Here is a 144,179-nt window from a genome sequence, read left to right on the forward strand (position 1 = left end):
TGAGATACTCAATTTATTGCGGTGGTCTGGAACCAAACCCACTATATTTCTCTGATGTCTGCCTATAGTCAAGCTTCTCCCAGATGCCTAGTATTTTATAAATTGCTTTGAAAAGGGCAGAAATCAACTTAAGTGTTTTTCTTAAAATAACCTTGAAAGCTGAATTATTCTAAGTTAAAAGACTTCCAGATAAGGCTGCCAATCTCACTCACACAGCACATCCCAACATTTAAACCCTCCTGTTGGCTCGGAATTCCTCCCAATATTGTTTAGGTCTGTTTTCCTATTTTCAGTCCTTCTAAGAAAGAGAAAAAAGCAAGTCCTCTCCATATCTTAGGCATGCTTACTGTTAGGGAATGAATTGTGTCTCCCCAAATCTGCACGTTGAAGTCCTAACCCCCAGTAGCTCAGAGGGCGACTGTACTCAGAGACAGGGCCTTTAAAAAGGAGATGACAAGTAAAATGAGGCCATTAGGGTGGGCCCTAATCCAATCTGACTAGTATCCTTATACAAAGAGGAAATTTGGACACAGACAGACACCAGGAATACACACACATAGAAGAAGGACCATGTGAGGACACTGTGAGAAGGTACCATCTGCAAGCCAGGAAGAGAGATCTCACCAGGACCTGAATCAGCAGACACCTTGATCTTGGACTTCCAGGCTCCTGAACTGTGAGAAAGTTAATTACCGTTGTTTAAGCCACCCAGTCTGTGACTTTTTGTTATGGCAGCCCTAGCAAATGAATACACCTACCACCTGAGAACCTCTAGAAAATTCCATGTTTTCATCAACATTTTACTGAGCACCTACAATACATAAGAAAGACATGAGAGTATAAGAAGTGGGTACTGACCTGAAGAAACTGAAACCTTTCGGGGAAACAGAATCTGTCAATATAATCACAGAATAATACATGAAAAGTGCCTCAAATGTGGCACAGAATAGCAAGGGGTTTGGAGAGGAAGGTACTGGCTGCTATCAGGGACTCATGTGAGGCTTCCCAGGAGAGAGTGGGACTTGGGCCAGGGCCTAAAGGCTCCATAAGACTTTAACAGACGGCTGTATGGAGGGAAATGTTCCAAACAGAAAGAAGAGAATAGGGTGAAAAGATTGGGGCATACTGGAGAAATAAATTAGTCTAAATATCAGACTAAATGTAGGGAAAAAAACAAATCTGATCATCCAGGGCCTACAAAGTAACTTTGTATTTCATTACATTTTATAATATAAGCAAGAAGTAGAATGAAATTTAGCTGTAGTTATTTAAGAAAAATGTCCTTTTAAAAAGCTTAGAAAGTTTTATCTGTCAAATTTCAGGAATTTTTTTCTATTGCTATTTTGAGTATCTTAATGTTCAGATAGGCAGATTTCTAATTAGAACAAATGACTTCATCTCCCATCACACTTTACCTCCCAGAGACATTTTTACATTCTATTAGTTTATCCTCTGAGAAAAGAAAGGGATTAAGTCCTTAAAATTAGTATTAATTGAACAAAAAAAACAGAACCATCAAATTTCCTATTTTTAACTCTCTGAGGTAACGAAGTTTTTAAGTACAGAATTCCTGATTATAAGTAATACCCTATTTGCTCAATACTAAGATGGACATTTTTTTCACATTTCAATATTTCTGAAAAAAGAGACATCTAAAATTTAATGTATACAATTAATGAGATAAAGGTGTTTTCTCCCTGAAAAGCTATGATTACATTGAAAATGCATTTTACAATTGATCGTATCTTAAAACTAAGAAAATATGGTGATGATAAAAACCATTGGCCATCAGGACCCAATTCTTCAGCAGTCATGGTCCCGCAGCTGTTTGAGTTTCGGGGGACATTTCAACAGATTTTAACCACGGTATCGTGGACACCATGAAAGTCAGGCAATGTCCACATCTATGCCTGAATCAGAGAGGGGAACTCTCACAATGATTGTACAAGGTTCATATCTCATCCAATCACATCAAAATCTGCCCCTCCTATCACCACAGGAACCCATGTTAAAGAGGGGGCAAGAGAAGAGTTTTCTGATGCTTGTTAAGTCCAGGAGCTTAGCTCATTTTTTGCTATAGCCTGATCTACCAGGACCACACTGATCAGGGCCACATGTGTGTATTCCACATCAGGCAACAAACCATCCTAACTTAAATACCAGATGGAGTGCAGTTCTTCTACCTTTACTCTCAGGGCTCTAGCTAAGCCCAAGCAGAGATGCCTCCAAACCTGCTCTACAGCAGTCATTTGGGAAAGAGAGAAGAGTCATTGTGCAAATGCAAGCCATTCTAAACTACTAAGAGTTGTGAAATGCAAGCCATTTTAAACTAAGTCTTAAGGAGACAATGAACGGTTTGTTCAAACTACTCCCTTCCATGCTACAATACCTGACCACCCGGTGATTACCATTAGTGCTCCTAGCCATCTTCATTTGTTAACGTTTCTCACGGGTAGCAGGAGAGCTGAGAGCCAGGGGCATGTGCCTCATTTAATTTCACCACAAACAAACCTGAGGTCTAACTATTATTGTCCCCATTATAATAACGAAGAAACAGTAGCTTCTAGAGAATGAATGACCTGGCTAAGGACATACAACCAGGAAGTATTAGAATAGCAATGAGGATCACCAAAATGAAAACCAAAGTATCCTGCCTTCTGCTACTACTTGTACAAAGAGAGAAAAGTACTGCCTAGGTTAAAAGACACTAAGATGACAGGGCAAGTCATAATTCTAAATACCTCACTCATTCAACAAACATTTAGGTGATTCTATACCATCAAAGGACAACTGCAAAAAGTATTTGAAAAATAAATATTTAATAATAATAATGTAACCATAATCATAATCTTTATATCTTTAGACTGCCTTTGTCAAAATTCTTTCCATCATCTTCAGATTCTGTCTAAAAAAAATTAAACATTGTATTTCTCTTTACAAGTGGGGTTTAAACCATTGTACAATACTTTAATATTTAAAATATCGAACTTAACATACTCTTATGTTCAATGTAAACAAAACCTCAGGTTTTCATTCTCATTTTCTTCTTTCTTCTAGCAAAAGGACGCTTTATGCCCATTTTTCAGATAAAAGAGGCTAAAATAATATGACTGGAAGAGATTTAAAGAGAGAAAAAAGGCACTGAGAGCTGGCAAACCAGCTAAGGATGAAACAACTCCCCAGGTCTCCAGAGGGGCTGCTGGGGGTGAGGAGGTCTATAAACCAGGAAATACCACCTGCCTACTTTCAAGCTTAGAGAGGTGCATACCTTTGAAAGCAACAGAATTTAAGTCCAGTGAGGCACTTTCAGAAAATGGCATCAAATAAATCTATAAATCTTTCTTATTCGCAAGCCACTGGACATTTAAGAGCACAGATATTGATGAGCTCTTTCTCTTCTTTTCTTCTTCCCTGTAACAGTTGTATGATTCATGGACTGTCCTTTAGTGGTCTCCATTTTCATCTTATTGCTCTTTCTTTGCTTCTGCTTTCTGACAGCTCTGAAAAACAAGGTGCTAAATTATTTTGTAGAATGAGCACAGTGAATTATGTAATTATGTTGAAGTTTAATTAACTAGCTAACCAAATAAGAAAACAGAAGGGAAAGAATTTACTGTATTATAAGCATAAATCCTCAGAATCCTAACCATAATAACAAGGAGATAGAGTCCTGACCAAGCAAAATGTTTGAGAAAAGAAATTCCTTTGAAACATGGTGACTACAAATTTAGAACAATCTATTCAGGAGAAACACACCACAGAAGTAAATAGTCAGGCCAATGAGTTGGGAGGTTTTTTGGTTGGTTTTTCTTTCTTTCTTTCTTTTTTTGGTACATCTGTACTGCTCAACTCAGCACTTCAATCTCCAAATCCCTGAATTACATTTTTCAGAAAAAAGACCAATACACTGGCAGTTAGCAGTGGTAGAAAAATGAAATAGCACAATGGAAAAAACTGAAAAAACGTAAAGAGGCCCATCTTATAGTCCTACAGCTAATTTTCCTTTCCTCAGTAGATCTAAAAGTCCTGACAAGTGCCATACAAGATGCCCACATTTTGTGGTCTCTTCTTGAAGACTAGCTTCAAAATGAACAAGTTGAAGCCACTATGGAGAACAGTATGGAGGTTCCTTAAAAAACTAAAAATAGAACTACCATACGACCCAGCAATCCCACTACTGAGCATATACCCTGAGAAAACCATAATTCAAAAAGATACATGTACCACAATGTTCACTGCAACACTGTTTACAATAGCCAGGACATGGAAGCAACCTAAATGTCCATTGACAGATGAATGGATAAAGAAGATGTGACACATATATACAATGGAATATTACTCAGCCATAAAAAGGAATGAAATTAAGTTATTTGTAATGAGGGGGATGGACCTAGAGTCTGTCAGAGTGAAGTAAGTCAGAAAGAGGAAAACAAATACTGTATGCTAACACACATATATAGAATCTAAAAAAAAAAACGGCACTGATGAAGCTAGTGGCAGGGCAGGAATAAAGATGCAGATATAGAGAATGGACTTGAGGACACAGGGTGGGAAGGGGAAGCTGGGATGAAGTGAGAGAATAGCACTAACATACATACACTACCAAATGTAAAACAGATAGCTAGTGGGAAGCTGCTGCATAGCACAGGGAGATCAGCTCGGTGCTTTGTGGTGACCTAGAGGGGTGGGATAGGGAGGGTGGGAGGGAGGCTCAAGAGGGAGGGGATATGCGGATATATGTATATGTATAGCTGATTCACTTTGTTGTACAGCAGAAACCAACATAACGTTGTAAAGCAATTATACTCTAATAAAGATATTTTTTTAAAAAATGAACAAGTTGAAACTCACTCTCTAAAAAACATTAAATCACACCAGGAAAAAAAACACCCAGATAGGGCTTCCCTGGTGGCGCAGTGGTTGAGAGTCCGCCTGCCGATGCGGGGGACACGGGTTCGTGCCCCGGTCCGGGAAGATCCCACGTGCCATGGAGTGGCTGGGCCCGTGGGCCATGGCCGCTGAGCCTGTGCGCGGGAGAGGCCACAGCAGTGAGAGGCCCGCATACCGCAAAACAAAAAAAACAAAACAAACAAAACAAACAAACAAACAAAAAACCACCTAGATCCTTTGTTTCAGGTGCTCTCTGAACTACATTACAGGCAATCTAGAGCTGAGGAAGATTACTGGTCTATCCATTCACTTTCTCCAAGCTAGCAGAATCATGCCATTTATCATATCATGAATGAAGGGATGGGCTGGGGCTGCCAGTAATGGCAAACCTGGGCATTTCCATGGCTTCCCAGCAATATCAATTGTTAGATTCACTTATCCTAAACCACCACGAGTCCTAGGGAAATGCTCCTTCTTGATCTTCCCAGAACCAAAACCTGGGAAAGGAGCTTCATAAACAGTATATAATCTCCTAGTGGACCAAACTCAGCCTCTCCTTTTGTTCATTCAGTATATATGTTAAGTGTTGGGAATACAAAAATGAATGGACAAAGTCTTTGACTTCAAGGAGCTGGGAGACTGAGCCAAGGCAGATGTCACTCTTCCCTTTCCTTCCCCCCATTTTTTTTAGGGGAAGAAACAGAGGCTATGAAATCATCCATGAGAAAGTGGCAGAACTAGTTTGATTTAGGAAATTGTGTTCTTAATTACCTTGATACTACATACTCTACTATAAATTATTCAGGTATGTAAAATGCTAAGCATACAGTAATTAATAAATAAATATTAGCTATTATTAGTAGCTCCACATGACTACTACTCAGAATTTTGCTTGGCAATTTTATATTTTTCCATGTTTAGATTTTTCACCATGGACTGGGGTATCCTATAAGTTCAAAATAAAACAGTCATCTTTATACTGTTTTGTGCATGTTACATAAATCTCCTTTCCCTCCAGCCATTTTTTAGAAGTAGGATAATGTCCTGATAAGTGATGATCTAGCAAATTTTTTTTTTTTTCTTTTTTGCGGTACGCGGGCCTCTCACTGCTGTGGCCTCTCCCGTTGCGGAGCACAGGCTCCAGACGTGCAGGCTCAGCGGCCATGGCTCACGGGTCCAGCCGCTCCGCGGCATGTGGGATCTTCCCGGACCGGGGCACGAACCCGTGTCCCCCGCATCGGCAGGCGGATTCTCAACCACTGTGCCACCAGGGAAGCCCAGATTTAGAAAATTTAATGAAGTATAATCTCTTGATGGCAAAGTCAATGAAGCTATGCATGTCTGTATACAAAATTTAAACAAATTTTCTTTGGTTTGTCCACTCAGAAGAACTAAACATGAACCAGATTTCACTAGAAGATACAGTAAACAAAAACAGAAAGAAAATGTTCATTTGTAATATGAATAAACAAAACTTTCCAGAGATAAAGTCTCTCAACAGTGATAAACTGAGTATAATAAACTGATTGTTTCATTTTGCCTTAAAATTAAATTGACCTAGTATTTGTCCTCTAAATTATAGGTATTTATGTAACTGATAAAATGAGCTCTAACCACAAGAGGGAGCCAGCATCATGCCAGATCACAACCACAGGAAAATTAGTACCAAGGAAAACCAAATTAACATGACAGCTATAAAACATATAAGATGAAAAGATCTTTTATGCCATATATGCTAAAAAAGCTATTAAAATTATTTTTTACTATTATAAAGAAAAAATTTTGCATTGTCAATTTCATTGTAAAATTTTTTTGAAAGCAGTATCTGAAGATCACTGTTCACAGTTTAGGAGTCTTCTCTAAGAGAAGAAAGTGGTACTATTTAATAACTATCAGGTATACCACATCCTAAGGAATTTGGTCTTGAATTAAAATTGATAAAATCTAGTACTAAGAGATACTACATGATTTCCCTCAATGAAAACAACATATTACTATCAAATAGACTAGTCAGGGCTATTTAAGAACCAATAAAGAGCCTACATTGTATTACCAAAATGCACATTCAGTTTCCACGTGTCATAAGATCACAGAATCAAAGGCTGAGCATGTTGTTTGCAAGCAGAATTACATTGTAATAGTGCAACAACCCCAGATCGATCCTTTATTAGGTTGTATTCTATTCTTAAAGCTTTATAAAAAAATATTTTATAAGACTCTTCAATACACCTCTTTAATTATTTTTTAAAATTCCACTTCTACCCTAGATTACTTAGTGGAAATAATTATTTAAAGTAAATTTGATAAAAAGTAATAGAAAAGGTAGCTTAAATACTAGGCAGAATTCAAGTGGCTGGGCTTTAATGGAAAAAAATGATTTCTACTGACCAAAAAAAAAAAAAAATGGAAAAGAATTCTAATACAATCACAAGTAGCTACTAAACCATCAGATACTTCTAATAATAATAGATTTTTTTTCATCACAAGTCATATGATAGCTCAAAATTTTTATCCTGATCTCAACGGTCATATAATGTTAAACTTGGCTATCTGGTTTTCACATCAGTAAAACAAGAGGACTCAATAGCTATAAGCCCTTCAGTTTAAAAGGAAAAAAGTGTGACATTCAAGTTAGCCCAGTTGAAATACCAATAGTTTTTCTAAATATACTATTGTCATTGGTGTAACCTTGCTCTGAATTACACAGCTATATTACACAAATATATAGGAAGTGAGTCACTTTCTGCCTTATATTTTGGTTATTTTCATGCCTTACCTGTAAAATTTTTAGCTCTTTGACTCACCTTCATATCCTCCCTCTCCCCATCTATGCAAACAATACCTAACAGTGAAAGCAACAATTAATTTAGCATTTAGCATTTCTGGATCCTCTGATTATTGTGTACTTCTGTGGATTGCTCTGTACAAATATACAAGGAAAATTTTTTCTAGTAAATAAAAGAATTCAACTAACTTGTTAACTTTCTTAGACGTAAAGATGTTAGGACAAGTACTCCGTTTATGATCTAATTCACCACAAATAAAGCAGCCATCTTTAGGGCCGTTGCAAGAATGATCTGGAAGAGCACAGTGATTGCAAATGTTACAGTGGATCCAGGCTGTAAAATAAAAATTAGGTATTAGAAGAGGTTCATTTAATATAATTTTTCATTTGATTAACCTTTATGATAAGCAAGCGTGAATAGTGTTTACTTCAAATATTGTGATTGCTTTGCATAGCTAATTATAATTTGGCTAAAGAGGCCAAGGTTAAGAGGCTGGAATTCCATGTAAACCAGCTAACTTCTTTCTGATACATGGCCACAAATTCAGCCCTTCTGCCCTGAGTCATGAGCTTAGAGCCACTGACAAAATGGGGGCTGGCTGAGTGATACAAAACCCTGTTAAAACAAGCCAAAGCAAATGCAACACTGAAACAGGGTTAAAGTCATGTCTCTCTTTGAAGGAGAGAACATACATTTTGGCAAGTGTAAAAATTAAAAAGCAAGTAAATTAAGGCAAGTCTCTATTATTTTTTTCTTTTGTAAATACAGTTAAATAAAAACCCTATTTAGATGAAGAAAAAGTCAAATATTTTCAGAAGATCTCAAACACTTAAGTCTGAATACTTACAAGGCTTTACACACTTTTTGCAGAGAAAGCAATGATTCCATTTCCTGCCATCCTACAAAAACAATTTTTAAATTATGTTTAACTTGTCACTAAAAATCAAATTTCCACAATTAAAAATTAAAATGTCTTATTAAAATCTGTGTAAATTATTCATTCCTTATTTCTCACTTTCCTGGGCTTTACTATTAAATACTTTGATTTTAATTTATGCATTTCTCTACTCAACTCAAACGCCTCCTTGATGGGCCCCAATTTCCTTAACTCTAAAACTGGAGGATTTATCTAAATGATCTTCAAAGTCCACTCCAGATCGAGCAACCCAATCTGCATAAAGAAGGACTCAATGAAAATTTCAAGAGAATTAATGACTCATAGTTTTTATGTGTCTAGCTGGTATAATCCTTAATAACATTCATATTTGAGAACTTAATGTAATTTAGAAGGATAGAGATTACTATTTGAGTAATTTAAAAACTGTGAAATAAAACATACCTAAAAAAGTACATGAGATGCATATGTCCAGTTTAATGAGTATTATAAAGTGAACACTGATGAACCCAACAAGTCAAGAGACAATACCATCAGTACTCTAGACACTTCCCCACATGCCCCTTCCCAACCCAGCATTCCTCCTTCCCCACTGAGAAACACCTATCTTGGTTTTTGTGATGGTCACTTCCTTGCTTTTGTTTATTTTTTCCACTTACGTGTGCATCTCTAAATAATAAAATTTTGTTTTCCTCATTTTGTACTTTGTATGATCTGAGCATAATTTTTTTTAATGAAGAATACAGATAATTTCTAAACTAATTGGAAATATATAATCAGATGTGTTACCATAGTTAAAAACCAGTATAACCAGTAATATAATTATAAAGTTATAAAAAATGTACTTTTCAATAGTTTTAAAAATATAGCCTTTCCTCTGGCAAATAATATGTGCATATCAGCCAACTAAACTTCACGTGTTCTTTCTGACTGGATTTAGTTAAAATAACCGAGTAACCTAAAGGTGATCCCACCTTCCTAAAAAAATAACTAGGAGGTATGTCCCCTGTAGTCCTTCCTCATCTGTAAAAAGCCCTGTCTACTAGTGATGTGAGGAGTAAATACACAGCACATGTTATTAATTATTGCTTCATCAGAACAGTGATGGTATCTAATAGTTCAATTCCTTATTCGAAACACCTTAATTTTGCCCTCAACAAAATTTAGCCCTTATTTAGTGCCTTATTTGAAACACTAATAATTTTAGCAGTCATATAGTACCATATAAAAATAACTCAAATAGTTGTTAATGATGATGAAGGCAACTAAGTATTTTAAAAGCCTGCCATACTTTATAATTAGAGAAAAAATATTATATTAAATTATAATTAATAAATGATAACACATTAATACAAATTAAAATATTAACAAAATAACATTAAACAAATGTAATGAAACTAGTGACCTAAAATAAAACTAATATGTTTGAGTAAAAACACATTCTAAAGAAAACTGTACCTTGGATGTGCAAGAATTACAGTGTTCACAGTGCTGATTCTCTAGAGAAACATATCGTTGACACAGAGGGCAAAATCTAAGGAGAAAAGAAAAGACTCGAAGAAATCAGCTGCATATACTTATTGAGATTCACAAGGTAGATAAAAGTTCACAAGGCATTTGTTACAAAAGTTCGGTGTAATTCAAATTAAATTCAATATAACATTATAGGCCAAATTTAAAAGTAATAAAAGAACTACATGAGTCAGTATGAAAGGCATTTGGTGTTAGATATATGGAACTTTATTTTCAGTGACTTGTGTACTTCAAGGTCTCTCTTACCTGTACCCTTCTTCAATAGGAAGGATTATTTTGTTGGGTGGGATATTGGTGAAAATACGCACAGGAGACTGTTTCCGTCCTGTCTTTCCATGTTTATAAAGTGCATGATTATCATAATCTACCTAGAAAGTTTAAAAAAATTAAAAAGGAAAAATTTCTCAAATGAGTCGACATTCGTTAAGATTCTTTAACCAATAAATGAACAAACTGATGCCAAGGTACAAATTAAATCAGAGTATTTAATAAGAAGTTCTCAAAAGCAAGAGTTTACTTATTAATCAACAGCCTCAGAGGGGCCTCTATGAGAGTAAAATTTCATTATAAAAAAGGTAAAATTTGTTATGACACATTCATGTTACCTAGGATTCAAAAAACAACTCTAATCTTTTATCCAATGCAACAGACTTTGCAGGAAAGGCTTTTATATAATTAAGACTTTAGCTTTGGGCATTAAAACATTCCACCTTTGATGATCTGTGCCAGCTTGTATAGGGCTTTTCATTTTTTGCCTGTGAAATTCACTGCATGCCCGTTTTCAATTCCCCAAGGCTCAGCGCAGCCTCAGTGTGGCCCTCCACCATCACTCTCTGACACAGCCAACCCAGCATTCCTCCTTCCCCACTGAGAAACACCTATCTTGGTTTTTGTGATGGTCACTTCCTTGTGGGGGCCAGGCAGTGGCTCTGCCACTCACTTTTTATGTGACCTCAGGCAAGTCTGCATCATTTTCATCTGGAAAAGGAGGTTACTGATACTTACCTTAGAGTTGTTATGAAAGTTAAATGAGACAATGTATGTAAAACACTGAATTCAGGACCCGGCATATGGTGGAGACAGATAGAAGGATGGAGTGCAGAGGGAAATCTATAACTATAGTTGTTTTCCCCACAATGACTATTTCGAATGTTTACCTCTCTCCTCAAGATCCCTAACTCAACTTTCCATTTCTGCAGATTATCTGGAAAGTAAACTGAGGCCAACAAGCATGATTTCTATTAGCTTCTTGCTCCCTTCTCCTCCTCCACCCTATCATCCATACACATTCTCAATTTGGTTTTAAACCTGCCATGAATCCACCTGGCCACTAAGTCCATCCATCTTCAGATCAGTAATTCTCAAAGTTTGGTGTCTGGATCAGCAACATCAGCATCACCTGGGACCTTGTTAGAAATGCAAATTCTTGCCCCACCTGGGACCTAATAACACAGAAACTCTGGAGGTGGGACCCTGCAATCTGTTATTTTTAACAAGCCCTCCTGGCACACTAAAGTTTGAGAGCCACTGCTTTACATGACCCACAAGAATACCATGAGATTTTTATAAGGTTAATACAGGTAGATCGCAACTTTCAAGTAAGTTGTAATAAATTCTTTAGATTCTAAATAAGGTTACACTTAAGAATTTACAACAGAACTGACTTGCAAAGTAGCTATTTAATGAGAGAATTACAAAAATGTAAGGAATCGGTGACAATGGAAAGAGAGGACTTTAATGGGAGGGAGATTCCTGAGCTCTCTCCATGGCTATGCCAATGCCTGCTAGATTTACAGGTGAACAAATTTAGGAAGACTGATTAACAAACTTCAGCAGTGGGAAAAAAATAAGTACAGGATGAGGAGACTCAGCTAAATGAGAGACAGTGCGGAAAAAAAAAAGCCCTAGGGCGTTTGGCATGTGAGCACGCACAGTCCAACGTGGGGAGTCCACAGTCTATCACAAAGGTGTAAGACTGGTGTGGCCTCACAGCCGGCTTACACAGAACTGTAATAGTGTAACAAGGAAGGGAGACGAAGTTAGATCACATTTGAAGCCCTCCATTCAGCTGCTACATTTTAAGAGAGACATTAATAAAGCCAGTTCATTTCTATTGAAAGTAATGGGAATAAGTAGGGCTTATAGTTTAACAGATTGGGGGTGTTTATTCAGAAAAGAGAAGACTGGGAGGATCTGATAGCTATGTTATAACTGAAGGGGTGTCATGTGGAATAGAAATTAGACTTATCCTTTATTGCTTCGGAAAACAGAAGTAGGACCAATGGTTAGAAGTTAATAGGGAGCATATTTTATCTCCATATGAGAAACTTTTCTAACGATTAGAGCTATTAAATAAATTGAGTTGCCTTGTAAGGCTGTAGGACTTTGCTCAGGGAAAGCATTCAAGTGAGACTAGATGACTGCTTGTCACGAATTTAGTGGAAAGGATTATTACATTGGGAAGTCAGCCTACGTTAAGGCTATGCATCTTTACAACTTTAAAATTCTATGAATATACGTTACCTATTAGAGGCTAAGATACAAAAGTAGATTTTACTTCAAAATCACCGTAAAATAGTACCTTAAGTAGTTTTCTTTTAAAATGATTTAAATTCATAATTTTTCCCTAATGCACCTTCTCTATGTATTCAGTAAATATATGGTACCATATTAAATTCAACAAAGATATTTTGAACATTTATGAGTGTCATAAGAAAAAGAATTCTTCCCAAGAGAATCTTATGAAGATTTTCAAATGCTGGGAAAGAGTATCTCAGAAAGATTTTTAGTAAATGGAATAGTCCATGCAATATAATAGATAGCAGATGGAAGAGAGGGAAAAAAAAAGAATTTCTTTATGGTTACCTAAGGAGTCAGAGAATATGTGCGTCAGGGAGCTGGTTGATTACTTGATCTTGCATAACCTAATTGAGATTATTATTATTTTTAAATGTGGGTTTGTTGTGCTAATTAACTATAAACATATGGTATGTAAAATGCATGCTGCTAGGGTAAATTAATGTACCTCTAACATACATCCATATTTCATAGCTTCATCCACACAAATAAACCTCCTATGGAAGTGCTGTAAAGCAAACACAATTTTGCAAATTGCGTATCACTAGTGGTAGAGCTGATACACCATTTTCCCATCATTATCCCTGACATTTCACTCACAATGATGATGAGAGGCATTTTTGAATAGAAAATTTCTCCCATGGAACTGATTAATGTGATGAAGTACTGTATAGAAATGAGGGAAAGCACAAAATCTCTGCAATTCCTAACTTTTAATTTTATCTATACACAAATTTCTTCTGCAACATGAGACTGAAACTAGTTATACGGAAAACAAGACATTCAAGTCGACAAACATTTATTATTCTGCACCTACTATGCTCCAGGCATCATGCTAGGAAACAAAGCTTAAATAAAACAGAGTACATGTTTGTATTTTCATAAATCCCTAAAGTGTGTTCTGTTTAATTTCAATATATTCAAAAGATTCCAAGTGAACTCTTCAGCTCCATCAATCAACTTCTACCATAGCAATAAGGTTTTTTAGTCACACCATATTCCATGTAACCTCTTATTTTAAATATCATATGTATTACACAGACATACACATACATATATATGTGTGTGTTATTCCTCATCACTTCAAATCCATTAAATGTTTTATGTTTATTGTATATTGAATTTTGAGAATTTCACCTTATAATTTACAATCATTTCTCAGAAATTCCTGTCAAAACCTCTTCATTTCTGAACATGAAACCAGACTCGAAAAACAAACAGTTTTCTAAACAGGATGATTTTTTAACCGACAGCTTTAAAAAAAAACAAAGATCTCTACTTTTAACAATCCAGACAAATGTCCCAGATTAAGCAGAAACGAGAGATCATAGCATGTTCAAGGTGGAAGGGAAGTGAGAAGATCTAGTTCAGATATGGTAAATACAGGACCTGAATGCCATCACTCCCTGACCCTGACCCTGTGGCAGACATCACTAATCAGTCACGCTACTCTCTGCCACTGAGCCTGATATTCTCAACAAATTCTCCAGAAAGTCACTACCAATTTATCAGGCTTAAGTCTAGAAGTAAAACTTATCTGGCATCCTTTTTCTGGTTTAGTCATTTTATTTTATAGGTAAGGAAACAGAGACCTGGAAAGATAAAGTGACTTCCCTCAAGATTATATTTAATCTTCTAAAAGGCAGTGCTAAGACTCAAACTTCTTCTGACTCTAAATCAGAATTTCTTTTCATTACCAAATCCTTCCTTTCTAATCTGCCCTTAATAAAGCTCTTGGTTTTCTACGTCTTTGATAGCTATTTTATTCTGTACTCATCAAGTGCTTTATCACTGAAGAGTCTACATGATTTATAGTTTATGAAGATTTGCAGCATTTCCGCCTTCCTCTTACCTATAAAGTATTTCCAAAAAAAGAGATTCAGTGATTTTTTTTTTTTTTTTTTACTGCATTGTGGTTTCGGGGCTTATAATCATCTCAGGCAAAGTCAGAAAGAAGGCCTAATCAATGTCTATGGGAAAAGACCTATGAAGGAGGAGAGGAAACTTTCAAATTTTTCATTTGATGAAGGTGGCTAATATAAAAGGAAAAAAATTACCACAAAATGAAGTTAAAGTAACAAAAGAAAAAAAAAAGAATGCAAAAGGCTCAGAAAGGATAATAAGTCCAGAAAGAGTTTCAAAAAAAAAAAAATAGTAGAAAAATCATCAAAGGGGAGGTACAACAAACAAAGTTTACATATACCCTAGGAGATCTGGCAAAATCAGTTTCTCCCACTGAGCATGTAATGGGCAGTAGTGTTCTTATCTTTAATAGGAATCATGAAAAAATGAAGATTTTTTTTGTTTTATAGGTTTTATTCTAATTCTTCTTCTCAAAGGTTGGCTTTCTCTTTATTGGAAAGACTGCTTTTCACCCTGATACACATGGCCTAATTAGAACATTTTCCACCAATGCACTGAATCATATGATTACTTTCAGTAAGCTTGGACCTTGGAACTAGTTCTTAAAATTAAAACTACAGTATTTCGAAAAGTTCTTTCCTAGTAACACAGGCTGTCTAAACAAACAATAACTGGTTACTACACATTAATAATCACTCTCATCTGCTTTATTCTGGATCTGCCTTCTTCTGCCTCCTCACCAACTGAAACTCTTGCCCACAGTGAAAACTCATCTCTAAATTGTGGATGAAACAGTTTTCTGAGGAATGATGTGTTTTGCAGTTAAAATAATGTGTTTTCTGACATAAAAATTGAAGAAAAGTTTTACCCCCATTCTGGGGCCATCTGAATGATGACTATAGTGATGGTTACGACAATGCTTATAGCAATAACCTTTTTTCTATATTTGCTGTGTGTCAGGGATGAGGCTGAATCTTTTAATGTATTATCTCAAATAATTCTTAAAACCTTATGAAGCAGATATATTATTACTATGCTCATTTAACAGGTAAGATGAGTTTCAGAGAGTTAGATAAAATGTGTAGGACTAGCTAGTAGGTGGCAGAACCAGCATTATAACCTAGTTCCTTTTCAACTCCAGAGTTCGTGCCCTTTTCATTCAAATATTCATTCAACATGTACAGGGCACCTACTACGTGCCAAACATTGTACTAGATGATTATTCACTGTCAAAGGCAGCAGGTGCTCCTGGAAACCAGAAATAGTTTACTTAGTTAACGTCTTTAGGATATGTCAGCTATCTCTGCATTGCAAATGTCCATATTAGAAGCATCCTTCAGATAAGAAACAGAAAACTGGATGCCCTAAAAAGGAAAGTAAACCAGCTTTGAGAAGATATATGGTATGGATTTGCCTAAAGCAGAGCTCAAGAAGTCAAGGTTAAAATGACTTGTGCTACACACTTTTGGAAAGGACACTGTTAATATGGTTCAAGAGCCATAAAAAAGTCCATTAAATTTGATAATGTAACTTTTATAATTCTATTTTAGTTTTGGAAATTTATTTTAAGGGAGTTATGGAAAAATTATATGAATAAAAGATGTTCATGGCAGTGTTATTTATAGTACCTTAAAGGTGGGAGCAACCTCTAAGTCCAAAAAGAAGAGAATGATAACATACCCTATTGATGGAACAATTTACTTGTTAAAAGCATAAGATTATGTAGCTACATTTTAAAATATACACTTATATAAGGCAGAAATGAAGAAAGCAGAATTCATATTCATCTTCTATGATTACAAATACGTAAAAGTGTTTTTTAAAAAGACTGGATGTGAATACAGCTGACCCTTGAACAGCATGGTTTGAACTGCGTGGGTCCACTTATACGTGGATTTTTTTCAATAGTAAATACTGAACCAAAGTTGGTTGGATCCACAGATGTGAAACTGCAGATATGGAGAAACCTCACATACAGAGGGCTGATTATAAGTTATATACCAATTTTCAACTGCACCCATAATCCTCCTGTTGTTCAAGAGTCAACTGTACCTCAAAATTATAATATTTGCTATGTGAGGTAGAATCACAGGTAGGATCTATCCCCTCATTTCTGGTAACACTGTTTCATTATTTCTAAATAATTTTCATAATAGTGTATATCTTCAAGACTAGAAAGATTAGAACCAAGTGCTATAGGGAATTATACCCATTATCTTGCAATAGCATATAATGGAATATAATCTGCAAAAATACTGAATCACTATGCTGTACACCTGAAACTAACACAATATTGTAAATCAACTATATAAAAAAAAAAGAAACAAGTGCTATCTTGGAACAACTAGTGAAGACGTTTACAGTTCTAGAGCTGAAAAGCCTGAATCAGAGGCTAGTCAACTGCTCAGAAAAATCAAATAGAAAAATGTCATTACAAACCTGGAAGCAGTGCCCACTTGGTGACCACACATAGTGATGGCGACAACAGGGTTAACCTCAGAACCCAAGGAAATGAATCCAGGAGACTGGACATTGAAACAGAAGGAGTTGAAGGACAAGGATGCAAAGGAGGAGGTCCAGTCAGTCTGCCCTGAATCAGCACACCCACACCTCAGCATCTCTGCTTCTCTGACATGCCACAACCTTGGGCACACCCCTCCTTAGAGCTCCTGGCATCCTCTGAGCAGCAAAGTTAAGTATACATGGCATTCCACCCACCAGAAAAAGCAATTTACTTCTCTACAACCTCTGAATGGAGAAAACCCATGTTCATAATGATGATCCTGGGGTGCTGCACAATCTTCTGGTGATGATGAAAGATCAGATCATTTGGTCTAAAACCTGGCTACAGTTCAGAATCACCTGGGAAACTTGGTAAAATATTTTTTCTTAGGGCTTTACCCTCTGCTTTTGATTTAGTAGGTTTATTTTGGTACCTAAGAATCTATATTTTTAATAAGCACCCTAGAGATTACAGACATTTAGGAACTACTGCACTAAGTTACATATGATATAGTTTTAGTGTTTCATACAGCTTATAGTGTTTGCATTTACTAAAACTGATGAATCATCTTATCAGAATATTTATTTAAGCAGAATATCCATTCCCCAACCATGTCAGAAAACAAAATATTTACTATACCTGGTAATCCAGCATGCAGAAGCTTGGGAAAAACTGACAAATTCGGGATTCAAAAAAATAGGGAAAAATCCAGAATATGGGTAGTTCTTTGTGACTGTTATCTAATGGATCACAAAAAAAGAGAAAAGAAAATAAGAAACTGATATTAAAGAAAAAAATAAAGTAGAAAGCTGTTACTGAAAATATATGGTATTGGGAGAAATTGTAATCCTTCAATACATTTAAATCATACAAACGAAGAGATGATTTACCAGAGTACCATTTATAACTTGACCTTTCCCAAAAGTCAATGGAAACATTCTTTTATATCTAAACACAGCTATACATGGTATGTAAAAGTTATCTTTACATGCATATCACTATAGTCTAGGTAAAGGCAAAGATATTACAAAAAAAGTGGGAGATAAAAAATGAGCATCACTTTGAAGCATAAAGGTGGTTATGATATGGAAGAAGGAAACCTGGACCAAAATGCAGAAGGCCTTAGGTCTGAATCTTAGCTCTGCCATAACTCACTATGCCAGCTTTCAGGGTGAATCCATCTTTTCTGAATCATGGAAGATTCTTATGAACAATTTTATCCAAATTAATTTTTATGAGAGACAGGGGACACAGCTATTAATTACAGAGCACCTGATACAGGCTAGTACAATGCTAGGTGCTTTCTGTATGTTATCTCCTTAAATAACCCCTGGAGTTAGATGTTAATATAGTAATCTCATTTCAAAGATGCGGAAACTGAAGCTGCAAAATTTAAGCAATTTGTTCAAATTCATGCAGCTAATAAGCAGCAGAATCAGTTCAAGCTCACAAAGCTTTTTATTGCTTTCCCAACAACAATGACTTTATCCACTCTGATAAGTAGACTTCAGAACCAAAAATAAGTGGAATACTTAGCACTGTGAGTCATGTTTTAAATTTCATTTGCATCCTGTCCCCAAAGCACACTATTTATATAGCACAATTAATGGAGAAGCTTGATCACAAATTCCTGACACTCTTACATTTATCAACTTGCAGGTTGGAAACTGAAAAATGATTATACTGACTAATTAGATAATTACATAAAATACTTTGAAGTCCTAAGCCATTTTAAGCTGAATATCCCCCAGTCATTAACCCACTTCTAAGCTTGGGTATCCATGTGACACTGATAACCACTGTTAGGCGACTGGACAGCCAACCTTCCCACACAAATCTTGGCACAGTTTACAGCTGTGGACCAGGGGCTGGGTGCCCTCCTAGAGTTCTGGGCAAGACTTTTGGAAGAGGAAATGTAAGGTCTAAGTGGGCAGAGATAAGTGTCTGTCTTGTTCACCCTTCCATTCCCAGCACCTAAACAGTACCTGGTACATAGTGGCCATTCAGGAAATATTTACTGAAGAAATGCCAACAGTTCACTGCTATTCTTCATAATGTCCCCTTATGCCCACCAAAAACAAATACTTTACCTATGAGCCATTTTTAAAACACATGATTAGAATAATACGAAGTGTATCATGACGATAAAGTTATTATCAAATAAGCCTATTTTTAAAAAAAGAAGAGAACGAGACATGTATATTTTATCAGTGCTCTGATTCACTGAGCTCTGCTAATATTTGACAGGAAGTATATACATAGATACATGTTTATTTTGCAGTAAGTAATAAATTACACACCTTGGCTTTGACCTTCTTTCCACATAGCAATTAACTTCTTGAATGTAACAGCCAGAGGTTCAACCAAGCCACCAAAAGGAGGATCTGTCACCATAATGACTCCTTCACCTTTATCCTTCTGTAAAAATGTTCTGCATACTTCAAGGGCAGCCTGGAACAAACAGAAATTCATTTCTAAATTAGGACTAAAGGGAGGTACTTCATCCTATTGGGAGGAGAATGCATTAGGCTCAGTCTCACTCTTCGGACTGAACTTCACCCATCCTGCCACCCCAGAGTCCCTCAGTGACATCCTGAAGCCTCTCTCATTCAGCTCCTGTAAGATTTTATCTTTGGGTTCCTTGATAAGTGGGTTTTTAAAATTGCAAATCCAAACACCATCACTATCAGAGAACTACACATTCAAATGGTTAAATTAAAAAACTAAATTTAGTAACCTAAAAGAGAGAAACTCAGTACCCATGAGGACTATCTAAAATGCTAAATTCAATTGAACAAACAGAAGTAAGGACTGTGCTAAACACTGGAGACACAAAGACGAATAAGACATATTTTTTCCTGTCTGGTTTGTCCACCACCATAAGTTCAGGTTAATGAGAGCCTAATTACCAGTTAAACATGCACATGTTTTTGAGTGCCAGGTAAATGACAGGCACATTTGAACATGCAAAGTAAATAAATGAAAGCTCACAAATAAAGCTTACCCAGGCCATGAAACCATGCCATTAACACATTTTCCCAGCAAGCTGACGTGTTTTTAGTGATTGCAAAGTTAACATTAAAAACTGTCTAGGATATTTATCACTTTTTTGCTTTGGGAGAAGTCAGTAAGAGACAGACCTGTAATATTAGCTCTAATCTACTGACTTTGTAGTTGCTTTCAAGTACTTATCTATAAAAGCAACTCAACACTTACAGTATACAAAGTGGCAGAAGATTTGAAAGCTTAATGGCATTTAAACTATAATAAACCTATATGTACTTTATAATAAAATATATATTGCTTTACTACTAAATCAACTTAGAAGACCCAACTGATGAAAGGAAAAAAAATCACAACATCCTAATCCCTTTTCTCTAGTAAAGTCTTTATTAACTTCCTCCTCAAAGTCCTACAGCAAAGGATGGTGTCAAGAAGGTTAATCATTTTTCAAGTGCTGCCTGGCACTTCCTTAACCTGCCTACACGAACAAGGACTAAAAGTACAGATGATGTTACTGAAAAACTTCAAATTCCTTAGAGTAAACCAGCTATACTCCAATACAAATTTTAAAATAAATTAATTAATTAAAACCCCTTAGAGTTAAAAGTAGAAAAAAGAAAATACGTGAACGAGGCCTGAACTCTTAACCAAATTAAAAAAGAAATTAAAGAATATCTTCCCAGGTAAGAATCAATGGTGGGATGTCCCGTCCTAGGTTGCTGAGGGTCCTAATGTTGACCACCTATGGGAAACAGACACTTGCTTACGCCACCAAGGTTGACAATAACTTAACTCTGTTCTTCATCTCAGTTATCAATAAAAAAGTGCTCGGCATTTTAAATAGCCACCCTCTGTACACACTTTAACCACCTTACCAATAAGGTGTATGACATTTTTTATTACGCAAAAGACTATATTATTTGCTATGAAAAAAATCCTGTGCAGAAAACTCCTACTTTTTAATCCCATGAACTGTGAAGAGCTTCTGTGCAGTGGCAGAGGCTTAGATCCTCAAAGGCACATGGTACCTCAAAGGCTTATATGCCTTCACAGACAGACACCTAGTAGACACTTAAATGCTTTGGTGATTGATTAGTAGATGGTAATCTCTACTGAAAACCCTGACTCCGTAAGTAGGTAGAAAAAGGGGAGACAGTAAAATCATTAAACAATAGTTTTCTGTAGGTCACTCTCTGCAGTTGCAGTGCCATTTAGTGGCTGCTCCTAAAATACAGAGAAAGGAGAGCCTGGGCTGGATGACTGGTTTCTTCTGTGAAACAAAACATGGAGCTCAGTCTTGGCAGCTTATTCCAACTGTTATTCTAGAAACTTGTAAGGTAATTCTATAAACTCTCAATAAAAGTTACATAGAATTTCCTAGAAAAGGCTACTTACATGTTACTTTCTTAAGATATATGAAATTGCTAGCCAACTCTTCGGTATGTAAATGTAATTTTACTCTTGTCTTTATTGTTTAAATTAAAAAGCAAAATCATGGTCTGGTATTAAAAACAAATAAACAAATACCTGACCCACTACTGCAGCACCAAGCAGTAGTATGAACTCAGTTCCTTCCTCAGCTGTGTCACCAGTGCTGACAACCCCCCTGAGCTCAAAGCCCCCCAGTTTCAAGAGACCACACTGGACACTTGCACGTCGATGTCGTGCCAGCCCCACAAACTCAACATTTCCAAACGTCGCTTCCACACTCCCCTACTCTCTGTTTTGAAGAATGGAAGATGAATCCAGGTCACGGCCCCAAGTCATCTTTGATTTCACCCCCGGTGAAATCACCAAGTCTTCTTTTTTTTTTTTAATTGAGGTATAACTGACGTATAACATTATATTAGTTTCAGGTGTACACAGAGTAATTACACCAAGTCTTCTGGTTTCCATCTGGGAAATGCCTTCAGAATCCACTTCTTTCCTCTCTTTTCTCCACTGTCACTGTCCGAGGTGAGAAGTCCCTCTTCATCTTCTGTCAAGTGATCTTTCAATTCCTCGTTCTCCTTCATGCTCATCGAATCAGTTCTCAAATTCTAGTGTTTATCAACCACACAAGCGCTCTGGGAAACAGTGAAGTCTAATTCTGTTATTTACTTCAATACTCGGTTTTCATAGCTTTCGCGGCTGAAAAATATGTATCCCCATGCTAAACGGATTCTGATGGAAGGAGTACATCACTGGCTATACTTACTAAATCTCACTTTTCAATGAGTCTCATTTTTTCAATCCCAACCAACAATTTAGAATCTATTTTCATTTCCTGAATGCTTAGTTTTTTAGTCTTGCTTGGTTTTCATTCTATCATTAGCTAATATCTTAAAGCACAATATATACTTAAAACATGACTCACAATTCTTTAAAAATTGATATATACCCATCATATGTATGTATGGATATGCTTCAAGCAGTCTTGATAATTTCAAACATTTCTGACCAACCTCCTGTCAGGTGTGATTACTTGGTTGGTTATAGATTTTATTTTGTAATGGGACTGACAAAGAGCTCAAATTAGGAGTAGAAATATCAGCTCTGCTATGTTGTTTATTCACAATGATGTTATTAACATCATATTGAAAGAAGATTTTTTTAAACCACTCTCCCTTTATTACAAGGCTATTTTTTTTTAGAGTAGTTTTAGGTTTACACCAAAATTGAGAGGAAGGTACAGAGGTATCCCACATACTCCCTGCCCCACACATGGATAACCACTCCCACTATCAACAGCACCCACCAGAGTGGGACATTTGTTAGAAGTGATGAACCTAAACTGACACATTATCACCCAGAGTTCATAGATTGGAGTTAACTCTTGACACTGTCTATTTTTTAAGGATTAGTTTAATAAAACCATAAATCCCCTTAACTGGGACATGAAATTTATCAGGAAGGCAAACAGCAAACAACTAACTACAGAATTATTTAATTACAGCATCATAAATCTACAAAGGAGAACCTGACCTTGTCTGAGGGCCAGGAGAGGCTAAAGAAAGTGACTTGGAACAGGGTTCTGAAGGATGAGGTGACATTAACAAGGCAAAGAGAGAGTAGAAGGTGGAGGGAACAGCATGGGCAAAAGCCCCTGTGCTGGAAAGGCCAGTTTGAGATGAAGGTCATATGTCCTGAACATGAACAGCAAAGCAGGAACAGGGAGAGGACAGGCTGGAGAGTGGCAGGGGTCAGATCACAAACAGCTACGTGAGTCTTGGTGAGAAAGTGGCTCTTCACCCAAGAAGCAGTGAAAAGTCATGAAAGATGAATAACATGATCACCTCTAGGTGCTCAATACACACTCAGTGAATGAACAAAAATAAATATCAATAAATGGTAGAAAAGCCACCATTTGCTCTTGAGGGACCCTAGAAAAATAATGAAGGAAATACAATAAAAGAAAGAGATAATTGTCATAATTCTTACCTTTCCATCAAAGAAGTGATGGTTAAACATGTTATAATGGCAAAAACTATCTTCCATATAAAACTGTGAATACCTGTAAGATAATTTGTTTATTACTGCAGTTACTTGTCTGGTCATAGTTATACATAAATAAATAAATAAATGTAAACTAAATTTTAAAACTATGAAATCACACCTTTAATAAAATCAATTTCATCATCCTTTAGTTTTTTGAAATAAAGAATACTTTCCCAAAATCTCAAGAAGTCAGCAACAGAGGATGAATAACAAACTTAAATTATGGTCCCAAGTTTAATAAACCAGTGGCAAAACTACAGAACACTCATATATAAAAAACACATATAATCTTCTGGTTCCTACGGACCAGAAGATTCTACATAAATAATCATGTTCCTGATAGATTATTATGCAACTTAAGCTTGAGATGGGCTGGCAATTAAAATACATCTCTCATAGTTAATAATTTTAAGGAAAATACTGAATCAACATTTCTTCTCAACAGCTGTTAATTATTTTCTTCCGTGGTTAACAAAAAAAGGTATTTAATACAGAGTTTTTCCTGTCTATTGTGAATTAGCTTAATAAAATATGCTTCTCAATATGTAAGAGAAAAGAAGTACACACATTTCATATATACTGAATTAGTGCCAGGAAAGAGGATATTTATTTACTGATTGAATCATTTTATTCTTCTAACATACTACTTTAAAATGCAGTCAGTAATGAATGAGAATACCAGCTTCGGGTATTAACATTTTATAAATTTTCGCTAATTTACTAGGCAAAATTCATACCACATCATGGCTTAAATTTGCATTTATTCGACTTCTTACAAAACTGAGTTTTCTTTATTCCTTAATTTTATTTGTACTGCCTAGGTATGTTTTGCCCATTTATGTCTATGGGCCTTAATGTCTTTCTTGCTGATTTCTGAGGTTTTTTTGTATAATATAGAAACCTCTTTTACCTCAATAGGATTTTGAACTTCCACAGTTTTGTCATAAACAATTCACATATGAACCACACCATCCTTCTACAGAATTCATAACCTAGTGGAAAGACTGAGAAAAAATCAGGGACACATCCTTACTTACACAGCTTCTTTAACCAAATCACGATACGGCGCTTCTTTGCTTCTACTTCTACTCACAGTTATTTATGACCATCTATAACTGATCACCAACCATGCTGAGTATTTAATACAACGGACAAACCTAGTTTATCCTCTTCCTATTACACTGAGGCTAAGAGTACAGCTGTACAGTCGGGTGGTCTGGTTTCAAACTCTGGGTCTCTCACTTATTAGCTGTGTAATCTTAGTAAGTTATTTAACCTACCTGAGCCCCCATTTCTTCATCTACAAAATAGGAAAATAGTTTCTATAATACCTCATAGGACTTGGTAAGAATAAATAAGATAATGTATGTAAAGTGCTGAATACAATGCCAGCTACAAAGCATATAATGAAATGTCAGGTATCATTATTTTAATAAATACCAGCTATAAAGATGTATGTCTCAGTGACTCTAATGTTAGGGAATTATGTTTATGCCCAATCAAATATCTCCTCCTATAATCTAAATCCATTTCTTGTTATTCTGTGGAGATGGAAGAACAGCTGTTCACCATTCTCAGTACAATATCCTTTAATATCACTTAAGATACTGTTAGTACATCTGATGATTTCATAAAACAAATTTTCACTGAAGAAATAAACAGAAGGTTTGAATAACTGAAAAATATTTAAACTATATACTGTAACCCAAGGAACATTCCAAAACACTGTGGGACAATGTAAATTACCATTAATAAACAAATGTCTTCCTCTTTAACCAAATCCCAAATAGCTGATAATATAGCTATATCAGTTACTTAATTTACACATATATATTAATACTAGTACAGCTGTGGATCAACCATCATTTGAGAGTGTTTTTCGCTCCTGCATTGCTTTGTGTAAGCAAGGGAAAATACAATCTCTTTTAAAATATATTTCTACCACCCTCCATTTATTTTCATTGCTTCATGATGCAATAGTCATTTTTTAAAATTAAAAAAAAATTTTATTTACATAAAATTCAGCATAGCACACTCATCCAAAATGTTCTGGGCAGCAGTGGGCAGAGCCAGAGAGAGAAAAAAGCCAAGATTTCAGCTCTAAGTTTCCATCAAACACAAACAAGGAAGCATAATTATTCATATTTTAAATTATGAAAAATCACTCAACATCACCCTCTTAGAATGAAATTGGCCACAAAGAATTATTCTCTCCATTGAATAAGGCAAACAAAACCAATCAGAAATGCATGCACTTGAAAACTGCTCAAAAGGACATTCATTTAATTTGGCCATTCATTCTCTTTAAATCTGAGTCAGTTACCAAGTATGAAACATGTTCTACACAAAGGAAATGTAATCAAGAGCTGAATAAATCTAGTTCATGAAATGAGCCTAAGAAATACATTTTTTTGATACAACTTTATTTGGATGATAGTTTGCCAAACAGAGTTTCATATCTTTCATGCTAAAATCAGAGCATATAGAAATCCATCTTAGCAAATGTTAACTTCATATCTTAGACCCCCAGAAAAGGACATTTACCGCACATCTACATATAGCCCTGGATTTGAGGCAGTTCTCTGCAGCCCTGCACAGACCTTACACAGGGCAACAACAAGCCAAAGTCAAAGTGCCAGAAGGAACTATTCAGTACCACTTTATACCACAAAGGAATGTTTCCCTAATTTAACTGTGGTCCTTGTGAGAAATCTGAACCAACCCCACACTCCATCATAGTGTAAATACAGGCAACAGGCTGAGTTCATTCTGGCTACAAACATATGTCAATAAACCAGCTCTATCTTAGCACCCAATGTTGACCTTTTACAGAACTGACTCAGAAACAAGAGTAGCTATCAAGGAAGCTATGCTAGGATACCACAGTACTATACCTTCAGCTTTTGTCTGCAACACACACACACAGGTTTACACACACAAAGAAAAAAAGCACCTGTGTATTCCACAGGTTATAAAACAACTTTATCCACATCCCCTACCCCTATTCTGACCAGGGGATTTGAACTACAAGCTCAAGAAAGGTAAAACTTCAAGGCATGGCATTTAAGGCAAAAGAGTTAAAGGGCCATATAAATCTTTCAAATTAAAAGTACATCAGGTAAGATGCAAAGAGTTCTGGAAAATGTGTATAACGATATGAATGTACTTCACTTACTTAACACTACTGAACTATACACTTAAAAAATGTTTAACATGCTAAATTTTATATTTACTATGTATACTTTATTGTAATTTTTTTAAAAACAGGGCAGTAGCAATGAACAATAGATAATAAAATTTTAAAAAACAATTTACTTACACTAGCAACAAAAAGAATAAAGTGTTTAGGAACAAATTTAACAAAAGAAGTACAAGTCTTGCACACTGAAAACTACAAAATATTGTTTAAAGAACTTAAAGAATATCTAAATAAATGGAAAGACATCTCATATTCATGAACCAGAACACTTAATATTAAGATGAAAACACCCCTCAAATTGATCTATAAATTCAATGCAACCCCTATAAAAAGGCCAGTTGGCTTTTTTGTAGAAACTGAGAAGGTAATTCTAAAATTCATATCGAAGTGCAAGGAACCCACAATAGCCAAAACAATCTTGAAAGAGAATTAAGTTGAAAGACTCACACTTTGTAATTTCAAAACTCACTACAAAGCAACAGTAATCAAGATTGTGTGAGACTGGCATAAGGACAGACATAGATCAATGGAATAGAATTTACAGAGTCTACAAATAAATCCATACATTTATGGTCGTTTGGTTTTCAATAAGGTTCCAAGACCATTCAATGGGAAAAGAATAATCATTTTAACAAATGGTGCCAAGGCAACTGGATATCCACATGCAAAGAATAAAGTTAGACCCCTACCTCACACCATATATAAAAATTACTCAAAAGAAATCAATGACCTAAATATAAGAGCTAAAATTAAAAACTCTTAAAAGAAAACAAGTGAAAATATTCATGACTTTGGATTAGGCAATAGTTTCTTGATATGACACCTAAAACACAAGCAACCAAAGAAAACAGAATGACTGGACTCCATCAAAAGTGAAAAAACACAAAGAACAGGAGAAAATATTTACGAATCATATATCTGATAGGGGTCTAGTATCCAGAATATATTGAGAACTCTTTCAATTCAACAATAAGACAAATAACCAATTTTAAAAATGGGCAAAGGACTGAATAGACATTTCTCCAAAAAGATAAACAATTGGCCATAAGCACATGAAAAGATGCTCAACAACATTAGCCACCAATAAAATGCAAAACAAACCACAATGAGACACTACTTCAAAAAGACAGAGAATAACAAGTGTTGACAAAGATGTGGAGAAATTGGAACTCTCATACATTGCTGTTGGTAAAATAAAACAGTGCAGTCACCTTGGAAAACAGTTTGGGAGTCCCTCAAGAAGTTAAACATAGAATCACCACATGACCAGGCAATTCTACTCCTAGGTATATACCTGTTATGGCCTCGGTTGTGTCCCCCCAACTAATTCATATGCTGAAGCACTGATCCCTCAGTCTCTCAAAAGGTAACTATATTTGGAGAGAGGGCCCTTAAAGAGGTAATTAAATTAATTTTTAAGCATTTATCCTTTAAAATTTTTTTAATTGAAATATGATTGATGTACAATGTTATGTTAATTTCAGGTGTACTAAGAGATGACTAAGTTAAAAGGAGGTCATTAGGGTGGGCCCCAATGCATATGACTGGTGTCTTTATAAGAAGAGGAAATCTGGACACATAAAGAGATACCAGGGATGTGCACACACACAGGAAAGACCATGTGATGACACAGTTAGAAGGCAGCTATCCGCAAGCCAAGGAGAGAGATCTCAGAAGAAACCAAACCTGGGACTTCCCTGGTGGCGCAGTGGTTAAGAATCCACCTGCCAATGCAGGGGACACAGGTTCGAGCCCTGGTCTGGGAACATCCCACATGCCATGGAGCAACTAAGCCCATGCGCCACAACTACTGAGCCTGTACTCTAGAGCTTGCGAGCCACAACTACTGAGGCCGTGTGCCACAACTACTGAAGCCTGCACACCTACAGCCCATGCTCTGCAACAAGTGAAGCCACTGCAATGAGAAGCCCGTGCACCACAACAAAGAGTAGCCCCTGCTCTCCACAACTAGAGAAAGCCTGCGCACAGCAACAAAGACCCAACACAGCCAAAAATAAATAAATAAATAATAAAATAAATTTTAAAAAAAAAGAAGAAACCAAACTTACTGACACCCTGATCTTCGACTTCTAGCCTCCAAAACTGTGGGAAAATAAATTCCTATTGTTTAACCCACCCAGTCTGTGGTATTTTGTTATGGCATCCCTAGCAAATTAATACAATACCCAAGAGAGATGAAAACGTATGTGCTGCTGACAACTGACATATATTGTCTTGAATAATTCAGTTGTGGACATCTTTTCTTTTGTCTTTTTTTTGTCTTTCTAGTACCTACATCTCCCCTCGTTTCAGTCAAACATCTATTTCCTATGGAGAACCCACTCCATAGCACTCTATCTGCCAGGCCACAGTGATGATTTTGGAATGGCTATGTAACCCCAGGCAAGGTAGGCAGAGTACTCACTGGAGTTTTGCTGCTGGAGCTCTCGGGAAAGATTCTTTTTCTACTGGGCAGTTCAGCTGAGACTATGTAAGTTTAAAGCTGCTGCCCACCAAAGTCCTTGGCAGAATGAAGGAAGCTGTCTGAAGAATAAGGCCAGTACAGAGAGAAACACAGAATGAGAGGTAGAGAGAGAGAAAGACAGAGCTCTAAAAAATTATGTGAGGTCCAGGATCTCAACTGGACTGAAGCCTGTTATACCCTAGACTCCAGCAGTGTGAGCCAATACATTCGCAGTGACATAAATGGATTTCTGGGATGCTAATGAAAGAAAGATTCCTGACTAATATGAATGCCTGACTCTAAATACATGAATAACCTGGAAACCAGTTATTAACGCATTTGCAAACTATTGTGGAACAAAGCAGGGGGATAGGTGGAAAAAGGGAAACCTAGAAGGATGACAAGAGAGAAATACAGGCTATATAAGAAAGGCTTATATACACTTCCAAAAGCAAAGTTATTTCCAGAGGATAATTCAATTTTGGGGGCCAGACTGACTGGGTTTGAATCCTGAGCTGGACATTTATAAACTGTGACTTTGGTCAAGTTATTTAATTTCTTTGTACCTCAGTTTTCTATTCTGAGGAAAAGGAGAATGTTAATAGTATCTACCTTATAGGTCTATTGTGAGGATCAAAGGATTTAGAATAGGGTTTGACAAGTGACAAGTATTCGCTAAATACTAGTTTTGTTAATATTGTTATTATAAGACCTCAAAAGTTAAATTTCTACCTTTAAAATAATACATTTATAATAATTTAACAATAATACTTTAGGAAAGAAACATGGTAGTTAAAAAAGAAATTGAGATATTCATACAATGGGATATTACACAACCATAAAAGGAAGTACAGTTATAAGCTATGACATGGAGGAATTTTGAAAACATTATGCTAAAGTGAAAGAGGCCAGACATAAAGGTCACACATTGTATGATTCCATTTATATAAAACATCCAGAATAGACAAATCCATGGAGACAGAAAGCAGATTAATGGTTATTAGGGGAAGTAAGGAGTTTCTTTGTAGTGTGATTAAAAATGTTCTGGAATCATGGGTGATGGCTGCAGAACCTAGTGAATATACCAAAAACTGCTGAAATACACACTTTAAAATGGTAAATTTTAGTGAATTATAACTCAATTTAAAAAAAGAATTTGAGTTTAAGAAGAAGTCCATATTATCACTTATGGAATTCCATTTTCCCGAGGATTACTCCCATCAAGCAGGTATTTGTAAAGTGTGTGCTAGTCCTGTTAATAAGGGATGAGGGTTACAGAAAGTGTGGGTTATTTCTGAGAAACATATGTGCTTATATTAGATAACCTAAAGTTGACTTGGAAGTCTAAAGAAAAATAAATAACGAAAGCTGTACATTTTATTGTGACCTTCTACACTTTAAAAATCTGTCTGCCTGTTTTTAGGGAGAAAAAGCATATGTAATTTCATAGAGAACCTGAGTAATAATACTAGAGAGAATCCAAGAAATGCTGGAATATTGGCCAAATAGACTCTATCAGATTAAATAAAAAGAAACTCAAAGCCCGATTCCTTCAATACACTCAAGAACAAGTAAAATATACTAAGAACACAGTGTCTTACAGACTCACCATGAACTCCTGGAAATCAAACAATTACAGAAACTAGGAAGAGTACTTCAAGTTTACAGAATCAGAGAGTCTGAGGATGGACACATTTGCCATCCTGTGTTGTAAGTCAAACGTCTGTATCTTCTCAATTACCACCAGAGGGGGGACTCAAGATGTGGTCCACTGTCTCACCTGTTTGTTCCAACACATCAGGAGCCATTTAATTCTGACCCTCTCCCACAAGCTTATCTGTTTGTTTATCCTCTGCCTCGGGACTTTTCTATTTCCTAGTTAGCGCTCCCTTCACTTCAGGTCATGTCCAGTGAAAGACAGTATGCATATCATCCAGTAAAAATATTAAAATACATGTCTTATCACACTTAAAACATCATGATGAAACTAAATTCTGGAGGAAATTTGGAATTACCCTTGAAAAATAAGTATATTAGAAGAAATTTCACTCAATTGAAATGTATCTCTAAATTATAAGCCAAAGACAACTAGACATATTCACAGAGAAAATTCAGGAAGCACACTAGCAAAAGGAGAAATCTACCACCTCCCTGTTTGAAATATGGAAGATTACATGTTGAGTCTATACGACTAAAATGATACCTTATAACCAATCACTACTTCTAAATGTTAAGTAAAGGATTGTAATAGGATTAATAAGACGAAAACATTAAAAAGAAACAGAACACAATGAAGGAGAATAAATATACTTTGTAAACCTACCGAAAATCAATATCCAATAGAAGGCTTTTAATGTTAGACTTCTTGTCATCTGATGCTTTCAACCTGATCAGCTCATGCAACCTAAAGCAATGAGTGAAAGCAAATTTAATAAGAAATTACAAATGCCATAGATAACAAGCAAACAAAAAACCCATCAATGTTCTCCTGATATTTCTAATATTTCAGTGAAACACTGAGGAAAATTTGGCAAGTATAAGCAAGGTTTAAATTTCACAAATATTTTTAAAACAGTGGATGGATCTCATCTGAAACAGAAAACTCTAAAATAATAAATAACTTAAGAATCAAATCAGAAAGAATCTCCTATCATATATCAGAAATCTACAAAGATTTCTCTCAAATGGAATAAAGATTACAAACTCCTCAGAGAGGGACCATGCTTTATATTTCCTTTGTACACTTGAAGCTTCATGTCGTAACCTGCACATAGTATTGGGTTGGACAAAAAGTTCATTTGGGTTTTCCATATCTTACGGAAAAACCTGAATGAACTTTTTGGCCAACCCAATAAATAACTACTTAATAAATTTTCTTACAGTTTAAATAGTGGTGATAGGAAAATGTTTAAAATACCATATAACATACCTTGGTGTCCCGACACACAGTACTCTTCTGAACCCAAGGGTAGACAGTAGATCTACCAAGAACAGACAACTCCTATCAGCAAACAAATACTGGGCATTTGTCTTCTTGTTTTCCAATGGATAAAGGAGTTGACTGGGCCTTTTTAACTGGGTGATAGAAATATCACCCACTATCTGATGCTTGCGATGCTTTTCCTCATCAGCTGGCAACAGCAACTGCTGACATCTTTGACAAAACTTTCTCTGAGACAAGGGCAACTCAATAAACTTCAAGTACCTTCAAGACACAACAAAACACAAAGGAATACATTTTAAGTTTGTTGCTTTAAAGACAATTGATTTTCGCCAGGTTTAACATGCAAAAAGTATTATTACTTCCTAAAGAGTACTGCATGAAGAAGCAAAGGTACGAAACAATCTGTGGAATGTTGGCTAGGATTTATGTCTGGCTGCATACCTACAAAGTGGAAAAGAATCAGCGATTTCTTAAAAATTGAGATGCTCCAATTTAGTCACTGGCTGAAGATCAATATCCATTTAAAATGTGAATATAATATATTATTCAAACAACTTAGTAGTAATGGAGACTACTATCACCTTTAAATTTATTGACAAATCCATGTGTTCTAACTTGGGGGTGTTAAACAGTCTGGCTCAGTAAGACAGTCATTTTCAAATGAGAAATTAAGATCATTCTTCAATTTCTTATGGCATACATAGCAAGAAAAATTACCTCCTAAAAGAAAAAATGTTCCCACAAAGTTCCTCTATTCTTAGCAGTACTGATGGAGGCAGTTCTGAGAAGCTCACTCCAAAGCAGCAAAACAATAATCAAAGCCTTAAGAAATACGATACCAGATAGCCTATTTGATCCCTTTCAAGTCATCTTTATATCTGATTTCAAAGCCACTACTTTGGGTTTTTTGCCCCTCTCTTTCCATTTTATTACTGATGATTAAAGAGAGAAGACAATCACAGTATGTTTTTAAAACTGCTGATTTTGTATATGCAATCCAGCTAAGAATTCACAGTAAGATGGACTTCCCTGGTGGCGCAGTGGTTAAGAATCCGCCTGCCAATGCAGGGGACATGGCTTCGAGCCCTGGTCCAGGAAGATCCCACATGCTGTGGAGCAACCAAGTCCATGCACCACAACTACTGAGTCTGTGCTCTAGAGCTCACGAGCCACAACTACTGAGCCCACGTGCCACGACTACTGAAGCCCATGTGCCTAGAGCCCCTGCTTCGCAACAAGAGAAGCCACTGCCATGAGAAGCCCGTGCGCCACAACAAAGAGTAGCCCCCGCTCACCACAACTAGAGAAAGCCCGCTCACAACAATGAAGACCCAAAGCGGCCAAAAATAAATAAATAAATTTTAAAAAATTTTAAAAAAGAAAGCAGAATAAGAAAACAAAAGAAAAATAAGTAAGATTATCATGGCTCATAGAGGGTCAGAAATGTCTAGATCTAAGCATGTCAAATAGTGCACTAAAGGATTCTTAGAGTTTGAGAACAGTCATATGATTTCAGTTGAACTAAATTCTGAACTGCACTGTAAAAACTGTGAACTTAACATAGAATCAAGGTGGATATTAAAACTTTCTGTATATAAGCACAGTTTCACTTCAAAGCACCCAAGGCAGTGAGAAATAGGTATTCTGAATGGCGATAGCAAGAAATAAGCTCATCATGCTGGTAATTTGTTTCTATTTCTATAACTGTTCTTTTGACAGCTTTATCTATGACTGCAAAGAAAAAGGAGCATGATATTAGAAGAAACTTTAATAGTAATTCAAAGTAAGAGTGTCAGTAGAGAAAAGGGCCCCTAAGACATGAGATGCAAGTGGAAGGAACCAGCACCCTCCTTGGCAACAGACACACTGAATTTACTACTATTACCATTCATTAGTAACTGTTCATTGTTGAAGACTTCCACATTCAGCCACGAAAAAGCAAGAAAGACCAGATTTACCATCCTGGCCCTCAAAAAATTGATAAAATATATGAAACCACAGTTTTAAGATACTGGACAAAAGAAAAAAGTAGGAAAAAAAAGATATCGGACAACTGGCAGCCCAAACAGTGAACGCCGAGAGAAGGGAAGAGGTGAGTGAGCAGTACAGCTGCTCAGCTTCCTGCCTGTGGAGAGCTGGCTGCACAGGATGGAGGCCCCAAACACAGCACAACAAGTTGATGAGGTAGAGCTGAGAAATCGTGGAGGACAAGGCAGAGCACTGGATGGTACGCATGGAGTACACGGAAGGCAGACGGCAGACACTGAGCTAGTGCTCCAAGGCCTGCTGAGATTCCCCTCCAGTCTATGCTGAGCAGGTACGTGAAAAGACTACCTACCAAGAGAGAGAGGACTGCTGGAAATGAGCAGGTAGAACAATCACCCAGGGCCCAGAGTGAGAAACCTCTGAATCCACAAGGATGAGGTAGGGCGCTCAGGACATACAGCCTCAGGAGTGGGAAGAAATCAGCCCTACCCCAAGGCTGCTCTGGTCCTCCAAAAGGCTTAAAGATAAACCTTCAAAAGCAAGGGACTATAAAGGATCAGACAGTAAATATTTTGAGCTTGGCAGGCGATCCATTCTCTCTGTCATGACTATTCTATCGCTGCAGCACAAAAGCAACCACAAACCCGAACAGAAATGAACAGGCATGGCCAGATTTGGCCTGCAGACTGTCGTTGGCCAACTCCTGCTCAAGAGTATCAAACATTAGCCAAGTAACTTAACTGTATCTTAGAACAAAGCTCAAAAATAGGTAAAGGAATAAAAAATATCCAGTATACAACAAGGTAAAAATCACACTGCTAGCACTGAATCAAATATAACCAGGTATGCAAAGAAACAAGAAAACATGACCCATGATTAGAGAAAAAAAAAACAGAAAACCAATCAATTCAAACCAACTCAGAAATGACAGAGATAATATAATCAGTAGGCAAAAACATTCAAGCCATTTTATTATAACTATATTCCATATGTTCAAGAAGGTAGAGGAAAGCATGAGCCTAAGGAAAGCCATGGAAAATATAAAAAGACCCAAATCAAACCTATAAAGATTTTTTAATTGTCTGAAATGATGTGACTAACAGCAGTTCAGACACTACAGAAAAAAACATTGGTGTACTCGAAGGCACAGCCTTAGAAACTATCCAAAATGAAACACCAAAGGGCCTAAATACATGAAAATGGACCCCTGAAAGGGGGGAGGGGGAAGAAAAATTTTTGAAAAAATAATGGTTAAAATTTTCTAAAATTACATTCAAAGATCAAAGAAGCTCAGTGAACCCCATGCACAAGAAATGAAGAAAACTATAAGATACATTATAATAAAATTATTTGAAGATCAGTTGACAAAGAGAAAAATCTTAAAAGAAACCAGAGGGAAAAAAGACACGGAAGAACAAAGATAAGAATGATACCAGATTTCTCACTGGATATTAGAAAACAGCGGAACTATACCAATTCTGTACAAATTCTTCCAAAAAACAGAAAGGAGGGTATAATTCCCGCTTCATTTCATTAGGCCAACATTACTCCAATACCAAAACCAGAAAAGAATTATAAGAAAACTAAACACCAATATACTTCATGAACACAAACTCAAAATTATTAACAAAACTTTAGTCAATCAAAAACACATATATAAAGACAGTAAGTAATACATCATGACCAAGTGTAGTTGACCCCAGATATGCAAGGTTGCTTTAATGTTTGAATTCAATCAGTGCAATGCACCATATTAAAAATCAAAAAAAAGAAAAAAATGATCTCTTTAGATGCAGAAAAAAGCCCTTGACAAAAATCAAACATCCATTTGTGATAAAGAATCTCAGAAAACTAGGAATAGAAGGGGACTTCCATAACCTAATAAAGGGCATCTAAGAAAAACTTACAGCTAACATCACTGATGAAAGACTGAATGCATTCTTCCTGAGACTGGAATAAAGCAAGGATGTCTACGCTTACCATTTCTACTCAGCACTGACCAGGGATTCTAGCCACTTTGATAAGACAAGAAATAAAAGGCACAGATTAGAAAGGAAACATTAAAACTTCTTTACTCACAGACATGACCATGTATATAGAAAGTCCTAAGAAAATCTTCAAAAAAGCTGTTAAATAAGTAAGCTTACCAAGTATAAAAGATAATATACAAAATCAACTCTATTGTTAGACTAGCAATAATCAGAAACTGAAATCTGAAATATAACAATTTAAAATAGCATTAAAAATATAAAATATTTAGGAATAAATCCGACAAGAGACATATAACCCCAGTACACTGAAAATTACAAAATGTCATAGAGAAAAATTAAAGATGACTTAGTAACTGGAGAGATATACCATGGCTATGGATTATAGAACTCAGTATTATTAAGATGTCAATTCTTTCCAATTTTATCTATAAATTCAACACAATTTCAATTAAACTCTCAGCAGGACTTTTTGCAGATACTGAAAAACTGGTTTTAAAAAGTTCAAAAGCCTGACCCTATTTCATATCATATTTAAAAACTAAGCAAGGACTTCCCTCCCGGTCCAGTGGTTAAGACTCCATGCTTCCAATGCAGGGGGCATGGGTTCAATCCCTGGTCAGGGAACTAAGATTCCACATGCCATGCAGCACAGCCAAAAAAAGAAAAAGAAAAACTAAGCCAAAATGGATCATAGACCTAAATCTAAGAGCTAAAACTAAAAAACTTCTAGAAGAAAACATGGGAGAAAATAATAATGATTGGATTTGGCAAAGATTTCTTAAATAGGACTTAAAAAGTACAAAGTATTAAAAAAAACCCAATAAATTGGAAATCAAAATTTTAAACTTTTCTTCAAAAGACACCCTTATCGTAAGCAACAAAAGAAAAAATAAACTGGACTTAATCAAAATTAAAAACTTTTGTTTTGCAAGGGATACCACCAAGAAAGTGGAAAGACAACCCAAGAACGAGAAAATGTTTGCAAATCATGTATCTGGTAAAGGAACTGCATCCACAATACATAAGAATACTTATAACTCAACAATAAAAAGAATTAGACCAACTAAAAAATGGCAAAGGAAGTGAACAGACATTTCTCCAAAGAAGAAATACAAATAGCCAATAAGCACATGGAAAGATGCTCAACGTCATTAGCAATCAAAGGAAATGCAAATCAAAACCACAATGTGATACTACATCACACTTAATATGATGACTATAATTTAAAAAATAATAATAAGTGTTGTGTAGAATGGGGAGAAACTGGAACCTCATAAATTGCTAGTGGGGATGTAAAATGATGCCGCTACTTCGGAAAACAGTTTGGTAAGGTTAAACACATTTATCATATGATCCAGCCATTCTACTCCTAGGTATTTACCTAAGAGAAATAAAAACATGAGTCCATACAAACCCTTATACACAAATGTTTGTAGCAGCTTTATTTGTAATAGGCAATAACTGGAGGCAACCTGAATGTCTACAAACAGGTGAAAATATATCCATACAACACAGTATTATTCAGGAATAAAAAGGAATAAACTAATGATACAAACACTTAAACATGGATGAACATCAAAAATATTTATGCTAAGTAAAAGAAGCTAGACACATATCCCCTCAAAAAATACTATATACTGTATAATTCCTTTATATAAAATTCTAGAAAATGCAAACTAATCTATAGTGACACAAAGCAGATCAGTGGTTATCTGCGGCCTCTGGGGATGGAGGAATATAGGACAATGGTAGAGGAGGAAACTGGATATGTTCATATTCTTAATTGTGGTGACGGTTTCATGAGTAGATGGTTTCATGTCAAAACTTATCAAACTGTAATTTTAGATACATGCAACTTATTGTACACAAATTATTGTACTTCAGTAAAGCTGAAAAACTTGGGGAAAAAATGTTAATTTCCCCCTAACAACCCACATTCCTCCAGGGTGCCCATACACCCCTGTTTGCCCAGAACAGTCCCAGTTTACATCTGCTGTCCTGGAGTTCCATCTAGTTAGTGCCCCCTTTTACTCTCAGAAAGTATTCTGGTTTGGATTAAAATTATATGGGCACCCTACCTATAACTTCCATCATATTGTAAAAATTAAATCAAATTCAAAAAATGCTATACCAAAAAGAATAATTTCAATTAACTAAAAAATAACTAAAATTTTAAAATACATGTTTTCATAGTGATATTAAAAATAAAAGAACAATGACCCTGATAAGTCAACTCTGTAAGTTGCTGGGGTACCGAATCATTATTCTGAAAACAGGCTGAAAACAAACAATAAGAGGGGAAGAATTAAACATTTATCTTGACTTCCCAGATGAACTGTAAACACGGTTAAGTCAACAGCTGATGAGACAAAGTTCTTCTTTAAAGAATCGCAGCTAATAAATGCATGAGCAATGACAGGAATTTGTAAACCCTTATAACTCTAGGCAATGATCATCAATTACTGCTGAAATCATTAGACGAAACAGTGACATAGAACTTTATAATGGATGGTATAGGCTGGCCTATACCTATATGACCTGAACACACAACCAATCTTATAACACACTAAGTGAACAGCCAGACATTATCTGCCTTTTGATGTGATATAAAAGGAAACAGACCACACAACTTACAGAAGAGGTTGCTCCTAAAACTGAACTCGATGCTGGGGACGCCTCTACTTTCCAAGAAATACAGGGGATAGAATAAATGTTAGCTGACACTATAGGATGCAATCAACCAAATTCAGAATATGGAAATTTCTATCAGACAAATGACTCTGTTTCTTCAATGAATAAAAGATTAAAGATATCAACCAATTGCCATGTGTAAAGTCTCTATGGATCCTGATTTGAACAGACCAATTATAAACTGGCATTTATGAGGTAACCAGAGAAACGCTGAACGCTAACTGCTTGCTACGTAATATTAAAAAACTGTTTATGTTTTAGGTATTTTAATAGTATCGTGATCATTTTTTTTTTAAAGGCCTTATCTCTTAAGATACATAGAGAAGTGTTTCCAGGTAGAACTATATAATGTCCAGATTGGAGGTCGGGGTAAAGGGTACAGGGGAAACAAAATTAGCCTCGTACTGATGACTGAGGAAGCTGGGTGTGGGTGCAGGAGGTTCTTAGTATACTGTTCTCTCTGCTCTTGCGTATGCTTGAAATTTTCCTAAATAAAAGGTATTGAGAAGTGCTTTAAAGGAAAGGGAAGAGTTAAACTCAAAGAAAACAAAGACAATTCCAGAAGATCACTAAGCAAGAACTGGGTTGTACTCTGCCCTAAAATCATGTGAGACTTGGTTTTTCATTCTTTGGCAATAGGGACATAATCTGGGAAATTTCTCAGAACTCAAGAACATGAGTTTTCAGTTTGAAAGGATTTACCTAACACCAAGCAAAATAAAATAAAACAGACTTACATCAGATAGATCATCATGACATGTGACATCCCTAGGAATAAAAAGATTCTAAAAAACTGACAGAGGGATTAAACAAGTCACAGGTCACACATAAGAGATCAAGAATGAACTTGTTGAACTTCAACTTCTCAACAGCTATAATGAAGACAGAAGAAAATGGAGCACTGCCTTCCAAACCCTGAAGGAAAGATATTCCCAACCTAGAATTCTATCATCTGTATAGGTTAATAAATCAAGTATCCGCATAAAGGTATTTTCAGAAATGCAAGATCTCAAGATATTTACTTCCTTTTAAGCATTCAGGAAAAAGATCAAGTCAACTGCTGGGTGGTCAAAATCAAACTGGCCCCTACATCTACAGTACCTACTTAACTCTAGAACAGTGCTCCGCAAAGAGGGCCATGCACTGGAGCTGGCCGCCAAATGTTTCCAGTTCCTGATGAGACAAAGACAGACATCCAGAGTACATGTTTAGAAACTTTTATACCAATTAGACAGAGTACTTTTAGGTCTGTTCAATCTAATAACAAAAAATGTGGGCTTGTATTTTGTATGTCTTCTCTTTTTTTCCATTTTATTTTCTAGTTATTTATTTCTATTATATTTACAGAAGTATCTGATCCCAGTGGACTAGAAATAAAAATAAAAACATAAAACAAGCAAACAAGCAAAAGACTGACCCTTTAACACAGATCATTTAAGAAGTACTGCTCTGGAGGACATGAAGCAATCCTGCAAAGTCCCCAAGTAAAACATACACCCAAATAATTTTATATTTAAGTACTGTGCCATTCAAGCATAAAGGAGTTACACAGACATAAAAAGCAAACTTATGGTTACCACAAGGGAAAGGTGGGTGGGGAGAGATAAATTAGGAGTTTGGGATTAGCAGATACACACTACTGTATATAAAACAGAAACAACAAAGTCCTACTGTATAGCACAGGAAACTATATTCAATATCTTATAATAAACTATAATGGAGAAGAATCTGAAAAAGAATATATAACTGAACATATATATATATATACACATACATATATATATATATATATATAGAGAGAGAGAGAGAGAGAGAGAGAAAGAGAAAACCGAATCACTTTGCTATACACCAGAAACTAACACAACATTGTAAATTAAACAATACTTCAATTAAAAAAATATATATGTAAAAGAAAAAATAAAGAGATCAAATTTCTAATTTTCAAAAAAAAAAAAGAATAAAGGAATTAAATATTTCTGGACTTGGAAGAACTCAGGTTATATAGTTATATTACCTGGATTCTTCATGAAGAACCTGCTGGACAGCTGGATGCCAAGGAGAAAGGGCAACCATTACAGATGGGAACATTTCTGAAAGCTCTAGGACAAATTTCTCCAAGAAGATGAAACCAATAGATTATGCTACGCTTGAATGTTCTGAAAGGATTCAGACAACAGGCAGAGAGTTTGCAGTTGAATCATTTCTGGAGCACATAAATAATTAAGCAAATAGTCACTATAACAACAAATAAATTCAAAATTGTTATTAACTAGGAGGAAAATAAAAAGCTGTGTAGGAAAGAAGTTATTATGATTTATATATTTTTATATAAATGGAATCATACAATAGCCACACAGATATTTTGATTTAAATTTTTTTGATTAATAAAAGCCTTTCTAAAAAAATTAAAACTGCTAGAGGATGAATTTCAGCCAAATAGGAGATGAGTGAAGAAACTACAGCAAAGGGGCTATCAGTCAGCACTAAATCTATTTGACCACAGACTAAAAACAGAAAAAATATGGGTATTACAGTTAGAGTACAAAATGTAAATAATATAAAACCAAATAAAACTGGTATGGGAAGAGAAAGGGAAAGGGAAATCAAAAAGTGTATTGATTTTCTCATACTTTAGAGCCATCGGCCAAAAGATATAATTTAAAACTGAAAAACCAAGTAAAAGAGCTATAAGCAATATTCAAAGGCATAAAGGTTAACCCTAAAAAGAAATAACCAACTAAAATCAGATAGTAATTGAGCCCGAGTGCCACAACTACTGAAGCCCACGAGTCTAGAGCCTGAGCTCTGCAACAAGAGAAGCCACCCAATGAGAAGTCCATGAACCGCAAGGAAGAGTAGCCCCTGCTCGCCGCAACTAGAGAAAAGCCTGCACGCAGCAACAAAGACCCAAGGCAGCCAAAAATAAAAATAAATAAATAAATTTTAAAAATAATTATTAATTAAAAAAACAGTAATTATAGAGGAGGAAAGAGAGAGGAAGAAGAAACATATTAAGTAATCATTTCTCATTTTTAAATGGAGGAAGGCAATCTAAAAAAAAAGAATTAAATATGGTTTAAAAAGTTACAAAGGCAACCATTAGAACAAAAATACAGAAGAAACACACATTAAAAAAAGAAAAACAGGGCTTCCCTGGTGGCACAGTGGTTAAGAATCCGCCTGCCAATGCAGGGGACACAGGTTCGAGCCCTGGCCGGGAAGATCCCACATGCCGCGGAGCAGCTAAGCCTGTGCACCACAACTACTGAGCCTGTGCTCTGAAGCCCGCAAGCCACAACGACTGACCCCGCGTGCCACAATTACTGAAGCCTGTGCGCCTAGAGCCCGTGCTCCGCAACAAGAGAAACCACTGCAACGATAAGCCCGCGCACCGCAACAAAGAGTAGCTCCCACTCGCCGCAACTAGAGAAAGCCCGCACACAGCAACGAAGACCCAGCGCAGCCAAAAATAAATAAAAATTAAAGAAAAAAAGAAAAACAGGTCTTCCCTGGTGGCGCAGTGGTTGAGAGTCCGCCTGCCGATGCAGGGGACACGGGTTCGTGCCCCAGTCCGGGAAGATCTCACATGCCGCGGAGCGGCTGGGCCCGTGAGCCACGGCCGCTGAGCCTGCGCGTCTGGAACCTGTGGCCCGCAATGGGAGAGGCCACAACAGTGAAAGGCCCATGTACCTCAAAAAAAAAAAAAAAAAAAAAAACACAGACCACAGAGTGAAAGAGCATAAAAAGAAGCAATAAAAACAGGAAGTATAAAAATAATAAAACTAAGACCAAGCATATCTGTCATATCCGCTATAAAAACGGGCTAAACCCACCCATTAAAAGAAAGCCTGGGGGCTTCCCGGGTGGCACAGTGGTTAGGAATCCACCTGCCAATGCAGGGGACACAGATTTGAGCCCTGGTCCGGGAAGACCCCACATGCCGCAGAGCAACTAAGCCCGTGAGCCACAACTACTGAGCCTGCACTCTAGAGCCCGCGAGCCACAACTACTGAGCCCGCGTGCCACAACTACTGAAGCCAACACACCTAGAGCCCGCGCTCCACAATGAGAGAAGCCACCGCAATGAGAAGCCCACTCACCTCAACAAGGTAGCAGCAGCAGCCCCTGCTCGCCGCAATTAGAGAAAAGCCCATGCACAGCAACAAAGACCCAACGCAGCCAAAAATAAAACAAATAAATTAATTAATTAAAAAAAAAGAAAGCCTGTCAGATTGGATCACAAAGCAAAATCCAATCACTTCTAAGATGCAAACATTTTCACATTTTAGCATCTAGGATATTGAGACATGATTTATAACTGCCATCAGCCAGACTGTAGGTGGAGTGTCACTGCTATTATCCTATGACTCAGTCCCAAAACAGAAAGTTATTGTACATGCACTCAGGGACCAAAACAGAGAAATGGAGCAGAAGCACACTTTTGATATTAGAGAAGTAAATAGTTGTCATTGAATGAATGATGAAAACAATCAAGGGCTTTATAGGAAAAAGGAGAAAGGAAGCTCCCTAAATAGGTAACGCTGTGCCAGCTTCTGCTACTCAAATATGGTCAAAAGGACTGCCTATCACACACCAAGTGAAGCCAACTGAAGGCAGCAGAAGCTGCAAAATCACCAGGAAGAGATGAAAGTTCAAGGCGAGGGGCTAGTGTGGCAATTCACTCACTACATGGGACTATCTTAAGGCACTAAGTTTAATTATTTTTAAATGAAGGAAAAAAAGAACAATGTTAAATGAACCTCCACTGATGTATTTTGTGCCTGGTCAAAACTGTCCTTCAGAAAGCTTCCATTGCTAGTTTATTAACTTTCTCTTGACAAAAGATGAACTGAGATCTTGCGCATATTTCTATTCAAAATTATGTCATTATCATTCAACTGTATGGCTTTAAACATAACATTCAGACACAAGGGGTTTTTCTTAAGTTTGGTAGGAAGAACTTGAGACTCTCAGGAACTAAGGATTACTCAGTGCTCCTTCCTCATTTGTACTTACTACACATACCCAGGGGGGAGAAGAAATTCATTCTGCTGCATGGCTCAGCATGACTCACAAATTGCAGGCTAGCATTTTGAAATGTCATTTTTATTGATCTCCATTTGATGTTCCATTTGACTTTCCGGGAGTAGACAAATTATGTTTATGGCATTTCCCTAATAGCAGACCTTGAAAATCTGAGTTTAAATGAGCTCTGAAAAAAACATAACCGAATGAAATATCAACTAAACAAAACTATCGGGATGCACATAAATTAATGCTGATTTTAGCATTAAAATATATCCTCCCTAAGACTTCAGCGGTCACGATAAAGATGTCAACATACTACATAATAGAATAGCACATTTCAGGGCATGACAGGCAGCTAAAAACTATAAGGAAAGTCAAGTCTCAGACACAAAGTGTAAATCTGTCAACTGAACACATATGAAATATAAAGCATGGTTGAAATTAGAAAAATGAACATCAAATCCTATTCTGTAGAACCTAGAATTCTGTGCAGCACTGCCAGTTCCATAATAAAAATCAAGTAAGAAAGGTCAATTTATCTCAATAGCTACCATTATTCCTTTCTAATAATTTCAAAACTAAATCAGTCAATGAAAAGCTATTGCTATGTCACAGTAACAGATAAAAAGTTTGCTTTATAGAATAGGTATAATGTTTTAATGCATTTTAACACTTTCAAATATAGTAGTTATTTAATAAGATAACATAAATGAGTTGTATAAAGTTAAATTAGAAAATAATTATAATCTCAAGTAACAGTACGTCATCCTTACATCCATTTACACACAAGAATAATCTGCCAGTCTCAAGCTGAAGACACACTAAGAGAGTAATTAATAACACAGAAGAGGTAATTTAGTAAGCCTTTGGTTTTAAAAAGGCAAAATTTTTAATTTTGAGAAATGACTGATTTCAAACTTTTCACTCTTTTCGAAAGCATGTAAGAAAGCATGAGAGCACCAATTATAAAGTGATCCAGTGAAATCAGTGATATTACATTTCAAAAGCAAAAACTTCTACCCATCCTCCCAAACCTGTTCGAATACTATATCCTTAAACTGAATTGATCAGCTAAGGCACGAGTTAGCTGTAAAGCTTCTGACCTTCCAGAGTACTCAATCTTTTCTATGAATACTGTCAACACAAAACATTCTTCTTTTGCACTGTATTATGTTTAAATATATCTCAACTCCATTACTAGCATTTTAAGTTCTTTCTGAACCCTCAACAAAGAATGAATAAATGACTGGATGGATGGAATGGATGGAGGCTTGGACAACAAAATCTGAGGTTTTGGGTCCCAGATGATTTAGGATGTTGAAAATGACTTTATTAAGACATGCTCTCAAGAATCAGCACTAAATAACAGATGAAATTATGGCCCCCAAGAAATAACCTTTTGAAAATTCTTTAATATTCCATAGTCTAGCCAGTGTTTTTAAATTCTAACTAACATGAAATGTGAATTTCAAAAATTCTTCAGTATCAAAAACCACACTCTGGTAGTACGAAGTCTTGCACAGTGGTTTAGCTCCAGACTAAAATCTTATTACGCAAGGAAAGAAGATCATCTAAATTTTCTTATAGAGTGTAACTGCATCACCAATATCCTTATGTAATAATATGAAGTACATGCTTATCAGCTAAAAGTGATAAGGCAGAGTACAAAACTATGTCCACATTATGACCACAATCTTGTACAACAAACCTCTGCATAGGAAAAAAGGCCAGAAGGAAGACTACAAAATGACCAAGGTAATGGGTTCAAAGGGAGAAACCAATAGTGATATTTTTCTACTTTCTGCATCTTCGATATTCTATCTCATTATAATAATCTCATAATAATATATCTCTATATAACTCTTTGTTTTATATCCTTATATCTCCTTAAATTAAATCACTACACATCATATATTAATTACTATCTGCTTATATGCTTAAAAATACTGTTTTAGAATATGGGAGACATAAGTTTGAGTCACTGCTCATTCATTCTAATAGTATGAAGTTGATGACGTTACTTAACTTCTCCAAGTACTCAATTTTCTCATCTAAGTAAACCACCTTGGCAGGATTTAAACAATATATCACAGAAAACACCTCGCATAGTGCCTAGCTCAGTGGTGCTCAGTTTACATTAATTCCTTTTTCAACATTTTTTGTTGTTGATTTAATTCCCATAAATTAAGTAGACTTAATCACTGATTAAGTACTGCAGTTAAGGGGCAATCAAGTTATCTCAAGAAAAGCCTCCCCTATCAAAGGACTTTAAAAGCTACTAAGAAGCTCAAAAAGACATTTTTAACAGATCCCTTTACACTTAGCCTAGATATGACCTCAGAATCCTTCTAAACACAGCAGCCAAGGTAACCAGCAGGAGTTATCATGAGAGTGAAAACCTATTTGTCATCAGCAACCCAGACAGAGGCTTCTTAAGAAGTCTCTCCCAGCACACAAAACACAACGCCTATAACAAAGGAGAGGGATGAATTCTTTTCACAAGTTTGCCAAAAAATTAAATCTATGACTCAATTCCAGTTCACCCAATAAAACATTTTTAAAATGCAGATTTTTAGGGACTTCCCTGGCAATCCAGTGGTTAAGACTTCGCCTTCCAATGCAGGGGGTGCAGGTTCAATCTCTGGTCAGGGAGCTAAGATCCCACATGCCTCACAGACAAAAAACCAAAACATAAAACAGAAGCAATACTGTAACAAATTCAATAAAGACTTTAAAAATGGTCCATATCTAGGCTTCCCTGGTGGCACAGTGGTTGAGAGTCCGCCTGCCGATGCAGGGGACACAAGCTCGGGCCCCGGTCCGGGAAGATCCCACATGCCACGGAGCAGCTGGGCCCGTGAGCCATGGCCGCTGAGCCTGCGCGTCCGGAGCCTGTGCTCCGCAACAGGAGAGGCCACAACAGTGAGAGGCCCACGTACCGCAGAAAAAAATAAATTAAATAAATAAATAAATAAGTTTTAAAAATGAAGATTTTTAAAAACAGATGTTGACAGCTTTTAAAAGTTTTGTTTGTTTGTTTGGTTTAGTGTTTCAAAAAGGAAGATTACAGTAACTCTTCGTGAGATTGGATTTGGCAATGGATTCTCAGCTATGATACCAAAAGCACAAGCAACAACAACAAAAAAATTGAAAGCTGGACTTCATCAAAGTTACCAAAAGCACAAAGCAACAACAACAAAAATGATACCAAAAGCACAAGCTACAACAACAAAAAAATTGAAAGCTGGACTTCATCAAAGTTAAAAACTCTTGTGTATCAAAGGACATCATTGAGAAAGTGAAAAGACAATCTACAGAATGAGAGAAAATATTTTCAAATCATCTGATAACAGTGTAATATCTAGAACATATAAAGAACTCCTGCAGCTCAACTACAAAAAGACAAATGACCTTATTAAAAATGGACAAAGGACTTGAATAGACATTTCTCCAAGAAGATATACAAATGGCCAAAAAGCATATGAAAAGATGGTCAACATCATTAATAATGAGGGAAATGAAAATCAAAACTACAATGACATACCACTTCACAAATGCTAGGATGGCTATAATCAAAAAAACAGAAGATAATATGTGTTGGCAAGGACATAGAAAAATTGGAACCCTCATACATTGCTGATGGGGATGTTAAATGGTGCAGCCACTGAAGAAAACAGGTTGGCAGTTCCTCAGAAAACGAAGCATAGTATTATCATATTATCCAGTAATTCCACTCCTAGGTATATATGCAAAAGAAATGAAAACAGGGGCTCAAACATGTGTTGAGTATTATTCACAATAGCCAAAGGTGGAAACATCTGAGTGTCCACTGATGGATGAATGGATAAACAAGATGTGGTACAGGGACTTCCCTGGTGGCACAGTAGTTAAGAAACTGCCTGCCAATGCAGGGGACAGAGGTTCGAGCCCTGGTCCTGGAATATACCACATGCCACAGAGCAACTAAGCCCATGTGCCACAACTACTGAGCCTGCGCTCTAGAGCCCGCAAGCCACAACTACTGAGCCCCCACGCCTAGAGCATGTGCACCGCAACTAGAGAAAGCCCACACGCAGCAACGAAGACCCAATGCAGCCAAAAAATAAATGAATAAATAAATAAATTTATAAAAATAAAAAGATGTGGTACATGGATACAAAGGAATATCATTTAGCCATAAAAAGGATGAAGTTCTGATACATGCTACAACACGGATGAGCCTTGAAAACACAACGCTAAGTGAAATAAGCCAGACACAAAAGGACAAATATTGATGATTCCGCTTATCTGAGGTACCCAGAATGGTCAAATCATAGAGACAAAAAGTAGATTAGAGGTTACCAGGGATGGGAGAAAGGTGGAATGGGGAGTTATTGCTTACTGGTGACAGAATTTGTTTGGGGTGATGAAAAAGTTTGGAAACAGACAGTGGTGATAGCTGCACAACACTGTTAATGTAATTAATGTCACTGAATTGGCAAATGTTATCTTATATATATATTTTACCACGATAAAAAGAAATTAATTACTGAAAGTAAACTTAAAGGCACTGAGGGAAAAAAACAATAGGATAATAAATGAAAATGACACAGCATCAGTACCTTTCCACACACTGCGAACGGGATAGAGGAGGCTGACATTTTCGGTTATGAGCTTCTCGGGCAGCCAGTCTGGCTCCTGACAACTGAAACAGAGTACAAAATAAACTTAATAAACCATCAAACTTGCTACTATCCTAGAAAAACTGGTATCGCATTCTGCCATCAAGAGGCCAGAAATTCGAGCAACTCTAAGCTCTAAACAAGCATTCACTCCACGGGAAAACAAAACACATTAATCTGGGAAAATTCTAGAGCAGTTTGAAACAATAACCAACATATTAAAGCACTGAGGGATTAATTCACACACAGTGATCTTAACGAGTCTACAAGAGTGGCATACAGACTGTTTTCCAACAAACCTAACAAAGCTGAAAGATTTCTAGTCAAAACTTTCAGGGCTTCCCTGGTGGCGCAGCGGTTGAGAGTCCGCCTGAAAAAAAACTTTCAGAAACTTTAACTGGAGCTGAGTCCAAGAGAATTCCAAGCTCATAACTGTATCTCTAAGTGCCTTCATCAGTCATCCAGTAGCGGAATAAGGGATGGTCAATGCAAATGCTTCCCAAAAAGTGTTTTTCTAAAGCACTTCTTGGAATGGTAATGACCTGCTCTCTTTAGGGAGAAATCTATATTGGCAAAACCAATACTAACACCTCAGAAAGCCTTAAAGGGAACTCAGACTTTGAGACAGTAGTTTAAGACATCAGTAATCAGAGTAAGTTCAGAGTAAATATAAACTCCAGTCTCTCAAACCAAAAAACATGGTATCTTCATCTCAAGAGATTTATCTCATACATTCTCAATGAAATGTCACAGACATCAACAATTAAAAAAATACATATATATATATCCAAAAAGTTGATATACCTTTTCATCTTCCCATTGAAAAAAATTACAATCTTTTCTATCTCTACAAGCTGAGCAGGCATAAAACCTCCGTGTTTCTTCTTTCCCTTGGTTCACCTTTACAAACAGAAGAGTGGGTCCTAGTTCCAGAATAGGAAAATATAAGTCAAACAGTCATCTACCTCAAGTTCCTAGTTTTCATCGCCTTTAAATAAAATTTGTTTCAGTTTTACGCACAATTTGTCACAATTAAATGCACTACTCTGTTTAATAATTTTTTTCCCCCAAAGTCACAACATTCAGGCAAAGACTACTTAAGAAATAAATTTTGAAAACTGGTCTCTCCAGAAGGAAAATGCTATTGTCAGTACAGTTGCAGTCCACATGGTGAACGGCCTGGGTCCTGACACAACAACAAAGACGGAGTGCCAACAACTGAGCACTCTGCCACCGCCGCTCAGTTATCCTTTCAGTGAAAATCTGAGCTTTTAGAGTTGGACGCACTCTCTCTCCGCAAGAAAAACTGGGTCTAGTTAAGCAAGAATTCATTCTATCGTGCTCCCTAACGGTTTTTTAATTTTAATGGAAAAGACAGTAAAACAACAAATGAAATCTTCAAGTACTTGGCAACGGGAATTACTCAATAATACATATCCTTTTTGCCTAGCCTCTGCCTCATCCCTTCAAAAAACATGTAACAGCCGTAAAGCCAAAACCACAACAGTGGGGACTTTCTATGACGGTTTCTTAAGCAAGTGGAAAACCACAACTTCCCGAGGAAGGAGCGTTTTCTAGATATCACACTCGGTGGGAGAGAGAGAAGGGGATCTGAATCCGAGAGCCCTAAAAGCCCACGGCACGTTCAGGCTCACCCACGCCCCTTGGCTCCCGACAGCCAGGCTCAGCCCAGACGCGGACCCACCGTGAGGGCACAGCGGGGCGGGCGGGGCGGGATCGGAGGAAACCACCACCTCGACTCCCGAGTTCCCCTGGCGACCCGAGCTCCCCTCTGCCTCTACGGTTCCAAGCCGCTCCCTGGGGGCCGCCATCTTCCCGCCGCCGTCCCGAAAGCCTCAGTCCGAACCAAAGAGGCTGAGAAAGAGCGTCGCCATGACCCTCCGTGACTCAGAGCGCCCCCGCTCGCCTAGGAGGAGCTTCGGCCACTGGGGCAGAGGTCACGCCCCGAAACCCAACTTCTGCTGGAACGTCTGAGAAAGAAGCCGTAAGATCCATGTTGTCATCTCAGTGATTTCTCATGTATCTGAGGGGTTCAGCTCTCTAATCTTACCTGAGCTAAGTCATGTGTCTAGTGACCGGCTGATCTAGGTTCACCTTGGCAAGAGTAACTCAGCTCTGCTCCATGTGTCTCTCATCCTCCTGCTGTAACCAGCCGGCCAGCCTGGGCACATTTCTTTCATGGGAATGGCAGAAGCACAACAGAACTAGGAGAAACAGACAAGGTTCTTAAGGCGTAGGCTCGGAGCTGCCACTGTCACTTCTACCTCATTCTTTTGGCTCAAGCAAGTCATATGGTCAAACATTGCAGAGTTACATGGCAAAGGGCATAGGTCAGAAAGGGGTGAAAAATTGGAGCCAATGACACAGTCTATCACAAAAGCACTCTTCACTGGGACAACCAAGTGTCTGGTGGTACTGTTTCCCACCACTTAAGGAGCACCTGCCTCAGCAAGAAGGCAATAAGGAGGAAGCAAAACTAGGAGGTAGGAATGTATGACGATACCATGTGAGCACCTAGATCCAACCATGCCTGAAGTTTCCAGTTACATGAGTCACAAACGCCTCTGTCTACTTAAGACAGTTTGAGATGAGGTTGGTTCTATCTATCACAACCAAGAATGTCCACTAATGCTCTGTGGTCACAGCACAATATTGGATGGATATATCTGTTCATTAATATGCCTGGATTCCCTTTTCCAGTCAAGACCAGCTAACCCTGCTCTCCATTCTCCCTGCTACGATCCCTGTCAGTCTGCCTGCTATGCTCCCCTCCATCCAATCTGTCCCTTCTGGCCCTTGCGGTGGAACCCAGTCTCCTCAGCTGCCTTTTGCCTTGCTGCCCAAAAATCAGCACACAGACCTACTTCTCTTTAAGGGGAAACCTGTCAGGGGTGACAAGAAAGGAATCCTACAAAAGACTTTACCATGTCAGTCTCTGCTCTCTTGTTCTGGATCCTGACTCCCCTGCTGAAAGGGTCACTTCTATGGACTGAATTGTGTCCCCCTCAAAGTTCATATGTTGAAGCCCTGTCCCACAATGTGATGGTATTACAGGTGGGATCTTTGGAAGATAATTAGGTTTAAAGGAAGGCATGAAGGTAGGCCCCCAAAATGGGATTAGTGCCCTCATAAGAAGAGACACCAGAATGTGCATGCTCTCCCTCTCCCTCTCCCTCTCTCTCCCTCTCTCTCTCTCTCCCTCTCTCTCTCTCTCTCTCTCTCTCTCTCTCTCTCTCTCTCTCTCTCTCTCTCTCTCTCTCTCTCTCTCTGCCATGTGAGGGAGGACACAGTAAGAAGGGGGCCATCCACAAGCAAGGAACAGTATCCTCACCAGGAACTGAATCTTCTGGCACCTTGATCTTGGACTTCTCAGCCTCCAGCACTGTGAGAAATAAATGTCTGACATTTAATACACCCAGTCTACAGAATCTTGTCATAGCAGCCTGCACTGACTAAGACACTCATTATGCCCCTTGACTTCTGATCTCTGCTTTAAATTCTGAGAGCAGACCTCTCCCCACCTCTGAAAAGCCTTAACTGTAACAGCTTGGTTGGGGAAGGACTTGGACACAGAGGGGCTTTGTGTGGCCTTCCACACATCTTTGAAAAACAGCAACAACCCTGCTGAACCAAACACCCCGAAAGTAAGGACACCTTTCAATAAGCTACTGAGATTCACTGGTCATTTCTGATGTGCCGGGCTTGGCGTGCATCCCAGGACACGACAGACAGCAGTCCTTATGGAGGAGGCCTTTTAGAAGCCAATGCAGACCAGAGGACGTGGACTCCGGCAGGCATACCATCAGTGCGCTGAAGGGACTGGCCCTCCACGTTTCTTCCTGCCTGCATATGTCCCTCTAGTGAGAAAGCCAGGAGCAAGGTGCAAAAAAGAGCATGCATTTATGTGCGTGAAAGTGACCGTTCCTTGTCTACACATACAAATGAAACCTGGAGATAAATAAATCTTCTGAAAGTTAAAATCCTATGGGTAGTGGGATGAACAGTGTCCCCCAAAGAGTCATGTCCAGTCAGAACCTTGAATGTGACCTTATTTGGAAATAGGCTCTTTGCAGATGTTATTAGTTAATGATAAAGATGAGGTCATACTGGATTAGGGTGAGCCCTAAATCCAATGAGAATGTCCTTATAAGAAGGGGAGAGGACATAGAGAAGAAGGCCACGCGAGGACAGAGGTGGACAGAGATTGGGGTTATGCTGGCACAAGCCAAGGAATGCCTGGGGCCACTAGAATCTAGGAAGAGGCAAGAAAGGCTCCTCCTCCCCTAGAGACTTTGGAGGGAACATGGCCCTGCTGACCCCTTGATTTTGGACATCCAGCCTCCAGAGCCGTAGGAGAAGACATTTCTGTTGTTTGGAGTCACCTGGCTTGTGGCACTGTGTCACAGCAGCCCTAGGAAACTAACGCACCTTGTCTGAGGCTTGGTCTGGAGACCTTCTCGCTCAGAGCCCCACCGTTTACTTTCCAGGTGACCCTGGAGAAGTCACTATCTAAGCTTCAGGTTCCTCGTCTGTAAAAATAGCACTGTTGGGCTTCCCTGGTGGCGCAGTGGTTAAGAATCTGCCTGCCAGTGCAGGGGACACAGGCTTGAGCCCTGGTCCAGGAAGATCCCACATGCCGCAGAGTAACCAAGCCCGTGCGCCACAACTACTGAAGCCGGCGTGCCTAAAGCCCGTGCGCCGCAATAAGGAGCCCGCGCACCACAATGAAGAGTAGCCCCCATTCGCCACAACTAGAGAAAGCTGGCGCGCAGCAACGAAGACCCAACGCAGCCAAAAATGAATTAAAAAAAAAATAGTACTATCTACCGTCAAGGAGAGGGAGTGTTTGAGTACACGAGAAAATGAACACAAGAGCTCTTTGTCAACAGCCAAATGATATGTACATATTATTACATTCCTCTTTTACAGCTATGTTCCAACCTACAAAGGTGCTACTCTATGGAAGAGAATTCCATTTATTCTGGATTACTCAGCACGGTAGAACCTGGGTGAAATTATGAGAGGCAGATTTTGGCTGAAAAAGAGCATACTGTGGGGTTCCTAGAAGCAGAGCCCAGGATGGAGATTCTTGTGCAAGTGACTTTTTGAAGGAGAAACCTGTAAGGAAGTGAGAGAAGCAGGAGAAGGCAGGGGTAGAAGTGAGGCAGAGTCCAGCCTCAGCCTGATGCACAGGGAGCTATGGTGCATGACGGCACCGTGGAGTTTCCTGCTTTGGCGGGGGATGGGGGCTATTGTACCCTGCCATCTGTCAGTCCCAAGCCCAGAATAAGTAGGAATCCTTCTTAAGGGAACCAACTCAACTGGGAGGTTTATCTCCTTATTTTTTCCCCCTACTCCTCCCTGCTGGTGGAATGCAGATACAGTGATGGAAGCTCCAGCAGTCATTTTTGGACACTGAGGTCCAAATAGGAGAAACTGGACTATCAAACTCAACTCCTTTTAGGTGACAATAAATTCTTGTCTGTTTAAGCCACTTGTTTATTGTGTTTTCCCTGATACATAATCAAACTTAATGTTAAAATAGGGGTTTTTTTTTGTAATAGCACTTCAGGTTTCAAAAATGTTATTTGTAACTAAAATCATGTACTATACGCTCTCCAGATTATAATGCTCCTCCTTTGAAAATGGAAGGATTACAATCTGAATAGCTATTTAAAAAAAATATTCTACCACCATGTCTGGTGCTTAAATGTATAAATGTTTCATTTATATATCAACTCGCAGGAGCTATACTATTAGGTACACTTTACAGATGAGGAAACAGGATCGGAGGTTGGGCTGCGTAGGGCAACCGTGAGGAAAGTTGGCTCTGGAGTCAGTTGGTCTTGGTTCTAATTCCACTCCACCACTTGCTAGGTTAGGCAAGTTACTTAACCTTTCTGTGCCTCAGTTTCTCATTCTGTATACAGAGGGATGAGGTACTGTTGGGAGGATAAAAAGAGCTAATTCATGTAGTGCACTTACCAAAGTGCCTGGAACGTAGTGAGGAGTTATTATAATGGCTCAGGGTTAGAGATGAGGCAGGATTTGAACCATGATCCCTCCAACTCCAAGGCTCATATGCTCCTTCAGCAACCTCTGCAGCAGATAGGCCACCCTAGTCCTTGCTTCAGGGAAAGAGCATGCTGCCTTCTCTTCATCTGTTCACCTCTTATTCCTGTTTGCTTGGTTAACACCTGGTCCGCTCTCATGATTGCTTAGACATCACCTCCTCTGGGAGAGCCTTCCCTGAGCCCCAAGATTAGGTTAGATGCTCCTCTTATGTCCTCCTGTAGCATCCTGAATGTACATCAGTAGTATTGATGATCACTCTACATTATTAATTGCCTGATTGCTGGCTTGTGCCACCCTTTACCCTGTAAGCCCTTTGAGAGCAATGATCGTATATTATCCTTATATCCACAGTGCTAGCGCATAAGAGACTTTTAATACATATTACTGATTAAATGACAACTAAAATCAGACTTTAAAAATCTGAGGATGTTTGAGTTGGAAGGAACCATTGTGTCATCTCATCTAGTGATTCCAACAAGGGCTGTGCCACCTCCTAGGGGGCACATTTTAGAAATGTCAGGAGGTGTTTTTGGTTGTGACAGTGATTGGGGAACGCTACTGGAATGTGGAGGGCAGGGGCTGTGCTAAAAGATCTGTAATGGTTAGGACAGTCCTGTGCAATGAAGAACTAACTACTCCCAATCCTGCACAACTTCCTCTAGAGTCTGGAAAGACACTTATGTAGGTGAGTAACCTGTTTATAGTTATTTGAACCTACACTCCAACTTTAATTTACACAAACACAAAGTAGTTTCTTACAGTTTTAATATATCTGAATATGCCAGGAATGCAACAACTGTGTATATCAGGAGGCAATTATACTTTGCTTTGTCCAGAAAAAAAAAATTCTTCACCACTGTGGAAAACTCACATGATCAACAACAACATGGCTCATGTAATCCGAATTCCCAGTACACCGCATCTGTATCTGCCTTTAAAGCTGTTACCTTCATTGCTTGTCTGTCAGCAATTTCTGTATAATAAGCTATTCTAAAACATAGTGGCTTAAAACAAGTCATTCTCTCGCATACATCTGTGGGTTAGCTGGGGGTTGGCTGATGTGGCTGGGCTCAGCAGAGTGGTCCTGCTTCACACTTGGTCAGCTGAGCCTGCTCCCAGCTTGGGTTGGGCTCAGGTCTGCTCACTGTGTCTCATCGGGGCCCGGGCTGGAGGGGCAGCAGACACCTGGGAGCAGTTCTTCTCATGATAATGGCAGAGGCACAAGAGGGCAAGTCTCACTGCACAGCACATTCCACGCCTTATTTCAGTCTTGTCTGACTCTCCCACTCGGCCAAAGCAGGCCACACTGGCAAGCCCAAAATCAAGGGGTGGAAAAGTAAAAGTACACTCTTCCCGTGGAGGTGGAGGGCAGAGTGAATATTTTTGAGCAAAATCTAATCCACCTCAATGATTTTACACAAATATCCTAATTTTGCTCTGATTTCAAAATGTCATACATAAAGAAAAATTCAGTTTTGTCTTACTTATCTTGAATCTAAGTGTATTCATTATAAGAAAGTATGTGCACCTGACAACTTCACTATAATGTAACAGTGTGGTCACGCTGAGCATTTACATGTGAAACACATATTTTATTGTAAGTAACCATCCTTTTATTTTAAAATACTTTGTGGGCTTCCCTGGTGGTGCAGTGGTTAAGAATCCGCCTGCCAATGCAGGGGACATGGGTTCGAGCCCTGGTCCGGGAGGATGCCTACATGCCGCAGAGTAGCTGGGCCCGTGTGCCACAACTGCTGAGCCTGCGCTCCAGAGCCCATGAGCCACAACTCCTGAAGCCTGTGCGCCTAGAGCCCATGCTCCACAACAAGAGAAGCCACCACAGTGAGAAGCCTGCACACCGCAACTAGAGGAAGCCTGAGTGCATCAACAGAGACCCAACACCACCAAAGATAAATACATAAATTTAAAATATTTTGTGTATTTTATTTGAAATTAGGTGTTTAGTTAGATTAAATTATCGATGAATTTCATTTTAAGAGGGTCAAGAGGGTCGGCAAAGTATTTTTTACGAGAAGAGGACAAGGGGAGAAGGTTGGGACCATAGAGGTAATCCAGTACAGCTCAGTCTGATGAGGGGGGTAGCTGGGCCATACACGCCCCCACTTTGAATCCCGCTCTACCCTTCACAGATTATGTCACTTCAGGCAAGTTGTTTCACATCTCTGAGCCTTTCTCAGGTGTACTATGTGTAATAATACACGTGGCTTCTGGGTTGCGGAAAGAATGAAATGAACGCACATGTGTGACATTCAGGATCCTGGCAGGGAACAGACGGCACATTCACGTGGGGTAATTGAAGGAAGCTTCATAAGGGGGCTGTTTACCAGGCTGGGGGCAGGGTTAAGTTAAACTACCCAGGGAAAGTACATTCCCTTAGGGCTATTACTAGCAGGAAGTTATTTCCACCCCAGGTCTACAGGGCCAAGGAAGTTACTTGAAACCCAAAGAGAATAATTATACGGAAGGAACAGCCCTACAGAGCGATGGCCTTCAGCAGAGGGCCTCAGCCAACCATGACAGGCCCACAGGGAAGAAGCTGGGGGGATAAATACCCAGCCTCAGTCTCCTCCTTTGGCCCTCAGATCTTTCATCTATCAGTGTCTCCTACTGGAAAAAAAAAAACAACAGCCAGAGATGAGACGTGGAGTGCCTTTTGATGGCGTCCATAAAGGTCAGCCTCCCAGAGCATAGAGCAGAAGGGGAAAGCGGGGAGCAAATCTGGAGGAGAAAAAAAGAGGATGATTACACAGCATGAAAAACACAGTACATGGCAAAGTAAGAACTTTATAAGTGGTAGCACAGTTGACTAAATAAGTAAACACACCCACACACATACATATACACATACATATACACATACACATACACATACACATACATACAGGGGAAACTCAAATAATCTCCCCAAAGTATGAATAGAACCTCCACTAGAATCTAGTTGATCTTGTAGGGAAGGTAAAACAATCTCTTTCCTCTACCCATCTTGGGTTCTCTGGCTGAGGCCCTACAAATTAAACTAACAAAAAAACAGATTAATAAGAGAAAAAACAAGCAGACATTTATAAACACGTGTGTCAAGCATACACATGGGAGCACTTAGAGGTGAGTATCTCAAAGAGGTCATTAGAACCTAGGCTTACACAGCATCTTGACAAAAGAACAGTATATTTTTAGAGACATGACATGAGAAGGACTTTGGGCTCCTACAGGTGGCAAATTGTGGGAAGGCGAGGAGATGGGGAAACTAATGGTAAATAAGGGTCTAGAATTGTCTATGGTGATTTATTTCTGTTCTTCTTGATAGAGAGGGGAGGTGGCGGAGAGGAGGGCATCTTTACAAATTATGTTCTGCATTTAGGCAAATAAGGGGAAGGCAAAGAGCTTTTCTTATATCTGCTGATTCTCAATTGCCTTCAGCTCCAAATCATCCTTAAACCAAAGTGGCATATTCTGCTACCTTTCCGTCTCTTCGTTCAAAGGCTTTTTCTACTGCATTCCTTTATAGATTATATCAAATTTCCACGTCAGCAATGACAACTTGACCTCTCTGAGCCACAGACTTTCGAAACTTTAAAATAAAGGTAGTAATATTTGCCCTCAAAACATATTAAGGGGGATGTTGTCCCAGTAATTGAGCAGCATTTAAGCGAGAGATTCAGGGAATTAAGCATATCCAATTCCTCATCTACAGCATGGAGAGTAAGCGTAGCTGAATGTTACATTGCTTAGAAACTATGCCAGGGCAGTGGCGACCTTGGTCTAAACCGGTGCCTTGGTTGAAATACAGTTACCTGTAAGTGCTGCAATTTAAAACAAACACTTGAAGGGTAGTTTTCCGGATTGTTCCCAAAGCCACACTGAGATTAAAGGCAGTCTTATTTCACCCTGACAGGCGTTTGGGCACAAGCATCGCTGAACCTGGTTAAACCAGTTCCGGCAACCGGGGGATCAGCCCTAAATGTTTACACAACTTTCTGACTCCTGGGAAAGGCAAGGCTACCTGATTTTTCTACTGTTTCTGAAAGCTTCAATAGTTTCAGAAGTCTTAACAGTCAGGTGGGAGTTGTGTAACCAGAGGTGAGGAGCAGCCAGGGTTCCTGGAGTCAAAGGAAAAATAAACACATCTCTTTGCATACAGAGTAGATTAGCTGCTTCTTTTTGATATCACACGCTTTCCATTTTCAGGTCTTAAAAAACCCACAAGGCGACCTGCAGAGGTACCAGCCACTGGCTGCCAGATTAGCATTTCACCAGCTGGAACCAGATGTCAGGATTCTGCACAAATACCTTTTTGAAATGTCGCTTAGTTTCTCAGGGAGTCAGGTTCGGACAAATCTCTCACTATTACCCAGTGACCTCAGGTGCCTTTTCCTCTCAACCCCAGATCAACCCCGGTGTCACACAACAGAAAACTTTAAAATAGGCTTTGGTTCCAAATCTGTCACCATGCTCCAGGAAAGATGATATTCAATCTAAAACTTTATGCAATAATCCAAACCCATAAACACAGATGTATGCTTTATTTCATCATCTAAAACCCCAAATCCAAAAGTACCACTAACACACACAGACAGCTGCTCCGATAAAAACTGAATCCATAACAGAATTTGTACCACACTTTTCACAAAATACGTGAAATGACATTATATGTCATCTTTGTTACAAAACTTTGAAGTTAGCATTAGCTCATGTATTTTACAGGTGGAGAGAAAGCTGGTCTGGGAGATTGTAAGATCTGCCCAGGGGCATGGAGCTCATGAGCAGAGCCAGGACTTAAATACAGGTCTATTCCAATCTCAGACTCAGACAAAAGGGAATTGTGGCCTATCTTCTACTTATTGAAGATATGCAATATTAGAACATAAGTAAGTTTGCAGTATTTCAAAAAGACAAAAGTTAAACCTATTGTATTATTTGGCTTTAGAATAAAAACTTCAAAGCTTAAGGATTTGTTTTCTCAGAGAACTCTTTACATGGAATCTGAAGCAGGTTAAAATTTACTGAATAAGATGATGCTGATTAATAATGCACTTTGTTAGATAAATGTATTTTCGTTATATACTTTCACAGTTCAATCCATGGGCCCACTTAAAATTTAGGGATCTTCAGATGAGAAACACTGAGTAAAAGCAAGATAGCTCACGGCAATGAATAAAAGCTCTCAGAAGTCATACACGACTTTGTTCCACTTTGTTCCAACATAACTTGTATGTTGTCCATACAAGTTATGTATTTTGTTCCTCAGATTTTATGCTTAATTACTACCATTCATGACAATATTTTTTTGATATTATGACAGATTAGTAGACTTGCTTGATGGAAACCAACTCATCATCATCATCATTATCATCATCAAAAAAGAGAGCTAAATAAGAAAAACTCATTGACAAAAAAAGATGGGACAAGAATTAAGTTTTCAAAGAAATGGGGGTAGGAGGAAATCTAACCACACTCCATACACAAGAATATGTTTTGATTTGTTAAAAGAGTTCCTGCTGCCACAGCTCTCTGGCTTTTTTGGGATTTCCTCTCCTAACATGATGAATTCGTTGATAAAAATTAAATCTCTCTTTTCTAACTCCTGATCTAAATGCAATATGAAGTACACAGAATCGTTTGTGAAATATTCTTGCCAAAAATGTTTAACCTGAACCTATTCAAGCTTTTAGATCTCATTTCCAATTTATAGAAAATACAGGGGATAGAGAATCAAGTTGAACACTAAGAGGAAATAATGAGACAGATCCAGTATGGGGAATATCCCAAAAGTTAATGTCATGGGGAAAGTGAAGGAACTGTTTTAGATTAAAAGCTAGAACAACAGATGCGATGTATACAACTTGATTGGATCTTGATTCAAAGAAACCTAGCTATAAAATATATATTTGGTGAATAATTAAAAATATATGAATACGGTCTATATAACAGATAATAGGAATTTTTTGTTAATTTAGGAGAGATGATGTTATGGTAAGTAGAATGGTCTTATTCTCCTCTCTTTCATTGTAGTCTTTCTACATGACTAGCTTGGGTTTCCTCACAGCATGGCGGACTCTGGGTAGTTGGACTTTTTTTTTTATTGGCCGTGCCACATGGTGTGCAGGATCTTAGCTCCCTGGCCAGGGATCAAACCCATGCCCCTTGCAGTGGAAGCATGGAGTCTTAACCACTGGACCGCCAGTGAAGTCCCATTTGACTTCTTACATGGTAGCTGATTTCCCAGGGTGAGTGGAGGCTGCCAGCCTTCTTAAAGACTAAGCCCAAACTGGCATAGTTGCACTTTTGTTACATTCTGATGATTAAAGCAAGTTGCAAGCCCAGCCCAGATAGAAATGGGGGAGAGGTAGATTCCACTTCCTCATGGGTGGAAAAGTACATGCTTGCAAAGAGGGAAGGAAGTGATGACAGCCATCTTTGGGGACTATCTACTCCCTTACCTCCAAAGAATGGATTAAATATATTGAGATGTTGAATGAAAGCCACGCTCTCCACAAGACAAGCCTAGACATTGAAAATATGCTTCTATTAATAAATAAGGAAAATGTTGACAGCTCAGGTCAAAGCCAGTGAAGCATTTTGTTTACAAAGCATTTCATTTCCCTCCCCTGTAGGCAAAGAATTTACAGTCTAAGAGGCAAAGGTAGAGATGTGCACACACGATCAAAGATTAAGACATTATTCCCTCAAAAATACTTCATTTTAGACCTACCACCATTTTCCGGTTTTCCTTCTGCCTTTGAGCAGTATCTGAAGAGTGAATCCAAGAGCTGAAACTGTATTTTACTGATTTCTGTCTTCCTACTGCCTTTTGGAGAACCTGGCATACAGTGAGTACCCATAAATGTTTGTTGAATTCAGTGAGTGACTTCTATCATACAAACTGTTGTCCATACAGGTGTTGGGATTTTAGCAAATGAGAAAAGCTAAAGCAAAATCATGTATCTGCCATGATTGAGAAACGGAGCTGTTCTGGTTCACAACTATGCAGAACAGAACCAGGAGCGAGGCAGTAAGCATGACGTTTATTTCAGTTGTAAAAATAATTATTACAAATCCAGGCTGAAAAGTCCTACACATTATTAAGAAGAAAGCCTCTCAGACTTCACTTCAGAAAATATTTACAGATGGGTGTTCTTATTGTTTCAGTGTTCCACTGAGGATATGACTAAGGAGGTGGCTGGGACTGCAGCAGTGGCCAAGGTTGAGGCTGAGCCTGGCCGCAATCAGAGAGCCTAATGCAGATGGAGGTGCCTAATAGTTTTTTAGTTTGGGTAGTGCTATGGACTGCATTGTGTCCCCTCCCCCCAATTCATATGCTGAAGCTCTAGCCCCCATGTGACTATATTTGGAGATACAGCCTTTAAAGAGGTAATTACAGTTAAATGAGGTGGGCCCTAATTCAAAAGAACCATGTCCTCAGGATGTGAGTGCAATAAGAAAAGGCCATGTGAGGACACAATAAGGCAGCGATTTGTAAGCCAGGAGAAAGTCCTCACCAGAAAACCCTGCTGGCATCTTGATCTTGGACTCCCAGCCTTCAGAACTGTGACAAAATATATTTCCATTGTTTAAAGCCACTCTGTGATATTTTTTCGTGACAGCCATAGCAAATTAAGAAAGGTGACAAAGTATTCACATGAATGTGCTCCCATATAAAAGCTTATTTTAAAAGATGAAATAATTGAAGCATACGGAAAATAACAGAGAATAACATATAACAACTCACCTACCACCCAGATTTTAACAAATGTGGCCATCTGGTCATATTTGCTTCAGATACTTTTTAAAGAGATAAAATTTTATACTTAAAGTGTACTTGGTAACCTTTAAATCTGCTTCTATAACCTCCTTACCTCCTATTCTGAAGCTGGAGAAGGACATTCCTGTCCACTTTTTAATATACTTACATGTATGCATATGTCAAAAAGCAACTATAAAAAAGTACCCTAGTACTGTTTTGTATTTACATAAATGTGTAAATACTTTTGCAACTTAGTGTTGTTTTCCTTCAACATCGTTTTCAAGTTTATGTGTACATTTCAATACATGTGGCTACAGTTGATTTTTAGTGCTCTGTGGTCTTCTATTGTATGGGTATACCACAATTTATCCACTTCCTGCTAATATTCAGGTTGTTTTCAATTTTTCAGTACTATAAACACTATAGCATTGGCCAATCTTGTATGTGTTTCCTTGAATGCACATACTACCAGGTACTTGCATCTTCAATTTTACTAGAGACTGCTCTCCAAAATGATTCTACCAACTGTCAGGCTTTTACTTTTGCCCGAATCTGCTAGGTTTGAAGTGGAAATTCATTGCTTATTGTTTCCTGAAGAATACTTTACATACAATGAGCTGTGCAATTTGATGATCTTTGATAAATGTACTCACCTGTGCAATCAGAACCACACTCAAGACACAAAGTATTTCCATCATCCCTTGAAATTTCCTTAGACCCCCATGCAAAGCATTGTTTACAATGCCACCCTAGTTAACCACTCCCCCCCAATAATCCACCTCGGTCCCCAAGCAATCACTGGACTGTTTTAACAATGGATTAGTTTTTATTTTAGAAAATTTTATATAAAAGGAACCCCATGGTACATTCTCTTTGTGTTTGGCTTCTTTCAGTCAGCATAATCGTTTTGAGATTCATCCATGTTGTTGGGTTTATCAGCACACAGACTTTTTTTTTTTTTTTTTTGCGGTACGTGGGCCTCTCTGCTGTGGCCTCTCCCGTTGCGGAGCACAGGCTCCGGACGCGCAGGCTCAGCGGCCATGGCTCACGGGCCCAGCCGCTCCGCGCCATGTGGGATCTTCCCAGACCGGGGCACGAACCCGTGTCCCCTGCATCGGCAGGCGGACTCTCAACCACTTGCACCACCAGGGAAGCCTAGCACATAGTCTTTTCCTTTTCATTGTATGGATGTATTTTTTGCTTATCCATGCACTTGTTGGTGAACTTGGGTTGTGCCCAATTTAGGGTATTACAAAAAAGGTTGCTGTAAACATTTCTATGTAGCCGTTTGCTTTAATTTCTCTTGGGTGGGTAAAAGAAAAGGAATGGCTGGGTGTGCGATAGGTGTACGTTTAAGTCTACTCATTGTGGGTTTTATCTGCATTTCCCTAGTGGTAATGTTGAGCATCCTTTGATGTGCTTATTGGCCATTCATTTATCTTATTTTGTGAAGTGACCGTAAAATATTTTGTTCATTTCTTTTTTTTTAACATCTTTATTGGAGTATAATTAGAGTGTTGTGTTAGTTGCTGCTTTATAACAAAGTGAATCAGCTATACATACATCCCCATATCTCCTCCCTTTTGTGTCTCCCTCCCACCCTCCCTATCCCACCCCACTAGGTGGACACAAAGCACTGAGCTGACCTCCCTGTGCTATGCGGCTGCTTCCCACTAGCTATCTATTTTACATTTGTTAGTGTATATATGTCCATGTCTCTCTCTCTCTCTCTCTCTCTCTCTCTCTCTCGCTTCATCCAAGCTTACCTTTCCCCCTCCCCATGTCTTCAAGTCCATTCTCTACGTCTGCATCTTTATTCCTGTCCTGCCCCATGTTCATTTCTTAAATGGGTTATTTTACTTCTTATTCTTGAGTTGTGCAATCTCTTTATATATTCTGGAATTCTTTATCAGATATATTTGTCAAATATTTTCTCCCAGTTTGTGACTAGAAATTTTATTTTCTGAAGTGTCTTTTGAAGAGCAAAAGTTTTTAGTTTTGATGAAGACCAATTTATCAATTTTTTCTTTAATGGTTTGTGCCATTTGTGCTCTAAGAAATCTCTGTAAAAACAAGGTCACTAAGATTTTCTCCTGTTTTCTTCTATAAGTTTTAGCTCTCATACTTAGGTCTCTGTATGGGGTGAAAGTGAAAGTTCACTGTGTGTGTGTGTGTGTATTACAGTATCATTTGTTGAAAAGACTTCCCTTTCTATTGAAATGCCTTGGCACCTTTGTTGAAAATCAGTTTACCACGTATGTAGGGTTTATTTCTGGATTCTCTTTTCTGTGTCCTTGATCTTATGTCTATCTTTACCCCAATTACCACTGTTTTGATTACTGTAGCTTTATAAGTTCTGAGACCAGGTAGCGTATAAGTCCTCCAACTTTTGCTCTTGTCTCATAGGTTGGCCAGAACATTTCCATATACATTTTAGAATTAGCTTGTCAATTTTTTTTTTTTTTTGTGGTACGCGGGCCTCTCACTGTTGTGGCCTCTCCCGTTGTGGAGCACAGGCTCCGGACGCACAGGCTCAGCAGCCATGGCTCACGGGCCCAGCCACTCCGTGGCATGTGGGATCTTTCCGGACCGGGGCACGAACCCGTGTCCCCTGCATCGGCAGGTGGACTCTCTTGTCAATTTTTTAAAAAATCCTGATGGGATTTGATCGTGTTGAAACTATAGACAAACTTGGGAGCATCAACATCCTAACATTATTGATACATAAGCATGGTATTGCCCTCCATTTATTTAAATCTTGAATTATTCTCAATACTCTTTTTATAGTTGGTATAGAGAGCTTACACATCTTTGGTTGGACTTATCCCTAGAAATCTGATGTGTTTCGCTGCTGCTATAAATGGTATCTTTTAAAATTTTCTTTTTCTAACTAATGTTGCTGGTATATAAACCTTGCAAAATTCACTTATCAATTCTAATAGCTATTGGTAGATTCCTTTTAATTTTCTACATGCATAATTATGTCATCTATAAATAATGACAATTTTCTTTCTTTCTTTCTTTCTGAACCTCATTCCTTTCACCTCTTCTCTGCCTTTACTGCACTGGTTATGCTCTCCAGTACAATACTGAATATGAATTGTGAAAGCAGGCCCCCTTGTCACATTACTGATCTCAGAGAGAAAGTGCACAAGGCAGAATACTGGCCCCCAAAGATGTCCATGTCCTAATCTCCAGAATTTTTGAATATATTATATGGCAAAGGGGAATTAAAGTTGAAGATGGAATTAAGGTTACATATAAGCAGGCCTTAACATAGGGAGATTATTCTAGATTACCCGGGTGGGCCCAGTGTAATAACAAGTGTCCTTAAAAGTGCAAGAGGGAGGCAGAAGGGTCAATGTCAGAATGATGTGATGAGAAAGTATTCAGCCCGCTGTTGTTGGCTTTGGAGATGGAGGGAGAGGGCTACAAGCCAAGGGATGTGTGAGGCTCCTCGATACTAGAAAGGACAAGGGAACAGATTCCCCCCTAGAGCCTCCAGAAAGAAACACAGCCCTGCTGACACCCTGATTTTAGTCCAGTGACACCTGTGTCAGGCTTCTAACCTGCAGAACTGTCAGATAATGAATTTGTGTTGTTTAAAACACTAACGTTTGTGGTAATTTATTACAGCAGCAACAGAAAACAAATATAGAAAGCTTTAGATTTTCCAGCACTAAGTATGGTGTTTGCTGTAGAGTTCCTGTGGATGTTGTCTATTTGCCCTTGGGTGCCTTCTAGTTTATTTCTGAAACATACTGTTAACTCCAATATTTCCTCTGAGCTCTGTCAGCTCTCATTTTATTTCCTCCTGTTGCTTGTCCATCTAATTTTTGAGCTTTCCTGATTTTGATGTTATATTGTTCCTTCTCAGGTTCTATCATTTCTTTAATTTCTTCAGCATTTTAACAAATATTACTGTTTTCTTCTGCTTTGTAAAAGTTTCTAGGATATCTTCATTTCCTGTGGGTATGTGATACACGCTGTTATCCTGTTTTCTTAAAGCATATTGTATGATGTGGTCATGTTTAAGTGAGATGGACTTTGTCATATTTTCCTCCTATATTTTCAGAAGATTCCTGGGTAGGTGGTGAGGTAGGCCTGGAGTTTCCTGGTTTTGTAGTTCTAGGGTTCTCTCTTCTGTAGTTACTACAGAGTATTAGATAACATTTTTTTTTAAGATAACTTTTATTTTTATTATTCTTTTTGTAATAGCTGATATTTTAGTCTTACTTATTTATTCGACCGTGCCGCTTGGCCTGCAGTATCTTAGTTCGTGGACCAGGGATGGAACCTGGGCCCAGCAGTGCAGGTGCTGAGTTCTAACCACTGGACCGCCAGGGAATTCCCAGATGACATGGTTTTTTATGAACCTTCTTAGTACTTTCTGAATTGTCTCATCTGGTCCCCTCTTCTATCTGTATCAGAACCTTGTCTCCTTTATCCCCAGGGTCCTTCCCTCGTCAATGTCTATCCTATATCCAGTAGCTTCTCTCAGGGCAGGTCTATGTGCTCTCACCAGCTACTTCCAGGAACCCTGAAGACCAGGTTGCCCTGGCACCCTCATACCTTCCTGCAGGCTCCCATTACAGCTTCCGGCTGAATGCTGGACAGCCCTCTCCCAATTTTGATTGTGGTTTTGGATGCACCAGTTGAGGATCTGCCACGATGACTGGGGGCGCCTCCTTTTGGGGCTGACGACATGTCAGCAGATTCTGGGCTCTTTGTACCATCACAGGCCTCCCTCACTTTCCCTCCGTTCACTCCTCCAAAGCTGTTGTTCCCATGTGATCCTTTTGCTATTGATGGATTTAGCCCAAACTGCTCATTTCTGGGATCCATAGGGATATTCTGTCATCTAATTTTAGTGAAGATGGTGTCACTGTGATTTTTCTTTTGCTATCCTAGTTGTTCTATGGGGATTTGAGATTAAATACTCACTGCTGCTGCCATTCAGCCTTCTATAATTGGTTTTTTATTTTAAAATGATTTTTTTTTCTATTTACACTGTTAACGCCCAGGATAGGACAGACTATGGTAAGTTTTAACATATAAATGCAAAATTTTAGTGACTAAACACAAGCACTATTTCTTGCTCATGTCACAGTCCAATGCAGTCAGCACGCTCTCCTGGTAGGTTTCCAAGCAGTGACTCACATGCCCTGGCTGCTTCCACTTTGCAAATTCTTTGTTTACAGCCAAATGGGAAGACAAGAGAGTGGTCAACGGTGATCACTGGTTGTGCCGCAGTGAGTTTTACTGCCAGGTCTGGAAGCCACATATATCCCTCATCACCACATCTTACTGGCCAGAACTCGGTTACATGGCTCCATACTCACCATAAGAGAGGCCTGGAAACAGAGCCACACTGAAGATCTCTGCCACTATCTGTACAGCTGCCCAAGCAACTTTGGGAAAGAAGGCAGACTATAAAACATAAGATGCTGCCTGTCTCTTCATATATCTGTAAAAGGATTTAAGATGTAATCTGATCAAAGGACTGGTCACCACTGTTTTTAATAAGGTTTTAATTCCATTAGTACAAAATTTTAATTAAAAAAAAATTTGTGAATCAAATCGTTTTCAAGATTGCAAAAAACATGTTTCCATAGTCTTCAACTAACTGCTGACAAATTTGGGGGAGAGTAAGGCAGCTTATATTCAAATAAAAATGAAAATGTCTCTAATTATAAAGATTCCAGTTAAATATATCTTTTGGAATGATAAAGTATTAAACTGTACTACTAATATATGCAGTAAGAAAATGGTGGTTTGTCATCATTTATAAACATAAATGTATTTACAAACATTCTAAATATTCAGTATACATACTTCAGGAGAAATCTAGTCTTAAGACAGTGATTTTTATTACCTTTCGTCTACCATGTTTGACACTATAAATATACTCACTGAAAATATTAACACAATATTTAAATAAAAATGAAGTTCATGAAAATTTATAAAATAAAACCAATGTACTCTGACTTCTAAGCATATCTTAAATATTTCAACTCTATTTTTCTGGCCTGGTCAGACCATTTAAAAATATTTCCACACTATTTTAATTTTAGGGTACAAAACAGTAGCAACTTACTAAGTTTCCATTTTTTAAATTAATACAGAAATTCTCAAAATACTGAAAACCCTGTTTTATGAAAGCAGTAACCACATCATAACAACTTATTTCATCAAGAACACATCTTCAAAAGGCACATTTTAATGACTGGTATTTATCTAAAGATATTAGCTTGAGCTTTGAATTTCCAGTCAATTTTCCATTATCTCAACATTAAGATCATGGAGGGTCAGGGGAGGTAGGAGAACACAGGTTTCCAATGGACTTCCACTAGGACAGCAGTATCCTCACTCATCACATCCACGAAGACCAAGAGAAAGATGTGAAGAAAGGGAGAATGGCAGATCTGACTTCCATCCTAATTCAATCTTCAGGAAATACTTTTTATATAAAAACAATTTGAAAAATTACAGGACAGAAAGCTTAACGACAAAAGGCCAAGATCACAAACTGCCCAGTTTAGTCTGAGTGGTGATGTTATTTGTTTGGAGCCTAAGAAGAGAATGAAGCTCCTGCTTCTTTGGGATCAAATCTTCATATCGGGCTCATCTCAATTTCAATCACTTGGTAAGTTAAAAGTACTACAAATTCCCAGGATGTCAGAAATACTGATATTCAAAATCAAATAAAAATGACTTAATGGTTATCTCTGTTACGGTCCCCTTTAACTGGGACTGGTATTCTAAAGTTGACTGTAATTATAGTAACATCAGTAATTTCAAGTACCCTACAACACTACTATTATTTTTAAGAGGTTATGTTCTAGGACCTGAAAATGCAACCCAATATACGGTTTGAGTTATGGTTTACCTTTCAGTGAAGTTTAATACTAATTGAAGTACTAAATTGAACGAGATCAGTACTCTGAGGTACTAAATGATTAAGTATTGATCCCATGCAAGAAACAGATGGGAATTTTTAATGCTATTCTGGAATTTCAAAATACTGGGGATCTATCTTAATTTCATATTATTCCCCTCAAGTCTCAGTTGAGTGTTTCCATTTTTTTAAAGGGGGAGATAGCGTTAGATTTTTTTTCCCTCACTATAACAAAATAATTGACCCAAAATATTCTGAAGTACAAAAAAGAAAATGGTCATTGGTAACTTGAAATATAATTTTCTGGTCCCTAATAATGGTCACTTTAGGAGCATTTATTCAAGTTCTAAAGTAGCAGCTTTTTAAATTAAGGCAACATTGTTTTATTCTTAACTATTTTCTATTAACTACTCTATTAAAGCTCATAAGAGCAGTTTCATCTTCAAAGGCCTTTTATAATGTAAGAAGAGTTAACATGACCATTCTTCTCAATATTAAAAAAGTATATAAAAAGTTATTGTATTCAAAGTCAACAAACACCTTATTTTTCTGTTTGGAATTCTAGAGTAATTATAGTCATTCCAGAATGTGTAAACTATGAAATGACCTCTGAAACTAACATCAACAACATAAAATATAATTTTTCTACAAAAATACGACATAGGAGATATATCACTTCTTCCCTGAAATAGAAATTTAGTATTTGGACAGAAAACTGTAAACTTCAATTACATTCAAAGAAAACCTTTTAGAAACTTATATTATTTGAGGTTTTGGCAACTGGAGCTCTTACCAGCAGGTTTACAGGGCAGTAATGTTGTAACAACACAATAATGCCAAACAGTTTCTTTCTCTCACATCTGCTACCAGGAGGAAAAAAAAGGCTTCCTGCAGTGGACAGTCTGGGTGAATGAATTGCTGAGGTGGACGATCCGACCCTGACCTCCACCTTGACTGCGCTCCACAATCACACAAGGCATCTGTACTAGCTGGACAGGACTCCTCCTGTCTCTCAATGCCTGAGTAAGATTTAAGATCTGTGGAAAGAAGAGAGGTTTTCATCAGTTCAAAAAGGATAAAAACCTTCCGTTCTTTGACATTAGTTTAACCATCTATTCATAACTACAATTTTTATTTCATCCATTTATGCCCAACAGAGACTGTGATGAGTAACTGCTATCAATATATATATGTGGATGTACAGATGCTTATACACACACATATACACAGACAAATGCACAGGATTAAACTTAAATAATTTTTGCCAATTGGTAACTTTGAAATATTCTAGAATGCATCTATGTCCAGGAGCAATGGAGTCAGAGACTGAATGAAGTGAATGGTTCCACATACGTACCCCAGTTGACACTGGACCTAAAAAAATACTGGTCTAAATAGTCTGGTTTTTACTAAATACTTGCCTTACCCACTCATTCAACAAATAAATTTACTGCATGCTTATTATGTGCTAGGCTCTGTTCTAAGTGCTGGGGATGCAACAGTAAGAAAACAAACAAAATCTCTGCCTTCACAGAGCTCACATTTCAGCAGGGGAGGAGTCAATAAACATCTCAAACAAGTCAATTACACCAAGTATTAGAAGGAAAAAGTGCTATGGGGAAGCATGACGCAGGGCAAGTGAATTAGCGAACTCGGGAAGGTAGCATTTAAAGTAAAGTTTTATTTAAGAGTCTATTCTTTTTTTTTTTTTTTTTTGCGGTACGCGGGCCTCTCACTGCTGTGGCCTCCCCCGTTGTGGAGCACAGGCTCCGGACGCGCAGGCTCAAGCGGCCGTGGCTCACGGGTCCAGCCGCTCCGCGGCATGTGGGATCTTCCCGGACCGGGGCATGAACCTGTGTCCCCTGCATCGGCAGGCGGACTCTAAGAGTCTATTCTTAAATAGGAGAAGTAAAACTAGGAAAAGTAAACTATATTACATTCCATGTTTAAACATACTCTTGGAATTGCTACTTGAGCATATAAATAAGGTTATGAAACAATGCATAGCTTACAGCCTATTCTACTCTGTTCAAATAAAAATTTAATAATTAATTTTCTTTTTTTCCCTGCATATCAGGTAAAAAATTCCCTTTGGGGGCTTCCCTGGTGGCGCAGTGGTTGAGAGTCCGCCTGCCAATGCAGAGGACACGGGTTCGTGCCCCGGTCCGGGAGGATCCCACATGCCACGGGGCGGCTGGGCCCGTGAGCCACGGCCGTTGAGCCTGCGCGTCCGGAGCCTGTGCTCCGCAACGGGAGAAGCCACAACAGTGAGAGGCCCGCGTACAGAAAAAAAAAAAAATCCCTTTGTTGTGTACGTTAGAAATAAGGATGTCTCCTTCAGGTATTTGAAAATATTTAATATACAGATGGTGTGCATTTTACTAGTTGTTGTAAAGACTGTTTAATAGTGAGATAAGCATAAAGGTTTCAACATAAAGCCATACTAATAAATAAATGTCATAATACTTGAACAGTATAAACTAGATGGTTTAGATCCTGGAAGATCTGAAGTATTTAATACATCAGAGAAATAAACCTTTACTAGTAATAGTAGCTACTCATTGTATTTATGGTTTAGGATTCCTTTTAAGCTCTTCCCTTAAAATCTTCTAGGCTAGTTATGTTTGGATAAAAAGACAAAAAGAATTTACAAAATTTATGTTTATAAGCATTGTTCTTACCATGAAAATAAATGTGGGTACCAGCATGGCTAAGGAATGAAATATTCAGTTAGTTTCCTCTTTTGATTTTAAAAATCCTATTCAAAACATGTTAATCTAAACACACTAATTTAAGTAATCTAATATTTTCCTGACTCTAAAAACAATACATGATTGTTGTAGAGAATCTAGAAGCGGAATGGTACAAAGAAAATCATTCTACAAGACTAAAAAATTTCAAATATATAATAGCAAAAATTATTCAGTCTTAAAACTATCCAAAATATTAGTATTTCTTTGGGAGTTGAGAAGACACTTGATGATCTTGCATTTATTTACTAAAGAAATATTTACTGAGCACGCGCTGTGTTGGGGAGAAGACTAAATAGGGGGAAAAAACCCATCTGAGCCCTTAAAGTGCACACATTGTAGAAACAAACAGCCACACAAACAAATAACTGGAATGTAGTGTGACAAACACTTCAGCAACAGTGGATCTATGCCCTGACTTTACAATCTGATCCCCTCCTTTACATACCACTCACTTTTTCATTTCCCAAAGAATAAACACATCTATTACTATATCTTTACATCAGAGAAGATTAAGATTATTTTTAGAAATAGACTAAACATTGCAGACAAGGAAAAACACTTTATTTATTTATTTTGCGGTACACGGGCCTCTCACTGTTGTGGCCTCTCCCACTGCGGAGCACAGCCTCCGGATGCGCAGGCCCAGCGGCCGTGGCTCACGGGCCCAGCCGCTCCGCGGCATGTGGGATCCTCCCAGACCAGGGCACGAACCCGTGTCCCCTGCATCGGCAGGTGGACTCTCAACCACTGCGCCACCAGCGAAGCTCAGGAAAAACAGTTTAGAATGCTCCATCTATGCCACATTTGATACCATGGTAGGGGTGTGATAGGTCAAGAGCAGATGGTGTGAACTCACAGACTTCTGCATATAGACTTTGCTTTCCTTTGGACTAGTTCACTGGTCCTCAAATTTTAGTGGGCATGAGAATTACTGTACTATCTACATAAAACTATGTATATTCTACTTCCTGGTTGGTTTTAAGCTATTTTTCAACTGTACTATGCCCAATTTGCTGTCCTTTTTTTTTTGGCCTGCACCGTACGGCTTGTGGGATCTGTTTCCTGACTAAGGATTGAACCCGCGCTGCAGCAGTGAAAGCCCGGAATCCTAACCACTAGGCCACCAGGAAACTCCCCCAACATGCTGTCTTAACATCCAATTTCTGAGTGAAATGTGACCCCAATACTCCCATGGAGTGCTAGGGAAATCAGAACTCCTTGAGCGGCAGGAGGAGCCTAGGAAGACAGAGCTGGAGCTTGAAGGAAAAACTGTTCTCCAGAAGGAGAGGAAAAGGCATCCCAGGAGAGACGACAGCACGCAAAGGGCACCACTGGGAGATGTGAACTGGGACTGAAGAACAGTTCTGAGCGGCTAGGCTTAGGGGAAGCTGACAGTGACAAGAGATAAAGGTAGCTATGTTGCTGGAGGCAGACTGCAAAGGTGTTGGAGAAGTTGCTCAAAGTCAGGGCTTAAGCCTGTACGGACTGACAAATCAGGGGAGTTTTAAATCACAAAAGAGATGATCATATCTGCTTTGAGAAAGATTGTTCTGGTCTAATGTGGAAGAAGGATGGGAAAAGAGGTAAGGACACCACTTAGAAGATTAAATCCAGAGAAGAGATGATAAGGACCCCAGGCAGAGGCAATGCCGAAATGTTGCAGATTCGCCAGACTTTAGACTCCCTTATTAAACAGATGCAACGTGTTAACCCCTTTGAGCCAAGTTACAAAATGCAGGCAACTATGTAGAGCTGTTATGAGGAAAAATAATAACAAACATAAAAATATCTAGTAAAGAGTCAAGTACTCAGGAGGTACGAAAGCGTCACTTTCATTTTCTTTAACATCAATTTTTACTGAATCTGCAAATGAGCTTCTGGTTTATATATCACTGAATAGAATTTCACTCTGTATTAATGAAACTGTTTTATTAATCATTTCTGTCACTTTTTTCAGGTCGTGTATAAAATGTATTTCAAATAAATAAGTATTTCTGAGGTCCAGTGCTCCAAACAGGCACAGGTAGAAAGAACATAAAATGACGCTCTTATTGAGCTTGATCATGATTCAAGCTTGATCATGACCCTACTGCTAGTTAAAGTAAAATTCAAAAATTTTAACTGAATAAACATTTCTAGTCAAATTTTAAAAGAAATGCCTTCATACTAGTTCCTAATTCCAGTCCACATCTTTATATGTAGAATGAGAATTGTCACTGATTATGTGTGCAAAACTAAAAACTTACTCTAAACTAGGACAGAAGACTAGGTTGTACGAAGCACAAATCATGATGTTAATTGGCAAAATTAGAAGGGAGAGGGATTCAAGGGATAATTATAAATGGCTGAAATAATGAAACGGAGCAGGACCCTATGTCCTCTGCCTGCCTTTTGTCTGTGGAAAAACCTTAGCCAGAGAATAAGTTTAATCAGAGAAATGAGAAAATACGGAAACAAAGGAAAACAGCCAAAGGAGACCAAATAATAACAGGTTAGTCACTAAGCACAGTCAAAGACCCTTAGTTCCTCCTCAAGGGCTATAGATAATAATCTGGGCCATATCCTGTGAGCTGTCTTATAGATACTGAAACCCCCATCAAGTGGAAGAAGTTAACTACATGATGACCAGACTGTAGCCATGACCTAAGCTGACACAATTCCAAGAATTGGCCTCAAGGAAATGGGAACAAACGGACTCTGGAACTGAAGATTAACTGTACTTACAACAACCAAGATGACGCTGGTCAGACCACCGCATGACCAATTTCAAGATGACTGTCAGAGCTGACTGTGCTGTTTCTGCATGTAGCCCCCTCCCTCCATCTATAAAAGCTCTTGCCCACTGGTTGTAGGAGGGGGGGAGGGGAGTTGGTCATTGGACAGGCGTCTGCCCTCCCCCACCAGTTGCCAGCATCTAAAATAAAGCAAACTTTCCTTTCCACCAACCTTGCCTCTTTATTGGTTTTTGAGCAGCGAGCAGCCCGGATCCCACTTTCGGTTTCAATAACACAGTATTTTGACTCAGTTAAGGAACTGGCTGAATAATGAATTCTGTTGCTTGAAACACAGGTATTAGTTTTTGTTAGTTAAGCCTTGGTTTCAAAGCATTGATTTACTTTAGAATATAAAATAATACCTGATTTTTTTCAGACTTCTTTTAAAAAAGGGTTAAAATCAGAGAGCTACACAATCATGTACATGGTCAGAGTACCTTACTCTTTTTGGCTATCAGAAAGGTCAAAAACAAATTAAAATAAAAAACCAAAACAAAATAAAATTAAAACATAATGTTCTATTTTATTTTTTCTTTCCCAGATCCTGATCCTGTCACTTTTATATTCTATTACACCCATTTGTATAATACTTTACTCCTTTGTATAATACTTTACTCCAGGATATGAATAAATAAACCTAAAACAGCAGATAGCCACTGGTATATCTTTGTAACAGACCTCAGAACTAGAATGTCCCCATACTGTTCAGACAAGCATTTTAAAATTAAAATTTAAATTTCTCACATACTAACTTTAATCTACAATTAAAGCTTACAAGATTATTTACAGCTTTTATTTAAAAAAAACACACAAACATTTCTGAAATAAAGATACATCTTTAGGGATAAGAGAATTCCAGAAGATGGAGCATATTGTTAAGTCAAATAGATATGTTTCAAGCAAAAATGCCAAATAAGGGCATAATTACGTATGCCTGAAAATTTAGTTCAAATATAGTTTAGGGTGGTAACACTCAGCAACATAATTACAATCATCAATCATCTAAGCCCATCATTCATACCTGAATTACCGAAAACACCTCCCCACAAGGCTCCCTGGTTCTAGACTCATCTGCTGAGTCAATGTGCACCCCACTGTCCAATCTGCAGGGATTCTTTGTTGGGTTATGGACACCTTTTGCTGGGATATAAATTCTATTGCCCAGTCCATGCCCAAGACGCACATATAAACAGAATTTAGCACGTAATCTCAGGGAGTTCATAGGAGAAACCCCAGGGTAAGGTCTCCTCTCGGGAAATGTAAGTCTCATCATAACTCTCCCTTTTAAAAAAATATTCTGATTCCTTTCTTATTATATACAATATGTTAGCAGCTTATACATACCATTATGCACTACATTTTATAACATATTCTGGAGATCTCTCCATACTAGTAAATGGACAACTTAGTCATTACCACAGTCCTTGTTTAAAAATTGAAGTATAGTTGATTTAAAATATATTGCATTAGTTTCAGGTGTATAGCTTAGGGATTCTTTTTTTTTTTTTGCAGATTATACTCCATTAAACGTTATTACAAGATATTGGGTATAATTCCCTGTGCTATACAGTACATCCTTGTTGATTATCTATTTTATGTACAGTAGTTTGTTAATCCCATACTCCTAATTTGTCTCTCCCCTCTCCCTCTCCCCTTTGGTAATCATAAATTTGTTTTCTATGTCTGTGGATCTGTTTCTGTTTTGTATATAAATTCATTTGTATTATTTTTTAGATTTCACATATAAGTGATAATCAAAGTTTTGTCTTTTGCTGACTTATTTCATTAAGTATAATATTCTTTAGGTCTATCCATGTTGCTGCAAATGGCAATATTTCATTCTTTTTTATGGCTGAGTAATATTCCACTGTATTCTAAGCCAATCATCTGTTGATGGGCACTTGGGTTATCACAACTGCTCCAATCCCTTCCATGTGGAGTCTATACCCGGCACTTAAGGCCCTTCAGAATCTGGCTCTAGCCTGCTTCTCCGGCCATTTCACTTACTATTTAAAACGTATGACTCCAGCAAAGCACTGTATAAGCGCAAGAGAACACAGAGAGATGTATATACTAATAATCTGTCCCTTTTCCTGACCCCCAGCCTCATCAGAAGCAAGAGCTCCATCGGAGTAGGAACTTGGTTTTTACTCACTGCTTTATCTCAATCATTAGGACAGTTTCTGGCTCTGGTTCTGTCAATAAATACATGATGAATACACAGTTATCTAATTTAACTATATCTATTTGTTAATGTTATATAATAAATAGGGCAAAACTTAGACTTGTCTTCTTTGTCACAGGTATGCAGCAAACAGCTACCTTAAATGAAATGCATATTTTAGGAAGAAAAAGTTAATTAGTAAGTCACTAAAAGACAATGTTTACCCTATAGTTTATTTTCATTTCAAGTCTTCCTTTTGGAATCTAAATACTATTAGTAGACTAGAAGAACCAGACATCACCTGTAGGTCAGCCCAGCCTGCAGGTCCACACCAGCAGATGTAATTGATACCCTGTATTGCTAATGAAAGGAAGTGAAAAGGAGTGAGAGGACTGAGTTACAACTAGTACTTTTATGTCCTAATTGGTGCTCAACCATGGTGACATGGTTATTTACTGACTGCTCTAGCAAAGGCCAAACATATTTTATGAGGAAAATAATCAACAGGAAACAGAACTTGGTATTGAAACATTCAAGCAAGTGGATTTGAGGAGGAAGACGATACCAACACTCAGGAAACCAGTTATCAAAATGAGGACAAGAAGTAGCAGTAGGAGGAAACTGGCTAACTAAACAATACACAACAAGGTGAAAAAAATCTAATACAGAAGACAAAAGAGAAAAAAAGAGTATTGAAATCAACTTCATTTCTAATCATCTGAGCTACTTTGGTTCAGAATAAAGGACAGTGTTGAGAGCTGCATCTTTGGGTCACAATGGAAAAAAAAAGTTGACTACTGTTTCAAAGAGAGAGTTTTTCCTTAATGAACAAGATCTTAAAAAGGTGACCTACCTGACCCCTCATCACAGACATCTGCCTTTCAAAAGTGGCTTTGTCAAATCTTCTGTCAGTCTATCACAAAAAGGAAAGAAAACATTACTACAATTCTAAAAATCAGGATCTTTAAAAAAAAAAAAGAAAACCAATGAACTCTTCAACTCAGCACATAAGGTCATTAGAAAGCATTCCTAATAGAAAAAAATAGCATGAAAAGATTATTTTTAATTGATGTATTTTCGTATTCCTCATTTATACGAAATACATTTTCGTATGTATTTCGTATAAACAGTGTAGTTATACTCCAACTTGTTGCAGAAAGGATTTAAAATGACTTTCCAGCCAATGGGTTTAGGTTTTTTTAAAAAGAAAATTGAATCATAGCAGATCACCAAACATTTATTATAATTCAGAGTAATTTTGTAAAAATTCAACTTTTGAAGCAAACAACTTCTCAAATTATAATGTAGTTTCACTTCAAAGAATACTCATAGTGTAACTTCACAAACTTATGCTCCCATAAAGTAAAACTGCTAATTCCTTTCTGTTATGTCAGGTTCTACTGCAAGCAGTGATACCAGAAGCAGTAAACTGCAAATCAACTCTATTAAGAAAATCTCTATTTCATTTTCTGCAATAATTAAAACTAAAAACTTATTTACCTTAAAAAGTTCATAAAGATCTTCACATAAATCTTGCACAAAGTTCATGTCAGAAATATGTGGTAGAACTAAATTTCTTATTTCTTCAGAAAAAGGAACTTTTGCTTGAGGAAGCCAAGCCCAGTGAAATGGATCTAAAAAAAAAAAAAAAAGTATTCTTATCAGTGAGGGGAAGTGGTTTATTTAGACCTAAATTTACCCTGTTTTTCCCCTACAGTTCCTAGGCTAAAAAAAAAGACAGGAGACCTAGAGGGGTGGGATAGGGAGGGTGGGAGGGAGACACAAGAGGGAGGAGATATAGGGATATATGTATAGCTGATTCACTTTGTTATAAAGCAGAAACAAACACACCACTGTAAAGCAATTATACTCCAATAAAGATGTTAAAAAAAAAAAAAGGAGAAAGGAGGTATCAGAGAGAACAATTAGTTTTTGCCATCTAAATTATTCAGATTTCTAAGTTTGGATGGTTAATTCAGATGGTAAAGCACAGTAAGGTATTACCTGAACTGGTTAGGTTTCTGAGTTTTAAATTGGAAACAGTAAGAGTTTTGATAATGAATCTATCTCAAACAGCCCTATATCAAAAAATATATCTGGGGCTTCCCTGGTGGTGCAGTGGTTGAGAGTCCGCCTGCCGATGCAGGGGACACAGGTTCGTGCCCCGGTCTGGGAAGATCCCATATGCCGCGGAGCGGCTGGGCCCGTGAGCCATGGCCGCTGAGCCTGCGCGTCCGGAGCCTGTGCTCTGCAACGGGAGAGGCCGCAACAGTGAGAGGCCCGCGTACCGCAAAAAACAAAAAAACATATATATATATATATATATATATATATATATATGAATCTCTGGTTCCTGTGTTTGGAAACTGAGGGGTATCTATAATTTGTTCACAGCCCCAGATACCATGGCCGAGGTCTCCCTGCCTTTTCAGCCATAAATTATCAGGAACTGACCACTCATATTTGTATATGTGTGTGTATGATGTTCCAAAATTTTAAATCATTACTAGGTAAACAGGTAATTGGCTTTGAGGGATAAAAGATCCATGATTCTGGGCTAACTCTAGTTCTCTCCCGAGAAGACCATTAAATATACACAGTGCCAGGACTAGAAAGATTTGTAACGTAGTGAGATTGTCTAGATAGGGTACATATTCAGATTCATGCAAGAAAATGTAAGGCTTATGAGAATATGATCACCCACAGAACTCCAGTGGGTACAACCAATGCGAACCTCCAGCTCCTACCATGTAGAAAGCCCTGAGGAAAACACTCTGCCTTTAGAGTCATTCCTTCTGAATTCTCTTTTATCTACCTCTTTGAACACTGTGGGAAGTAGTCCATTCCAAAGAAAGCCTTTCCTGTGGCCTACATCTCTGAAGCTATGTCCAATTTCCCTTTGACCTTTCCCTGACCAATTATATAAAAGAAAAGCCCTGATTCTATGCCTGCCTCTACTTCCAATCCCTATCCCTCAACTTCTACTATCACCATTCAAACTCTCCCCTAAGATCACCAGTCATCTCATAAGGGTTTCTCCAAAAGCCCATCTTCAGCCCTCATTCTACTTCATGTGTCTTTGCAGCAAGCAGCACTGTTCTCTATCATCTCCCTCTGAAATTCTCTTCTATGTGGTTTTGGAGATACCACACTCTCAAACTTTACCTTCTGTCTTTTAAGCCATTTCTCTTGTTTGCTGGCTTTTCCTCTCATTTTCAATGTCACCATTCCCAGATTCTATACTTAGTCCTTCCTCTCCTTCATCTACTAAATATTCATGAAACATTTATTGAGTACCTACGTACCTCACATTGTCCTAGTGGTGGCATTTGTTCACCATGATTTTCCCAGGTGATAGCAATACCACCACGGCTTCCACTTACCAAGGTGACAGTTTAAAAATGACATCCTCAATACCAATTAATCTTTCAAGTTCTAGACCCTTAATCCCCAACTGTGTGTTTGGTAAAATTTTCCAGGTGTACTGTAGGCATCTTAAACTTGACACTTTTAAAATACAATTTGCATATAGATTCCAAACCATTAGAGGAAAAAAAAAAATAGAACAAAGACCTCTCAAGTCAGTTCAACCAAAGATAGGAAGGAAAAAAAGAAAAAATTGAAATTCATGGTACATAGAAAAAAAAAAAAAAGATGGCAGGAAAAGTTCAAACACATCAGTAGTTTATTGAGACAAACTACAGAGTTAAGTGTACCAGTTAAAAGGATCTCAGATTGGGTAAAAAAAAAATTCAGCTAAGAGCTGTTCATATGTCATATCAAAATAATGAAAGTTGAAAATAAAAGTATAGAATAATACAGGTAAATACTAATAAAAAGAAACGAGGTACAGCAATGTTACAACAGATGAAATAAGAAATGCCAAAAAAACACTGCGAGGGATAAAGTGGGATATATTTTACACTAATAAAAAGAACAAGCCAACGGCAAGATAAAACGCCAGGCCTTTGTGTGTGAAATACAAAGCAAGAAACGCAAAGAAATGCAAAAAGAAACTGACAAAATTACAATCACAGTGAACTTTGTCTCTCAAAAATTAACAGATCAAGTGGTCAAAAAATATATCAAGAATATGATTTGACTAACAAGCTTTCATTAGTAGACAGACACAGAACTTTGTGCCTAACCGCATTCTTCTCAAATACAGTCCTTCAAACTGGCCATATATGAAGTTACAAAAGAATTACTAAAAAATTTCAAAGAGCAGAATTCACACAGTTAACATTCACAGATCACAAAGCAATAAAACTTGAAAATAACAATGGACAGTTTTTTTAATCAACTGCCCTAGAAAGTTAAAACCAAACAAAATACTTCTAAATTATTCCTGTCAAAAATAAAATCGGAAAGTATGAATATGTAAAAGCAGAACAACAATGCAACACCTAACCAATCTGTGCTTTAGCCAAATGATACCTAGAAAAAAAAAATATAGGGAAATAAAATAGCACGAACACAACAGAAGAAAATAATAATGGAAAACATAAATTATGAAAAAGAAAAAGCAAATAAACAAACTGGAAACCTGATCAACAGAAGGTCAATTACCTGATAAAAGCAAAAAATATATATATATAAAATATATTTATATAATTATGTATATATTTTTTGTATATTATATTTATATATAATCATATATATTATATATATGGGTCAATGCTTTACAACAGACAATCTTGGGCAAGTCTAGTGAAAAAAAATCCAATAAGCAGTAGGAATTTAAAAGAGGCATAGTCATAGATACAGAGATTATTTTTTAAATTTATTACATATATTTCAAACATACACAAAAATTTTAAAAACTAGTACAATGAATTCCCATATTCTGAATAACCTAATTCAATTATTCCCAAATTTCTTATAAAATTTGTTTCATCTATCCTTGTTTTTCCTCCCCCTAAGTATTTTAAAGCAAATTCCATTTAATTTCACCCCTAAATATTTAATATGCACAGAGGGGATTTCTTAAATTATAAGAGAATTCTTTAAAACACTTATACGCATAAATGACAACTCAAGATAACATGGATAATTTAAAGCAAAATAGCAACGTCTAAAACTGGCTCAAGAAGACGTAGAAAACCTGACCATTAACTGTAGAAGAGACTGGTAAGACAGTTAAGCCACTACTAACTAGAAAACGGGGAGGTAAGCCTAAATTGTTTTAGAAGTGAATACTACCCAAATATGAAAATAAAATTCTACCAAAATATTAAAATAGATAATTCCCATATTACATACATTTAAAAACTGGAAAGCTATCAAACTTATTTTACAAGGCTAATACAAGCCAAAAAATCAAAATCAGACAGTTATCCAAAAATAAGCAAACAATACATGGCAAGACCCACAGAGCGTAGTACACATCTTTGCATCCCTAGTGCCTAGAACTGAGCCCTGATGAACGACTGTATTTCACCCAGTTTTTCCTCTGCTATTGTGATATCCATAAATTTCATTCCCTTCTTATTCTGGAAAAGGGGTAACTATAGAATCTATGGAAAGTTCTAAATACTCACATGCTCTCCACTCATCAGGATGTTTAAAAGGAAATGCTAGACCATTATCAATTGCAGCTATTTTAATAAGCGTTTCTTTATCATCAGTCCATTTTGTTTCCTGAAGGGCAGAAAAATAGTCTGTTGATAAAAAAATTTATATGCATATTTCCAAAAGATAATTTATAACAATTATTGAGGTTTAAAGACATTTTATCTGAAGAGCTTATAAAAATAAAGTTGCCAGAAGGTACCAATTTACCCTTTAAGGGAAGAGACTCTTAAGAATCAGTAAAAACTTCATAATCACTATTTTTGTTTAAATTTGGTATTACAAATTCATGCATTAATAGTTTCATTTTTTTCCTCTTTGGGGAAGAGGGCTTGGAATTATCAAGACTTTAAAAAGTGTACTTCGGGATAATTTATTGTTAGATACATTGCTTAAATGTATGGTATTTGCAAAATATTGATATTTTTAAGATAACAACTTAAAGTTACCTTATTAAAATCAAGTCTTTCCTACGGTCTCATAGAAATAATTAGTTCAAATACAAAACGCTTCTAAATAAAACTCCTCAATGACCATAGCTAAATATAATAAGGTCCAGTAGAAGGAACTTCAAGATACTCTTGATTACAGAATGTAGGCCATTCCTAACTTCTCCATTCTTCTGTAAGGGAAACGAAGACCTCAGGGACAAGAGACTTTTCATGTTAAACAGTACTTCCTATTATCAAAAAATAGAGGGTTGCCATTATTAAGTGGCCTAGATAAAATAACAAGACGTGAAAAAGATAAATTTTAAATTGAAAGTATTAGAGTGAAGGTCCAAGTGATATATGCCAGGTTTGTTCCTGTTAGTTTATATCAAATATCTCGATGAAAATGCACAAAATACTTAAGAGCAAAAGAATAAGGTTTTCAGTAAAATCCAATTGCTTAAGATATACCAATAAAATATATTTAGGAACTGTTATAAATATGAATATTTTTATATGTGTATTTTAAAACCCATTTCTGCTATAACTGCCATTTATTTTTATTTCTATCATTTTTTTCTATTTACAACTTTATGAGGTATAATTTACACACAATAAACTTTACATATTAAAGTGTACAATTTGACAAGCACTGACAGATGTGAAACCACCCAGAAGTTTCCTTGTGTCCCTTAGCAGTCCCCTCCCTCCCTCTACCCCACCCCAGGCAACCATGGCCTGCTTTCTGTCCCTAGGGATTAGTTTGAACATTCTAGATTTTTATATAAAAGGAATCAGACAGTATCTTCCATTTTGTGTAGCTTCTTTCACTTGGCAGGATTTTGAAATTCATTCACATTATTGCGTATATCAAGCTCATTCTTTTTTTATTGCTGAGTACTATGAATATGTAATTTTAAATTTCTTTGATGAACACGGAAAACTACAAACTTTTAAAGTTATGCAACAGCTTTAAGTGATGAGAATACACAGACTGTAAACATTAGAGAAATTTATTTTTAATCGGTTAAAACTTTCTTAAATGTATAAACTGATTTAAACTAGTAAAATTATTCTGAAAATGTCTCTCACGTAAATATCTAAAATTTGAACTTGGGTAGTCAAAGTTGATAGGAATGGATCTAAAATCTATCATTCTGATAGTGTTAAGGGTCTTCACAGTCTATTATGTACATGAAAACCAGCTTCTTATAAGCATTAGAAGTATATTTTTTTAAGTTCAATGGCTATAATTCACAGGTAAAGCACATAGGTTCCATTTTAATTGGGTAATTCTGTATTACCTAATCCTGAGTCATAAGGCTCAGAAAGAAGTGAATTAGTAAAATATAAAAAATACTAGAAGCCTTTCTTTATTACATAAAAGCAAAATAAATATGGTGGTTATACAACAAATTTCCAAAGCCCTAAAAAAAGTACTGAGCTGGGCTTCCCTGGTGGCACAGCGGTTGAGAGTCCACCTGCCGATGCAGGGGGACACGGGTTCGTGCCCCGGTCCGGGAAGATCCCACATGCCGCGGAGTGGCTGGGCCCGTGAGCCATGGCCGCTGAGCCTGCGCGTCTGGAGCCTGTGCTCCGCAATGGGAGAGGCCACAACAGTGAGAGGCCCGCGTGTCGCAAAAAGAAAAAAAAAAAAGTACTAAGCTGATATCATTCTTCTATACTAATACAACATAAAAAATAAAACTGCACAGAGGTTTTGAAAATAGAATAAAAAATACAATGTAAACAGGTGAAGGAAAGAAAAAAGAGGATAAAAACAGAAAAAGGAGATAAAAACCAAGGATCTAGGTGAAGGAGAGGATGTGATGAAAAATAACTTAACATCAAGGAATATTTTACAGAAATTGATAGTGTGTGTATGTGTATATATATATTAAAATCTCCTTACCGTAATTTCATCTTCTTGTTTCTGGTTTTCATATCTGATTAACCAGTTATCATTTCCCCTGTCTTTCAAAACAAACAAACAAAAAATCTGTTACTTCATTTTTTTATGGATATCATAGTTTAATACCAAAGGGAAAAATTTAGTCATCACTTTTTGAGACCTTTATTTTTTATCTGTAGCATATGGACATATTAAAGGCTCCAATTTAACACATACAGACTAAAAATACTCATAAATGTTAGCTAACATTCATTGAGATTTACTCTGTGCCAGACATTGTTGTAAGTGCTTAACATGTATTAGTTCACTGAATTCTTAAAACCACTCTGTGGTAGGTACAATTACTGTCAAGAACTCTTAAACCAAGGTTATTAAAAAGGATAATTTCTCTTCACCTTGGGAAAAAAAGCATCTACCCCCATTTCCAGGCAAATTCCTGGATAGGCTCTTACCTAATGTCTCTATAGGAGTATTCTAGATTCTACACTAATTTTTAAAAAAATTGAACTATAGTCGATTCGCAATATTGTGTTAGTTTGAGGTGTACAGCACTGATTCAGTTATATATACATATTTTTTTCACATTATTTTCCATTATGGGTTATTACAAGATATTGAATATAATTCCCTATGCTATACAGTAAATCCTTGTTGCTTATCTGTTTTATGTGTGGTAGTTTGTACCTGTTAATCCCATACTCCTAATTTATCCCTCCTTCCTTCCCTCTCCCCTTAGGTAACCGTAAATTTGTTTTCTATGTCTGTGAGTCTGTTTCTGTTTCGTATGTAGCTTCATTTGTACTATTTTTTTGGATTCCACATATAAGTGATATAATATTATTTTTGTCTTTCTCTGTATGATTTACTTCACTAAGTATAATATTCTCTGGGTCCATCCATATTGCTGCAAATGGCAATATCTCATTCTTTTTCATGGCTGAGTAATATTCCATTGGATTCTACAGTAATTTTAACATTAACTTAAGACCATATGATTTAATAAAGGTAAATATAAAAAGGTACATAATGCTTCTCCAGAAACTAATATAAATGAGCAAAGATTTTGAACCAGTGGTTCTTAAGCTTCAGGGTGCATGAGAATTACCTGGAGGATTTATTAAAAACACAAACTGCTGGCCTCACATTCAGCAGGTCTGGGCTGGGCTCCCAGAACTGCATTTGTAACAAATGTCCATATAATACTGACCCTGACAGTCCAGGGAACCACTGTCGCAGATTATCTATTATGTTGGCCAAAAAGTTTGTTCGGGTTTTTCCATAAGATGTTACAACATTTCCAATTTCCAACAGGCTTTGTCCTGTTGCCAAGAAACTCCCCTCTCCCGAGGGATAGGAACTGATTGCTATCACCGGGGCAGGAGCCTGCTCTGAGTCAGAATATCCAGTACGAGATTAATTCTGCCTGGGAGAGTTGGTACTACACCTCTGTTTTCTAAGGAACGGAAAGAAAAAGTGGCCTCAGGGCTTCCCTGGTGGCGCAGTGGTTGAGAGTCCGCCTGCCGATGCAGGGGTCACAGGTTCGTGCTCCAGTCCAGGAAGATCCCACATGCCGCGGAGCGGCTGGGCCCCTGAGCCATGGCCGCTGAGCCTGCGCGTCTGGAGCCTGTGCTCGGTGACGGGAGAGGCCACAACAGTGTGAGGCCCGCGTACCGCCAAAAAAAAAAAAAAAAAAAAAAGTGGCCTCAAGACTACTGCAGCAAAATTTTATGTCTTTGATTTGAATAAACAAGAGTTGAATACAATTTGAAAGTTAACAAGATTTGAGTGAACAAATGAGAGAACTTCAGTACCTGTATTTCTGATGAGGTAATCCAAAATAACTAATCTTTCAAACTGTGACTGAAATTGTTTTCTAATATTCTCAGTCAAAGGGTCAGCTTCAAATTTCCTAAGCCAATATTCAGCCTCCTTGTAACCTTCAACAAATAACTGAAAGGAACCAATCTATAATTTTAAGAATTATAGTTAGAAAAGAAAATATAAGAACAAAGAGACTACTTTTTAAAGTTCTCAGCAGTATTGTCATAAAATACTTTACATGAACACAATAAGAAAAATCGAAGTTAACACTAATTTAGATAAGCCACATTTATCAAGAAAACTATTTTTATACACTAATTTAAAATAATCACATAAAGAATACATAGCAAATAAAAAATGCTCAATCCTAGACTTTCAAGGAGCATAGCAGCTATTTTAGGATAACTAAAAAACAAAATACACATGTGCCGTTAAGGTGATATTCTCAACAAGAATGCTGTTTTCTAAAAATATTCATTAACATGAAGTTAATTTTGAAGACCAAATTTTACACCTATCCTGGTTATTTATTTAATAATAGTATAATTTTATCTTACTGAAAAAATACTTCAGGATTCTTTTTACAACATAAGATACAGAAAATGACTTTATTTTTATAGAAGAATGAATTCTTTGACTATGTAGCTTAAAGATCCTGTCATAAATTTTAAAGAAGTAACCAATGAATCACAACCTCTATAGTGGTTTTTTTAAAAAGTCCTTTCCTTGAAGATATGTCTATTTTATAAAGTTTTCTATCGCTAAAATTACTAGTTGTTAATGTTAAACAAGTTTTTAAAGACGGAAATACAAATTTAAATAGCACAGGACACGTAGGTAATGGGTAACGTAGCTGGCCTCATAAATATTTACAAACAAATCACTACAAAGAAAACCTATTTAGGACTCCACGCTTTCACTGCCGAGGGCCCAGGCTGGCTTCCTGGTCCAGGAACTAAGATCCCACATGCTGGGCAGTGCAGCCAAAAAAAAGAAATCTATCACTTATCTTAACACTTTATGTTCTTGTTGGCATGAAATTTTAATGATTTCCTAAATGTTTTCTCTAAAGCACTCATAATGAAGTCCTAGTAGTCATAAATACAGAAATAATATCCTTCTTTAGTCACACCTATTTCAGCATATGCAAGGAGTAACAGGCCTTGTAAATTTTTTCAAAACTTCCTGCTTACTTGGAGTACAATACTAAAGACAAGTTAGGATAACCATGCATTTCTATTCAAATTCTTTTATATAGATAAATGCATAGCAACAACAAAACAACAAAATTGCAGGTTAAATATAATTTAAAAATAATAATAATAAAGTCTACTGCTTTTTTCTAGAATGTTTTTCCCATTAACCCTCCCTACCCTTGCTTAGCTAGTTGCTAATCATCCCTTAGGTTTATTTAAAAGTGATAAGAAAAAACAAAATCTAGTATGTATTGAGTAAACTCGGCTACTATCGTTTACTATGTGCCAGGTACTGTATCAAGTACTTGACATATATTTTTCCATTTTATTCTCACAACCCGAAGAGGTAGTTTTTTATTAGCCTCGTTTTACAGAAACTGGGGCTTGGAGAGTAAGGGACTTGCCCAAGGTCTCAGAGCTAACTGGTGGAGAGGGTTGGAATAAAACGTAGGTCTAATTCTCAGCCTGCACTTTCAGCCATTACTTTATAAAGCCTTAGGTGCAGCCTCCTCTTGGCAATTCCCTAGCCCTCCAAAGTGGGTTAAATATCCCTCCTCTACCCTCTCTGAGCTCCCTGCACTTAACCATCCTCAACAGCTTTATCATATTGCGTTGAGACTGCTTGTTACTATAAGCTGTTGAAGATGAGAAAACCGGTTTTACTAATACATATCCACAGTCCACAGCACAGTGCCTAGCGCACAGAGCTCAGGTAATATGTGATGAACTTCGTCCCAAAAAAAGCGCATCGCAGTAACTTACCTTAGGAGGAAGTCCTATCCGATGAAATTTTCTACCTACTTTTGGCACTTTCTCTAAAGCATACTTTTTGCCTCTAGATTTTGCACGGTCAATTGCACTGTAGTTAAATGTCTCACTGACGAGCCAAACCACCTAGAGACGTACAGTTAAAAAAAATGGCTATTAGAATTTGCATTATAGTATTTCTATTCACATACACCATGGAACTCACTCTAATGCTGTAAATTAGCAAAGTTTAACACTATACTAAATGCTCCTGAGAATCTAAAATAGAAAGGCTAAGGGATTTGGCAAAGTTGGTTAAATGGCACACATGTATTTCTTTCTGAGAGAGGCAGCTAAAATTGGCCAGTGGAAGAAAGAAGTAATAGTCTTGAAATGTAGAATTAGGAATGAACATTTCCGGTAGAACTTCAAGTAAAAATGTATAAAGGTCAGAAAGATAGCAGTTTTCTGAGCATATCAGTTATCTCTACCTTCAAAAGAATTTCTAGATGTTTTTCTGCTTTCTAAATGCTCGTTCTTTCTCCTCTTTACGTCAGCATCATCTCAGCTCACCTGAGCAAGAGATACTCCCTTGGATACTTTGTGGATCTACACTAGAATCAATTTACTAGTCATTTGTGACTCTGGATTACAAAAAAAGGGGCTCAACTTTAGGCTCTGGCATTACGAATAATACTAAAGTGTTCACAGAGAAGTGGGCTGTAAATGAGAAGTACATGATTAAAAACAATTTCTGCTTTACCCTTGTTTTTGGTACAATGCCCAGATGGAGCTTTTCATCCACAAGGGAGGCGCCAGCTTCGGAAAGGTATCCCTGATTAGGAAGCAGGCAGCCTCTGCCGAAGCAGCAAGGGCAGCAGACCTTATGGACGTATTTGGTCCATTTTGGATTCAGGTGACCATAAGGCTCTTCCGATTTGGGTTTAAACACACCAATAATGTTCTATAGGGGAAAAAAAAAGGAGAAATTTTATTAGACTTTTAAGACAGAGAGATCATAATCCATAAAACGCATTCTGATCATTTTCTACTTCTTCCCACCACAAATTTGGGCATCACTCTTAACTATTAAGAGGTTTAATACCAATAACAGTTTTATACGCATTCTCATTCAACAATCTAAAATCAATAATCCTTTGGGCTAATGGTTTTCAAACCGTGCTCTGAGAAATTCTAGGGAAGGTGAGAGAAGAGGAGAGGGCAGGGCTCTAAGACCCCATCCACTGATTTCACCCATTTTATGTACTGGACTTCCTAGTTAAGAAGGGGTTCCACTGATTTTAAAATGTTTGAAAACCACTGACCTAGGTCAAACAGTGTTATTATTCAATATCTATTAAATACCCCAATTCTATGTTTATTTATTGTCTACTTTCCCAGTAGATGTGTATTCTAAAAGGGCAGGCACTTTCTCTGTTAGGGCTATATCCTAAGTACTGTGTACCTGGTACACAGTAGACATTCAAGCATCTGTTAAATGAATAAATCCAATGACAAAAAGTCATCTCTAAGATACAAAGGAAATGATAGGATATAGTGACATCTATGCTGTCAGATTCTCCTACCTTAAATTTTTTTTCAGTTATTTCTTTATGAACCAATTTTTAAATAAATTCTCTCCTCTTAAAAAAAATTGCTCATGTATGTCTAAAAGTCTATAATCATTATTACTGGTCTGATAAAATACATTAATATTAAACTTAGAAGCTGAATTATCCTTAAACAAGAAATAAAAATCTTACTATATGTATATAACTGTCTTATAGTGCAATAAAGTCTGAGTCACTAATAAAAAAGTCAAGAACAAATTAAGAAATCAAGCTTGGAATAAAGATAGAGAGATTGACATTACCTACATATATATATTTAAATCTCAAAAAAGCCTATGTTTTAAAATATAACTTCAGTCTTTGCAAAAAATATTTGGGTGGAATTATAATCTTTTTTCCTCCTGAAAAAGAGAATGCTGGCTATGCATCACTCAGAAAGCTTTCAGAAATAATACAGATTTTTGAAAAATTCTAGACTAAGTGGAACAAAGTCCCATATCAACTTCTCTTTTCTGCCTTAGAATTATACTTTGGTTCATTTCACTTTGTCACATTCCAACGCCTTCAAACTTCAGACTGCCCAGGCTCCTTCTCTGGTACAATGCTGGAAAAAATATTCTGAGGGTAAAATAAAACTCTGCTTGGTTACTGTACGGTAAGGACTTGTGAATATAAACCCAACGAATCTACAGCTAAATGTGAATATTCAATAAATACTTGAAACCAAATATTAAAATAATAAAACAGGGGCTTCCCTGGTGGCGCAGTGGTTGAGAGTCCGCCTGCCGATGCAGGGGACATGGGTTCGTGCCCCAGTCCGGGAAGATCCCACATGCCGCGGAGCGGCTAGGCCCGTGAGCCATGGCCGCTGAGCCTGCGCGTCCGGAGCCTGTGCTCCGCAACAGGAGAGGCCACAACAGTGAGAGGCCCGCGTACCGCAAAAAAATAAATAAAATAATAATAATAATACAGAAAACTATGGCTTACAATGAATAGCTCAATTTTTAAGCAGTAGAGTGCTTTAGTTAATAGTAAACTGACCTTTATTTCTGAAAAGAAGGTGTAATCAGATTTATTAGGAAAATATCTTCAGAAACTCACAATGACTTCACATTTAAATTAGTGTTTTCCAAAATGTCTGTTATATATAGTAGGTCTGTGAAATTCTCACCCTCTTAGGATCCTTCACGAAGTAACTTCCACTTGAACCTTGAGAGATTCTTTCTGGATAAACTCCAAATTCTATTGCTTGCTCTGCTTTCAATATAACATCAGCAAATTCTGGATCATCCAAGAATGTATTCAACTCTGAAGAACCAACAATTATTGCATTAAGAAAAATCAATGTTAAATAGAATGCTAAGAAGAAGAAAGACCAGCTCTGAGAATGCTCACAATATGGACCTGTAATACTGGATTAGATTATTAGCACTAAAACATTTAGGTACAGAAAAATGCAATTAAGTATTGTTTGGGCTGGTTTGATGCTTTTTTTTTTTTTTTTTCCTGTAACCCCACTTCAAGCTATGACACGTGAAAAACAAGATCTCCTATACTGAAATAATCACACTAATGCCTTGTGTTAACTTGAACTCCTCCCTCCCAGTGTTTTTGTTCTTCATCCCAGCTCAGCCTCCGACTGCAGTCATACCTCAGATCTGTCATCACTAATACCTGCAATCTCTCCCTACTTTTCACTTTAGGCATCTTTTATTTTTCCTAGTTCACTCCCTCTGGCACCCTGAGTCCAAAAATTCTTCCATCCCACTAGGACGTTCAAAGCACCGATCTACCATATACTGTTCAAGGGTCTTCACCCACTTTGTGTCCCTACTTCCCTCCTTGGCCAGCATAAATTATGGTTAATCATCAAAAAATCACTCTCCTCCTCCCACCCCTCATCATGGTTACCTGGAAAAAATCCCAATCCTGGATAAACCCAACTGTCTGCCTATGACTATGCCTATGCCTGGACAGCTAAACTTGACTAGATAAACACAATGCCTGGTGTCTCCCCTTAAATTCATCACCACAGTCCTCAGGTGGACCCTTCATGTTGCCATGGGAGCATACTACATTCCTGCTAAAGACTCAATGCTTGTGTCCCTCAAAACACTCGAAGCCTTAACCCCTAATGTGATCATACAGGGAGTGGGGTCTTTGGTAGGTAATTAGGTTTAGATGAGGGTGGGGACCCCATGATGGGATTAGGCCATGTGAGGACACAGTGAGAAGGTTGCCATCTGCAAGCCAAGAAGAGAGCCCTTAGCAAGAACCTGATCATGCTGGCACCCTGATCTTGGATTTCCCAGCCTCCAGAACGATGAGAAATAAATATCTGTTGTTTAAGCCACTCCAGCTAGGGTATGTCATTATAACGGCCTAAACCAGGATGACTCCCCTAATACACAGACTCTCCCACTCTTCTGGACAACTATCTCATACCCTCCCCTCTCCTCAAATTCCCAACACCTCTTTCCTCTCAGCAGATGATCTTCCTATTTCAAGGAGAAAAGAGAAGCAAGCAGAAAAAACTATCATCAGCCCTCAGCACCGTATCTACCCATCCACAACCTCTGCCTGCCGCCTAGTACTATAGATGGATGATCCAAGCTCTAAGATCAACTCCTCCACTTTGTATACTAGACCTATCTCTTCCTGACTACTCCAGGACATTTCTTCTGCAATTCTTTCCTGTATCAATATTTCCCTCTCTATTGGATCATTTCTACCACCATACAAAGCATGGTGTAATTTTTCTCATCTTAAATCTCTCTTAGCCTCCAAAGTCCCCCTAGACACCCCCTCATTTCTTTGCTCCCTTTTATAGCAGAAGACTTCTATAATTATAGTTACCATCTCCAATTGTTCTTCTCCCACTCTCTTTTGAACCCATTTCAATCACGCTTCTGACCTGACCACTCCACTGATATAATTTTTGTCAGGGTCCGTAGTAACATCCACATTGCTAAACCCAACCTCAGAACTGATCTTCCTTGACCAACACCAACATTTCACCCTGTCGGTCACTCCCTCCTCCTGAAAATACTTTCTTCACTTGGCTTCCAAGACGCCACTTCTCCAAGTTGTCCTTCCATTTCATTAGTTTCTCTTTTTCAGTCTTCTGTGGGCTCATTTTCATCTCCCTGATCACTTAACTTTGGAATGCCCAGGTTCAGTTCATGGCCCTCTTCTCTCCCTCATCAGCACTGATGGGTCCCTGATTTATATCTCAAGCCTGGACTTCTGCCCTGAACCCCAGACTATTATACTCAGCTTCTCCATTTGGATGTTTAGTAGACAGTTCAAACTTTACTGCCTCAAACTCAATTCTTCATTTCCTCTCAACTGCTTCACTCCCAGTATTCCCTGTGTTAAGTTACTGGCAACTCCAAATCTTCTAGGTGCTCTTGCAAAAAACCTTGGAATCATCCATGATCTCACACCCTCACCCCCCCACAGCCAGCAGCAAGCTGTGTAGCTCTACCTTAAATGAATATCCAGAACCTAACCACCTCTTACCACCTCCATTCCTTCCATGTGATTCAAGTCACTATCAACTCTAGCCTAGATTGTTACAAGAGTCTCCTAACTGATCTCTCTACACTCAACAGTGAAGGTATGGTAATCCTTTTCAAACGTAAGTCAGGGAATTCCCTGGTGGTCCAGTGGTTAGGACTCAGCACTTTCACTCACAGGGCCGCTCAGTGGTTCTCCATCTCACTTGAAGAAAAACTCTAAGTTCTTATATTGGCCCCCAAGACCCTACCCAATCTCCCCTAACCTCCACTTTATTCTTCTGGTTAGCACTTATCACCTAACATATTATATAACTTATTTATTTTGTGAGCTCCAAGAAGACAAGGATTCTCTCACTGCTATATACCCAGAACTTTTATAGTTCCTGGAACATAAAAGGCATTCAATAAACACTTGCAGAGTTAATCATTTAAATGGTAATTAATCATTTAAAGTGGTAGACAAGCCAAAAATTATTCACATTTTACTCTGAAAGGCATTTAAGTGCTATTACACGTCAATCTTATGAAAATTCAAACTATAAACTTTCCTTAATTTAAAATTTTCCTTAATTCAGACATAAATAAAACAATTATTTACTAATTTTTAGAAGTTTATGCTGAGAAAAATACTACAAAAAGGGCCCTTGGGCATATTTAACCTACTTAAAAGAATAAATAATCCAAGTACCTTAGTCATGTCTATACAATTGATATACTATTTCCAGATCTATTCCATGAAAATTCTTAAGAATGAAGGGAGAAACTTTGTCTTTCTTGTTCACTGTGCATCCCTAGCACCTGGAAGAGGGATTGGCATTTAGTGGGTTCTTCATAAGCATTTAAATGAAGTATTATTTGTGTGGCAGAATATGCCAATAATAATTATCATTAGTCAAATGATATTTCTTCTAGATCAGGGCTCTTAACAAGAAAGAACTTGAAAAGCTATTTATTTCAACTTTGCTCACAGTACTGATGTACTTTCCATAATATATCACCAGCAGGTGGTCTCTGGACCAATGTTTAAACACTTTCAAAGACAGATCACTCCTTTTTCCATACTTTTTGTGTTTGTTTGAAAACAAATATAAACTTCTTTCTTTTTCAGAAATAGGTTTCCTGTAGTTTCACCCAATGTCCCAGACCTGCCATCTGGAGCAAAACAAAAGTCTACTTACTCCTCTCTTCCCAGGGATAGCCCTTCAAATAGCTGAAGATCATTTCATGCTCCCCTAAGTCTCCTCTATTCTCCGCCTCCTTCCATATGGAAGTATTTTCAGGCTTTTCAGCTTCCGAGTTGCCCTCCTGTTTCATGCTTCAGTTTTCAATGTGCCACTTTAAAATATGGTCTCCAGAATCAAGCAACCCATTGCAGAGAATAGAGATATCTCTCAGTCTTGACACTATACCAAAATAAGAAGCACTCAAGTATTACAATCGTTGTTTAGGAGTCCTGTCATACTAATTCATGTTGAAATGGCTAAACTCTTGGACCCCTTTTGGTCTCTCCCATCCTGTACTTGAGCAATTCTTTTGGGAACTATGTGCAGACTTTGACATTACTATTAGATGTTATCAAATTGCTTTATGGGTTAAGCTTTATGAGTTCATCATAGAACCTGCCTTTGTTACTCCCATGGAGCCCAGGATCATACTCTGAATACTTAATAATTCAGCTTCAACCAAAATCAGATCAGAACGATTCCTAAAAAATCAGCCTGGATGTTCTCAATCTCTTTTTCTTTAACTTGTCCCTTTAATGAGCAACTCTTTTGGATAAATGAGATTATCTCCCTACATGAAAACTGGCATTCTTTGAAAATGGTCTGGATTTACCATCACAATCCAGAAAGGCACTTAAAAGACAACTGGTCCTACCTAACTACTGCCAGGAAAAAAAAAAAAAAAAAAAAAAGACTATATATCAACTATTCTAAAAATCAAAGTAATTATTTTTTAGTAATTTTTCTGATTCATAACTCACAATTACATTCTACAACTTTCTTCATTTTATTTACCTAAATGTGTATTTAGCAACGAGTTTAACTTGGAGAACACACCCTAAAGTTACACTTCAAGATAAATGTGCCATGGAGATTTGGTTTGAAGGTTTGTTGTCATTGTTTGGTTTGATTTTTAATAGCTGAGGGCTTAATTAGCTATATCTTCTTTAAATTTTGTTCAGTTAAAATTACTTTCTCCCTTTTAATAAATAAACTATGAGATTTTTATTTGTCCCTGTATCAAAAAATACTCCAATTTTCTGAGGAGCATGTGAGTTCTATCTCTGTATACTCTCTTTGGCACTCCTCCAAGAAGCAGTGGCCTTCTAGTCAAGTTCCAGTCCTATTCAAACTCCACACTTTCCACAAGGCATCCAGCCCACCCTCCGAAACTTTGTCCATGCTGTTCTGATATATATGCCAAGTTTCCTTTCTATGGCTAATTCTTATCCATCCTTCGACTTCATCTGATCACCTTGCAATGCTATAACAAAATGATCTATGTTCCAGGAGGGCAGAGAGCTTTGTTTTGTCCTGTGATATATGCCAAGTGCTTAAAACTGTACCTGGCACATGGTAAACCCTCAATAAATTTGAGAATTATTTATTAACAAACCCTTAACCACACTTAAGGGTTACAGCTGATCCTCTGATAAGCAGAAATTGAAAATGGATTAAGAGAACCCCTTATATAACCTCTTATATTTAGTTTTATATAAGTGTGCATGGTAACTTATCAAGCTCTCATTTTAAATAAATAAATCAAAATGAACTCTTCCTCACCTAAGGGTTGGGAATATATCTTACCCATTGGCCAGAATATTTTCTAAAAAGAAAAGTAGCTGGCTCACAAGTTTGGCGATCTGACCCAAACTGGAACCCTCAGGGGTTCCAGTGCTATTCATCCTCAAGTCTCAAATTGGATGCTATTTCCTCTGCTAAATCTTCCCTGGCCCCTAAATCCAGGGTATGGCTCTATGGAAGCCTTGGCTTTCCCCATCCAAGCACATATATCCTCTGTTAGAACTGTTTGTTTTAATTGACCCTTTCCTTCATGAGGTTATAAGGTTGCATGGGGACAAGGCTCGTGACTGGACATCCATTTGATATCTGGCCACCACTGTTTCCCCAAGGCCTCAATTTCCACTGGCACCCCACAGACACTGAAACATTTGCTGAATGATGGATCTCTGCAATAAATGGAAAACGAGAATAAGTGTATTCTAATTATTGGTTGAGGAATAATCTCCAACACACTGCTGCTCACTCCCTTTCAAAAGTTCAGCTTTGGAGGATTGTCAAGATCCACGGGATAGCCACTCTTCTAATACCTTCCTCTAAATGAAGCCAGACTATCAGGATCTCGAATCTAGACCCAGCAATACTGATAACACCACCCACTAGAATTACTTCTACTGAAATGAACTTCAGGGAAGTTGTAAGCAACACTCCTGTGAAAGTCATCACTTTTATTACCAAGATATTACTCAGCATATAATCTCTTCTCCAAGAGAATACATGACAGTTTATCCTTTGCCAGTTTTGTTTTGGTTCAAATAACTAGTCTGTTTTAACTTTATGGACAGAGTGATTGTGTTTCTCTCAAGTTGGCTGCTCGGTAATCTTAAATATCAAATTTGTGGCCTGCCTGTATCGAGTGTGTGATGTTAATTTTGTGTACTCTTATTCCGGCCCCCATCTTATTTATTTCATTGCTCTTATTTCCCATTCTCACATTTCTTCCTTACTTTTAAATCATTTTATTTTGTTCGTACATTTATAAGCCACCATGAATCATTAAATGGCTTATAAACACACACTTTCTTTTACTTTAGAAGCTCTTTGCGAATTCTAACACCATTCTCTAATTGCCAGGCTCTCCAACAAAATTGATAAGTGCCTCTGGTTTATATTAACTGGGACCTTCACTTCACCTCTCTGTGCTTCCTTAAAATGAAAATAAATAAAAAATAGTGCTCACATCCATAGGGTTCGTTATAAATTAATACATGTGAAGCACATAGAACTATGCCCTCTGCACGTACTAACTGTTTTGTGGGTATTAACTATTATCATCTTTACTACTCTTCAACTCACTGATTAAAATGACAACTGGAACAAGGAATGCCACTAATCCTTTTGACATTGATCCAACAACACTATGTTTATGCTGGTTCTAGACTTTGTCACATGTCTTGTTCAAGTAAAGATAACAGACATATGACATTCTTCCACTGGGTAAAGTACATAAAGCTCCTGCTTACATAAAATAGTTAAGCATCATAAATGTTAATATTAATCTAAAGGCAAGAATATCTTGGAACTAGAGAGGTGGCTTCATGGAAATTGGATGGTAAAGGACAAAGCAAGTTAATGGACTCAAAAAATAACTAAACTTAATCATCTAGTTAAATTAATCATGAACTTTCTAGAAGAATGGTTTGAAATTTTAAAAATAGTTTTTACAGTTCAAAACTGTTTTTAAATCCATTAAAAATAAGACCTCCATAATAAGTAAACAAAAGTTAACAATTATTTTATAACACTTGGGGATCTACAGCAAAATGGAAAAACTGTAGGACATGAAAAAACTAGGTTCAGTCTGGCTTTTCCACTTCCTGGACCTTGACCTTGGCTTACCTCTGAAGTTCTATCAACTACTAGTTATTACAGTTTTCATTCATTTTCAGTCTTCACACTCAGGATGGGGGTAAATAACTAACTTGCTGTGATATTGTGAGAATTAATGAAATATACAAAAAAAAAGATCTTAGCAAACTGTAAACTGTGATATAAGTAAGTTACTGCCATTCAAAAGGTTGGAATTCTCTTTAATAATCCATTTGTATTCAAATATTGTACTCTATCTCCACTTTGACTTTCTCTAGCCTTAATATCATTTGTTTACAAAACCTCACCTTCATAGAATAAATGCATTTTTAAGGTTTTAGGCTCTTTTAAAATCTAGCTACACAGGTAACTTTGGGTAGAAAAAGGCAAGCTAGCCGCACAAATCTTAGTTACTTCACAGACCAGTTTCTAGGTAATATATACCCATATTATCAATGTAGCTGGGTGAATGTGGATCCATTTGTGATTTGATTGCAAATGCATATTTGTTTGTTCTGTTAAATGTTGTACTGTCAATGCATCCCAAAGCTAACATAAGGGTAGCTAGCCGATCTGTATATTAGACAGGTGTGTTAAAGCTTTATTCATTAAAGTCTGCTTCCCTTGGGCTGCTCTGATTTATTTACTCTAGAATATTTGACCATAAATTCAACTACAACTAGAATAACCTACTCTATCCAGAATTCTTTAAATCGTAGAAGCCCCATTACTGTACTAATAGCAGGACATGTAAAATCTAACCACTCCAGAAAAACTTAAGCAGCATTAATGAAAACTACATTTTCTGTGCCTTTTCTTTAAGCTCACAGGTGGAATGAAACTCCAGGCACAATGCACACATCTCATCATTTAAACCATCCTTACCACCAGCAAGTAGGTGTTATCATGGCCATTTTACAAACTAGCCTGTCTCAGCTCTACCTAGGACTCTTACAAGCCTATTCTATTTTACTATCAAATTAGCCTTATTCGACTCGATCATGGCAAAAAATTCGATTTATCAATAAATATCAATGCCTGCAGTCACATACCTTTCAACATTATTTCAATTATCCTCTCTTTCACCTGAGGCTGTCAGTCTGCTTAACAGTGAAAAATTTTTTTCTTTTTTTTTTAAAGTATAAAAATAGAAATGACTCAAGAAAGGAAACTTTGCAAGAGAGAGAGCAGGTACAGAAATTCAACTGCTTCTGCGCCCTCTGGCTAATGTTACAGTAACAATATTTAACTTCAAAAGTTTTTGAAACGTGTCCTAGTGGCAACCGGATATTCTTGCTCTCTATCTCTCGGCTGTCATCCACCTTGCAAGTTCACCAACTCTCCTGGTAGCTCAGGGTTCTTAACTCCAAACTCAAGTCCAAACTTGACCAAACAACTTAACGTCATTTTACAGTGTTAACTTTTCCAAAAGTTTAGGCTCACTCTTAGGGGAGGCCTCAAGGATCAGTGTTTAATGACAACCCCGGGCCTCAGGTGAAGCAGCCTATAGCCCCTGGAAAAGGTGCGAGTAAACGGGGGAGCAGGAAACAAAGGCGAGGTGTCCAAGGTGTGCCCAGCGGCTGACCCCTCGGCCTGTGCGCCGGACCTCATGCCCGGCGAAGAGCCTTTCCTACTAGGCAAGGGCTAGCGGGAGACAGCGAAAGAAGCCGGGGGTAGGGACCCAAGGAGGGGCTTGAATGGGGGGCTGAGCGGCGGCGGCGACAGGCGCACTGGCAGCGCGCCGGGGAAGGGAAAAGCCAGATCGCACCTGAACCCACGGGGTGGTTCCGGTCCAGGTTGGTGGGCGAGCTCCGAAGGCACCCCAAACTCAGGGAAGAGAAGAAAGACGCATCCCTGGGCAGCAGCAGCAGTTCCCGGTCACTGGCCTGGTTAGGGGAGGCCGCGCCCTCCTCCCCGACAGCTTTCTCCAGCCGCACGGCGCCCCCCGGAGCGCCCTTCTGCGGCCGGGCCCAGGCGATCCGCGGCAGCAGCGGCTCCCGCTCCTCGTCCTCCTCATCCTCCTCCTCCAGGCTCCCGCCGCCCGCAGACGCCTGCCGCCCGGGCTCGGAGGGCTCCGCCATGGCCTCCCTCTGTGCCTTCCGCGCTGAGACCGACTCAGAGAGGCGAGGCGTCCGGATCTGGCCTCGGCATCGCGGGGAACCGGCGCCGCTGGGTCTGACCGAAAGCACCTCTCTAGCTTGTGGTCCCGCTCGGCGCCCGCCCGGCAGTTGCCCCGCCCGGCCGCCGGCTGAGCTCCACCTCGCGCCCGTCCCGCGCCTGCGCGGAAGGGCCGGGGCGGCTGAGATGGCGGGGCGGGGGGAGCGCGGGGCGCGGGGCGGGGCCGCCACTTGCCTACTAGGGGCCGGGAAGACGCCGGGAGGGGCTGACTTTACTCCTCGTTGAGCGAAGGGGTCGAAGTTAACTTACTTCTGCAGAGGTGCCCCTCTCCAGCCCCAATCGGCCTCTCCCTCCCCTGCAGAATTCTCATAGAGTTTACCACAATCTATACCTGTATATTTCTTTGTATGACCATGTAACATGTTTCCCCCACTAGAAGTCCACGAGAGCCAGGACCTTGTCACTTTTTCAAACATCCCTGATTTTGGTATTTTGCATTTTCTCTTTTTTTTTCTACTGACTAATATGGTCAGAAGTTTATAAAAATTTTAAATTCTTTCAAAAAGCCATCTATGTTTCCATTGATTATTTATTCTCTGGTTTATTGACTTTTGTTCTTTATTATTTCCTTCTTCCTACTTAACTGGAATTTGATTTACTCTTCTAGCTGATTAGAGTAGAAGATTACATTACTGATTCTGGACTTTTCTATTTTTTTCATATAAGCATTTAAAGCTATGCATTTCCCTCTAAGCACTGCATTATCTGCATTTCACAAGTTTTAATATGTTGTGCTTTCATTTTCATTCAGTACAGAGTAGTTTTAAATTTCCCTTATTGTTTCTTCTTTGACTCACTTTTTTGAAGTGTGTTGTTTAATTTCCAAATATTCAGGGGCTTTTCTAGATACTATTTTTAAATTATTATATAGATATATTTTTAGGGAGACTGCGATTAACACATATACACTATTTTAAATTTATTTATTTTTGGCTGCGTGGGGTCTTTGTTGCTGCGCATGGACTTTCTCTAGTTGTGGTGAGCAGGGGCTACTCTTCGTTGCAGTGCATGGGCTTCTCATTGTGGTAGCTTGTCCTGTTGCGGAGCATGGGCTTTAGGCGCGCAGGCTTCAGTAGTTGTGGCACGCGGGCTCAGTAGTTGTGGTGCACTAGTTGCTCCACAGCATGTGGGATGTTCCCGGACCAGGGCTCGAACCTGCATCCCCTGCACTGGGAGGCAGATTCTTAATCACTACACCACCAGGGAAGCCCTAGATATTATTTTTTAATTACAGTATAGTTGACATATGACATTATATTACTTTCAGGTATACAACATAATGATTCAATATTTGTATATATTGCAAAATGATTCCTGGTTATTATTACTGATTTTTAATTTAATTCTGTTGTGGACAGAGAAGAGTCATTAAAATTTCAACCTTCTGGAGTTTATTGAGACTCATTTCATAACCCACCATATTATCTCCCTTGGTGAACATCCCATGTGTGCTTTAAAAAAGAATGTGTATTCTGCAGTTGAGTAGTTATATAACTGTCAATTTTTTTCTATAAATATTAATTCAGTTTGGTATCGATAGTGTTATTCTGATCAACTATATCCTTATGGATTTTTAAATTGAGTTGTTCTATCACTCACTGAAAGGAGACTATTACAATCTGTGAATGTGGATTTGTCTATTTCTTCTTTTAGTTTGATGAGTTTTGCCTTTATGCATTTTGAAGTGTTATTAGGTGCATATATATATATGATTTTTATGTCTTCTGTTAGGCTTTCAAGTCTTCCTGATGATTTAACCCTTTCTTTCTTTCTTTCTTCCTTCCTTCCTTTCTTTCTTTCTTTCTTTCTTTCTTTCTTTCTTTCTTTCTTTCTTTCTTTCTTTCTCTCTTTCTTTCTTTCTTTCTCTTTCCTTCTTTCATGAACTGTCCCTCCTTATCTCTCTTAATACTCCTGGCTTGAATTCTATATTGTCTGATAATAATACAACCTCTCCACCTTTCTTATGTTTACTGTTTGCCTGGTAAATCTTTTTCCTTTTCAATCTTTTTTTTTTTTTTTTTTTTTTTTTTGGCTATGTTGGGTCTTCCTTGCTGTGAGCAGGCTTTCTCTAGTTGCAGCGAGCAGGGGCTACTCTTTGTTGTGGTGTGCAGGCTTCTCATCATGGTGGCTTCTTTTGTTGCGGAGCACGGGCTCTAGACATGTGGGCTTCAGTAGTCTCAGCACATGGGCTCAGTAGTTGTGGCTTGTGGGCTCTAGAGCACAGGCTCTGTAGTTGTGGCACACGGGCTTAGGTGCTCAGCAGAATGTGGGATCTTCCCGCACCAGGGCTCAAACCTGGGTCCCCTGCATTGGCAGGCAGATGCCTAACCACTGTACCACCAGGGAAGTCCTATAGTTGGTTCTTGATTAAAAAAAAAAATCCAGTCTGATAATTTCTGCCTTTTAATTGGAGTTTTTAGTCTATTTACATTTAACATAAGATTAATATCATTGGATTTTAAGTCTATTATTATTTGCAATTTGTATTCTATTTGTTTCATCCCTTTTTTGTTCTTCGGTTTCTCCTTTTCTGCTTTCATTTGGGTTAATCAATATTTGTGTATATTTCATCTTTATTCCTTTATTGACCTTCCACTAAACTTCTTTACATTAATTTTTAGTGCTTACTCTAGCATATTCATGCTTGAAGTGTCTCAATGCATGTAGACCTCATATTGTAGTAACTGATGTAAAATGTAAGAACCTTGCAGAAGTGTAGTTCTATTTATCCTCCATTCTTTACATGATTGCTTTCATATACATTAGGCCCACCTATGTTTAAATGCAGTGAACTATTTTTGCCTTAAACAATTATGTCTTTTAAAGAAATTTTTAAAATGTATATTCTTTTCTATTTACCTACATATTTACCATTTCCAGTGCCCTTTATTTCTTCCCATAGATCTGAATTTTCATCTAATATCATTTCCCTTCCCTCTGAATAATTTTTTAAAAGCATTTCTTGTAATGCATAACTTCTAAGTTTTTGTTTCTCTGAAGTCATCTTTCACTATCATTTTCAAAGAATATTTTCTCTGCATATAGAATTCTGGATTGATGTTGCCCCCTACCCCTGCTCCCAGTTTAACTCTTAAAAATATGATTCCATTGTCCTCTAGCTTTTGTTGTTTCTGAATCCTGTCCCTCTACCCACCCACTCAATTTCTACTATGTCATTTTTCCCTAGCTGCCTTTAAGATTTTCTCTTTATCTGGTTTTCAATAGTTTGACCATGATGTTTGTGGTATGAATTTCTTTTTTTATATATCCTGCTTGGGTTTTGCTGGGTTTATTCATTTTTAAAGTTATGTATTCTACCAAATTTGGGGAAATCTGTCATTATTTTTTCAAAAAATTTTCTGCCCCATTCTCTCTTCCCTTTCTTTCTGTGATTCCTATTACATGTATGTTAGGCTCTTTAATATTGTCTTGAAGGCTAGTAGGGCTCTGTCCATTTTTTTAATAGTTTTTATCTCTGTTTTTCAGATTGGATAATTTCTTTTAACCTGTTTTTAAGTTTACCAACCCTTCAGCCATTTCTAAATAGCTGTTAGGACTACCCAGTGAATTTTTTATTTCAAATTTTGTACTTTTCAGTTCTAGAATTTCCATTTGTCTCTCTCTCTCTCTCTCTTTTTAGAATTTCTATATCTCTGCTGACTTTTTCTGTTAATTCATTATTTTGACCATATACTTTTTCATGTCCTTGCATATATGTATAATAACTGTTTAAAACTCTTTTCTAGCCACAATGGAGAATGGTATGGAAGTTTCTTAAAGAAGTAAAAATAGAGTTAGCATATGATTCAGTGATCCAACTCCTGAGCATATATCCAGAGAAAATCATAATTGGAAAGATACATGCACCCCAATGTTCATAGCAGCTCTATTTACAATAGCCAAGACATGGAAGCAACCTAAATGTCCATCAACAGATGAATGAATAAAGAAGATGTGGTATGTGTGTATATATATATATATATATATATATATGATGGAGTATTACTCAGCCATAAAAAAGAATGAAATAATGCCATTTGCAGAAACATGGATGGACCTAGAATTTATCATCCTAAGTGGAGTAAGTCAGAGAAAGACAAATATAATATGATATCACTTATACGTGGAATCTTAAAAAAATGATACAAAGAACTTATTTACAAAACAGAAATAGACTCACAGACATAGAAAACAAACTTATGGTTACCAAAGGGGAAAGAAAGGGGGTGGGATAAACTGGGAGTTTGGGATTAACATATACACACTACTATATATAAAATAGATAAACAACAAGGACTTACAGTATAGCTCAGGGAATTATATTCAATATCTTATAATAATCTATAATAGAAAAGAATCTGAAAAAGAATATATATCACTTTACTGTACACCTGAATAACACAACATTGTAAATCAACAGTACTTCAATTAAAAAAAAAAGTCTTTGCTAATTGTTACATCTGAGTCATCTTGGAGTCAGTTTCTACTGACTACCTTTTCTCTGAACCATGAGTCAAACTTTCCTGTTCCTTGGACTCCAAATTGGAAAAGAAGAAGTAAAACTGTCACTGTTTGCAGATGACATGATACTATACATAGAAAATCCTAAAGATGCCACCAGAAAACTACTAGAGCTAATCAATGAATTTGGTAAAGTTGCAGGATACAGAATTAATGCACAGAAATCTCTTGCATTCCTATACACTAGCAACAAAAGATCAGAAAGAGAAATTAGGGAAACAATCCCACTTACCATTTCAATAAAAAGAATAAATTACCTAGGAATAAACCTACCTAAGGAGGCAAAAGACCTGTACTCAGAAAACTATAAATACTGATGAAAGAAATCAAAGATGACACAAATGGAAATGGAGAGATATACCATGTTCTTGGATTGGAAGAATCAGTATTGTGAAAATGACTATACTACCCAAAGCAATCTACAGATCCAGTGCAATCCCTATCAAATTACCAATGGCATTTTTCACAGAATTAGAATACAATTTGTATGGAAACACAAAAGACCCCAAATAGCCAAAGCAATCTTGAGAAAGAAAAATGGAGCTGGAGGAATCAGTCTCCTTGACTTCAGACTACACTACAAAGCAACAGTCATCAAGACAGTATGGACTGGCACAAAAACAGAAATATAGAACAATGGAGCAGGATAGAAAGCCCAGAGATAAACCCAGGCACCTAATCTATGGTCACCTAATCTATGACAAAGGAGACAAGAACAGACAAAAGAAAAGACTGTCTCTTCAATACTGGACAGCTACATGTAAAAGAATGAAATTAGAACCTCCCTAACACCATACACAAAAATAAACTCAAAATGGATTAAAAACCTAAAGTAAGGCTGGACACTATAAAACTCTTAGAGGAAAACATAGGCAGAACACTCTGACATAAATCACAGCAAGATCTTTTTTGACCAACCTCCTAGAGTAATGAAAATAAACAAATGGGACCTAATGAAACTTAAAAGCTTTTGCACAGCAAAGGAAACCATAAACAACACCAAAAGACAACCCTCAGAACGGGATAAAACATTGCAAACGAAGCAACTGACAAGGGGTTAATCTTCAAGATATACAAACAGCTCATGCAGCTCAATATCAAAAAAACAAACAACCCAATCAAAAAATGGGCGGAAGACCGAAATAGATATTTCTCCAAAGAAGACATACAGATGGCCAACAAACACATGAAAAGATGCTCAGTATCACTAATTATCAGAGAAATGCAAATCAAAACTACAATGAGGTATCACCTCACACCGGTCAGAATGGCCATCATCAAAAAATCTGCAAACAATAAATGCTGGAGAGGGTGTGGAGAAAAGGGTACCCTCTTGCACTGTTGGTGGGAATGTAAATTGATACAGCCACTCTGGAGAACAGTATGGAGGTTCCTTAAAAAATTAAAAATAGAACTACCATATGACCAGGCAATCCCATTCCTGGGCATATACCTGGAGAAAACCATAATTCAAAAAGATATATGCACCCCAATGTTCATTGCAGCACTAGTTACAATAGCCAGGACATGGAAGCAACCTAAATGCCCATCAACAGAGGAATGGATAAAGAAGGTGTGGTGCATATATATAATGGACTATTACTCAGCCATAAAAGGGAAAGAAATTGTGCCATTTACAGAGACGTGGACCTAGAGACTGTCATACAGAGTGAAAGTCAGAAAGAGAAAAAGAAATATCGTATAATATTGCTTATATGTGGAATCTAAAAAATGATACAGATGAACGTATTTGCAAAGCAGAAATAAAGACACAACTAGAGAACAGCGTATGGACACCAAGGGGGGAAAGGAGGGATGGGATGAATTGGGAGATTGGGATTGACATATATACACTACAATGTATAAAATAGATAACTAGTGGGCTTCCCTGGTGGCGCAGTGGTTGAGAGTCCGCCTGCTGATGCAGGGCACACGGGTTTGTGCCCTGGTTCGGGAAGATCCCACATGCCGCGGAGCGGCCTGGGCCCGTGAGCCATGGCCGCTGAGCCTGCGCGTCCGGAGCCTGTGCTCCGCAACGGGAGAGGCCACAACAGTGAGAGGCCCACGCGTACCGCAAAAAAAATAAATAAAAATAATAAATAAATAATAAAATAGATAACTAGTGAGAACCTACTGTATAGCACAGGGAACTCTACTCAGTGATCTGTGGTGACCTAAATGGGAAGGAAATCCAAAAATGAGGGGATATATGTACATGTATAGCTGATTCACTTTGCTGTACAGCAGAAACTAACACAACATTGTAAAGCAACTATACTCCAAAAAAATTAAGTAAAAAAACCCCAAAACTTTCCTATTCCTTTATATTCTTGTTAGTTTTTTATTGTGTACTGGAAATTGTAGGTGATACATTGTAGAGCCTCTAGATTCTGTTATCTTCCTCTGATACATGTTGATGTATTCTTGCAGGTACAGTAAGTCCCCTACATACGAATGAGTTCTGTTCCGAGAGCACATTCGTAAGTCCAATTTGTTTGTAAGTCCAACGGAGTTAGCCTAGGTACCCAACTAACACAATCGGCTACATAGTACTGTACTGTAATAGGTTTATAATACTTCTCACACAAATAATACATGAAGAACAAACACAAAAAATAAAGAAAACATTTTTAATCTTACAGTACAGTACCTTGAAAAGTACAGTAGTACAGTACAACAGGGCTGGCATCGAGTGAACAGGCAAGAAGAGTTACTGACTGGAGGGAGAGGAGGTGGGAGATGGTAGAGCTGAAGGATCGTCAGCAATAGGAGACGGAGGGCAAGCTGCAATTTCACTCACGCCTGACGTTGATGGCACAGGTTCTGGTTCCTTGCTGGATTCAGTTCTATCTACTCTCTTGAAAAAACAATCCAGTGATGTCTGGGTAGCTATTTTTTTCTCATTGTAGATGACACGGTAGCACTGGATTGCATTCTGAGCGGCTGCTGCAACCTTCATGTACTGTTCTACGATCGGGTCCTATGCCTCCAAAAGTAACAGTGCCTCCTCACATAAAGAAAATCCCCTTGCCATTTCCTACATTGTGAATCTCTTCGGTTCTGCAGTTACTTCTTCTTCCTCTTGTCTCTCTTCATCCTTTCTCTGGGCCTCCAATTCCTGGCGCTTCTTAGCAGTACCAGCTACATCACCACTGCTTTTACGCTTGCTTCCGGACATCCTGGGCTTGAAATAAAGATACTGTACTACTGTACTCTATACAGTACTGTACAGTAAAATACACAAAAGCACAACCACTTGTAGAGGATGCACGCACGTGACAATGTACAGCAGACACGTGAACTAACTTACATGATTGGACACGAATACACGTTCACATCTTTGAAAGTTTGCAACTTGAAGATTTGTATGTAGGGGACTTACGGTAGTTAACTTTTATCCTATGCACACAGAGTTCAGGAGTCAACCAAGGACTTGGGCAGAGTGTATGTGTAGATTTTGGAGCTCTCTCCCTCTATTACTCCTTCCTTTTCAGGAGTTTCATCCTCAACTTCCAGATGCTCTGGGAGCCCCAGGTCCATTCTCTAATTCCTTAAGCCATTAAGATTGTGGCTTTCTGAGTTCCCTCTGCTTTTCACAGTGCAGACCGAGTAGTGCCCTCAGATAAAAAGATGTACGAGCATAAATCACACTCATTATATTTCAATTCTTTGAAGAGTAGCCATCCCTTAAAATCCTGCCTGCTAGCTTTTGGTTACTTTCCAGCGTCTTCAAACAATTTTTTTTATATTTTATCCAAAGTTTATAACTTTTATCTATAAAAGGCTTAGTCTGATTTAATCTCCTATAACATATTTTTATGGAAATGTATCTTTTAGTGAGATGAATGGTGCTATTTTTTGTCCATAGTTCACGTTAGTAGAGGAATATTACTTATTGCTAGATAAGACAGGATTCATCATCAGTTCTATTCGTAGTTTTAGTTTTTATAGATATAAACACTGAGAAAATATGTTCAAATAAATAGATGCTTATGGTGAATACTTTGAAATAGCAATGTCACTCAGATCTTTGACCTTCCAAATGCTAAAAGTCATACAGCACTCTATCATCAAAAATTATTTTTTATGATCTATTATAAGGCAATTCATTTAGGTCCTCCTTTGTTTGAGTTATTCACTTTGTCAATCTCTGGGAAGTATACCAAAAAGTCTTTTAAAAGACTTATCAGTAATTAATAATTGTACTGTAACTCTTTCATTTCAAGGCACTTTATTTTTTAACTCAGAATTGAGAAAATAAGAACATTAACATTTCTATAGACCTTTGGCAATACAATATTATTTGTTAAAATGCTTTTATCTTATCATGAGTTTTAAGTATATTTTTGCCAAAACTTTAGAAAGTTTTGCAGATTTGGAGATTTGGCTCATTCAGTGTATGTAAAAAAATCTAACTTAAAAGTTGATCGGGGGCTTCCGTGGTGGCGCAGTGGTTGAGAGTCCGCCTGCCCATGCAGGGGACACGGGTTCGTGCCCCGGTCCAGGAAGATCCCACATGCCGTGGAGAGGCTGGGCCCGTGAGCCGTGGCCGCTGAGCCTGCGCGTCCGGAGTCTGTGCTCCGCAACGGGAGAGGCCACAACAGTGAGAGGCCCGCGTACCACAAAAAAAAAAAAAAAAAAAAAAAAAAAGTTGATCGGTAAAGCCAATGTTTATTACCAAATCAATCAGCCAAAGCAGACTTTTTTTCAATTCTCGTAAACATGGTAAACTATATCCCTGTGTCAGCATCTCAGTTTTGAATTCTAAGGCTCTGCTGCCTCCAGTATTTCTCACAGATATTTCTTAATTTTATTCCCATGGAACATTCCCTTAGGAGTCCATTCTTCAATAAGAGTCAGGGTTTAGAAGATGCAAGATCTTTAAATGAAACGTGGCATCACTCTTCCAACATCACTCTACATCCTAACACTACATCCTAGAACATCCTAACACAGGCCTAAATGCACCATGTCCAATGTCACCGTCACCTGTAAAATAATGCTCCTTTAATAAGAAAAGACACAGAGTGCTGCCGCTAGTTGCTGGGACTTTTGTTAATGGAGGCTGTGTCAACATCTGTATTTCAAATCCAGTCTTGTTGTGAGCCTCAGGCTTTTTAACACCCCGGAGCAAGGAGCCATTGGAAGATTCAGGACAGGCATTCCAGCACCACCTGGCATACTACAATTCAATTCTGCCACTAACCACCCAGAGTTAGCACAGATCCCACAAATTAAGGGGTCAGTTCTCCATGAGACTGTCCTTACTACAGATGCCAGCTACAATTCAGGGGTCCCCAGGATACCCCCTTTTATGACCAACTGGCTATAAATGTGGGGGGCCCATGACCTCCTCAGGTTCTGTAATTTGCCAGAACAACTCACAGAACTCAGCAAAGATCTCAAGGTTTTTGCCGTAAGGGAGAGTATGATGAGATGGAAATTACAAACAAATAAACAGGCAGTTACAATACAGTATGCTGTAGCTATGTGGAGGAAGTACAGGCTGCTGTGAGAGCATATAAGAGGGGCCAAGATCAGGAAAAAGGGTTAAGAAAGAGAATTCAGGGGCAGGGAAGAGACTTGGATGGAGTAAAATCCCACCTGAAATTTCTGATCATTTTTTTTCAGCAATCTAGCTGCTGCTTTTTGCTAGTGGTACTGGTTGGGCTCCATCAACAACTCTCATCCCTCCAAGGTACCCCAAGTGATCTTTATTTTCACCCCTAAGTAGAAAACGATCCTTACTGAGGAAACATGGACTCAAGAAAGTTTCCTAGTTCCTCCATACATTCAACAAATAAATTGTGCCAAGTGCTATTGTAGTGCTGGGAAGAGAGGAGTGAACGCACCTCTGCTCTCATGAGGCTTCCATTCTCCTGGGGGAGATAAACGATAAAAAGTAGCCAAGAGAATAGTAGAATGTGAAATTATGACAAACGTTATGAAAAAGAATAACGCAGGGTGAGGAGTACAGAATGATGGTAGTACAACGGGTGGGTGCTATTTCATACAAGGTGGTGGTAGTGGGTTGAATGGTGATTTCCCCCTAAAGATAATGTCCCTGTCAAATCCCTGGAACCTGTGAATATTATCTTATTTGGAAAAAAAGGTTTTGCAGATGTAATTAAGTTAAGGATTGGGGGATGATATCATCCCAGATGGCACTAAATCCAATGACAAGTGTCCTTATAAAAGAAAGGCACAGGGAAGTTTGAGACAGAAGAGGAGAAGACACACATAAAGGCGGATGTGAAGATGAGGCACAGATTGGACTGATGTGGCCACAAGCCATGGAATCCAAGGAATGCCAACAAAGGCAAGAAACTGATACAATAGTCAAACGCTCAAGGACAGAATTGAGGGTGAAAGCGATAGCTTTTAGGCTATGGGATAAGAATGTTCCAAATACCTATCCAAGAACATGGTATATCTCTCCATCTATTTGTATCATCTTTAATTTCTTTCATCCGTGTCATAATTTTCTGCATACAGGTCTTTTGTCTCCTTAGGTAGGTTTATTCCTAGATATTTTATTCTTTTTGTTGCAATGGTAAATGGGAGTGTTTTCTTGATTTCACTTTCAGATTTTTCATCATTAGTGTATAGGAATGCAAGAGATTTCTGTGCATTAATTTTGTTTCCTGCTACTTTACCAAATTCATTGATTAGCTCTAGTAGTTTTCTGGTAGCATCGTTAGGATTCTCTATGTATAGTATCATGTCATCTGCAAACTGATTCACTTTTTTATAAAGCAGAAACTAACACACCATTGTAAAGCAATTATACTCCAATAAAGAATTAAAAAAAACAAAAAACAAACAAACAAAAAGAATGTTCCAAATACCTGGTTACTTCTAAATCCCTTCTATATGAAAATTCTGGAGCTTCTACTTCTGTTTTTGGCACTGTTTTAATTTTTGTGTTTGTTTGGTTTTTTTTTTTTACTAAAAAGTTACATTAAAATGATTTTAGTGCATTACAAGGTTTTTATAGCAATGGAGAAAAAAGAAACAAAGACTACTTGACTTAGGTGAATGTCTTAATTAGATGAGGTTGATTTTTAAGGTTATGATTCAACTGATATGCCATGTGTAACCATGGAAAACAGAAAGAACACTAGCCTTTCTGATATATTATAAATACCATAATATTATAAATCTGATAATAGCCACTTGGTTGATAATCTATATTGGCTTTGTTTAGCTAGCTCCAGTGGACTTTTACTTCACGGGGAATTATTATTGTCTTGAAGAAACACAAAGATCCTCCAGAAGAACCCTCCAATCTTTGTATTCTGCTCCACTTCAATATCTACATGTATATGTTGTGATTTGAATACAGATATATTAAAGAAAATCCTGATTCTCAGTTTTCTGTCATTTCCCAAATTTATCTTATACTAATACTGGATCTTGCTTTAAGCAGAATCTGTTCCCAAAAACTTACATGCAGATAAAATGCTTGTGAAACAAATGCTGCTTTTATGCAGTGATAATGAAAGCTACAGTTTATTGAGAACCAGATGCTGTTCCACATGCTTTGAGTTTATTAGCTTATATACCCTCACAACAGCTCACTGTGGCAGGTGTTCTTATTATCCCCTCTTTACACATGGGGAAACTAAGGTATATACAGGTGAAGTGATTTGTCCCAGATCACCCAGCTGTAAGTGGCAGAGTTAATGTTGGAACGCCAGTGGTCTGGCTGCACCCTTTTAGCCATTCTATTATACAGCCTCTCTTCACTTAGGAAACCAGTGGAAGGTTCTTTCTAAATCACAGTTCTGATCATTGTCAACAACTTTGTTTTTAGGAGATAGTTTTTTTTTTTTATTATTGAAGTATAGTTCATTTAAAATGTGTTAATTTCAGGTGTACAGCAAAGTGATTCAGTTATATATATGTATATATATATTCTTTTTCAGATTCTCTTTCATTATAGGCTATTACAAGGTACTGAATATAATTCTCTGTGCTATACAATAGGTCCTTGTTGGTTACCTTTTTTTTTTTTTTTTTTTTGCAGTACGCGGGCCTCTCACTGTTGTGGCCTCTCCCGTTGCAGAGCACAGGCTCCGGATGCGCAGGCTCACGGGACCAGCCGCTCCGCGGCATGTGGGATCTTCCCAGACCGGGACACGAACCTGCGTCCCCTGCATGGGCAGGCAGACTCTCACCCACTGCGCCACCAGGGAAGCCCGGTTACCTATTTTATATACAGTAGTGTGTATCTGTTAATTCCAAACTCTTAATTTATCCCTCCCCTCCTTTCCCCCTTTGGTAACCATAAGTTTGTTTGTTTTCTATGTCTTTGAATCTATTTCTGTTTTGTAAATAAGTTCATTTGTATCATTTTTTTTTATATTCCACATATAAGTGATATCATGTGATATTTGTCTTTCTCTGTCTGACTTCACTTAAGATGATAAATTCTAGGTCCAACCATGTTGCTGCAAATGGCATTATTTCATTCTTTTTTATGGATGAGTAATATTCCATTGTATTGATATATATCTCTATATCTATATATATATGCATACCACATCTTCTTTATCCATTCATCTGTTGATGGACAGTCACTAACTTCTAATATTATCCCATTGCTCACCAAAAAACAAAAACAAAAACAAACCTAAAAATTTACCATTGCAGGGACTTCCCTGGTGGCGCAGAGGTTAACAATCCACCTGCCAACGCAGGGGACACGGGTTCAAGCCCTGCTCTGGGAAGATCCCACATGCCACGGAGCAACTCAGCCCATGAGCCACAACTACTGAGCCCACGTGCCACAACTGCTGAAGCCTGTGCGCCTAGAGCCCACTCTCAGCAACAAGAGAAGCCACCGCAATGAGAAGCCCGCACGTGCACCGCAATGAAGAGTAGCCCCCGCTTGCTGCAACTAGAGAAAAGCCTGTGCGCAGCAACAAAGACCCAATGTAGCCAAAAATAAATAAATAAATAAATAAATTTATTAAAAGAAAAAATTATCACTGCATGTAATTCCTCCCAGACTGGGCTCTTAACTGCTCACATCACCCCCACGATTGACCTCATCCCAGCTGCAGCCATCCTGAACATCTCCCTATTCCTAGAACCAGTTATTTCATGCCTCTGTGGCTTTATTCTTGCTGACAGGAAATCCCTACCCTCTCCTCCACCTGGCCAACCTCTACCTGACCTCTAAATCCCAGTTTAATGCCAATTCCTTTGGAACACTGTCCCCACTTTCCTAAGCAGAGATCACCATGTCTCTGTCCTGTATTCTCCCCAAATCCTTGCTCTGACTTCCTCTAGTGGCACCTCTCCCACTGAAGTTTAATTATTTCTCTACTCAAAGGTGCTGTGAAACTGTGAGCTCCTTGCAGGGAAGGATGTGATGTTCTCTCTGTATTTCTCTCTCGCTCCCTCCAGTTCCTAGGAGAGTGACTAGAACATAATGTGTGCTTGACAAAGCATATAAATTCGTGAACAAATGAATGAATAAGTAAAATTAGATTTAAAGGAGTTATGTAAATAAGCTTTGTAGTGAAAGCCATAAACCCGCCACTTCTCTTTGATAGTATTGATACTTGCTCCCCAAATATCACAAAGAAAGCCTGTGTTGGGAGGTCCCCAAGAGCATCCCCAGGTTTGATGATTCACTAAGAGGACTCACAATATAGTCATATTTACATCTATGACTTATTATAGCAAAAGGACGCAAAGCAGAATCAGCAAAGGGAAAAAGCACCTGAGACCAAGTTGGGAAAAACCAGGTCCTTACTTCCAAGAGCTCTCTCCCATTGGAGGCACCACATGACACTCTTACCTCCCTAGACTACAAGTTGGGACAACACGTGTCAAATGTTGTCTACCAGAGAAGCTCATTAGAGGCTCAGTGTCCGAGGTTTTTATTGGGGCTAGTCATGCAGGCACCCCCTGCCTAGCATCTACCAAAATTCCACATCCCTAGAAACAAAGCACGTGTTCAGCATAAACCATATTGTTTGCACAAACATTTTAGGCATAGTGAGCCACTCTTATTAGGAATGGTGGGAACCGAAGTTCCCAGATGTCAGTCAGGGGCCATGACGACCTCTTCAGTGATGATCACATCTGCCAAATGAGAAGAGCTCCCAAAGGAAAGGGTACATCTCAACAAGAAAAGAGGGAAAGGGTTGGCCAGCCCCACACTCCAGAATGAACACGAAGGACAGAAGCCTGGTTCCTCAGGGGCCATCTCAGAAGAGAGTTAAGCAAAAAGTTGCCAGGTTTTCTTTTCCAAAATCCTGGTTGGAGATGGGGATGGGTTCATGGCATACAAGGCTGTGGTGGTGGTTAAAAATATAAGTACTTGATGAAAATGCATTGGTACTTCCGATTTGTGCAGTTTATATCAATTTTAGGAAATATTTTAAAATTGTAACTGTAGAGAAGTATACAATTCAATTTTTGTTTGTTTTTTGTTTTAACAGACAGAAAGGAAAAATACCCAAGTGCCAATTTAATTGCAGACGCTAGATAAATCCAGGAACAAGATAGACCAGAAGAGCAGTGGTTTAACACGTTTTATAAACCTTGCAATTTCCCCTGCATTCTTACTTGTGTGATTGCCTGTCTGTCTGTAGTAATTAGTAAAAAAAAAAAAAGTAATGAAAGCAAAGAGAGGATTATGAGCTTGTCAGCAGGAAAAGGAGGACCTGGGAAAATTGGGTACCACTCTGCTGCTGGGCTTGGGTGAGGGGAGGCAAGCGGGTGGTGACAGTTGCTGAAAGAAAAGGAAAATAGGTCATCCTTAAGCCCCTGGTGGAGAGGAAGAAATGGGGTCAGCAGGCGTGGGCCTGCAAAGAGATCTGGGGCTCAGCCTTTGAAGCCTGTATTAGTTTCCTGGAACTGCCCTAACAAACCATCACAAACTGGGTGCCTGAAAACAACAGAAATTTATTCTCTCACAGTTCTGAATGCAAGAAGTTTGAAATCAAGGTGTCAGCAGAGCCATGCTCCCTCCAAAGGCTCTTGGGGAAAATCCATCCTTGTTTCTTCCAGCTTCTGGTACCTCCCAGAAATCCCTGGCCTTGTGGACACATCATTCTAATCTCTGCTCCAACATCACATATCCTGCTCCTCTCTGTTTATCTCTGCTTGTCCTCTCTTCTTTTTATAAGGACACCAGTCATTAGATTTAGGGCCTCCATTAATCTAGGATGACCTCGTCTTAACTCATTACATCTGTGAAGACCCTATCTCCAAATACGGTCATATTTTGAGGTTTTGAATGGACATGATATTTTCTTTTTTTTTTTAAACAGGGGACACTATTCAACTCACTGTAAAACCCCATCGCAGTAACTTGCATCTGTCATTATTAGATGGAAGGTCCCCAGCCAAAACCTCAACGTGTCTATTAGCATAGCTTTCCTGGAATCTATGACTATCAAAAAAAGGAAACCACTGAGCAAACCTAAGAAGTGGTCAAAAAAAGGATAAGGAAAATTTCTTCCTATACATGACCAGATTTAATGCTTTTCCATGGATGAAAAGACCATGATTCCAAACCTCACAATGAAAGCTCTTTGTTGATGGAAATCTGCCTATGAAGCACCATATGCTGAATGTGGTTCCATTAACTCTTCGGGGTGTCTTGAATGTGTTCTGAGCTTCCTCACACAGTCCCTTCCTCACTGGGTGTGTGACAGGCCCACCTGCAAGGGTCCAGATGCAGTCAGATGACAGGAGGCACATGCATGTAACCGTATCCAGAACTGTCCAAGCCACCCACAAAGACGCCCCCGCTACACTAAAATGACCTCTGGCCACTCGTTTCTGGAGACTGCTTCTCTGCTAGGCTTTCCCGTCAAGCTGGCCTCAGAATAAAGGAAATCTTTATTTGTTTAAGGAAGCTCTGGCAATTGGAATTTGTCACTCTTGGTTCTGAGAAAACACTGGAGAGTGGCTGCAAAGTCGTTTCTACTCCCAGAATTATACTTCTGGACTCCGGCACAGGTTAAAAAAACAAACGAACGAACAAACTTATAGGCTGACACTATTTTTAACTTCTGTCACAGAGTTGGTACTGTTGGCCAATGAACGAGATGCAAAAGAACCTCAGAAGTACAACTGCAATCATTTCTGGTCCACGAGAAATTTTCAAAGGGCATATTAAACTATTAAGTAATTGCCACAGATTGTGTTTCCCCCAAAATTCATATATTAAAATCTAATTCCTAATACAGTGGTGTTTGGAAGTGGGGCCTTTGGGAGGTGATCAGGTTGTGGGCGTGGGACCCTCATGAATGGATTTCATACTCTTTCAAAAGACCCTAGAGAGCTTTCTTGCCCTCTTCTACCATGTGAGGACCCAGTGAAAAGATGGGCACCTATTAATCAGGAAGCAGGCTTTTACCAGACACCAAATCTGCTGGTACCACAATCTTGGGCTTCCCAGCCTCCAATCAATTTCTATGGTTTATAAGCCACCAGCGTATGGTATTCCTGTTAGAGCATCCCAAATAGACTAAGACAGACATTGGCAACATGGGATATGGCATGGAACTTTCCTAATGATTTAATCTAACCATCCTTCCATTCATCCACCCCTCACCCTCTTGATTCTACTTCTGAAATATCTCTTGAATCATCAGCTTCTCTCTCTCTTCACCACCGCCATCCTTGTTCACCATCATCTCTGTCTTGACCACTCCAACAATCTTCTAATTTGACTCTCACTTGTACTTTAGCCCCCTAAATAGTTAAGAAGTCATAAGCAGCAGAAACAGAAATCCCAACTCAAATTGGTTTAAAAGAAATTCATTATCTGACTTAGGAGAAAGGCCAACAAGAGGGCACGTTTGGGAGCTGGTTCACTCAGGGCCTCGTCACTGTCACCAGAGACCCAGGTTCTTTCCATCCTTTAGCTCATCCACGCTTAGTTTGTTGGCTTCACTCTCAGGCTGCCACTCTCATGGGTGAATGATGACTGCAGGTGTTGTCAGCAGCTTCATAGCCAGACACAGCCACATCCAGAAGCAGAAAGGTACTGTCTCCTGGTGCATTCCTACAAATGAAGATGCCATTCCCAGAAGTCTCCCACGATAGGTCTCCCCTGAAAGCTCATTAGTCAGAACTGGTTCACATGTCTACTATGGAACCAATCACTGACAAGGAGAATGGGACCATCATATTGACTTGGACCAATCAGAAGTTACCCTTGGAGTTGGGAATATGATCCCATTATCCTGAATCACCCTGAATAGATGTACACCAGACCAAATTATAATTCTGTCTGCAAGAGGTAAGGGAGGAAAAGGTATTTGACAAGCAACCCAAGGTATCAGCCAGGCATTCCACCCAAATCTCTTTTCTGTAGAGCAGCCAGAGTGATGTTCCTAACTTGCATTTCCAATTGTGCTCCCCCTCTGCTTATATATTCCGTGGCTTCCCATGATACTTATAATACAATCCGAAATGTTATTTGGGTTTACAAGCTGTGGTCCAGCTGAACTGGAGGGAGACCTGATAAGGAACTAGCTTCTCTCCTTGCACCCCAGCAGCAAGGAGTCACCAATTCCCTGCCATTCTGCTGATTCAGCTCTGCCCCATCTCTTCGGCTCTTCTCCTGCTACTACCCACGAACAACTTCCCATCTGTCCACACCTTCCTGACCTTGTGGCAGCTGTTTATGAGTAACATGGGCTCACTCATGCCTTCTCTTTGCAAGTTTTCAGAATCTTGAACCCAGCTGATTCTCTCTTCCTACTTTCTAGATCTAATTTCTGACCAAGGCACTCTGGTTGGCGTCTTTTCTTCCTACCCTTCCTGTTTGGATAGAGCTTCCCAATTGGTCTAACTGGTTGTGATGGAGGAGGTCAGGAGACAGGCAGATCACATGGAAAAGAATATTCCAGAGGCTGTGGGGGAGGCCTTCCCCCCCCCCCCCAGGGACTGAGAGTGAGGCAGGTACCCTCACTGATCTGTCCAATACCGCAGAAAAAGGATGGCCAGAGTTTTTGGATAATAGTCTAAAGTGTTATCTCCTGGCAAGGTATAGTCGTATTTTAAAGAGGCTCAGTCTCCCTCATTTCTGGCAATATGGTGGCTCTAGATTTTCTTTTTCAGGTTAAGAGGCTGGGAGTAAAACATGCTGGGGGCAATGTGAAGAAAATGGGAAAAGAAGTGTCAAATGTAAAGAAGTAAAATAACCCGAAGATTATAACATTATTTGATTTGGACAATAACAAGTGAATTTAAATGAAGCTAGATCTCAAAGTGATTTCTATGAAAACAGACAACTAAGTTTTATTTTTCTTCCTTTCTTTTCTTTTTTTTTTTAATAAAAATTTTAATCCAATCTGGTCAAGTAGAAGAAAATAACTCAATGTTCTGAAAATAAATTTCTCAGAGGAGGTCATTAAGGCAGCCCTTTTGTTTCCTGTCATACTCGGAATCAGTTACAAGGACAAACTCTATTTGTTTGGGTACATTAATTTTGCTCAATGGCCTTTCTATAAAATGAGCATCAAATTGATGGGACTGGACCTCAGCAAAGAAGAAGTTCCAATTTTCTCTGCATGGATTGTTCTGGACGTGCGGTGGAAAATTATTATTAATAGTGATTCATGTTTACTATCCAGTGAACACGAAAGAAGGAGTTAGAAATGCAACTGTATCCAACTAAGCACTGAACATCATAGGACAAATCACTATGCAGTGATGACCCCAATCTTCAGCTCCTGTGTGGCTAGTCTATTTAGACCACATTTGGTGTGTTGGACCATAGGTGTTCTCTGAATGTGCTTTGGTTCAATAACTTCAGGGAAGCAAAATAGGTTTTTGACACAAGCTATTCATTTGAGTTGTCTTCCTGCATGTACCACATAGTGCTTATACCCTGAATGCATCCACATGTTTATTTCAATTATTCAGCTGGGCACATGGAGGTGGGCTGAACAGACATGCTTGCTCCCTTCCCTCATGGAGTTGATATTCTAAGTGATAGAATCTGGTTCCTAAGGTCTTCCTGATTCAGAGCCAGCCTTCAAAGGTCAAACCAAATCAGAGGCATATGGTAGCTCTAGATTTTCCTTTTCAGGTTAAGGAGTGGGGGGTAAAGCATGCTGAAAGAGGGTGTGGAAAAGGAAATACCAAGAATTAAAACAACTTCACCTTCCTGGAGCTTAACCAGAACCCAGCTAGTCCCTGTGATCAGTGGGGTATGGACAGTTGCTCTAATGTTCATTTCTCATAAATGTATATGCCTTTGTCATTTGCATTCTGTGTGCTAAGCTCACTCCCGAGTTCATTTCTCTTTCTCTTTTGTGGAAATAAATGAAGACCAACCAAATGAGAAGGGGCAAGTTGTCTTTGTTTAGAGTTTGCTATAGCAAGGAAGTCAGCCACCATTACTTGACTTTTGGCAGAGACTGAAAGGCAGGCAGAGGAGTGGGAAAGTTTTATAGTGAAACAAATCGAAGGCTTCGGGTATGCCCTGATTGGAGCCTGTTGGCTTGGAGAACCTGGAGGTGGGCTAACTAGAAGTGGGGCATCCTATGTGATTGGTTAGGGGTGCATATTGGGCTGTGTCTGATTGGTCCTAAGTTCAAAGTGGGGACAAATATTAGGAAAGTTCAGTTATTAATCAAGTCCTGGCTTGATTTGGGGCCAACTGTTACAGCGATTATTATTTCGCTTCCTGGGCTGGTTGATAGAGATAGCAGTCTGACTTATAGATAGAAGACTGGCTTTCCAGTCTGGTTACTATAAATAATAGATTGGTTTCCCAGGCTGGTTGCTACAGGTTGTGGGTCAGAGCTCTATTTTTGTATATGGTCTGACCATTGTCTTTTTGTATATTCAGTTTCTCACTTATTATTTACCTAGGTTGCTTCATCTATTTTAAGTTTTACATCCTTTATCTTATACATATCTATTAATATCCATCAATTTTTCAGCCTTCATGGTACATTTTCAAAAAACTTTTGATTATGAAAATAATGCATGTTCACTGAAGAAAAAGTTTTAAGGTGTAGAAATAAGCAAAAGGAAAAAGAATTTTACAAACTCCCACCAACCACATCTCTACTGACAATTTGCTGTATGTTCTTTCTATGCATGTACAGTAATCAATATAAACCCATAGCACTTTGTAACTCTCTTATAAACAGTAGTTGGTGTATGTTTCTCCCAGTAGAGATTTTCAGAAATGGGGAGTATTTCTTATTCAACCTTTACTCCCCAAGCCTTACATAGTGCATTGAACATGGCAGTATGTTCAGTAAGTATTAATTGAATATTTTATATTGAACCACATGAATTTGCATTTCTTGTAAGTCAAAAATGATCAAATAATGGCAATTTCATGTTGTTAAACCTAGTGGATGGATAGATGAGTGGATGAATGAATGGACAGATGATGGATGGATGAATGACGATGGATGGATGAATTGTAATGCCTTTTACCATTGTCAGTTCTATTCCACATAACTAATGATTTGAGCATCAAAATTCTAGATCAATGTGTTGTGACCTCTTAAAGATGATGGGGAAAATTCTGACATCTGCTCTCAACTTGGTTATTTCTTCCATTTGTTTATGACTGTTGGCCAATTACCAAATGAAAGTGTCAATCCTTTTCAACCATACATGCATTCAACTTTTTTATTAGACTGCAATCTCCCTGTCGTGAGTAGATGGATCATTTTCATTTTTCAATTATTTGAGCTTCAGTTTACGACTTTGGTTAACGATTTTGCAAGACATTGATTAGAGAGGTCTTTTTCTTTCCTGATTAAAAGCATGTATGATGTCTTCTCTCCAGCTCTCTTTTATTTGTGTCTAGTAATTGTGGATCTAAATATATGACTATGGTGATCTGTCACATACTATATTATGTGAATTTTTAAGGAAGTAAAATCTTTTTTATTTAAAAAAAATCATTCCAGAAGGTTGTCATTAATCAGACTAAGGATTCTGGAAGTAAGTCTTCAGTAAAATGAATTGTTTTCAATAAAACACTATAATAGCAAATCACTGCTGCCAACTCCTATTCAATATTCCTCCTATTATAGCATCTTTGCATAATATCTAGAGAAGAGTTGCCACATAAATTACCTCTAAGGGCTTGTCCTTGGGGCCTGGTCTCTAAATACAGCAAAAGTTGGCAGTTTAGTATGGTGGGTAAAAATACAGAGTTGGCTGTCCCGAGTTCTCTTTCTTTCCAGTTCTGTCTGGCATAAGTTCCTGTTACCTCGGGAGTGTAAACTTCCCTCTTGGAGTTTCACCCTCTCTCTTGGAGTTTCAGATACCTCCCCTGTAAAATGGTTCTATCTATATATCTGAATGTTTATGGCCTTCCCCTCAAATACATCTGTTAAATCTTAACCACCAATATGACAGTATTAGGAGGTGGGGCCTTTGGGAGGTGATTAGGTCATGAGGGTAGAGCCCTCACAAATGGGAATAGTGCCCTTATAAATGATACCCGAGATCCCCCTCATCTTGTCTGCCACGTGGGGTTACATCAAGAAGACCGCCATCTACGAACCAGGAAGTGAGCCTTCACCAGACACTGAATATACCAGCGCCTTGATCTTAGACTTCCCAGACTCTAGAACTGTGAGAAATCAATGCTTGCTGTTTATAAGCCACCCAGTCTATGGTATTTTGTTAGAGCAGTCTGAAAGGACTAAGACAAATGGGGGTAATGTTATCTAATAGGATACAGTCATTCATTCTCTCATTCAATACACACTTACTCATGTGTCCAGACCCCGCTCCCAGGAGTGCTATTGGTGGCACAGTTTCACGAAAATATGTTCACATAACACAGGCGATCCTTCAAATCTGTGGCCTCTGAATCCTCGGATTCAACCAACCGTGGAGTGAAAATATTTGGGGGGAAAATCCAGAAAGTTCCCCAAAACACTTGAATTTGCGGCTCACTGGCAACTATCTACATAGCACTAACACTGTATTAGGTATTATAAGTAATCTAGAAATGATTTAAAGTATTCGGGAAGATGTGCTTAGGTTAAATGCAAATACAGCACCACTTTATAGAAAGGACTTGAGCACCCTTGGATTTTGGTATCTGTGTGAGTACTGGAACCAATCTCCCATGGATACCAAGGGACGACTGTACTTTCACTTTGCTCTCTAGATCCTGAGGATGCAGTGGGAAAGGAGGAAGACAAGCCTTTTTTTGACTCTTTTGTTCTAGTGTAATGTTATTGGCAACTTAAAGATACAAGCCAATTTTTGAAACAAGCATGTTGTAATTGGGGAAGTTACTTGGGTTCAAGTCTGCTGGATCTTGGGAAACTTCTGAACGCTCTCCTCTCAATTCCCTCCTGGGCGAAATGTAAATAATGGTTTTTGCCTCCTTTACCTCCCAGAATTGTCTACAGAGTTACACCTATTAGCACTTTACATACATTATCATAATTCAATGAGATTATCAAATAAGATTATCTCCATGATGACCTTTGTAAATTGTAAGGACAGAAGTAGCAATTAAAATTCTTACTTTAAAAAAAACAAAAAAGACAAAAACCTCAGGTTGGTTTGAAGAAAGCAATATTTTTCTAGTTTTTTGGTTAGAGAGTTAAATGTTCCCAGAGGGGTTTTAGAACTCTTCCCAGCACTTTACATGGAGAATTTATCCACTTTACATGGGAGTATTTCCCAAAGCTATCACTCTCCGTTCTGCTTATCAGCATTAACTGGGAAACATTAAAAATACTCACACCCGGGCCTCACCCTAAACAATAGATTTCTTATCTCTGGGGGTGGAGCCCTAAAAAATTCTCTCAGGCCATTCTAATATGCCTCCTGGGCTGAGAAGCACAGTCCTAAGAAATGCTTTTCTAATCTAACACCTTCGGTTTTGCCAGATAAACTCTTTTTTTTAAAAGAAGATGTTGGGGGTAGGAGTTTATTAATTTATTTATTTACTTTTGCTGTGTTGGGTCTTCGTTTCTGTGCGAGGGCTTTCTCTAGTTGCGGCGAGCAGGGGCCACTCCATCGCGGTGCGCGGACCTCTCACTATCGCGGCCTCTCTTGTTGCGGAGCACAGGCTCCAGACGCGCAGGCTCAGTAGTTGTGGCTCACGGGTCTAGTTGCTCCGCGGCATGTGGGATCCTCCCAGACCAGGGCTCGAACCATTGTCCCCTGCATTAGCCTGCAGATTCTCAACCACTGCGCCACAAGGGAAGCCCCAACTCTTAAGCGTTATAATTGTTCTGGGTGGGCGGTGGTGGTTTGTCCCGCCTCCCTCCCACCTTCCGGAAGGCGGCAGCTGCGCAAAACTTGAGTGCTCGGGTAGTTGGTTAGTGGATCTGTCCTCTGACTTTACAAATGGCATTGCCAGCATTTAATACGTTTTACAGTAGTAATGAAATCACTTTTATAATTGAATTGCTCCACAGATTACAGAGTGCTTTCAAATGCATCATCTCATTGAAATAAGTTTTTTTTTTTCAGGCATAAAGAAACATATGCTCATCATAGGAATCTTAAAAAAGTTTAGAAAGGTGAAAGATGACATTAAAAAAATCTCCCAAACCCCATTACCTAAAGACAACCATTGTTAATATTTTACAAATTTCCTTCCAGTTGTTTTTAACGAATTAAAATTGTCATAAAATGCATCTTCACTGTAAAAAAAAAAATCAAATACAGAGTTTATAAAGTAAAAAATGGAAGTTCCTGTCCTCTCCCTAACCGTCCCCCACCCCAACTCCTACAACCACCTTGCCAAATCATACTTTTCAGAGACAGACATTGTGTTTTGTTTTGTTTTGTTTTTGGTTTTGTTTTGTGGTACGCGGGCCTCATCACTGTTGTGGCCTCTCTCGTTGCGGAGCACAGGCTCCGGACGCGCAGGCTCAGCGGCCATGGCTCACGGGCCCAGCCGCTCCGCGGCATGTAGGGATCTTCCCAGACCGGGGCACGAACCCGTGTCCCCTGCATCGGCAGGTGGACTCTCAACCACTGTGCCACCAGGGAAGCCCCAAATGGGTTTTATTTTTAACTGTTTTAATAGCTTGTGAAAATATGGTGGTGCTTTTTATGGCTGCAATGAATTTTAGAGATATGAGACTTCACTGTAGCTTTCTAATACTAAATCTTTTTAGTGGAGATACGATAATGCAGTTTGCTGGTGTCTCTCCATGCATCCTGGTAGCCAATTCCTCCTTCTGTTGCTATTCATGCTTTCCTAGAAATTGCGGGCTATAAGTATTGGTAGAAGGGGGACAGTCTCAGCAGTTGGTGCCTAGAAAATTGGTATCATCCCCCATGAGCTTCATTTAACTTGAAACCAAGAAGGACCCTGTGGGGCTCCTGGGCACAGAAGCCTTTTTGTCCCCCGTTTCTTGTAGGCAAGACTCCAGCCTTCATGACCTTCCCTGAGTTCCAAAGGGCAGATTCGAACAGCTGCTAATCAAGGGAGGAGCAGCCAAGCTCCCACCTGAGGCAAGGTTAAAGGGACCAGGGATTTCCCTGGCGGTCTAGTGGCTAAGACTCTCCCAGCAGAGCTCCCAGCAGAGCTCCCAGGTTCGATCCCCGGTCAGGGAACTAGATCCCACATGAATGCTACAACTAAGAGTTCACATGCAGTAATGAAGATCCCGCGTGCCACAACTAAGACCCGGCGCAGCCAAAATAAATAAATAATTAATTAATTTAAAAAAAAGATTAAAGAGACCAGAGAAGCTGAGACGACATGAAGCCGACATGAAGCAAGTGCAGGCCTTGCACAACCCTAACCTTGCCAGTAATCCCACCCTTGAACTATTGCTATAAAACTCTTCATCAAATCCTCAAGCGTTGGGACACATAGTTTTTGAGGGCAGGAGCCCGCTGTGTCCCCCTTTGCCTGGCAAAGCCATAAAGCTATTCTTTTCTACTTCACCTAAAACTCTGTCTCCAAGATTCAATTTGGCACCTGTGCAGAGAGGCCAAGCTTTCCGCACCAGCCTTCCTTAGGTTTATTCTCATTTCTTAAAGACGAACTTCTCCCCTTCCTGTGAAGGGCACATGATGGCTTCTTTGGCATTGGAACTTTAAAAAGAGGATAAATATATAGGTGTATTAAGACTCTTTGACTTCAATAGCAGAAACTCAACTTTTTTGCCATAAAAAGTGAATTAATTGGCTCACATAACTGAAAAGTCTAGGCCATTTGACCTCAGGCATGGCTGGATCCAGGAGCTCAAATGCTGTCAAAGGCTTGATTCACATGCCTTGGGTCTTGCCTGCTTTCCTCTATAGTGGCTCCATTCTCAGACAGGCTGATCTCTAGTGCTGACAAGATAGCTGCCAACATTTTGTCTTCTCAGAAAACCCAACAGAAAAAAACACATTCTTTCTTCAGTAGTTCCAAGAGAATGTGTCCACTCTGGAGGATGAGGGGTAAGGACAGGGTTGATGCTTACAGATGGGACAACAGTCTATCACTGCCATCAACTGGGCAGTGCCTATGCTGTACCTGTTGTTAACTAATCTGAAGTAAGGAGAAGTGGCAAAGAGTCATCCTGTTGGGTTTTTAATAGCTTTTACTTCATTTCCTCCATTTTCACTTTTATTTTTCCCTTACCTCTTTCTTTGCTCTTCCAAAGTCTCAAGAAGTGGGTGGGTAAGATTTGATCTTAGTTTGGGGGAATGAGTGTGATGTCATTGTAGTAGTGGTGACTGTGTGTTTGAGGAGTGGGGCCTGGTTATTCCAGCTCCTGTTTTCCACCACAAATCCCTTTGTCCAAGAAGAAAGTAGAAAAACTTCAGCTTCACTAGGGCAAGTGCCTAACATCTAATTCACCATTAATTTCCAGCACATCACAGTCCAGTGCCTGGAGTACTTCAGAAGTATTCATCAAGTATTATTTGAATGTAGAAAAAAAGAAACTTGAAGAAGCTATAGGATTTTTTCTCCCTTAGTTGTCTTAAAAAGCATGAGCTATGGAGGTAGAGTTCCTGGGCTTGAAACCTGGCATCCCAGCTCTTCCCTTACTACCTGTGCCACTTTGGGTATGTCACTTAACCTCTCTGTGGCTCAGTTTCTTTATCTGGAAAATGAAGGTAGTAATAGGGGGGTGTCGAGAGAATTAAATGAATTAATACACATAAAAACACTCATGTGGTAGACAGGATTTCTAATCACCTATACCTAATCAGCTATGGGAAGAATGTACCTCACCACCCGCTTTGAAGTCAAGCTTGGCCTTGGGACTTGATTTATCCAAAGATGTGAGAGCAAATGCCACGTGTTACTTCTGAGTAGAAGCTTTAAAAGCCAATGTGTGTTTTGACATATGCTATGTCGTAAGGAATTTGGCCTTGCTCAGAGAAAAAACTGACTTTGCCATCAGCTACTGGGAGGTAATCAATGTCATACTGGGTAGGAGTGTCTTTGCTTAGTGTAGGGGCTAGCCACACCAGAAAGACCACACATGGGGTTCAGGGGGGTGTCTTTGAGTCATGCGTTATCTTAACTCAGGAGACTGAGTTCAACCGTGTGGATAACCATTCCCTCAATCATGCCTCTGTAACCCCATAAAAAGTCTGGACACAGAAGCTCAGGTGAGCTGCCTTGGTCAGCAATATTCCGTGTGTATTGTTACATACTGACGCCGGCAGAGGAATGTATCCTGAGGACAGCATAGCTTTGTGTTTGGAACCTTCCCAGAGTCTGCCCTATGTGTCTCTCCCTTTAGCTGATTTTGATCTGTACCCTTTCCTTGTAATAAAGAGTAACTCTGAGCACAATAGCTTTCAGTGAGTTCTGAGTCCTTCGGTGAATTATTGAACCTGAGGGTAGTTTGGGGAACCCCTGAACTTGCAGTTGATGTCAGAAGTGAGGACAGTCTTGGGGGCTGTACCCTCAAATTTTCTAGTTTGGCTACCTCTGGGTATTGATACTGAAAACTTGGCCTCTGTGTACCGGTGCTGAATTGAATCTCAGAGACGGAGTTTTGGGTGAAGTAGAAAAGAATAGCTTTATTGCTTTGCCAGGCTAAGGGGGACACAGCAAGCTTGTGCCCTAGAAAACTGTGTGTCCCCACCTGGGAGGATTTGGTGAGGAGTTTTATAGCAATGGTTCAAGGGTGGAGTTGCTGATAAGGATCAGTGTGTGTGCAGGGCCTGCACTCCTTTAATCTGGCCTCAGGTGGTCTTCTAATGAGCTTATCTGGTTCTCAGCCACCATTCTACTGTTTCTATGAATTTGACTACTGTAGATACCTCATATAAGTGGAATCACATAGTATTTGTCTTTTTGTGACTGGCTTAATGTGACTCAGCATAATGTCCTAAGGCTCATCCATGTCGTAGCATGTGTCGTAATGATTCTCTACCTAACCACCTAACATGTTGTTTATTCATTTATCTATCAATGGACACCTGGATTGCTTCCACCTTTAGACTACTGTGTAGAATACCGCTATGAACATGGGTATACGAACACCTCTTTAAGACCCTGCTTTCGATTCTTTTGGATATGTATCCAGGAGTAGAATTGCTGGATCATATAGTAATTCCATGTTTAATTTTGTGAGGAACCACGATACTGTTTTCCATAGCAGCTGCATCATTTCATATTCTCACCAACAGCTGGAGCAGTTTTAAAATAGATTCTGCATTGAAAGCTCACAAGGGGCACTTTAGAATTTAGCCATGGTCTATTCTTCCTATTATCTCTTCCATCATAGAAATGTGGGAACTAAGAAGGATCTTCTTGCTCGAGTATATAGGGGGAGGACCATTCAGAGAGATCAACCACGATAAGGGAGTAAGCCATACCCTTATTTGACTTCCTCAAAGCTTCATCTTTTTATACCACTCAGCTCCTATATAGTCTTAATGTCTCATCCAGAATCTGCAAAGAGGACAGAGCTTGAAAAGTTTCCACATTTGATTTTCAACCATTCCTTTTTCTCCTCTTTTCTAAAAGGAAAAAATTTTTTTCTTTTAAGGATTATATGCTTCTTTTTACTCCACCTGTCTTACCAGTACATGGGTGGCTATTAGCCCAGTTTAATTTCTGATTATCTATTGCTTTGTAACAAATTACTGCCACAATTAAAACAACAACCATTGAATTCTATCTCATGATTTTTTGGGTCATGAATTCAGGCAGGCTTAGTTGGGTGATAATTCTCCATCGTGAGTATCAACTGGGGTCATTTGATGGTGTTTAGCTTGTGGATGACTGCTCTGAAAGGCTTCACTAGCTTGTACAGTTTCTTGGAAGGGATGACTGAAAGGCTGGGCTTAGCTGGGACCCTCGGCTGTGGGATGCTCCCACACAGGGCTTCTCCAGCATGGTGGTCTCAGGGCGGTCAGACTTACATGGCAGCTTAGGGCTCCCAGAGAATGTTCCAAGGACAGGAGGTGAATGCTTCCAGACTCTTAATGCCTAAGCCCAGGCACAGAGTGAGCTTTTGCCATATTCTGTTGATGAAAACAGTTACAGAGCCCACCTAAATTGAAGGGGAGGGGACACAAACCCTATCGCTTGATGGGAGGAGTGTCAAAGAGTTCTTGGCCATTTTCAATCTTTCACGCGATTTACATAAGAAGAGACTAACAAATACTGTGACTCAGGTAGAGTAGAGTCTGAGTTTCATAGTGATCAGTGATGGCAGGATTAAATGACTGTTGTAGGTTTAGGCAGAATAAAGATTGAGGTTCCAAAAAGTTAGCTATAGCCAAATCCCCAAACTGTGAATGAAAGAGTCATAGATTAATAAACTAATTAAACATTAAAACTACTAAATAGAAAAAATAAACAATTTACAAGGGAAAATAGTAATATGTTTAATAAATAAAGGGTTACTATCCTTAACATAGAAAGTACTTTTTGAATTAATAGTAGAAAAATACGTTTGGAAATGCAAGGGACCAGAATATCCAAAACAGTCATAAAAAAAAAAAACAACTAATTTGGAGAACTTACCCTTTCTGATTTCAGAAGTTATTACAAAACTATTTTAATCAAGACTATGTGGTACTGGCATGAGGATAGAATACAGATCAATAGAACAGAATTAAGAATAAACCAATTTATGGTCAATTAATTTTTGACAAGGGTGCCAAGAACAATTCAGTGGGGGAAAGATTCATCTTTTTTTCTTTTTTTTTTTGGCCGCACCCTCCAGCATGAGGGAGCTTAGTTCCCTGACCAGAGATCGAACCCATGCCCCCTGCAGTGAAAGTGTGGAGTCCTAACCACTGGACCACCAGGGAAGTCCCAAGATTAGTCTTTTCTAATAGTGCTGGGCCAACTGGATATCCACATGCAAAAGAATGAAGTTGGACCCCTGCCTCATACCATATACACAAAAGAACTAATAATGAACCAAAGCCCTAAATGTAAGAGTTTAAACTATAAGACTCATAGGGGTAAATCTTCCTGACCTTGCATTAAGCAATGGTTTCTTAGACATGAAACCTAAAGCTCAGCAACCAATGGAAAAATACATTAATTGGATTTCATCAAAATTTACAACTTTTGGGCTTCAAAGGACGCTATTAAGAAAGTGAAAAGACAACCCATAGAATGGGAGGAAATTTTTCAACTCATATATCTGATAAGGAATTAGTACTATCCAGAATATGTAAGGAACACGTATAGCTCAACATTAAAAGGAAAAATTACCTATTTAAAAAGCGGGCACAGGATTTGAATAGACATTTCTTAAAAGAAGATAGACAAATGGCCAGTAAACATATGAGAAGATAGTCACAGCATTAGTCACCAAAGAAATGCATATCAAAACCACACTGAGATACCACATCACACCTACTAGTACAGCTATAGTAAAAGACAGATAATAACAAGTGTTGATGAGGATATGGTGACACTGGGACCCACATACATTGTTGATGGGATATAAAAATGTGCAGTTGCTCTGGAAAACCATCTGACAATTACTCTAAAAGTTAAACATAGGTTTACAAAATGAGACTCAATTTCACTCCTAGGTATATAACCAAGGTAATTGAAATTATATAAACTGCAATAACATTTCTAGAGAGCAAATTAGAAATAGTTATCACAACTTGAAAAATACATACCCTTCAACCCATACATTCCACCCCTCAGAATATATCTAAGGAAACATATTAAGGCAAGAGTACAAAATATATATCTAAGATGTTCATTGAAGTATTGTTTAGTAAGTTTGGAAATAACCTATGATATCTATCAATAGGAAATAAGTTCTGATATGGTTTCTTTTAGGCAGTGGAATTCCTAGCACTTGTTTAAAAGGATAGTATGTGGCTGGGCTGATGACTCTCTTACACTGTAATTTTTTTCTTTCTTGTGGAGATTGAATGAACAGACTAGGGCAAACATCTATTTTCCTTATCTACCTCCGGGCCCAATTCCCAGAAGATGGACTGTGTATTTGAAGCAAAGGAGGAGAATGTGTGATACTTGTAAATTTCTTTTCGATAGTTTCTGTTTGTTGGAGGTTGTGCTGAATTGCTTTCTAGGTTGTCTGTTTGGGAACTGGAGGAAGAAAGATGCCCCTCAGTGTCCCAAATGAGAGAATAGAAGTGTGATTGGGAGTGACTAAGGGTCACAATTTCAGCCTGGAGGAAGGTTAATGAAAGAGGTAAGGGCAGCTTCCACCTTAGAAAGGCAGTTCTCTTCAAGCCTGCAGGACATCAGAGGCTCCTTGTCATCAGCTCCCAAATCACTCCCCGAGCCTTCCTGACTTGGGCCCAGCATCACTTGGTAATCTGTGCATCCCACCTTCAGGAAGAAGGTTGGAACAGTACAGGACTAAAGGCTGCACTTTGCTAAACCTTGAATGGTCTTTGACGCTCTTGGCCCTGAAACTTCTACCTCATTCCAAAGAGTCTAAGTAAAACCGAGGCCTGGGTGGTGGCACAGCTGGCCAGGCTGAATTTTGACAAGTCTTAAGATAGCTGTTTATAGAAAGGGAAATATGTCCAGAATATATTAAGTAGAAAAAACAAAGCTGAAAAATTATATATGTTATGATTTCTACTTTTTATGTTAAAAAGCACACAAGTCCTTGCATAGACAAAACATTGATGGATATACAACAAATGTAGTTAACAGTGGCTATCTCTGGGTGTGTATTTTTGGAGGTGATCTTATTTTCTTCTATATACTTCACCAGTTTCCCCAATGAGCATATATTACTTTTACAAACAGAAGAAACAGAACTATTTGTTTTAAATGTGCCAGTGTGAGAAGGTCAGGTAGATATTACTGGCCTAAACAGGTGGACTTTGGAGCCTGGCAGGTCCATGCTGACACGTGGAAAGCACAGAGCACGAGGGTGACTGCAGATTACAGGGCAGAGGGCATTTACCCTCTGGCCCATTTATACCCTTCACTAGATGCCAGCGGTCATGTTTCTTCCTGTGTTATGTGGAAGTAAAAGGGATGTCAGAACTGGTCTGCTAAATGGAAGAGTGTGGTGGGCTGAATTATATCCCCCTAAAATTCCTATCTTGAAGCCTTGACCCCTAGCACCAAATACACCCGAGACAATATTTGGACATAGGGTCTTTAAAGAATAGTTAAGGTGAGGTCATTAGAATGGCCCCTAATCCAATCTTATTGGTGTCCTTATAAGAAAAGGAAATTAGACACAGAAAGACACCAGGGAGGTACAAGCACACACACAAAAAAGACGTGAGAACACAGCCAGAAGTCAGCCATCTGTAAGCCAAGGAGAGAAGCCTCAGAAGAAAATAAACCTGTCGACACCTTCCTCTTAGACTTCCAGCTCCCAGAACTGAGAGAAAATAAATTTCTGTTAAGCCACCCTGTCTGTGGTATTTTATTATGGCAGCATTAGCAAACTAAAACAAGCATATTCACAATTTTAAGTTTTTGCATGTTGAAATGTGTAAATATTTCAGCCCAAATATTTTCACAGATGCTGACTTTTTTTGCCTTCATTCAGAGTGACTTTCTTCAACAAATATTTCGTAAGAAAAACCTCATCAAATAAGTTGTCTCTACTTATGATTCTGCATAATTATAGGCCTCCTAAATTTCATTTCATTCCAGTATAGAACATAAATTTACCCAATTAAAAATAGGTACTTCAGGGCTTCCCTGGTGGCGCAGTGGTTGAGCATCCGCCTGCAGATGCAGGGGACACGGGTTCGTGCCCTGGTCCGGGAAGATCCCACATGATGGGCCCGTGAGGCATGGCCACTGAGCCTGCGCGTCCGGAGCCTGTGCTCCGCAACAGGAGAGGCCACAACAGTGAGAGGCCCGTGTAGCGCCAAAAAAAAAAAAAAAAAAAAAGGTACTTCAGCAAATGTTTCATTCTGCAAGTTGAGATATCCCAAAATGCAATTACAGAATATCAATATCAATATTGTATACCATTTAGGGGCTCATTGTTTAATTTGCTCAGTAGCTCCTGTGCTCGTGAAGTTATTGCTTCCAATAACTGCATTTTGGCATTTCATTTGATGGATATTTTGATTAAACATTTTCATAAGCACACGAAAAGTGTCCAACTTTATTGGTCATCAGAGAAATAGCAATTAAAAATCACAGTGAGGGCTTCCCTGGTGGCGCAGTGCTTGAGAGTCCGCCTGCCGATGCAGGGGACACGGGTTTGTGCCCCGGTCCGGGAAGATCCCACATGCCGCGGAGTGGCTGGGCCCGTGAGCCATGGCTGCTGAGCCTGCGCGTCCGGAGCCTGTGCTCCGCAATGGGAGAGGCCACAACAGTGAGAGGCCCGTGTACCGCAAAAAAGAAAAAAATAAAAATAAAGAAAACCAAAAATCACAGTGAGATACCACTATACACTAGAATGGAGGAAGTGAAAAAGACTGACACTACCAAGTGTTGGCAAGGATGTGGTACACCTGGAACTCTCAGACATTACTGGTGGGAATATAGTCACTTTGGCAAAGAGTATGGCATTATCTTAAAAAGTTAAAGATTCATTACCATACAAGCATACCATACAAGCAGAAATTCTACTTCTGGGTATTCACCCAGGAGAAATGAAAATATATGTCCAGACAAAACATGTATATGAATGGTTGTAGCAGCATTATTTGTAATAGCCCCAAACTGAAAATAACTCAAATGTCCATCGCCTTTGAATGGATAAACAAAGTGTGGTGTATCCATACCATGGAAAACTACTCAGCAATAAAAAGGAAGGAAATACTAACATAGACAACAATATGGATACATCTCAAAAATATTACGCTAAACGAAAGAAGTCAAACAAAAAGATTCCATACTGTATGAGTCAATTTATATGAAATTCTATAATATTCTAACCTATAATGATACAATGGTTGCCTGAGCCAGGGTGAGGGGAGATGCTGGGTATGAGGTGAGGAAACTTTTTAGGGTGAGAGAATCGTTCTATTTCTTGATTGTGGTGGTGGTTCAATGATTGTAAAAAATTACAAAAGTTCACCAAATTGGACACTTGAAGTTAGTGTAAATATTACCTTGCTTAACAAAAAAGAGGAAAAAACTTCCAGCTAACTGTGAACAACATACAGCCAAAATTTAGAGGACTTACAAAAAAAAATAGATACACTGGTAGAACATATATTCATTTGCAAAGTAGTTATTTCAAGGCTCAAATGCTTGTTTGTTTGTTTGTTTAATGAAAGCTTATTTATTTATTTTTGGCTGTGTTAGGTCTTCGTTTCTGTGTGAGGGCTTTCTCTAGTTGCGACGAGCGGGGGCCACTCTTCATTGCGGTGCACGGGCCTCTCACTGTCGCGGCCTCTCTTATTGCGGAGCACAAGCTCCAGACGCGCAGGCTCAGTAGTTGTGGCTCACGGGCCTAGTTGCCCCACGGCATGTGGGATCTTCCCAGACCAGGGCTCGAACCCGTGTCCCCTGCATTGGCAGGCAGATTCTCAACCACTGTGCCATCAGGGAAGCCCTCAAATGTTTTTAATGTAAGATTGATGTGTTGGTTTGCATCCTTGGGAGTTTCCTGGTAAAATTCAGAATTGGTATCCTTACGTGGGGAACAAAGAGAGACCAAAGAAAGAGGCAGATCATTGCAGATTGGTAGGTGGCAGTTTTAATAAGCAAGAGACCTTACATATGAGGTTTGTCCTGGGTGGCTGCAACATAAGTAGATCTCCCCACCTACCCACCAGAATCTTAAGAGTTTGTGTAGAAGCCTTAATGGGGTTCAGTCATGTATACTGTCTAGATGTTCTCAATAATACATTGCTCTATCAAAGCTGTGTCCTTTAAGTGGCTCCTAGTGTGGGTACAGTGGGCAGAATGTATATTCCAAGGACAGGGGAGCAGGGAGTGAGGAGCTTCTGATTGCTTGGGTCCAGCTTGAAGGTCAACTGGGGTCATGTCCTCTTAATGACTTCCTCAAACACGATGAGATTCCCACAATGCTTTGAGGAAGTATGATCTTCATTTTGAAGTTGTTAAAGCAGGCCGAGAGGCCATGAGTAACTTGCCCAGGGAAAGAGCTAGTAAGTGGTGAGGCTGGGATTCAAACTAAGTCTGAAGTCAGAGCTCATATTCCATCTACTACACGCCTTTGACTTCTTAACTGAATCCGACATTAGTGTTTAACAGGGTCTTTGGGGGCCATTTGGACATGTTGTGAATAGAATTTAATGACAAACCTCATTTTTAGCTTGTTTTAAAAGTTGTTTTCCTCTCGAATCCTCTACCACAGTCACAATGCTCTACCAGTGGTCAGAGAATGTCTCATGAGTCCTTCTCCACACCTTGGTCTCTTCCATTTGAATCACCCTCTCACATTCCCCTTCGCTATCCATCAGTGGTTCACACACCCAGTAAAGGTCAGCCCTCCGGGGGTATTTGGAAGCGTATATGTCGGGGAGTATTTTGGATCCCTGGTATGTAGCGGGCAGGAGTCAGGGATGCTAAGCATTATGTCATGCATGAAGCATGAACGAGTCATCCAGCCCCAAACTGTCAATAGCACTCCCTCCAAAACTTTGGCTAAATCCTGTCTTTAGAGACCCAGCTCAAGTCATCCCTGTAACCCAGCCCAAAGTCACCTCTCCTTCTTGGATGACTCCATGCCGTTGCTACCCCGCCAACTGAGTAGCTTTTCAGTCTTACTTTCTCTGGTTTCCTTCTCCTCTTGATGTAAAAGCCTATCTGTCGAAGCACATTGGAGGCACTCTGCCTTCAGGAAGCCAGTCTGCTATTCATAAAATGATTTAAAAAGGTTTCCATAGGCAGTGCTGTAGGAATTTCTTTAGAGATTGTACCTAGGGAGACATGAACACGGGCCTTTCTACAGAATGAGTATAAATGTGTATGCTACGGATGCCAGTGAGAGACCTGGGGTTGGGAGTGGGTTGGGATCGGGGTTTCAACCATGGCTGGCCTTTGCTTGGGCCTCTAGAAGGCATCAGAGGTGGCTCTCCTGGAACCTCCTGTTAGCACTTAATTCTGTGCGGGTTGTCGACATGATTCATGCACCAGGCCATTAATCCAGTAAGAGGCTGCTAAATGGGCAGATGAACAAAAACAGGAGGCCCTTCTGAGAGCCATAAATTATCTCTCATAATAGCTTTATATACTTGAAAGTGAAGGGTATTCTGAGAGCACTGTGGAAAGTACCTGGAACCTCAGTTTCTAATAGAAACCTGGGAAATTTGATTCAACTACTATCAAATTGAAGACTTATTTTGTACAGGTGGCCGGGCTGGTACAGAGATGAATAAAAAGACAGTGCTTAATCCTTCTGGAGTTCAAAAACTTAGGAGAAAGAGTAATTTTAAAAAACTACATTTCCTTCCCCTACCCCGACCCTATAGCTAGCCCTAAAAACTAGCCCTTTAATACCCTCTCCAGACCTTCTGCTCCTCTTCACCCCTATTGCTACTGCCAGGTTTTCTGAAAGCCTGGATGGAGAGCGGCAACAGCCTCTCTACATGGTTTCCTTGACCACTCCTGCCCCATCCGGATCCAACATCCTCACAGCAGAACGTGAACATTTCCAGAAAGCAATCTGATCCTATCATTCAGTAACTGATGCCAAACCCTTTAACGCAGGGGTCCCCAACCCCCGGGCCGTGGACTGATACCGGTCTGCAGCCTGCTGGGAACCAGACGCACAGCAGGAGGTGAGAGACAGGCAGGCGAGCAAAGCTTCCTCTGCCGCTTCCCATTGCTCCCCATCACCGGAATTACTGCCTGAACCATCCCCCCCCCCATCTGTGGAAAAACTGTCTTCCATGAAACCGGTCCCTGGTGCCAAAAAGGATGGGGACTGCTGCTTTAATGGCACTCTAATGTTTTTAAGGATGAAATCTTAACCCTCGCCAAGGCCCTTCACCATCGCAGGTCTGTTTGCATCTTCAGCCTTTCTGTAATATAATTCTCTAATCCAGACATACCGACCCTCTGGCAGTTTCCCAGGCCTCCAAGCTGTCACTCGCTGCTCCCTGATGCTATGTGTCCCAGCCCAGAATCCAGCCAACCACGCTTTCAAAATTCAGCCCAGGTTCCATCTCCTCCTTCTCCTCCTGTCCCCATGGGTCAGGGGCACCTCTATTTGGCCTCCCATCGCCACTCTGCTTTCTCACTTGTCACACACACCATACCTGACTCCTTAGTTGTCTCTCTCAGTCAACTTCGATTTTCTCAACTAAACCACAAGAACTATACCTGACTCATCTCTGACTGCTCAGCACCTAGCAATGAGTCCGGCATCTGCTAGGCACACAGTAAGTGCTTGCTGAATGTATTTGAATGAGTCCTATGTGAGGTGATAATAAATAGGACAAGAATGGCTTATTCAGAGATGCTGTATTGTGCCTTTATGTGGTCCCTGCTTTGTTTCTAACATTGCACTTGGAAAAGTTGCCGTGGACAACTGAATGCCTCATTGTTCCTGAATGATGTATGGGAGGGGTATGATCTTAGAAAAGAGACAAGGTTTGTTTTCCTTGGGGAAACCAAAATACAGGTTTCCAATATAATTCTATCTCACAAATGATAAGAACATCCATGTTCAAAGTGATATATGCATAGAAGATCTATAGTTTAGTAGGCTGAATATTTTAGTTAAGTAGCTGAGTTTGAAATGTCATGATTTTGTTAAACAATCTGCCTTGCTTTTGACTCCACTTGATTTTTTTGGACTGTGTGTTAGTTTCCTAGGGATACCATAACAAATCCCCACTAACTTGGTGGCTGAAAACAACAGAAATTTATTCTCTCACCGTTCTGGAGGCCAGAAGTCCAAAAGCAACATGTTGGCAAGCTGCGCTCCCTCTGAAGGCTCTGGGGGAGGATCTCTCCCCGCCTCTTCCATCTTCTGGTGGCTCCAGGCTTTCCTTGGCACAGGGCTGCATCACTCTAATCTCGGCCTCCATCTTCACATGGCCATCTCTTCTCCCTGTGTCCTCTCCTCTTCCGTCTCTTCTAAGGATACTTGTCAATGGTTTTAGGTAATTCCCCAGATAATCCATGACGATCTCATCTTGTGATACTTAATTACATCAGCAAAGACTCTTTTTCCAAATAAGGTCACATTCATAGGTTGCAGAGATTAGGGTGTGGAGAAAACTTTTTTTTTTGGGGGGGGGATGCACAATTCAATCTACTAATAGACTAATTTAAATACATTTATAAATGCGATCTGGATGGAATTCTAAGAGGCTAAATGATTATTTTGTAATTATAAATTACAAATAACTATTTTGAAATGCCTGAGAGGGGTCTTATTTCCTAAAGTAAGGGGCTGCGACTAGGTGAGTATTCAGTATTAATATGAAATGGAGATGCCACCACCCACTGGTTGCTAAGATCCACAATTGGCAGAGCTCGGAGGTAACAACACAAAATGCAGAATAACATGTGATATCACGGCTAATACACTTAATTATGTGGTATCTGTTAGCACTTTTGAAAATGTAAAATGGCCATTCAAATACATTGGATATGTTGAGCCCAGCAAGGACAATTGGCAACTTTATTTTTCTCTTGGGCTTTGAAGGCCTGAGTTGAATGAGTAGGGTTAGAAGCCTTTTTTTTTTTCCCCCTTAGAGCTGTTGGTATTTCATGTTCATTAAGGAAGAAGCAAGGAGAGGCAGATTCTCTTGGAATCACTGAGTATCAATTCAAGAGTCTGCAACAAAGGGGATAGAAAAAGTATTGCATAGATATTACTATTGTGCCATGAAATGAATCAGTTTATCCAGTCCAGGGGTTGGCAAACTATGGTCTTAGGCCAAATCTAGTCCACTGCCTGTTTTTGTAGGCAAAATTTTATTGGAACATAGCCATGCCCATTCATTTATATTTATTGTGGCTACTTTTGCAGTACACTAATGGAGCTGAATAGTTGGATCAGAGACATAATGGCCCTCAAAGCCAAAAAGTATTTACTATCTGGCCCTTTACAGAAAAAATTTGCCTGATTCTACTCAATAATATTTAACATTTTTGAACATAAGTACTAGATGTTGTGTCGTTCTATATGCATTGTGTCATTTAATTTGATTTTATATTCAAAGCTACGCTCTGAATTAGTTGTTATTGATTGTTATTATTGACATTTTGTAGATAAGGAAACTGAGGCTTAGAGGACCAAGTAACTTGCCCCAGATACAAAGCTGCTAAGTGACAGAGATGGGACTTGAACTGGTCTGTTTGATTACTCAACTAGAGTTTTCATTCATAAACCAAATGCAAACTTTTTGTATCTCCTAATTACCTAAATTAGCACAGAAGAGTTTTACATACCAAGGACCATAAGGAATATAGTATATATTGACATATTTGTTGTTGCCTTTTGAAAAATACAAAAATATTTTTTAAACCCTATTGGAACAATATTCTAAAATAAGCTTTAGCTTCTTTTAGTTATTTAGTTAGCCAGTATTTCGTTATTTAAACTGTATTATATGCAGAGAGGCAATGAATTCGCCTGTGGAGTGCACCCTCTTCTCTTGGTTATAAACGTGATTAAAGGGAGGTCTCATTCAAAAGCTACACCTGGGATGGAACCTTGGCCAACAGACTTCGTGTAATACTGTGGTTCTATTGGCAAGACTATCTTTGCAGTGAGGAGGACTGTCTCCTCACTGCATTCTCCCCTCCCTTGTTATCGGAGGGCCACTTCTAAAGTCTCCCTACCTGACTCTCCTCACCTGGTTCCATGTTTAACAACCAACCTATTGGTTATTCAGGGCCGGTGCACTACACAGCTGTGGGAGTGGAGGTTGCACCAGTCTCACTGCAGTCCGCATGAATGGCAGCCCCTAGGGTTCTGCACTATGCAGCCTGGGAAGCTGTATATAGGTGGCTCTGGAAAGAAGGGACAAGTCTTGCTGACACCTGCAGTTTTAGTGGAAGTTATGTCAGTCGTAAAATATATTGTCATCCAGTTGTATGCACTGCTATCTGTGAACCTGAGTTAATGTGAGTGCACCTCTGAGACAGGTCCATTTTCTATGTGCTCACACCATCAGGGTTTTGGATTTGGCAGACCATGAACCAGTCCCTGGAGGGCTGTAACATCGCCAAGGAATCAGATGCCACATTATGAGGTCTCTAGGTAAAGAGTCATAGACTTCCTTGGCATTACCATGATTAAACCACATGTCCTCCCATCTGTGGAAGATGTTTTGCTGTGCCACTCAGAAGTGGATGACTAAATCCTCAGCTGTTGAGATGGCATCAGCTAAGAGGACTGCCTTGTCCCCTTGGGAAAGCTTCCAAGGGTCCATCTGTCTTCAGAACTTCTTGTAGGGTTGGCTGAAGCTCCTACTAAGACCGCACCACAGCTTGACTTCTCCCACTGCCCAATCCTGCTTTCTTCCCTTCCTCCCACTGGTGCTGATAAACAACCTGCATGCTCATCTCCATCTCAGAGTCTGCTTCCTGGGGAACGTGACCTGAGATACCACTCAAGCCTCAGAATTGGAGACCTAACTAAGGATTGGCAATCTATGGAAATGACCATGGAGAAATCTCCACTTATTCATCCAACAATTATTTATTGAGCACCTATTATGAGCCAAGTCCTTTCTAGACATTAAGAATAGAGCAGTGAATAAGAAAAGTGTCTACATTCTGGAGAACTGTCTAGTGGGAGGCAGACAAAAACAAGTAACAATTTAATATATTAGGCAGAGATATACACTTGAAGAGAAACAAAGCAGGGTGAAAGCTTACAGTTTTGGGGTGGGAGGGGCTGCCATAGGATGCTTCAGGGAAGGCCTTTCTGAGGTGGTGACATAAAGCAGAGACCCAAAGGAAGTCAGCAGTGCAAAGATTTGGGAGAAGAGCGTTCCCAGCCGAGTCACCTAAAATGTAAAGGCTCAAGGTGGGAATAAGCATTGGGTTTTTGAGAAACAGCAGGAAGGCCAGGATGGCAGAGTGGAGTGAGCAAGGTGACAGGCGGTAGGGGGTGAGATCAGAGGTCCAGAAGCGTGTCTGAGCACAAGGGGAAGCATTTAAGGGTTTGAGCAGAAAAGCAACAGAATCTGATTTTTGTTTTAAAAAGATCAATCTGACTGCAGTTGGGGAAAGAGTGGAAGCAGGGGACCAGTGAAGAGGCACTACAGTGATCTAGGAGAGCATTGATGGTGACCTGGACCACTGTGAGGGTGGTGAGAAGTAGCTGGATCTGGGGATGTATTTTGAAGGCAGAGCTTTAGGACTTGCTGATTGTTATGGACTGAATGTTTATGTCTCCCCAAGTTCATATGTTGAAGCCCTAACGTCCACCCCCACCCCCAGTGTGATGGTATTAGGAGGTGGGGCCTTTGAGAAGTAATTAAGATTAGATGAGGTTATGAGGGTACAGCCTCCATGATGGGATTGATAACCTTATGAGAGGAACTTGCTCTCACCACCGTGTAAGGAAGCTGCAAGAAGTGAGCCTTCCACAAGCCAGGAAGAGGTTTATCACCCTAACCAACCAGGCTGGCACCCTGATCTTGAATTTCCAGCTCCAGATTGCAAGAAATAAATTTCTGTTTAAGCCACCCACTCCATGGTATATTGCTATGGCAGCCAGAGCTAAGACACTGATGAGGGGATGAGGGGATGGGGTGGAGAGAGTCAAGGCGCTCACTAGTTTCTTGGCCTGAGTACGTGGATGAATGGTGGTGTCGTTTACTGCGATACGCATTCTCCCCATTTATAGATTTCTACAGTCTCTCGTGCACAAGTCAGAGGGCCCATATGGTGATTTGTATTTGCAGGAGAATGCGTCACTGCATGTCTGAGATGACTTATGATGAAGGAACTAGAGGAGATAGCATTTAAATTAGAACAATATGCACTTATTGTTTTATAAGAAATATTCCTGGTGGGAAAGGGAAAGTGAGGGAGGTTGCAGTCACAAGCATTCTGCCCTTATTATCACTAGAAGAATTGTCAACTCACTTGTAGAACAGAATTAGGTATGATAAATAAGCTTCAAAACCAGAGGAGTGCTGAATACAGTCTGGTGTCTCTGGTCAGTTCTGCTGGCATTTGTTGATATAGTTTTCTTCTTTAAATTGATGCAATAAATTTTACTGATATATTATTTCATAATGTTGAGCCATTCTAGCAATGCTGAAATAAAATTGATCTGGAAGTGGTATAACAATCCTTTCAATATACAACTGGATTTGATTTGCTCATAATTAATTATTTAGTTAACTTATTTATTAACATTTAATGTTCTTTCAAAAATAAGTTTAGAATACTTTCTATTGTCTTTTATTTTCTATTTTATTAATTTTAGCTTTTATCTTTATTAATTACCTTCTCCTACCTTATTTTATTCTCGTTCTAGTTTCTTAAAACTGACCACATATTTAATTTGTTTTCAGATTTTTTAAAATAATGACAGCATTTAAGGCTATACATTTCCATTTGAGTATAACACTACCTATGCCCATAAGCTTGGATATGATATATTTTCCTTGTTGTTAATTTCCATGTAATTTTTCAGTTTTGATTTCTCTTTGACCGAAGTGTTTAATTTTGTTTTGTTTTCAAGAGAGTTTAAAAGTTCCCAATTGTTTAAGGTTTTTTTAGTCATAATTTTGTTGTTGACTTATAATTTTATTAGCTTATAGAGAAATTAATCTATAAAAACAATATATTTCAGAGTTTATTAAGGTTGTCTTTCTGATCAATTATATGACCAATTTTTGTAAATAAGCAATGAACATAAGATTAGAAGGTATACTGGAAAGGAAATTTCAGTTACTCATGGGTTTTCCAAGAAATCTTGCCATTCCCTACAGGGCATACATGATGTGTTTGACTGTTACCTTCTACTGGTGGCTCCATCTTAAGCCAGGTCTGCATCATTTTCTTCATTATGATATCTCACTTGGTTTCATCCCTGTCACCTCATGTTAGAATTATTAATTATTCAATTGCTCATTCCTTCTATTCTCTTTACTTTTACCGGCTTGGTCAAGTTTCTCTACTTTCACAGCACTCCCTCCTCATTCCAGACCCTGGTTTTCTGGAAGTTCTTCTAGGCTTTTGAATTCCACTAGTATTTACTTTTCCCTCTTTAACTATATTTTTCATTAAAAAAATTTATTAGTAAGCTGTTATGTGACAATGCCTTTGTTAGGAAACATGAAAGATATAAGGGGGGTCATTTCACTGCTATACGCTTCAAATGCTTACAATTCCATTAGTTTATAGCAGGGGCTCGCAATCAACTACCACTCATCTTTCTACATTTCAGCTCACAAAATTAGGTTTCAGTCTTCTCTTTCTTATTCTCTTTGTCCTCGTGGATTTACAATTTTTTTAAAAAGCCATTTATTGTAGCTTTTAGTGAGGACTTGGTAGAGAACAGAATAAAATTATGTGCTTCATTTTCCATCTTTAACCAGCAACCTTTATTTTTATACTAACATAGAAAATATAAATAATGTTTATGCCACTCTAATAAACTATTTTACCTGCCCACTTCCTACAAGCCTCTAGAATTTTTAAAAAGCTTCTTTAAACCTCTCTTTCCAGACTGCCCTGGTGACGCAGTGGTTAAGAATCCACCTGCCAAGGCAGGGGACACAGGTTCATGCCCTGGTCTGGGAAGACTCCACATGCTGCAATAACAACTAAGCCCATGTGCCACAACTACTGAGCCTGCACTCTAGAGCCCGCAATCCACAACTACTGAGCCCATGTGCCACAACTACTGAAGCCCGCATGCCTAGAGC

The 144,179-nt window shown here is 38.6% G+C and overlaps 2 protein-coding genes across 7 annotated transcripts; both read right to left on the reverse strand.

The window, feature by feature from the left end:
* Positions 1-3,027: 3,027 nt before the first annotated feature.
* On the reverse strand, positions 3,028-50,359 carry ZCCHC4 (zinc finger CCHC-type containing 4). 3 transcript variants are annotated; one of them, XM_060147333.1, is made up of 13 exons: positions 50,197-50,359; positions 49,296-49,414; positions 48,432-48,514; positions 32,120-32,395; positions 31,514-31,594; positions 23,471-23,543; positions 19,348-19,498; positions 17,687-17,787; positions 10,351-10,472; positions 10,030-10,105; positions 8,524-8,575; positions 7,865-8,009; positions 3,028-3,500 (listed from the first exon to the last, which is right to left on the reverse strand). In XM_060147333.1, the coding sequence occupies exons 1-13, from the start codon at positions 50,321-50,323 to the stop codon at positions 3,365-3,367; spliced, it is 1,542 nt and encodes a 513-aa protein (XP_060003316.1). In that variant the 5' UTR covers positions 50,324-50,359; the 3' UTR covers positions 3,028-3,364. The 3 variants fall into 3 exon arrangements, with proteins under 3 accessions (XP_060003316.1, XP_060003318.1, XP_060003317.1); XM_060147335.1 differs by lacking the exon at positions 49,296-49,414 and having other exon boundaries at positions 50,246-50,278; XM_060147334.1 differs by lacking the exon at positions 49,296-49,414 and having other exon boundaries at positions 50,197-50,251.
* A 17,504-nt stretch (positions 50,360-67,863) lies between these two features.
* Positions 67,864-100,560, reverse strand: PI4K2B (phosphatidylinositol 4-kinase type 2 beta). Of its 4 annotated transcripts, XR_009540370.1 has the most exons (11): positions 100,090-100,560; positions 91,359-91,495; positions 89,380-89,580; positions 88,632-88,763; positions 86,664-86,817; positions 84,853-84,914; positions 82,479-82,578; positions 78,439-78,572; positions 77,792-77,851; positions 70,041-70,284; positions 67,864-68,808 (listed from the first exon to the last, which is right to left on the reverse strand). XR_009540370.1 is itself a non-coding variant. In XM_060148411.1 (10 exons), the coding sequence occupies exons 1-10, from the start codon at positions 100,400-100,402 to the stop codon at positions 70,111-70,113; spliced, it is 1,467 nt and encodes a 488-aa protein (XP_060004394.1). In that variant the 5' UTR covers positions 100,403-100,560; the 3' UTR covers positions 67,864-70,110. The 4 variants fall into 4 exon arrangements, 3 of the variants coding, with proteins under 3 accessions (XP_060004394.1, XP_060004395.1, XP_060004396.1); XM_060148411.1 differs by having other exon boundaries at positions 67,864-70,284; XM_060148412.1 differs by lacking the exons at positions 77,792-77,851; positions 78,439-78,572.
* Positions 100,561-144,179: the final 43,619 nt, after the last annotated feature.

Source organism: Lagenorhynchus albirostris, chromosome 4 (genome assembly GCF_949774975.1).
Source record: "Lagenorhynchus albirostris chromosome 4, mLagAlb1.1, whole genome shotgun sequence".
In the NCBI taxonomy this organism is placed as follows: Eukaryota; Metazoa; Chordata; class Mammalia; order Artiodactyla; family Delphinidae; genus Lagenorhynchus; species Lagenorhynchus albirostris.

Bases quoted from the DNA above. Each gene is read 5' to 3' on its own strand.
- ZCCHC4 (XM_060147333.1), bottom strand. From the start codon at position 50,323: ATGGCGGCCCCCAGGGAGCGGCTTGGAACCGTAGAGGCAGAGGGGAGC. The intron at 49,415-50,196 runs GTGGGTCCGCGT...TTCTGGAACTAG, and splicing joins CGCCCCGCTGTGCCCTCACG to GACCCACTCTTCTGTTTGTA. The intron at 8,010-8,523 runs GTAAGTATTCAG...TTTATTTTACAG, and splicing joins CAAAAAGTGTGTAAAGCCTT to CCTGGATCCACTGTAACATT.
- PI4K2B (XM_060148411.1), bottom strand. From the start codon at position 100,402: ATGGCGGAGCCCTCCGAGCCCGGGCGGCAGGCGTCTGCGGGCGGCGGG. The intron at 86,818-88,631 runs GTAAGTTACTGC...TTAAAATTATAG, and splicing joins GGATAGGACTTCCTCCTAAG to ATTGGTTCCTTTCAGTTATT. The intron at 77,852-78,438 runs GTAAATAAGTTT...TTTTTGTGATAG, and splicing joins ATCTTTATGAACTTTTTAAG to ACTGACAGAAGATTTGACAA.